Source organism: Biomphalaria glabrata, chromosome 8 (assembly GCF_947242115.1).
Source record: "Biomphalaria glabrata chromosome 8, xgBioGlab47.1, whole genome shotgun sequence".
Lineage (NCBI taxonomy): Eukaryota > Metazoa > Mollusca > Gastropoda > Planorbidae > Biomphalaria > Biomphalaria glabrata.
The window spans coordinates 23,223,641-23,346,521 of record NC_074718.1 but is presented as its reverse complement, the minus strand read 5'-3'; the positions used below and the strand labels follow the sequence as shown (position 1 = coordinate 23,346,521).

The window sequence follows — 122,881 nt, the reverse complement described above, 5'->3', positions numbered from 1 at the left end:
GTCCAGACTTGCCAAATCCCAAGAAAATTGAACAGAACTAGGTCTGCACTGAATTTTCTTTCGATTGAACAAAGCTCAAGTTCGGCACTTCATTGAGATGCTGCAGAAAGATCCCAGGTATCACATACAAAGACCGCATCATAAATAAAGAGATTAGAATAACGATTGATACAGCGATTGAACACCAACTTTTTTCAAAAAATGCACGCCTAAACTCTGTGGCTAATACCACAAGATCCTCAGAGCTCTCAAAGACCTTCCTTCAGGGAACAGTATCAGGAAAAAAAAGGAGAAGCAGACAGAGAAAGCGATGGGAAGACAACATACAATAATGGACAGGCCTGCCATTGAAAGGCAAAAGGCTAGGTGAAGATGACAGAACAATAAAAGTTTGAGAAGTAAAAAAGAAAACTATTACTACTTGTAACACAATCTTTGGGATTTAACATTTTAAATTCTTTTGAGCAATAAATTCGTCCTTTTGAGTTTTTAACTGAATTGAAAAAGTAAAATACCAACAAAAATGTCAAATATGTCCATAGTGATTCGCGGGACAGGGATATATGTTGTATATTACATGAAGTATTTCAATCTTAAACGACTGCTTTGAAGAAGTCAGTGTCACACATCACACACCACGTAGGTGTTGGAATGGTAGAGGAACAGCTCTGTAATAGTTGATGCACAGACACACATACATATATATATATATATATATATATAGGTATGTGAGTTGATGTCACAGTTTCTGAAGAATCCTAAGTGCTAGGGTTTAAAGAAACACAAGGAGGAAAGTCTGTGACTTTGTTATAAGATCCAGTTGGTTAACAATAAGTCTGTACTATGCTATAAGATCCAGTTGGTTAACAATAAGGCTGTACTATGTTATAAGATCCAGTTGGTTAACAATATGGCTGTACTATGTTATAAGATCCAGTTGGTTAACAATAAGGCTGTACTATGTTATAAGATCCAGTTGGTTAACAATAAGGCTGTATGCTAATTTGTCTGTATCTAGATTCCAGAGTACTTTTAAACAGTAAATATTCATGTCAGAATTAGAATACTCCTACACAAAAGCGCGTAGTAGTTGGGTTTTTGTCCATCCTTAAAATGGGCGGGGGTGTGACCCCACTGCTTAAGTAAAATTGAAGTGGTTTATAAATATACAAAAGTAAAGGGGACCGCTGATGATCAGCAGAATGTCAGTCTAATTAAAGTCATTGCTGCCTGATTTCACACACACATTACAGACTGTCCAGTCTTGTTAAGATCATGACCCCCCCCTCTTTGCCTCTATTTCTTTTTTCTTCTTCACTCTCCTTTGCTCTTTTTTTTTTAACTTTCTTAGTTTCTCACACACACACATACACTGTTGTCTACAATTCTTTTTATTTTTATCTCACTCTTTTTTCTCTCTTTCTATCTCTCTCTCTCTCTCCCTCTCTCTTTCTCGTCTATGTTTAGTTCAAATCTTGTTAAAGAGAATTGTCTTGTGTTGTTGAATTAAATGATCTTTAAAACACACACAAAAAATAATTCTTGTTATCTCTGTGTACTCAGATCACCCTGCAGCACTCCTACACAAATGTATCTATCTTTCACTTCTTTCTCTCTCTCTTTCTCCCGTTGTCTATCAGCCTCTCTCTCTCTCTCTCTCTCTCTCTTTATGTCTCTCCCAATCTTTTTATGTAGCTTATTTGATCTCTTCTTCCTTTTCTTTCTCCATCTCTCTCTTTCTCTCTCTTACTATCTCATTCTTAATTTCTTTCTCTGTCTGTCTCTCCGTTCCTGTGTATTATGGCTGCTTCTCTATCTCTCTCTCTCACTCCTCTGCAACTAATGTTCTTTCACCTATCAGCATTGAGACTAAGACAAACAGCAATACAAATGATCACGTTTCACAAAGTTATCCTTCTTACGAAACACTCAAGCCTTGTTTGCATACATGAAGAGAAGAAATCTTTGAGAAAATGAATTCAATATATTTGTTTCTATTGAATCTGCCCTCATTACTATAAATCATTAGTGTGTGTGTGTGTGTGTGTGTGTGTGTGTGTGTGTGTGTGTGTGTGTGTGTGTGTGTGTATGTGTGTGTGTGTGTGTGTGTGTGTGTGTGTGTGTGTGTGTGTGTGTGTGTGTACGCGCGCGCGCGCGCGCAGCGTGGTGCATTCTCAAATACATGTATTAGTTGGACAAAATATGATCTGGAAAAATACTTTAAAATTAAATAATTCAATCTAGCTAAATAATTACTTTCGAATCTTAAAAAAAAAAAAAAGTTAATTTTTCATTGCTTTATTTCAAAGGACACACAAGGAAATAATTGTCTTGCAACAGTGCTGGTCTCCGTGGCACCAGCATCAGGCACATGCCACACATTTGAGCAGAGCAGGAAACTTTTCTGAATTGTTCAGAGTAATAAGTTTGATCATTTCATTCACATTTTTGTTTTTATCGTATCTAAATATATTCGAATTAATTTTGTAAAAAATTTGTTTACACTTGATGTTTTGAAAAACAAAAGGAAAATACTTTGCGCGTTTGTGTAACATGACCAATAAAAGACATTGACCATTTTACAACTAATTTTGTAAAAAATTTGTTTACACTTGATGTTTTGAAAAACAAAAGGAAAATACTTTGCGCGTTTGTGTAACATGACCAATAAAAGACATTGACCATTTTACAACTAATATCAATTCCCTATTAGAATTGGGCAAACTCAAGGGACGTCGAAAATCGCCAATTTCAAAATCCCAATCTTAATCTGGAATTCTTAGCACTCGGCCAGCACGCCCCCGGCACGCCCCCTTAAAAGGCTTAAACGTAATGCAGTGAACATTCCCCCCCCCCCGCAGCCTACTTGAAGCACAGGGTGAGCAGAATACTTGTTGAGCTTCTTGTTGAGGAAATAAAACCTGAAACATTGGACCATTTGTTGAGCTTATGAGGAACTATCTGTCATGAACATATCTAATTATGTTTCTCTCTTCTCTTGTGATCATTAGCACAACATAATACGCAGGCTTTCGGAATAGACACAAGATAAACAAGGAGGCAGTTTGTGTTGCTCGTAGACGACTTCCGCGACACATTACGTCACATCAAGTACAAAGTGAATATATTAAAGCGAATTGACTTTTAATTCTTCTTTGACAAGTGTCCACACGTATGTACATATAGAATATAGACTTAGTTTTTAGGAAACAAAAGTTCACGCTTTGTATGACCATAATGAAAATTGTTGCACCTACTATAGCACATTTTAGTTGGAGTTTTTTACCTTCGGAGGGGGAAATAATTTAATATAAAATAATAAAGAATGGTAAAGGTTTTTAAAAAATAAAACTTTAGCATTTTAACTTTAAAATCGGATCGAAAGAAAAAGAAAAGAAAGAGGGAAAAAGGAGAAAGAAAGAAGTGAAGTAGAAAATAATAAAAAGATATGAACATAATGAACGAAAAGGAAGGGGGGAGAAAGAAAGGAATAAAGAAAAAAGAAGAAAGGAAGAAAAATGAAGGAAGGAAAGAAAGGAAGAAAAAAGAAATCAAGGAAGAAAAAAAAGGAAAAGAAAGAAAGTCTTTGCTGAGATAGAGTTGAACAGAATGAGAATTGAGAAAAAAAATAAGTCAGCATGTATTCATTGAAGCACGATTAAAATTGTGAAGTAACAACTTCCCCGGCAGAATACAATCTCAAATTGTCAACAGCATAAACACGTGACGTTGTTGAAACTGCCAAGAGGAACAAACATTTCGATGTTTCCATTCTCTTCAGCGTGCACATCAGGTGCCTGGTGTCGGGTAACCAGCGCCCTCTGACTCCCCCCTTTCCAAAACACTCACACAATTTTCTCAGTCCACCCCCCACCCCCATGAACTGGGCTTCTTGGCGTCTCTCGTTCGGCTTCTCTCGTTTCACAACAGACTTCTCTTTCGGTCCCGGGAACCCGGAACAAACCAGAGTCTTCAACGCGAGTAATGCCATCTGCAGCAAGAACGTCAAGAAAAAAAAAAAGTCCGTGAGATGTTTTCCAAGGAGGCTGACGTCAAGGGCACGCTACACGTCTTCCGTGGCGGTGAGCCTGTACCAAGCGCGGAATTCAAACTGTCTGTACCGTTATTCAGCGGCTCCATGGTTCGTAGAGTTTCTTAGCACTCCCCCCCCCCAACCAGCCATAAATACATTGAGCTAATGCGTGGAGATTAAAGGCACGTGTAGAGGCCATCATGACCAGGTCTGCTGGAACTGTGAAGGTTTTTGGAAGATTAGAAAGAATCAGAATCTCACATCTCTCTCTCTCTCTCTCTCTCACTTTATGAAAAATAAATGTACACCTTGATCTAACCCAGTCCTCCCATTGCTCTTTGAAATTCAATTCTGGGAGAGAGAAAAAAAAACAATAACTTAGCACCGAGCCAACTCAAGGCAACGACTAGTTAACTCTTAGACTTGAGTAGCTGGCGTGATTGGACTATAAAAGGTCTTGACATCACCTGTCTTGTATTGTACCTTGTAAAGTTTTCGGGAGATTGCTTTCACGCCGTCTATGTAATTAGCAACTGTGAAGATTGTCAACTGATAAAACGTTTGCCTCGTCCTAGCGTTGAAAGGATTCGGTAGATACTTTCTCTCTCTCTCTCTCTTTGCTCTCTCTCTCTCTCTCTCTCTCTCTGTCTCTTTCTTTCTTCTCTCTTTCAGCTGTTATTTCCCTAATACCTTTCGTCCATGTTTCTTCATTTTTTTCACCTTATGAAATGAACCAAGATGTCATCAAATATTATTTCTGTGTGTCGCTGTGTCTCGCAAACAAATGAACCAAGATGTCATCAAATATTATTTCTGTGTGTCGCTGTGTCTCGCAAACAAATGAACCAAGATGTCATCAAATATTATTTCTGTGTGTCGCTGTGTCTCGCAACCAAAACGAACACACAATGATATTAAGTAGAGAAAGATTGCAGATGAAAATAAAAGTGTGTAAGAACAAATAAAAACAAGAAGTACAATCCAGATAAACCACATTAGGGATACATAGATACTACTAGACTGAGACTCTATTAGTACTAAGTTATGTCAGCAAACTAATGGCCATGAAAAGATATATGGTCAAATCACGAGGTCATTACGATGTTTACAATAGTATAATACTGATGAACAGTTCATAATAAAATAAAAGGCCACAGTAAAAGTCTCTGTCAAAATAAACACGTCGTTACCCTAGAGGATTCTATCACTAACTGATTTCCAGTCTCTAACCCAAAATATCCCAAACGTCACTAGTCCCGTTCAATATACGTCTCCTATGGTGCCTCGCTAAATAACTAATACTATAAACAAGGTGTCTAACACTTACACATTACCGACATTCCTTCAGCTAATTACGTCTACGTGTAATAATGTGTCCATCTAGTTGTGCATGTTAATTAGAGACTTAAAGTCTACTAACTCATTAGTTTTCCAGGCTGATACAGGCAACCCATTCTAATGTCACTAGGGAAGAAGGAGCACTAGAAACGTTCCTTTATCTTTGAGTTTTTCAGCGTCTTGTGTTTTTGTATTTGTCAGTTAGCGTAGGATAGATGAGAGCACGACAAGAACTTCACAAGGCTTTGATCAACAGGACTCTTGGTAGGCTCAAAGTGTGTGCTCAAATAAAGGGACTAGCCACATTTAGTCACGTGATTCTCTATATCTTCTATACCAATTACGTAATACACAATAGCTATCACGTGACAGTTGTTTTCGTTGTTTTATCAATATTATCAGGTGGCTAAATGATGTTTGTTTACGATTGGTGAATGAGGTCCATTAGACTATTTGGTTAAAACAACGAATTATAAGTGTCCATTTAGCCATGCTTCTATTGTAGGACTTGTGATAGACATGGGAAGAGAAGTGGGACAGAGTAAAAGAAATACTTTCAAGTGACACATTAACATTCACTTCAGAAAACAAAGTGCAAGGGAGGATTTTTTTTTCCTCATATCTCTGACTAGACACAACTCTAAGACTTTACCGAGAGATGGAGTTTTGATAACATACCAAGAGATTGTATTCAACCGAAAGGATTCGCGCTAGAAATACCCATTTAAACCAAGAATATTTTAACTTAGTTGTTTAGTAATGACAGTAGAACATTCTTCTAATGAGTAATTACAAAAAAAAGCAGTTCAACTCTTACCACATGGTCAGCGTATGGAATGAATTAGTGAATGGCGTCCTCATAGAGCAATGTTCTCACAGAGCGATGTTCTCATAGAGCGATGTTCTCACAGAGCGATGTCATCATAGAGCGATGTTCTCACAGAGCGATGTTCTCACAGAGCGATGTCATCATAGAGCGATGTTCTCGCAGAGCGATGTCATCATAGAGCGATGTTATCACAGAGCGATGTCATCATAGAGCGATGTTCTCACAGAGCAATGTCATCATAGAGCGATGTTCTCACAGAGCGATGTTCTCACAGAGCGATGTCATCATAGAGCGATGTTCTCACAGAGCGATGTTCTCACAGAACGATGTCATCATAGAGCGATGTTCTCACAGAGCGATGTTCTCACAGAGCGATGTTCTCACAGAGCGATGTCATCATAGAGCGATGTTCTCGCAGAGCGATGTCATCATAGAGCGATGTTCTCACAGAGCGATGTTCTCACAGAGCGATGTCATCATAGAGCGATGTTCTCACAGAGCGATGTCATCATAGAGCGATGTTCTCACAGAGCAATGTCATCATAGAGCGATGTTCTCACAGAGCGATGTTCTCATAGAGCGATGTTCTCACAGATCGATGTTCTCACAGAGCGATGTCATCATAGAGCGATGTTCTCACAGAGCGATGTTCTCACAGAGCGATGTTCTCACAGAGCGAGAGCGATGTTCTCACAGAGCGAGAGCGATGTTCTCACAGAGCGAGAGCGATGTTCTCACAGAGCGATGTTCTCACATAGCGATGTTCTCACAGAGCGATGTCATCATAGAGAGATGTTCTCACAGAGCAATGTTCTCACAGAGCGATGTTCTCATAGAGCAAAGTTCTCACAGAGCGATATTCTCACAGAGCGATGTTCTCACAGAACGATGTCATCATAGAGCGATGTTCTCACAGAGCGATGTTCTCACAGAGCGATGTTCTCACAGAGCGATGTCATCATAGAGCGATGTTCTCACAGAGCGATGTCATCATAGAGCGATGTTCTCACAGAGCGATGTTCTCACAGAGCGATGTCATCATAGAGCGATGTTCTCACAGAGCGATGTTATCATAGAGCGATGTTCTCACAGAGCAATGTCATCATAGAGCGATGTTCTCACAGAGCGATGTTCTCATAGAGCGATGTTCTCACAGATCGATGTTCTCACAGAGCGATGTCATCATAGAGCGATGTTCTCACAGAGCGATGTTCTCACAGAGCGATGTTCTCACAGAGCGATATCATCATATAGCGATGTTCTCACAGAGCGATATTCTCATAGAGCGAAGTTCTCGCAGAGCGATGTTCTCACAGAGCGATGTCATCATAGAGCGATGTTCTCACAGAGCGATGTTCTCATAGAGCGATGTCATCATAGAGCGATGTTATCACAGAGCGATGTTCTCACAGAGCGATGTTCTCACAGAGCGATGTTCTCATAGAGCGATGTTCTCGCAGAGCGATGTTCTCACAGAGCGATGTTCTCATAGAGCGATGTTCTCACAGAGCGATGTTCTCAAAGAGCGATGTTCTCACAGAGCGATGTCATCATAGAGCGATGTTCTCGCAGAGCGATGTCATCATCGAGCGATGTTCTCACAGAGCGATGTTCTCACAGAGCGATGTCATCATAGAGCGATGTTCTCACAGAGCGATGTCATCATAGAGCGATGTTCTCACAGAGCAATGTCATCATAGAGCGATGTTCTCACAGAGCGATGTTCTCATAGAGCGATGTTCTCACAGATCGATGTTCTCACAGAGCGATGTCATCATAGAGCGATGTTCTCACAGAGCGATGTTCTCACAGAGCGATGTTCTCACAGAGCGAGAGCGATGTTCTCACAGAGCGAGAGCGATGTTCTCACAGAGCGATGTTCTCACATAGCGATGTTCTCACAGAGCGATGTTCTCATAGAGCGATGTTCTCGCAGAGCGATGTTCTCACAGAGCGATGTTCTCACAGAGCGATGTTCTCACAGAGCGATGTTCTCACAGAGCGAGAACGATATTCTCACAGAGCGATGTTCTCACAGAGCGATGTTCTCACAGAGCGATGTTCTCGCAGAGCGATGTTCTCATAAAGCGATGTTCTCACAGAGCGATATCATCATATAGCGATGTTCTCACAGAGCGATGTTCTCATAGAGCGAAGTTCTCGCAGAGCGATGTTCTCACAGAGCGATGTCATCATAGAGCGATGTTCTCACAGAGCGATGTTCTCATAGAGCGATGTCATCATAGAGCGATGTTATCACAGAGCGATGTTCTCACAGAGCGATGTTCTCACAGAGCGATGTTCTCATAGAGCGATGTTCTCGCAGAGCGATGTTCTCACAGAGCGATGTTCTCATAAAGCGATGTTCTCACAGAGCGATGTTCTCAAAGAGCGATGTTCTCACAGAGCGATGTCATCACAGAGCGATGTTCTCACAGAGCGATGTCATCATAGAGCGATGTTCTCACAGAGCGATGTCATCATAGAGCGATGTTCTCACAGAGCGAGAGCGATGTTCTCACACAGCGAGAGCGATGTTCTCACAGAGCGATGTTCTCACATAGCGATGTTCTCACAGAGCGATGTCATCATAGAGAGATGTTCTCACAGAGCAATGTTCTCACAGAGCGATGTTCTCATAGAGCGAAGTTCTCGCAGAGCGATGTTCTCACAGAGCGATGTCATCATAGAGCGATGTTCTCACAGAGCGATGTTCTCATAGAGCGATGTCATCATAGAGCGATGTTCTCACAGAGCGATGTTCTCACAGAGCGATATCATCATAGACGATGTTCTCACAGAGCGATGTTCTCACAGAGCGATGTTCTCACAGAGCGAGAGCGATGTTCTCACAGAGCGATGTTCTCACAGAGCGATGTTCTCACAGAGCGAGAACGATATTCTCACAGAGCGATGTTCTCACAGAGCGATGTTCTCACAGAGCGATGTTCTCGCAGAGCGATGTTCTCATAAAGCGATGTTCACACAGAGCGATATCATCAAATAGCGATGTTCTCACAGAGCGATGTTCTCATAGAGCGAAGTTCTCGCAGAGCGATGTTCTCACAGAGCGATGTCATCATAGAGCGATGTTCTCACAGAGCGATGTTCTCATAGAGCGATGTCATCATAGAGCGATGTTATCACAGAGCGATGTTCTCACAGAGCGATGTTCTCACAGAGCGATGTTCTCATAGAGCGATGTTCTTGCAGAGCGATGTTCTCACAGAGCGATGTTCTCATAGAGCGATGTTCTCACAGAGCAATGTTCTCATAGAGCGAAGTTCTCGCAGAGCGATGTTCTCATAGAGCGATGTCATCATAGAGCGATGTTCTCACAGAGCGATGTTCTCACAGAGCGATGTCATCATAGAGCGATGTTCTCGCAGAGCGATGTTCTCACAGAGCGATGTCATCATAGAGCGATGTTCTCGCAGAGCGATGTCATCATAGAGCGATGTTATCACAGAGCGATGTCATCATAGAGCGATGTTCTCACAGAGCAATGTCATCATAGAGCGATGTTCTCACAGAGCGATGTTCTCACAGAGCGATGTTCTCACAGAGCGATGTTCTCACTGAGCGATGTCATCATAGAGCGATGTTCTCACAGAGCGATGTTCTCACAGAGAGATGTCATCATAGAGCGATGTTCTCACAGAGCGATGTTCTCACAGAGTGATGTTCTCACAGAGCAATGTCATCATAGAGCGATGTTCTCACAGAGCGATGTTCTCGCGAAGCGATGTTCTCACAGAGCGATGTTCTCATAGAGCGATGTTCTCACAGAGCGATGTTCTCACAGAGCGATATTATCATAGAGCGATGTTCTCGCAGAGCGATGTTCTCTCCCTGTTATCCTGTGTTAAGAAAGAGGCTGATCTTTACGTTTCAACATTAACGTTTACTGAGTGTTGTTGCTCGGTCGTTGGCTTGTAGCTCCAAACATCTAGTACAACTGAACTGACCAAGGCGTAGTAAATTCTTATTGAGGTAAACTTGAGCAGACTTCTTTTTAAACACGCCCTTTCTGTCTCTCGCCTCTCTCCCTTCTATATACAACTATTAGGACAGACCAGCTCATTATTTCATCAGAAACGCTCCAGCCTAAACGAGATTAATTGTTATAGAACACTGGCCCACGACGTCTACAGTTCGCAACCTGTTGGCAGTTTAGGCAAATAGTCACTTCATTAGTCACACATCACCACAAGTAACGTGACAAGGAGCTATTGGTCTTAACTGCCCACAGGTTGCAACCTAACCAACCAAATACATCTACTCCCCTTTCCTCGTCGCTACCTTGAAAACACACACACGCATATACACTCCAAAACACTCGACGTGTAAAAAAGCAGCAAATGTCTCCCACTCCGCCGTGTTTTCAGATTCTTTTTAAAGCATTTTTTTTTTTTATTTTTCAACTCCCGACTTCATTTCCTGTTCCTCGAGATTTACTTTAAAAAAAATCTTGTCGTAATATGAAATTTGGGGATATGGATATCAATGTATTCATCATCTTATATTGCTATAAATAAACTTTGATAAATACTTAGCATTGTTTTCCACAAAACTTTTAGGGAACAGACAATAGTTTGTTTTATTCTTAGATAATATAGGCTAAAATAAAGTTATTGCTAATACTAATACTATTTAATGAGTTTATTGACAAACACGATGTACAAGCACTTCTTCCCTACTGTTACTAGAACATCTAACATGTTGCTTGAGCCAGACAGGAAAACCAACGACTTGGCAGAATTTAAGTCATTGGTAATTATGCATGGTTAGATTGACCTAGAAACACACGTAATCATCTTCTATTTTGAAGTAACGTCTGTATTTCATAAGATAATACAATGAAAGACACTGTTCTCGAAAACGGCTTTAAATATTTCCTAGAAAGTTGACAGTTGGTGTATATTTTGGGGCAAAGAACTACTAGCTAATTTGCAACACTTTTAAAACTCTGGTTTGACCGTTATAGTTTCCGAAAAATTATATTCAAAAATTAAATTTGTTCTAGACAATCTTTATCTTGAATAGACACATCAGCGTCCATTTTTTTAAAACCTATCAATCATTAGTTATTTAGAGTAAAATAATTGCTCATACCAAATGTCATCAGATTCTTAACAGGAGGAATTGACCGAATTGCTTTTCTACAATATCTCTATTCACATTAAAACTTCATGGAACCATTATCCAGGAACCTGGATGCTGATCTCAAAAGCGGCTCTAACAATTTTCCTAGAAGTTTAACAGTTATTTTATATCGCTGAGAAAAGTATTACTAGCTCGTTGGCCACACGGGGAAAACTCTAATTTCATCGTTATAATTTTTCAAAGTAAAAAAAAATTTTTTTAAATGTTCAAAGTTAAAAATAAAAATAAACAAGGTTACAAAAGACTGTTTGTGTGGAAACACAAACTCAAAATCGGCCCCCGAAGTGGTCCACCCAGGTAGGCTTCAATATTTTAAGAAAGAACATCCAAATGAAATTATATCAAAGACAAATGAGAGATAAGAATGGAGAAAGAAGGTTGACAGATCTTGTGTAGTGCCCCAACGGTGCAGCAGATTAAAGGATAGGTGCAAGTGAATGCAAAGCTAGATGTGAACCTGGCCTAACTAGTTCCCCTTTCAGACCTTGTGGTCTATAGGGCAGATGATGTAAAGTTCATCTGTTTTTGTGGCCTACGGTTAACGAGAGTGTCATGTAGCCAGCACAACGACCAACTGCCTTTACTTTTCCCCAACTAATATCAGGTACCCATTGGAGCTGGGTGGACTCAGAGGCGCCTAAGGATTACGAAGTTGAAAATCCCAGTCTTCACCAGGATTCGAACCCGGGGCCCCCGGTTCGGAAGCCAAGCGCTTTACCGCTCAGCTTTTAATTTTGGGCTCCTCTGAGTCCACCCAGCTCTAATGGGTACCTGACATTAGTTAGGGAAAAGTAAAGGCGGTTGGTTGTTGTGCTGGCCACGTGACACCCTTGTTAACCGTAGGCCACAGAAACAGATGACCTTTACATTATCTGCCCTATAGGCCACAAGGTCTGAAAGGGAAACTTTTTTTTACTTTACTTTTATAAGCGTTGCTTATATTTTTACGTAAATCTAATATAGTTATCTTCTTATATTATACAGACGTTACTTCAAAAAAGAAGATGATTACGTCCTACAAATCATGCAAATTCAGTCATGCATATTAACCAATGACTTAAATTCTGCTAAGTCACTGGTTTTACTGGCTAACTCAGGCAACCCATTCCATGCTCTAATAGCACTAGGGAAGAAGGAGTATTAGTACAAATTTGTCCTAGCATATGGGATGAGGAATGTGCCTTTATCTTGGTGGTTTTCTGAGTATTTTAATTACTTTTGTTTTTGTATTTGAAGATTATGGTTCAGTATTTTATGTATAATTGCTACTTTACTTTTGAGTCTTCTGTCCTGAAGGCTTTCTAAATTTAGTGATTTTACTAAAGGTGTTACTCTAGTCAAATGTGAATATTCGTTTGTTTTGAATCTCACTGCTCTATTTTTGTGTCTGTTCCAGTTTTTAAATGTTTTCTTAAGTTGAGGGGTCCTAAACAGAGGATGCATATTTGAGCTTGCGCTCCTAGATCTAATTTTTTACCTAATTTTATCTAATTTGTAATTTATATAGGCCAGGGCTATGATGTTTGTAATTTAGTGTCTTTTTAGTTTATATAGTTCAGTGCTGAGTATTTTGTAGTTTCCGCTATTTATAACTTTCTGCTAGTTTTAGTCTTTTTCTGTTATTTGTGTTTTACTCGTAGAAGAAAAGTAGTTTTTAAAATAGTTAACTAGCCTTAGAGTTGTGGATGTTCTTTCCTATTTTTTGTCCCTGGTTAGTTCTGCTTATTTTTGTCTTAGGCATTTGCGTTGGATTGGTTGTTATTTTTTAATATCAGTTTATGTGCAGGTCTGTAAACGGTATAGAGCCCCCATATGAGTTTAGAATAGAAATAACTTTTTATCTTCCTTTTTGTATTTTTGTAGGATTTAAATTTTAAGATTCTCTTTTTAATGCTGTTTAATTTGGTATATAATGTTGTGTAGTCCGTGTCTTTAGTAATTTGCTAGATTTTATTGTTGTGTACGGCTAGGTACAAATTAAGGAAATCGGTAGTCCAGTTTAGTTTTAGATAATTAGCGTGACGTCATGCTCTCCGATATGTTCGCGCTGACTAGTTATAGCTAGCTCCGGAACCACGTTAAGCTCTCTTTGGTCTTGACCAGTGGTCAGTGCTGGTAGTGGTGCCTGTATAATTATTTTCTTGTGTGTAATTTCAGCTGGGACTGCCTGTAAGTTGGAAAATGTTTCTATTTTTACTTTTTTTAGCTAGGTTTATATCGATTGTTCGTACATCTATTGCTTTAGTCTAGATGTAGACTGATTAGTGTAGTGGCATCACTGGCTAGTTAATTAGCCATGATTACCTCTGATGGAACCGGAAGTTCCGTAGACTTGGGTAGCGTCACCCCCTTGCGCCATCCTTAATGCTTTAGCTTTCCTATACTATGTGTAAATATTTTATTATTTTATGTCTTTTAAAAGTATTTTTATTAATATTATTATATTGTTAGGATAACGGTTCTAACAAGTTGGCATGTGTCCGATTTTAATTTTTAATGTAAATGATGGCTGCGTCCTACTCAACGCTCCATGATGGCGGCTTTGTTAAGCCAAATCTAGATTTATGTTTATTATTGTCTGGCCCAACGTGTGTTGTGGCGTAAGCTTTTAAGTCGGTATCATAATAATAATAATGTATGGCTTTTTATTAGCTAAATGAAGGTAATAGTATTTACATGATGCATTTAGGTATGTGTATGTGCTGGACTAGATCTAGTTCATTATTATTTTGTTATATTATGTCTTATGTTTTACGTATTTGTAATTGCAGGCTATAATTCCTGCCTGTCTGCCTAACTGTCTGCCGCAGTTATTACTGTTGCCTTATAGCTGTTGCCCTATAGCTGTTGTTTTATTGCTGCTGTACAGCTGCCATTATTTCTGTGTTAGTAGCTTACTGTTGTAGTTTTGCCAAATAGCTGCTTTATTTGTTAGGTTCAGTTAAGTAGGATTGATCAATCGTTTATTAGGTGTATATTTAGTTTTATTACTGTTGTTTTGGTTTCATGTAAATAAAGTATATATATAAGTTGTTTTATAAATTTAGTTGGTTGTTTTATTTTTAGTTTTTTCCTTTTAGTTTAGTTTAATTTTAGTTTGATTGTGCTGTCTGGTTGCTTAGGCGAATCTAGCCCCTTGGTCGCAGACCGAGGTGCACAGATTGGGCCCACCCAGTAGAGCTACCACCTGCCTAATGTAAAATATTGACCAAATGTTGAGCAGGAGATAATAACAAAAAGGCCTCACTCAGTATCGCTACCCTGACCTGCTCACACATATTCTATTATTGGCCTAACCAAGGTTAAATAACATTTTAGTTTTATGTCCTTATTTGATTTATAGAAATTTCTTTTAAAAATCCTAATGCTTTGTTTGATTTTTTTGATAGTTTCATCAATATGGGGATTCCATGAGAGTTTTTCATTTATTATAACACCTAGGTATTTTGCGTTTTTAGTCTGTGTTACTGGTTTACAATCAATTCTAGACCTAAAGGTGTTACTAAATATTCTAAAATGGATCTTAATCAGAACTTTAGGTCTAGTGTTAGCTCTAGATGTCAATATATTCAACATACCAATGAGTAACGACCTTTATACGCTTTCCTCGCTGTCCGAATCAGCTAATGCGTAAGTTCTAGCATCTGACAGGCGCGGGTTCAATAACCGTATGAAACCAAATACTTATTTTTTTTTTATTATATTTCAAGTTTAATAATGGAGGTATTGTCTTTTTTTAATTTAATAATGTTTTCTTGTTTTTCCAATAAGCTACCTCTATTCAAGTCACACATGTATGGGGCGGGTGGTAAAACGCTGATCCTGAGTACAGAGTAGTACAGACGTAAGTTTTCTGTCGAGACTCCTAGGTAAGCAACACTCTTGTGTCCTAGGTACAGATGTTCCATGTTGAGACTCCCTGGTAAGCAACACTCTTGTGTCCTGAGTACAGACATTCCCTGTTGAGACTCCCTGGTAAGCAACACTCTTGTGTCCTGGATACAGATGTTCCCTGTTGAGACTCCCTGGTAAGCAACACTCTTGTGTCCTGGGTACAGACGCTCCCTGAAAAGACTCCCTGGTAAGCAACACTCTTGTGTCCTGGGTACAGACGCTCCCTGTTGAGACTCTCTGGTAAGCAACACTCTTTTTCCTGGGTACAGACGCTCCCTGTTGAGACTCTCTGGTAAGCAACACTCTTTTTCCTGGGTACAGACGCTCCCTGTTGAGACTCTCTGGTAAGCAACACTCGTGTCCTAGGTGCAGACGCTCCCTGTTGAGACTCTCTGGTAAGCAACACTCTTTTTCCTGGGTACAGACGCTCCCTGTTGAGACTCTCTGGTAAGCAACACTCTTTTTCCTGGGTACAGACGCTCCCTGTTGAGACTCTCTGGTAAGCAACACTCTTTTTCCTGGGTACAGACGCTCCCTGTTGAGACTCTCTGGTAAGCAACACTCTTTTTCCTGGGTACAGACGCTCCCTGTTGAGACTCTCTGGTAAGCAACACTCTTTTTCCTGGGTACAGACGCTCCCTGTTGAGACTCTCTGGTAAGCAACACTCTTTTTCCTGGGTACAGACGCTCCCTGTTGAGACTCTCTGGTAAGCAACACTCTTTTTCCTGGGTACAGACGCTCCCTGTTGAGACTCTCTGGTAAGCAACACTCTTTTTCCTGGGTACAGACGCTCCCTGTTGAGACTCTCTGGTAAGCAACACTCTTTTTCCTGGGTACAGACGCTCCCTGTTGAGACTCTCTGGTAAGCAACACTCTTTTTCCTGGGTACAGACGCTCCCTGTTGAGACTCTCTGGTAAGCAACACTCTTTTTCCTGGGTACAGACGCTCCCTGTTGAGACTCTCTGGTAAGCAACACTCTTTTTCCTGGGTACAGACGCTCCCTGTTGAGACTCTCTGGTAAGCAACACTCTTTTTCCTGGGTACAGACGCTCCCTGTTGAGACTCTCTGGTAAGCAACACTCTTTTTCCTGGGTACAGACGCTCCCTGTTGAGACTCTCTGGTAAGCAACACTCTTTTTCCTGGGTACAGACGCTCCCTGTTGAGACTCTCTGGTAAGCAACACTCTTTTTCCTGGGTACAGACGCTCCCTGTTGAGACTCTCTGGTAAGCAACACTCTTTTTCCTGGGTACAGACGCTCCCTGTTGAGACTCTCTGGTAAGCAACACTCTTTTTCCTGGGTACAGACGCTCCCTGTTGAGACTCTCTGGTAAGCAACACTCTTTTTCCTGGGTACAGACGCTCCCTGTTGAGACTCTCTGGTAAGCAACACTCTTTTTCCTGGGTACAGACGCTCCCTGTTGAGACTCTCTGGTAAGCAACACTCGTGTCCTAGGTGCAGACGCTCCCTGTTGAGACTCTCTGGTAAGCAACACTCTTTTTCCTGGGTACAGACGCTCCCTGTTGAGACTCTCTGGTAAGCAACACTCTTTTTCCTGGGTACAGACGCTCCCTGTTGAGACTCTCTGGTAAGCAACACTCTTGTGTCCTGGGTACAGACGCTCCCTGTTGAGACTCTCTGGTAAGCAACACTCTTTTTCCTGGGTACAGACGCTCCCTGTTGAGACTCTCTGGTAAGCAACACTCGTGTCCTAGGTGCAGACGCTCCCTGTTGAGACTCTCTGGTAAGCAACACTCGTGTCCTAGGTGCAGACGCTCCCTGTTGAGACTCTCTGGTAAGCAACACTCTTTTTCCTGGGTACAGACGCTCCCTGTTGAGACTCTCTGGTAAGCAACACTCGTGTCCTAGGTGCAGACGCTCCCTGTTGAGACTCTCTGGTAAGCAACACTCGTGTCCTAGGTGCAGACGCAAGACGAGATACAAAACAAAACAAAGCAGATGAAATGAAGTGAAGGAACATTGAGCGTGCTACAATACTTCTTGATTGTATCACACACACACAAATGTTTTGTTATACTGGAGCGCCAACAACGCCTAACAGTACGGGCTGCTGCAAGGTATCTCAGTGTCTTACCGGTGTGAGCAGCATTCTTGTGTGTCTCGCACTGGTAGCACTCAGGTTTGTGAGAATGCATTAACGGCTAGAAGGAGTGACGAGGTGTTAGAGGAAGGGGGGAGCGTGTAGAGCTCAGCTGGGGGATGGTTTAATTACGAGTAGTTTACTGAGTGCTATTTCATCTAATTCCCCTATAAACATCTTTATCTCCATAACAACATCTGCATGCTTGATTAGCTACGCCACAGGGCGTTCTATTCTTAGCATATTCCAGGGACAGTTGTAAGTTTTTCACACGTGTGATTTATGTGATGTTTCATTCATCCTCAAAGACGAAACAATTACTTAGTTTTAAGTACTCCCCCAAACTTAATAGCAACTAAAAGCAACCTGAATGTTTGTTAGTTTGTTTTTTATTTTAATAGGCTTGTAATAAGAAACAAAATCGGTGAAATAAACTCAACAATTTAAAGACTTTTTGAGTAGCGTTTGTTCTAATAGCAGTAATAGCACTCTAGCAGATGTTTAAAACACAATATAAAGTATACTATCTACCGCCTACTTCAGTCCCGAAGAGACTATTGATCACCCCGTGGGAATGAGGTGAATGCCTGAGGATTAGCTAAGGTCGGAACGATGTCACCCGTTCAGCTGATCTATCCGAAGGAATGGCAATAGTTAGGGTGTAAAACTGTGGGCTGCAAACTACCTATGGGTCGCCGGCTCTAGATTTTTCATCAGGCTTGACTTCCGAATCTTTTCCCATATTTGGGTATAGCTGCAAGTCAGGAGAGGCTTGAATTAAGAGTTTTCTTCCTTTCCCCAACCTAGAATGATCTCCACCAATCCGGTAACATTAGACAGAAACTTGGTCTCGGCTTCATTCCCAGCCATTAGCAGAAATCTTTTCAAATGGCCTAGAGTTGTATATGGTCCCAGCGATTTGTCCACTTAATGGACTTTATCTAAAGATTCTAGTACTGAAATGATAACCTTCAATAAACGGACATTCTTTTTCTCTACCTCTGTATAAGTAAACATACAGATTTTCTCAATCACGACAGAACTTCTTAGATTGCGTTTGTAGCGTCCAACTATATTAAATGAGTCAATGTGAAATGGCTGCTTGATGTACACAATCATTTTCAGCCCATCTAGATCTTCATGCCAACTTTTATTTTGTCTAAGACTAAGCTTAAGAACTAGACTCTATTGGGAAAGTTTTAAAATGACTTGGTATAAAATGAAAAGTCGTTTGTCTTTTAAAGCATGAATCTACTCTTGTGAACAGACACCATTCAAATATTTTCTTTAAGATTTAAATACATTCATTCACATGGACAAGTTTAAGTGACAGTGCAACTCATTGGTCCAATTCCAAACAAATAGACACTTAAAAGCTTTACTGTTTTCAAATGAAGTTTTAACTTAAAATCCTGACAGATAGATATAGATATAGATAGATAGATAGATAGATAGATAGATAGATAGATAGATAGATAGATAGATAGATAGATAGATAGATAGATAGATAGATAGATAGGTGGATCGATAAAGAGAGAGAGAGAGAGAGACACTGGCGGATCCAGGGGTTGGGGCGGTAGGGGCGATCGCCCCCCCCCCCACCTACTCGGCCGACCCCTCCCCCCGAAGGGGGGGGGGCGGACGAACTTTAGTATAGGATTCACACAATTTGTATATGAATTTATTACTTATGTTAAAAATATATACTAATTATTTATATTTCAACCTATTTTTAGATTATTACGCCCCCCCCCTCTAGTATGTTGGCCGATTTGGTGGGTTCGGGAGGGGGCGATGGTATCAATGGTATATATATATGTGTGTGTGTGTGTGTGCTCGCGCGCCCGCTGTACGCACGTTTATGCATAGGGTTAGGGTTTACTGGGCGTTAGGTTTAGGGTTTGGAAAAAAATTGCCCCCCCCCCTCCACTCCAAAGTTCTGGATCCGCTAGTGAGAGAGAGAAAGAGAATATAGTAGAATATAGGATAGTTTCTTAATATTAAAAATGGATGTATTCTGATAGCTTACTTTGTCTACGTCTTTATTTCTGAGAAATACTGATCCCCCCCTCTCATTTTCCAATCAATAACCCCATCCCCCCCCCCCCGTAAACAATCTGCTTATAAAATCCAAATTCATCATTCCAGAAATACACAAATTCTTAAGGTCACGGTCGTTCAGCCTGTCAGCAACTTGTCCTCATGTATCAACTCCTTGATTTTCAGAAAATACTTTTCTTACTGCCAACAATTCCCTGAACCTCACTACAAAGGAAGTAAAGCGACGCCTATGCCAGCCATTTATCTGTCATTATGTGGCAACTGTTACCACACCCCCTTCTCCCCTTACGTTTCTTTTTTTTAAGTTCGTCTCCCCCCCCCCCACCACCACCACCCCCTGTCCATAGCACTTCAAGCCAACTCTTCCCTCCACATCATCATACATTTAAAAATCTCTCATTGCTGAATGTTCCAGAGAGAGAGACACTTCAGTTTTAAAACCTAGATCTCAAGTGGGACCTGGAAGTGGCATGGCTCCATTGCGCTTTGTTCATTTTTTTTAAAGGGGGAGGGGGGTGTTTTTTTCTCTGTGTTCTTTTGAGAACGTTTTTCTACTTAGTTTCTAGAATTATCAAATAGTCTTACAAGACGTTTACATAAATAGAAGTCTAGAAGAATGTCTGCTTTTAAAAATACTTTCTTCTGCTCTTGAGACACAGACACAGAAATACAGACAGGACTTTCATTTCCTTTGGGTTTTTTTTTTTTCATTTGAATAAAACAGTTCACTAAAAGAATCCTAAGAACGAGGTGTTCAATGTCAAATCTAAATATGACGCGACATTTTCATTCTTGATTTGTGTAAGATTTGACTTGACTTAAATCAGCTGTCAGTACTAACATCAGCTGTCAGTACTTACATCAGCTGTCAGTACTTACATCAGCTGTTCACTAAGAGTCTCACAGTTAACATTTCACTTTTTTTCCCTATCAAAATGATGAGCCTGAACAGAATTCATGTTTAAACAACGAAGCCGCACAGGGTCGCACCCTAAAATAGAAACAATATTTCTATATACATACTAAATATACAAAAAAAATAAAGAAAGATTAAATCAGAAATACTTGTACTATAGGTGTCATAACTCTAGCATCAATTAAGATAATTATCCTGAAAGTCTTCAACAGAGTCATGGGGCCAATACAAAAATACAGCCTGCTAAAATAATTTTATGTGTGAGTTTTCTTGTTTCTAAGTACACAGACTAAAAACTCAAAATATCTAGGTGTGGTAATAAATGAAAAGTTTTCATAGAATCCCCATATTGACGAAATTATTTAAAAAATCAAACAAAACATTAGGGTTTATTACAATAAATTTTTATATATCAAACTGGAACTAAACTGCCATATATCCTAGGCTAGACCAATATTAGAATATAAACACTCTGTCTGGGACACCTCAGCTCAAGAAAACAAAGACAATTTTTCCTATTCCATATGCTAGGACAAATTTTTAGAAGTGCTTCTTCTTTTCTTAATGCTATTAGAGACTGGAATAGGTTGCCTGAATCAGCCAGGAAAACCAACGACTTAACAGAACTTAAGTCTCTGATTAACATGCATGACTAGAAAAGATAATAGGTATCTGTACACTCTACTCCTGAGTACAGTTGAGAACAATGAATACTCCCAGCTGTACACAAATCGAAACCCAAACTCCCATTACGAATGTTTACTTATTATTCTTATCATTATTTTAGAGAGAGACACTTTTTTTCCCTTACGTGTTCAAAGAACGTTAAAAAAATGTGCCCCCCCCCCCCCACTCGAGTGAACTTTGATGAGTATGTCTTATTTATTTTATTTTGATCCTGAAGAGACTCACTTCTCTCCCAGATGAAGACAAATGGAGTAGGTCTGTGTGCATCTGGTTGAAGGTAGCCTCCTCTAAGGAGTACTTAACCAGCGAGAAAGGGAGGGGGGGGGGGTAGGACGGGTCATTGAGAGGACGCAGTACAGGCCGTGAAGAAAGAGAGCCACGCATGCGCAGAGTGGTGCAGGAAATGATGAGTGGCAGAATTAAAACTGTACTGACAGTGATTAAGAAAAAGAAATTAGTTTCAAGAGAGCGCATTTTAAAACAAGAAAATGTTCGATTCTGTTAGGAACTTTCTTATTAGTAGACATACTGCAATTCCAAAAGAAGGTAATCCTCATTAGTTCTCTCTACACTACGCTTCTCCGTTAGTTCTCTTAACTCTGCACTATTTATTCTTACTAGTTCTCTCAGCTATGCACAACAATTCCTCATTAGGTCTCTCAATTCTGCACTTCAATTCCCAATCAGTTCTCTCAACTGTGCACTACGATTCTCCATTAGTTCTCTCAACTCTGCACTACAATTCCCTTTGAGTTCTCTCAATTAAGTACTACAATTATCCATTAGTTCTCTCAACTCTGCACTACAATTATCCATTAGTTCTCTCAACTATGTACTATAAGTCCTCATTAGTTCGCTCAGCTATGCACTATTTATTTTTACTAGTTATCTCAGCTATGCACTATAATTCCTCATTAGTTCTTTCAGTTATGCACTACAATTCTTCATTAGTTTTCTCAGCTATGCACTACAATTCCCCATTAGTTTTATCTGTACTATTCATCCCCAATAACTCTGCGCTACTATTTCTCATTAGATCTCTCTGTACTATTCATCCTCATTAGTTCTCTCAGCTATGAACTACACTTCCTCATTAGTTCTCTCAACTCTGCACTACACATTCCTCTTTTCTTTTCTCAATAATGAGCTCAATACAATTGATATTATCTACAATGTTGCCTACCTCAAACACGAGGCTTAGAGCAAAGTTTAATGCATACATACATACATAAAAAAATGTAAATTTTTAAACAGGAAATTGGACTTTGCTAGGCTTTGTCAGACGTGACGTTGAAGGACTTTTATGAGAAGCGAACAGTAAGATTTAGTTTTATGATCAGTCTTTTCAAATTTAGACTTACGTCAGTCAACTTACCTGGCAGGCTGGCTCGTCTAGCAATTTAAATGTTTTGTAGCATTAAAGTATGAAACAGGGAGAAACAAAACCAGGTCTTATTGATTCAATTCATAGTTCATTAAGTGTATATTTGGACACAGTAAAAAGTCTGTGATTAATACAGACATCTAGATGTACGTCTATAAGTTTAGTTCTGTTTTCACACATCTATTCAAGACACTCGTTCATGGAACCTGGATCCATGAACCTGGAAAGCTGATCTCAAAAACGACTCTAAGTATTTTCCTAGAACTATAACAGTTGATATCTATCGCTGAGAAAAGAATAACTAGCTCGTTGGCCACACCGGGAACAACTCAGTTTGAGCGTTATCATTTTTCAAGTGAAAAATTAAATAAATTTAAATTTGGCTAGAGATCTATATCTAGGATTCTAGGTCTAGATCCAACATCGGTTTTGAAAAGACTATCGCTTGCTTGAATGGACAGTCGCGTTCGGGAATTTTCTAATGTAAGGCTTTATTAATTCAAGAGTTTAATAAATTAATGTTCAGGATAATTGTGCGCATTGTCTTGTCAGTCTAGACTTCTATTAGATCTAAAAATTCTAAATGCTTATCATTTGAATATTATAATATCAAGTGTACTAGATCTCTAAATTCTTTCTCTTGCAGAAAGGGGAAGGGGGCGAGGTAAAAAAATGTTTTTAAATCTAACATTCATTCATTTAAAGAGAAAAACAATTGCTCTATACGTTGCATAGAGGAGGTATTGTCTTTTTAAACAAGCTAGGCTACTTTTAACGTTTTTCTAGTTTATTATCTGTCGCTATTAATATGATTATTATTATTATCTTCTTTCCATATATCTTTCTCACTCTTTGTCTCTATGTGTCTCTCTCTCTCTCTCTACATATATATATTAATACGGCTTGTCTTCGAGTCCGAAAATTAATGAGGTATATATAGATATATGAACGCCCATGCTGAAGCGCAGATATCTTTGGTGAAAATGTTCTAGTAGTCTTAGTTGCTTTCTGTATATACCCATAGATCCATAGAGAAGGGTTGAGAGAACCACTGCCTGTTCGACAATGATTTTTGTAGAAAGGTGGAGTGATTTATTCCACCCCACTCTAGCTTGGAGGCGCCCTAAAGCGCTGCTTGCTTTATGAGCTTCACTTGAAAGTGCTACGTCATTGGATATTGTGCTTCCCAGTAGTTCCCCGATATATAGTGTTGTCCATTTAGGGTGAACTTTGGGGCTGAGTGTATTTTTGGGGGGATTTCTGAAATATGACTTCTCTTTTTTTTTGTATGTTTATTGTTAAACCAATAGAAGTGTGCGCGGATTCGTCAAAGGCGTGCTGGTGCTTATAAGAGCAAGTAAGGGGAATAATCCGCACGGAAAAGCTCTGTGACGACCATCTCTTTTGTTTAAGTATGAGATAGTAGGCGCGAAGGTTGAACACACTGCTGTCTGAGCTGAACCTGAATAAGATTCCTTCGTGCAGTCACTGCCTCATTTGACCCAGCAATGCGCCAAAGAAGATAGCAAACAGACTAAGAGGAAGCACACAACCCTGCTTTACGCCATTTTCTATGGGGAAGGGATCAGATAAGTCACCAGTTTTGTCCAACATAACTACTTGAGAATATATTGGAACCTAGGAGGGCATCCAAGCTTGGATAAAATCCTCCGTAAACCAGATGTCAGTTGCTCGAGCAGCTTTCCATCAGCTAAGAACACCTGGCGATCCAAGGAAATATGCACCACCACCAAGAACAGGCTCTTCAACACCATTATGAAGCCAAAACTAACGAGCAGACACCTGGAGAGCTACAATAGAAATACACATCAATACCTGCCTCAAAAAGATTCTTATGGTTAATTAGCACGACGAGATCACTACTGGAGAATAGTAACAAAGAAAAAAAAGCATCAGGAGCTCATTGAATATGGTATTATTCAGAGACGCTGGAGATGGATAGGTCATAACTATCGCAAGCCTGTATCCAACATCGCAAGGCAAGCCCTCACCTGAAACACCCTAGAAAAGAGGAAAAGGGGACGGTCCAGAAATACATGGCGCTGAGATTTGGATGCTGATGCCATCAGATGGGCAAGACATTGGTACATTTGGAGAGACTCGCACAGGACAGAGACACCTGGAGGAAGCTGGTTGGTGGCCTTGGCCACAGACGGAACCACGGAAAGAGATGATATTATAACTATAACTATAAGTATAACAATATCATATATTATATTATATTATATTATATTATATTATATTATATTATATTATATTATATTATATTATATTATATTATATTATATTATATTATATTATATTATATTATATTATATTATATTATATTATATTATATTATATTATATTATATTATATTATATTATATTATATTATATTATATTATATTATATTATATTATATTATATTATATTATATTATATTATATTATATTATATTATATATACAAACAAACTTTTTCTTTTTGCTCTCTTTTTTTAACCTATCAGGCGGCACCATTGATTGTAACTCATATACTTTTTTCATTTTACTTTTCGAACAAAAAATGTGTAGCTAAATTGAACTTCTAGCTATCTGGTCAGTCATCGGCCCAGCAAGACAAGATGTCTGCTAATCTGAACAAATCTCACAATGCATTGTTGACATCACGTGACGTGGAACAGTACCTCAGTTTTTACCTGAGGTAAGAATTTCGTAAAACGTTGTTTGAAAGGAATAACCTGAACAGAAGTATTTCAATCTTGATGTTCCGGTTTCTAAGGAGACTTTAGATCAAAAGAGCAAGCGAAAGGAAAAAAAAGCTAACTTGTTGTTTTGAAACGCAATACAAATGAAAAGAAAAAAAAATAGAAAGAAAAAAAAAAGAGCAAATAAATAAGTAAAAGCAACAAACAAAAAAAAAAAAAGAAACTAAACCAAAATGTAGACATTAGAAAGTCTCGAGAGACAAAGAGACAGTTTTCAATAGTTTCAACACGAATATCAAAATGAAGAATGAAATACAAACAATCGAAGGTGAAGATCTTCACTCCCTAAATGCAAAAATATATATATATATATAACCCTGACGTTGTGATTATAATATAGTTTTTATCATTATTATTCAATGAACTGATTAGTTTAAAGATATGAAATTCTGTGTGAGCCTGGCCTAAACGATATGGTCACATGATGAACTAATTGAGGGTTGAGCTTCGAACTAATACGTGTTGTTCTGTATTAACTGGAGTGGACATACGCGACATCAAGTAGTACTAAAATTCAAAGTGAAATTACACTAACATGCACAAGCAAACGTCACATGTTGGTGAATAGCAAATCTCTAATTCCAGGACTGTGGAAGAGTCCTTTCCTTAACTAAGTTGTTAGTGGGCCATTAGAGATAGAAGCATACGATTACGTATATATATATGATGGGCGTAGCCAGGGGAGGTTCACCCAACCCCCTTCCAAAATGAAATCCCCCCCCCGTCCCGAAGGAGGATCATAATTTAGTGACTGATTTTTTTTTGCTTTGATTCTGTTTATTTTAGGTGAGATTTTAATACTAAACCATCACTTGCCCCAGTGCGGCCAAGGGGGTTTTGAGTTTAAAACCCCATACCAGGCGGTTTTGCAGTGTAGTGATTATTTCTGTTAAAAAAAACTTCCGGTATTTGTTACTATTAATAGTTAATAGATAATTATTAAAATTAGATGGTTCACTTTCGGAATGAATTATCTAAAATATCATGATGTCCGATTTTCATTTTCTCTTCTAGTTTCTGAGATCTAAACGGGACGGACAGACGGAAGGATGGACAGACAGGCCAAAAGAAACTAATAGCGTCTTTTCCCCTTTCGGGGGCCGCTAAAAACGAATAACATATTTAACTTTAAAAAAAAAAGCGTTTGCTTTTAGAGTTAGAGTGGTCGTTGCAAGTGAAACTTTGGATTTTCTAAAACCTTTATTTGTTTTCCTTAGTTTTTGAGATTCAAACGTAACGACCGACGGATGTATGGATGGACGGAAGCACAGACAACACAAAAATAATAGCTTCCCCCCCCCCTTTTGGAAACGCTTACAAAAGCGTCGTCATTTAAAAGAATAATAGTTTTTAAAAGAAATGCATTAATGATATGTCAAAAAAATCTATGAAAGAGATAAATAGCCATTCTGTGAACAGCTTTGAAAGCAGTAGAACTTAAGTGAATAACAGGCGTTAATATAAATAACAATAGCTCTAGCAATATTTCATTGAAATGTTACTCAAAAATATTGCGTTCTCTCTCTCTCTTTCTCTCTCTCTCTCTCTCTCTGTAAACACACAATCTCTAGTTGATTACTGTCTATTAAGTCTGACATGATGTCGCACTCTGAAAAGATTTAAACTCACTGTTTGATGTTTATGTCCGCATTTTGTTTTCAATGATTACTTCCCTTGAAACTTGTCTAACCAAAAATATGACAAGAACCTTTGGCAAATAAACTGTGTGTGTGTGTGTGTGCGGGTACCGATATGGAGAGCCGTCATATTTTAAATTATTATTTGTTCAAATAAGAAAAGAAATGTCTGTTTAGAAAGCAGACTTTTGTTTAATCTATGAACACAAAGAGAAAATGTTTTTGTTTTTTTAATGTGTTCTAGTGTGCCTTGTTGTTATCATAATTCACAATCTTTGAGTTGAAGAAAGAGACTTGAGGACTGAGCAGTTCACATTTCAATCTTACAGACTGGAGAGTTGTTAGAAGATTTGCTAACGTAATAATGTTCAGTAAAGGTTCGATTCTTATTGTGCAACATTATTAACATGGACATAGACAGAGTAGACAGATGGAATGCATTTCTAATAAACCAAAACACTTATGTTCGAATACAAATCTTAATTTTCCTTAATCGTTGAGACTGTTTTAAATGTATCGTATCTTATACAATACAGAGGTCACTTGATTACGTTCAACGCTAGGTCAATCTAGTCATGCATGTGGATTTTTACGGCTGACACAAGGGAAGAAGGAGCATTTGTACAAATTTGACCTAGCATGTGGAACGAGAAATGTGACTTTATCTCTCTGTCTTTCTGAGTATTTTATGAGTTTTGGCTTTGCATTTGAAGGTTATAGTTTAGGGTTTTATGTATAACTGCTGCTTTAAATTGAAGTCTGCTATCCTAAGGGGTCTCTTAATTTAATGATTATACTATAGATACTATTCTAATCCAAGTGATTCCCAAAGTGGTTTTTAAAAACCCCAAGGGATCTGCCATAACTCCCAAGGAGTTTACGAGAGTGAAAAAATGAGTGGTGGGTCTATGAGTACATCTCACACAGACAACACTATGAGTAGATCTCACACAGACACCACTATGAGTACATCTCACACAGACACCACTATGAGTACATCTCACACAGACAACACTATGAGTACATCTAACACAGACACCACTATGCGTACATGTCACACAGACAACACTATGAGTACATCTCACACAGACACCACTATGAGTACATCTCACACAGACACAACTATGAGTACATCTCACACAGACAACACTATGAGTACATCTCACACAGACACAACTATGAGTACATCTAACACAGACACCACTATGAGTACATCTCACACAGACAACACTATGAGTACATCTCACACAGACACAACTATGAGTACATCTAACACAGACACCACTATGAGTACATCTCACACAGCCACCACTATGAGTACATCTCACACAGACACCACTATGAGTACATCTAACACAGACACCACTATGAGTACATCTCACACAGACACCACTATGAGTACATTTCACACAGACACCACTATGAAAACATCTCACACAGACACCACTATGAAAACATCTCACACAGACACCACTATGAGTACATCTCACACAGACAACACTATGAGTACGTCTCTGTGACAAGTCAAAAACTCGCTGTCAGAGTCACTCGAATTTATCACAGCATTAATTATTATTTTTCATTATTTATTTATTTTATTTTAATTATTTCCCCGTCCTACCCCTGAATTCTCCACCCGCCCCACCTTTTTCTTTCCAGGCTAGACCTTAGTCCACCACCTTGGAGAAAACTAGGCCAGTCCTTTCATTTATCTTCCCTTGACCGGGGCAAAGATACGCACAGACTTTGATCTTATCGACAGGATGTCTGACAGCCGCAGTGGACACCACCTTGTGTTTAATGCAAGTCACCCCTCCCCCCCCCCTTTCTCCTATGTCTCTCTTTGATCTAGGAGACCACGAGGACAAACACGCCCATTGACCTCCCAATGTGCGAATCCCATCTCTTGTCGGACTTCACCCACGTGTAAGATAATTCTAAGCCTAGGACATTTCCGGTTTCTGCTCGCATTTTCCAGGCCTTTATATATAAGGTAAATTAAATCAAGTCAGACTCTCTTCTTTCTCATTCGAGCTGAGCTATCGAGTCTGAACTATATCATTTATTCTCCCTCCTAGAGGAATACCTGGTGGTAAGCCGAAATTAATCACAAGTTCCATCTTAATTACTCTGTGTATATTTCCATTGGATTTTATCATGTGTATTTTGCTTAGTTCATTTATATTTAATTAGTGCATTGTGTATTTCTCACTGTCGTAAGTAGAAAACATGAACATGGCTAATGTATATTTTATGTATTGCATTAATCTATTAATGCTACGTTGCTCAATTGATCATTGATGCAACCATGTATATATTTGTACACCTTATTTTATTTCCTTTATCTCGGTTGACAGCCTTGATAATTTTACTATCGCACTAATACTGCGCTTAGAAAGGAGATATGAGTTATCTCCCCTTAATGAATTATCTCCCCTTTACTCATTTTACTCTAATGAGAGTTGCGCCGCTTGAACGGACACCCTCTCCATTCAAGCGCGCTCCATTGTTCTCGACCCACGGTCATATGTAAACAAATCGTCTGGGTCGCTGACCACCGCCCATTCCCCCCCCCCCTTCTCTTTCTCTATCCACCTGTGTTGTTTATGTGAGATTATTATTTCCCCTTTTATGTACATTTTTATATTATTACTTTCCCTATTATGTACCCTTTTATATTGCTACTATCAGCCATCTATTTTCCCAATCCCATTTGTCATCATCTCCCCATTGTGCTCTAAAGCAATTTTACCAATCTGACGAATGCACCTCAGGCGAGGGCATCGATAAGATGCATGAGAGACATGTCCTAACTTGTCTTTATTTATCCGCAGCCTCCCTCAGGTGTCTGCCTATTTATTGGATCAACTATTTGTTTGCTATCAAGAATCACCTACTATCTTTGTGCTTAGTGCCATTCAGCACTGCACTAGCTCACTGATCTGCATATTTATGTGCCGAGTGCTATTCAGCACTGCACTTTCCTACTGAGACCTGCCTATTTATTTATTGGATCAACGATCTATTTACCTGCATTTGTGCTTAGTGCTATTCAGCACTGCACTTGCCTACTGAGATCTACTCAACTCTACCACTTGGCGCTATCGGCATTGCCCGCCTATTCGACAGCCCACCTGTCAAGCTATTCGGTGCGACGTCGCTATAGATTCAGATCTGTGTGAGACGTCATAGCTACGCCAACCCTCTGCAACTCACTGGACATATCCTGTCAACTACCCTGCCCACGGCAGATCCGCTCTGCCCGCAATAACCTTGTGCCCACGGTAGCCGGCCACCCGCCTTACTGTGCCCACTACAGATATTAGATTTTGGGATTGAGACTCCACAAGAACTATATCTCCGGCGTCCCTCTATCCGCTAGAGCGCCACCTCCAGCTGCAGAACCTCAAGCCAGGACACAGCCAGCTGCGACATCAACAGGACAACCAGCTAAGTCAGAGGACAAAGTGACATGCTCTCTTATTAAGTGCTAGAGGGATGATCAAAATACCTTACTAATTAGAGATAGATGCAAACCCTCCCTCTTTTTATTCTTATATGTATATTTATGTAAACAAATATTCTTCATTTTTAACTTTTGTATCTATCTTTCATTGCTTTGTCTCGTTGCGTGTCTGCTCCCGATTCATATGCTGATAAGTGGCGGTGTGATAGCTTTAAAAATAATCATTCCCTAGACATTAAACGCGCCAAACACACGTCACATTTCACCACCTGTCACAATCTCACACAGACACCACTAGGAGTACATCTCACACAGACACAACTATGAGTACATCTCACACAGACAACACTATGAGTAGATCTCACACAGACAACACTATGAGTAGATCTCACACAGACAACACTATGAGTACATCTCACACAGACAACACTATGAGTAGATCTCACACAGACAACACTATGAGTACATCTCACACAGACAACACTATGAGTACATCTCACACAGACAACACTATGAGTACATCTCACACAGACAACACTATGAGTAGATCTCACACAGACAACACTATGAGTAGATCTCACACAGACAACACTATGAGTAGATCTCACACAGACAACACTATGAGTACATCTCACACAGACAACACTATGAGTACATCTCACACAGACAACACTATGAGTAGATCTCACACAGACAACACTATGAGTAGATCTCACACAGACACCACTATGAGTAGATCTCACACAGACAACACTATGAGTACATCTCACACAGACAACACTATGAGTACATCTCACACAGACAACACTATGAGTAGATCTCACACAGACACCACTATGAGTACATCTCACACAGACAACACTATGAGTACATCTCACACAGACAACACTATGAGTACATCTCACACAGACAACACTATGAGTACATCTCACACAGACACAACTATGAGTACATCTAACACAGACACCACTAGGAGTACATCTCACACAGACACCACTATGAGCACATCTCACACAGACACCACTATGAGTACATCTCACACAGACACCACTATGAGTACATCTAACACAGACACCACTATGAGTACATCTAACACAGACACAACTATGAGTACATCTCACACAGACACCACTATGAGTACATCTCACACAGACACCACTATGAGTACATCTAACACAGACAACACTATGAGTACATCTCACACAGACACCACTATGAGTACATCTCACACAGACACCACTATGAGTACATCTCACACAGACACCACTAGGAGTACATCTAACACAGACAACACTATGAGTACATCTCACACAGACAACACTATGAGTACATCTAACACAGACACCACTAGGAGTACATCTCACACAGACACAACTATGAGTACATCTCACACAGACACCACTATGAGTACATCTAACACAGACACCACTATGAGTACATCTAACACAGACACCACTATGAGTACATCTCACACAGACACCACTATGAGTACATCTAACACAGACACAACTATGAGTACATCTCACACAGACACCACTATGAGTACATCTAACACAGACACCACTAGGAGTACATCTAACACAGACACCACTATGAGTACATCTCACACAGACACCACTATGAGTACATCTAACACAGACACAACTATGAGTACATCTCACACAGACACAACTATGAGTACATCTCACACAGACACCACTAGGAGTACATCTAACACAGACACCACTATGAGTACATCTCACATTAATGGAAATACCTCACAAACACACATATATTTGAATGAAAAATTGTTCTTTTAAATTGTAATAACTTACTTCAACAGCATACTTTCGCCTTCTGTTAAATAATATAAAGTTGATTGAGAATCTAAAAAGAAATGTACACATCCCAGTGTTGATTATTTGAATGTTGGCTTTATTCCTTCCTTGTCCGACTGCAAATACTTATGTGGAATCTATGTCACAAGGTTTTATGTAATCTAATGAAACGCTGTAAAGCTATCGAACGTTTAAAAATGAAAAGTCCCAAGAGTATTAGCGACACACTGTGTTTATTCATGAAAACTTTTAGTTGTAAAAAATATGAGCAGTATAAATTGCATGAAACTCAGAAATGTGTTTTGAAAGCAATTCAAGAAATCTGAAGCAACGAGTTGAATACGTGATGATTTGCTCAGTTGTAGGAAGAAAATGACTTCACACTGATGTTCGATGGTTGTCAAAAGTCATTTAACAAGATTTTGTTTCTCTTTTTGACATTTTCGAAGTTCTTGGATGCTTGGATATAATTTTGAAACAAAATTTAAGACAGTCAAACTGTCCGAAGGAGGTTGTTTTGACGTATGTTGAACATTTAAATGATCTCTAGTCAGATTTTCCATGGAGATATCAGGATATTCTGAAAAAGGTAATATCTCTATTGATAATAAAGCCAATGATAATAATCTAGAAAAGAAGAACTTAACATTACAATAAGAACTGCTTGGAATAGGTAATGGCCAACTTAAAGTAGTCTACAATTTAAATAAAAGATATCAGCTCGTCTGGCTTAAAAACATTATCGCCATAAAGTTTCTAATTGCTCTTTTATCTTCATATTTAGTATAAAGAGGCTTCATCAAGATTGCCAATCAACTAATTCAAAAATTGACACCATTAACTGAGTTAAAGCCTAAATTAAAAAGCCATACATTGAATTGTATTATTAAAGCTTCAGGATCATATAATTCACTCGTAATAAAAAATTTTTTTGTTAGCTGATTTCATGTAGTACATATCAACATTAATTTTGCTAGCTTTTATTTTAAATTTCATTAATAAATGTAGAAGTCTACAACTTCATTTGTTGTTTTGAAATTACTTGCTCACTCTTCAGCGCTACAGTTAGAACTCGTTTTAAAAAAAATTTCTTTAAGAAGTCAATGAATTTGCACAAATGAAATATTATTTAAGCACGGGGTCTACCAAAAACTAGAAAACATTGCAAGGGGTCTGCAAGACAAAAAACTTTGGGAACCACTGCTCTAATCAAATGTGTATATTTGTTTGTTTATGAATCTCACTGCTTTATTTTGTGTCTGTTCTGGTTTCTGAATGTTTTCTTGAGTTGATGGGTCCCAAACAGAGGCATATTCTATTATTAGCTTAACTAAGGTTAAATAACATTTTAGTTTTATGATCTTATTTGGTTTGTAAAAACTTTTTAATACATCATAATGCTTCAGGGAAAAGCCAATTGTTTGAAACAAGTCAAGAAGATGTTTTCTGTGTTTACAAGGAATATTTCTACTTTTGTTTTCCTCAAATATGAACACAAATAAAAATAAATTTCATGTATACAAATAAACTACCAGACAACCTGATAAACGTACTGAAACATAACCAGAAAAGCGACAAATCTATAAAAGTATAGGCACATTATAAAAGTGTTTTTCTATAGGAAAAAAAGAATATATAATTTAATAATCAATTTCAAACGCTGTGCAAAAGTTAAATCCAAACCCATTCCACTTTTCCTAAGACATTTCAAAGCAAAGAGTACAAAACATTTTTTGCCTTATTTGTGTGTGTGCGTGTGTTTGCGCGCGTGTGTGTATAATTAATCAAAATGCTTTAGTTATGAATTTTCTGAAACTACGAAAACAAAATTAGCTACACAGTCAAAAACAAGATTGAGTTCCATTATAAACTCTCGAAGTACTAAAGTCCCAGAAACCAAAATGATCAAAGAGCATGAACAGGTTATGTTCAGGTACTCCATATCTAAGTACTTCGCTGCCCCTGAGTGAGTCGCTTTGGGCATGCTTCTGTTTCATCCAAATGTTTATGTCTGACCCTGCATTTGTCTTCTGGTTCGTTTGCCCTGTCAGACACAAGCTGCCAGCTGTCTGTTCCCGCCGGAAGTAAACCGCGAGAAAACAACCTTGTCTTGACCTCCAAAGGTCGCAGTCTACACACCAAGTTAGTGGGCTCCTTTTTTTTTAGCAAAGTAATAAATATGTCAAGACAAAATTTCATTCTGTCTAAAGCCTATGTTCGTGTTACGAGTTACGGTTATGTGTAAGTGCTGTTTGTATGTGTATGTGCTTAGTAACCAAATTGAAAACACCGAGAAACTCATGCAGTTGTTGTTCTTGGCCTTGTTCTGTTTATAGTCTTTATGGTTATTATCGTTGCATTCTGTAGGTGCTCGGGACTTTTTATAAAGCTTATATTAATGCAAACTGTCTGTCTGTCTGGTAGAAAGTTCGTACACATTATTTATCCCACACCCAATGTCGGATCAAGCTGAAATTTTGCCCCATTATTTCTTTTACCCGACAACACAAGAATCAAGACCAAAAAAATAAAAAATAACCAATAACTGTTGGTTGTAAATTTTTGTGTTTGATATTTCGAACAAGCGAAAGAAATTGTACTTGACTGAAGTGGTGGTATCTATACAAGGCCGCTGCGAGGGTTGTGGCAGCCTGCGTGCGAAATAAAAAATACCGACCCCTTTTTTTTCTAAAAAAAATCCATTCAGACTGAGCTGGACACTATTCCAAAATTACCCTTTGAATCCATCTTTTGTAGACTATTCCATTTTTCATATTCACCCAGTTGTTGTAGCCCTGAAGTACAACTAGGAATCATCAAACAATTTCGGATTTATGTGCATTCAGAAATAAGACATCTTGGTTCTTTGTGATCAACATTAAAAATTGATCTTGTTCTGACAACTCGCTTATGCTCCTGTATTTGAGACCATTATAATTGATGAGCTGTGCTGGGTATATTACAATGAACAATTTAAATGATCATGATCTATATACAATTTCACGATTGTATTTTATATTTTCATGAGTTTAATACAAAGTAAATAATCCAAAGTACAAGTCACTTAAACAATCACTTGAAATAAAACATAGCCAGTGTTTCTCACATTCCCGGGTGGCCACTCCCTAGATAACATTTTCCTTCAAGCCCCATTTAGAAGCTGGAGCCCAGAGGAGCGATGTAGGCTTCCACAGTGAGGTCCGTGAGTTTTTTTTTTTAAGAATGTAATAAAATAGAAAAGAAAATATAGTCACAATCTTTATGTTTGATTTTACATTTGTATTAATTTAACACTTTGTAAAGATTCCAAAGTGACGTCATGAAGCTTCATTAAAACGTTGTTGTTGTTGTTTTCGGAAATTGTACAGTCTACATCATTTGTAAGCACTTTTAAAAGGTCTTACTGGAGGCTGGAGGTAGAATTGAAGATACGGCAGGTTTCCGCTCAAGTCGGCAAGAGGTCTAAACATTCTTTTAGCGCACAACAAATATAAAGTCTTTACTTTTTCATGTCTTAGGATCGTCTCACATTAGCACTAGGTACGTTAATTTCATCATCGTCACTGCATAACCACCAATCAATCGCCTAATTCTCACCACACACTCCATAACACCTCTTTTTGTCAGAACGTTGCGTTCTCCCCCTCCATATGAGAGGAACTAGCGCCGCCCCCTCCCCCCAGTGAAAATGTTTTTAAAATTGACTTTTTAATTACCGGTAATAGATCTACTTACAGAGCGGGCTATTCGACTTAAAACAAACTATTCGACTTAAAACAAACATGACAGACAACCCGCGAAAATTCAAGGCTAGAAATGAGTACGCGCTTATGGAAAACTCGTGGGAATCCCTTGCACGCTGCTGTATTTTATTTGTTATAGTTTCCAGAATAATTTCTCATGAACGAATATTGTTTTTATTTTTTAAGAATAATGGAATAATTAGAATTTAAAATATTTAAGGTTTTTTTTTTCTATTTAATAACCTTTTGTTTTAAAGTAACCTTGGAATGATGATTTGGCCACCCCCTAATGTCGGCCGCCTCCGTGCAATGCACACATTGCACATTAGGTAGCGGCCCCCCTGTATCTATATATATAGAGATGGCTCAACAGTTTGGACACCAAGAAGTAAAGGAAAGATCACTCTTTTATTTCTACAAGACGTACTAGAGTTAACCTACGAAAAAAAAAAGAGTGGGGAGAACAAGTAGTATTCACCCGTCACAAAATAGCAGGGCCGGACTTAACCGTTGCGACCAAGAAGTCATGGAAAAATCACTCTTTTTATTTCTACCCCACGTATTTGTTGCGGTAAAAAAAAAGAGGGGGTGGGACAATTAATCTACTCTGTATTCACCCGTTAATAAATAGTAGGGCCGGACTCAACCGTTCTGGGGCTCTATGCGAAACGGCTTTGGCGGTGGCAAGTTTGGGTAGGGATACGGATAATAAGTGAAAATTAAGAATTTGTATTAGAAAATAAATTCTTCTTTGCATTTTATTCATTCTTTACTACGTACAGACTTACTTTACGAGCCTTGCGTGTAGCGAAGCCATATAGTATATCATAAAAATTCTGTTTCCTACATAGATCACGCTCAATAGCAAGAATTACCAAATGTTTCAATCTATCTTCGAGAATTGTTGACCTCAATTAATTCTTCATTAGTTTGAGGCGCGAGAAGCTTCTTTCACCAGATTCCACAATTACGGGTATTGCATAATGCCGTTTTTTATCACGCATTTTCCATATTAAATGACACCCCAAAATGACAATTGTTATCTATATATTTCAGGAGATTTGTATGAGTTTTCAAAAGATTTTAATAATTTCCGGAGATTTCCGGAGAGGGGTCGTCTTCTGAGTCTTAGTGAACACAAATCTGAGAAGCATAGCAAGACTATAGAAACTCTAGATAACTATACAATCTTTTATAGTCATAAGCTCTTTACTAGCAGAGTGGTTACCGTGTTAGCCTGAGAAGGCTTGAACCATGAGTTCGAATTCAGGTCGTTACCCCTTTTTATTTTTAGACTAGATCGAATCTAAACTAATTGATACAACTATACTTCGCTTGTTTTTTTTTAAAGTATTGTTTATGTTTTTTTCTATGTTTAAGTTTTAATAATCGAACTTGTGTCTCTACTTACAGTGCAATTACCACTACACTCACTTAGTGTGCATATATTTTAAACATTTTAAACATGTGACATCTCTCTCTCTCTCTCTCTCTTTCTCAGTCTCTCTCTCTTTCTCTGTCTCTCTCTCTCTCTTTTAAGGACTCACACACACACATGTTCTTGTACACACTAGAATCCATTCTCCCCCACCCTCTCCCCTCTTTCATTTGGTCTATCTATGACTGCCCTCTCATGAGTGTACACAACACCTTGTCTCTGTCTATCTATGACTGCCCTCTCATGAGTGTACTGCCCTCTCATGAGTGTACACAACACCTTGTCTCTGTCTATCTATGACTACCCTCTCATGAGTGTACTGCCCTCTCATGAGTATACACAACACCTTGTCTCTGTCTATCTATGACTGCCCTCTCATGAATGTACACATCACCTTGTCCTGTCTATCTATGACTGCCCTCTCATGAGTGTACACAACACCTTGTCTCTGTCTATCTATGACTGCCCTCTCATGAGTATACACAACACCTTGTCTCTGTCTATCTATGTCTGCCCTCTCATGAGTGTACACAACACCTTGTCTCTGTCTATCTATGACTGCCCTCTCATGAGTGTACTGCCCTCTCATGAGTGTACACATCACCTTGTCTCTGTCTATCTATGACTGCCCTCTCATGATTGTACACAACACCTTGTCTCTGTCTATCTATGACTGCCCTCTCATGAGTGTACACATCACCTTGTCTCTGTCTATCTATGACTGCCCTCTCATGAGTGTACACATAACCCTGTCTCTGTCTATCTATGACTGCCCTCTCATGAGTGTACACAACACCTTGTCTCTGTCTATCTATGACTGCCCTCTCATGAGTGTACACAACACCTTGTCTCTGTCTATCTATGACTGCCCTCTCATGAGTGTACTGCCCTCTCATGAGTGTACACATCACCTTGTCTCTGTCTATCTATGACTGCCCTCTCATGAGTGTACACATAACCCTGTCTCTGTCTATCTATGACTGCCCTCTCATGAGTGTACACAACACCTTGTCTCTGTCTATCTATGACTGCCCTCTCATGAGTGTACACAACACCTTGTCTCTGTCTATCTATGACTGCCCTCTCATGAGTGTACTGCCCTCTCATGAGTGTACACATCACCTTGTCTCTGTCTATCTATGACTGCCCTCTCATGAGTGTACACAACACCTTGTCTCTGTCTATCTATGACTGCCCTCTCATGAGTGTACTGCCCTCTCATGAGTATACACAACACCTTGTCTCTGTCTATCTATGACTGCCCTCTCATAAGTGTACACAACACCTTGTCTCTGTCTATCTATGACTGCCCTCTCATAAGTGTACACAACACCTTGTCTCTGTCTATCTATGACTGCCCTCTCATGAGTGTACACATCACCTTGTCTCTGTCTATCTATGACTGCCCTCTCATGAGTGTACACAACACCTTGTCTCTGTCTATCTATGACTGCCCTCTCATGAGTGTACACATCACCTTGTCTCTGTCTATCTATGACTGCCCTCTCATGAGTGTACACATCACCTTGTCTCTGTCTATCTATGACTGCCCTCTCATGAGTGTACACATCACCTTGTCTCTGTCTATCTATGACTGCCCTCTCATGAGTGTACACATCACCTTGTCTCTGTCTATCTATGACTGCCCTCTCATGAGTGTACACATCACCTTGTCTCTGTCTATCTATGACTGCCCTCTCATGAGTGTACACATCACCTTGTCTCTGTCTATCTTTGACTGCCCTCTCATGAGTGTACACATCACCTTGTCTCTGTCTATCTATGACTGCCCTCTCATGAGTGTACACATCACCTTGTCTCTGTCTATCTGTGACTGCCCTCTCATGATTGTAAACAACACCTTGTCTCTGTCTATCTATGACTGCCCTCTCATGAGTGTACTGCCCTCTCATGAGTATACACAACTTTTTGTCTCTGTCTATCTATGACTGCCCTCTCATGATTGTACACAACACCTTGTCTCTGTCTATCTATGACTGCCCTCTCATGAGTATACACAACACCTTGTCTCTGTCTATCTATGACTGCCCTCTCATGAGTATACACAACACCTTGTCTCTGTCTATCTATGACTGCCCTCTCATGAGTATACACAACACCTTGTCTCTGTCTATCTATGACTGCCCTCTCATGAGTATACACAACACCTTGTCTCTGTCTATCTATGACTGCCCTCTCATGAGTGTACACAACACCTTGTCTCTGTCTATCTATGACTGCCCTCTCATGAGTGTACACAACACCTTGTCTCTGTCTATCTATGACTGCCCTCTCATGAGTGTACACAACACCTTGTCTCTGTCTATCTATGACTGCCCTCTCATGAGTGTACACAACACCTTGTTTCTCTCTATCTATGACTGCCCTCTCATGAGTGTACACATCACCTTGTCTCTGTCTATCTATCTAATTATCTATCATATATATCTATTTTTGTAGGACTTTCTCCCTCTCTCTCTTTCCTCCTATACTCTTTCTCCCTTTCTCCCTTTCTCTCTCTCCCTTTTTTTTTAAATGTGTTATTTGATGTCGGCTTAATTTTGTATTTTCTTATGTTACACTTGAGCTGTTGTCAAACTCTAGAACTTCGCTGTGTGCGTAAGGAAGGGTGTCAAAGAGAAGATAACTCTGTTGGAAAAAGTCAAAATCTTCTTCAACAAATGAACAGCTCGTCTGTTTCAAGTCATTGTAAGATTGCCGCTGCACGAACTGAACAGAAAGCCGCTTTGTGCTTCTGAAACAAAAGATCTAGAGGGAAACTGAATTCTAAAGACAACAGAACTACGTAACTCTGGCGGAAACTATATCAATTTAGTCTCTCTCTCTCTCTCTCTCTCTCCTTTGTTCTCTATCTTTCTCTCCCTCCCTCTCTTTCTCTCTCTCTCTAACTCTCTCTTTCTCTCCCTCCCTCTCTTTCTCTCTCTCTCTTTAACTCTCTCTTTCTCTCTATCGTCAGATCAAATAATTTACATATCATCAGTTTGTCTGAAAATAGTCAGTACTTTGAATTCTCTTCCAAAATTTCTGGTGTCTATTTCAATAAGCAGACAATTTGAAATTTTCACTCGAGATCGTCAGTTGAAGCCCCTGGCTTTAAATCCCCCTAGTTTGTCCATTTATCACTGAGTGCGTAGGATTAGATTAGAGCTTCGTGTGGTTAGAACCTGGTTGGAGCTTTCGAAGGATGACAACAGATAGAAGCTGCGTTGGTCGACCACCATTTACTGTCCGATGCTAACACTTTTAGCATCGTCCGAGCAATCGCCAATCAAAGTCTTGATCTTTTACCCTAGAGTAGAGTCTAGTTACAAATCGTCATTGATTTATCATTTATCTATTTATTTATCTTCAGTGTAACTCTGAAATGTCTGTGCTCAGACTGTACAGATTTTATTAGGTCCTGGGCAATCTTCGGTATCTCCAGATTTTATAAGATCCTGGACAATCTTCGGTATCTAGAGATTTTATAAGGTCCTGGGCAATCTTCGGTATCTCCAGATTTTATAAGGTCCTGGGCAATCTTCGGTATCTCCAGATTTTATAAGGTCCTGGGCAATCTTCGGTATCTCCAGATTTTATAAAGTCCTAGCAATCTTCGGTATCTCCAGATTTTATAAGGTCCTAGCAATCTTCGGTATCTCCAGATTTTATAAGGTCCTGGGCAATCTTCGGTATCTCCAGATTTTATAAGGTCCTAGCATTCTTTGGTATCTCCAGATTTTATAAGGTCCTAGCAATCTTCGGTATCTCCAGATTTTATAAGCTCCTGGGCAATCTTCGGTATCTCCAGATTTTATAAGGTCCTGGGCAATCTTCGGTATCTCCAGATTTTAGAAGGTCCTGGGCAATCTTCGGTATCTCCAGATTTTATAAGGTCCTGGGCAATCTTCGGTATCTCCAGATTTTATAAGGTCCTAGCAATCTTCGGTATCTCCAGATTTTATAAGGTCCTGGGCGATCTTTGGTATCTTCAGATTTTATAAGGTCCTAGCAATCTTCGGTATCTCCAGATTTTATAAGGTCCTAGCATTCTTTGGTATCTCCAGATTTTATAAGGTCCTAGCAATCTTCGGTATCTCCAGATTTTATAAGGTCCTAGCATTCTTTGGTATCTCCAGATTTTATAAGGTCCTAGCAATCTTCGGTATCTCCAGATTTTATAAGGTCCTGGGCAATCCTCGGTATCTCCAGATTTTATAAGGTCCTGGGAAATCTTTTGTATCTCCAGATTTTATAAGGTCCTGGGCAATCTTCGGATTCCACCAGATTTTACGGGCACACTTAGCAAAGAGAGTGGATCTATTAGGTCCTGGGAAATCCTCTGTACCTCTAAATTTTACAGGCACACTTAGCAAAGAGAGTAGATCTATTAGGTCCTGGGAAATCCTCTGTACCTCTAAATTTTACAGGCACACTTAGCAAAGAGAGTAGATCTATTAGGTCCTGGGAAATCCTCTGTACCTCTAAATTTTACAGGCACACTTAGCAAAGAGAGTAGATCTATTAGGTCCTGGGAAATCTTCTGTACCTCTAAATTTTACAGGCCCATTTAGCAAAGAGAGTAGATCTATTAGGTCCTGGGAAATCCTCTGTACCTCTAAATTTTTACAGGCACACTTAGCAAAGAGAGTAGATCTATTAGGTCCTGGGAAATCCTCTGTACCTCTAAATTTTTACAGGCACACTTAGCAAAGAGAGTAGATCTATTAGGTCCTGGGAAATCCTCTGTACCTCTAAATTTTTACAGGCACACTTAGCAAAGAGAGTGCATCTTTTATGTCCTGGGCAATTTTCTGTGTCTCCAGATTTTACAGATAAGCTTGACATAGAAAGTACATCTTCTTGTTTGTAAATGGAAAATGTAGGTCTTATTAATTGCTCCCATTTCGTTGTTGTTGTTGTTTTGTTCCATTTGTTCAAACAAATCATTAGATTTATCCCTAGAGTTTATGTTACAGGTTACATATCGTCCATCAGAATGAAAGAGCATTACATCCTAGCCCAAACATCCCGCTGGACGGACGGGAATGGGGGCGGTGTATGCTTTGAGCTCTGGCATCGAGACGACAATCCGGAGCCCATTCCCAGCGCCCAGTCAGTTTCTGTATTTTTATTAAGCTGACAATGTAAAAACAAGCTCGTTACACTATTGATGGCGAATGCATAACAAAATTAGATGTACACATTATAATTATTTTTTTATTATTTTATATATTAAGCTTACATCTTATGACCTATTTTACTAACCCATTTACGGACCCATTATGGTGCCCCTCGCTACCCACATATAGATGTAAAGTAAGGACCTTGCGATCTATAGGGCAGATGATGTTAAGGTCATATGTTTCTTTGGCCAACGGTTAACGAGCAGGGTGTCATGTGGCCAGCACAACGACCAACTGCCTCTACATTACCCAACTACAGTCAGTTACCCATTAGAGCAGGGTGTCATGTGGCCAGCACAACGACCAACTGCCTTTACATTACCCAATTAAAGTCAGTTACCCATTAGAGCAGGGTGTCATGTGGCCAGCACAACGACCAACCGCCTCTACATTACCCAACTACAGTCAGTTACCCATTAGAGCAGTGTGTCATGTGGCCAGCACAACGACCAACCGCCTCTACATTACCCAACTACAGTCAGTTACCCATTAGAGCAGTGTGTCATGTGGCCAGCACAACGACCAACCGCCTCTACATTACCCAACTACAGTCAGTTACCCATTAGAGCAGTGTGTCATGTGGCCAGCACAACGACCAACTGCCTTTACATTACCCAACTCAAGTCAGTTACCCAATAAGAGGTGGACTAAAACCCGGACATTCAAAAAACCCAGTCTTCATCGAGTTTCGAACCCAGAAAAATCGTTTCGGAAGCCAAGCCACCGCGCTGCTAAAATATTTTTTCTTCTTTTTTTTTTCTTTTCTACATTCGCAACGCAGCCAACCGTTCATAAGTGGACGCATGTCAAAATATATATGTCCAAGATACACTCCTGGAAGTGCTCTGGTCTCCCTCCCCATTACCCCCAATGTACCTTTCCAGCCACCCCTCTCTGCCTCCCTCCCACTCTCTCTCTCTCTCTCTCTCTCTCGATGTGTCTGAATAATGGTAATTATTACTAGCAATGCTTCAGACGCAACCAGCTCTCGGTGGAAATCTAAACTCCTGGTAGCAGGCTAATTCTGCTTAATGTGTTTTTCATTGCACTGACCTAGCACAAAACAATCATACTTAGTGCAGTGGATTATTAATACAGGAACATTTTTCTCGGTAGGTCTATGTAAGTTTGAGTTGTTTTTTTGGGGGAGTTGTTTTTTTTTTGTTGCTGTTTTTTTCCTCGTAATGTATTTATAAAGTAGCTTTTTAAAGTCAGTTTTTAGCATGCATTCACATGTATGCACAGTGCATTACCTTTGTAAATATAGAAAGACAGGTAGACTAACAGACAGATCAACAGATAGACCGTTAGAAATGCAGACAGGCGTAAAGACAACGAAGAGAGAGATAGAGAGAGAGAGAGAGAGATGTATAGATGTATGATGTAACATATATTGCCACAAATATTATATACATCTGTATATTGTGTTGTGTTTTTATTGTCTAAGAAGAGACATTTGATTTATTTAAAAACAAAACCTTGTGTTCCTCACCTCCATACGACCACATCTTTAAGATGCTGGTGATCCTTTCTAATCTGTGACTTACACAATGTTATTGGGTAGTAGGATATAGTAGGATTTCCAATCATGATAATTAATGTTCTAGTATTGGGTAGTAGGATATAGTAGGATTTCCAATCATGATAATTAATGTTCTAGTATTGGGTAGTAGGATATAGTAGGATTTGCAATCATGATAATTAATGTTCTAGTATTGGGTAGTAGGATATAGTAGGATTTCCAATCATGATAATTAATGTTCTAGTATTGGGTAGTAGGATATAGTAGGATTTCCAATCATGATAATTAATGTTCTAGTATTGGGTAGTAGGATATAGTAGGATTTCCAATCATGATAATTAATGTTCTAGTATTGGGTAGTAGGATATAGTACTATTTCCAGTCATGATAATTAATGTTCTAGTATTGGGTAATAGGATATAGTACTATTTCCAGTCATGATAATTAATGTTCTAGTATTGGGTAGTAGGATATAGTAGGATTTCCAATCATGATAATTAATGTTCTAGTATTGGGTAATAGGATATAGTACTATTTCCAGTCATGATAATTAATGTTCTAGTATTGGGTAATAGGATATAGTACTATTTCCAGTCATGATAATTAATGTTCTAGTATTGGGTAGTAGGATATAGTACTATTTCCAGTCATGATAATTAATGTTCTAGTATTGGGTAGTAGGATATAGTACTATTTCCAGTCATGATAATTAATGTTCTAGTATTGGGTAATAAAAATCAAGCAGTGGATCCCAACCATTATAGAATCGCAACTCCATTTCAGGGCTTTTAGTGACTCCCAAGGAGTCAATAAAGATTTATTAATAAAAATACAATATTTATAAATTTTAACACATATATATATATATATATATATATATATATATATATATATATATATATATATATATATATATATATGTATGTATGTATGTATGTATGTATATATGTATGTGTGTGTGTAGATAGATAGATAGATAGATAGATAGATAGATAGATAGATAGATAGATAGATAGATAGATAGATAGATAGATAGATAGATAGATAGATAGATAGATAGATAGATAGATAGATAGATAGATAGATAGATAGATAGATAGATGTGAGAGAGAGAGAAATTCAGTTGGTCATTTAGTGCAGTATTTCCAGATCTAATTCCGACACAGCTTGATGCTCTCTACACATGTACATGTTTGGTTTATTAGTTTCGGACGTTTCTCCAGGACGGCAGGAGTTGAGCTCGCGACCATCGTGGCAATAGTTCAAAGCTCCTACTAGAAAAACTGGCAGCTTGTATTTCTTTTGTTTGATTAGTTGTTGTCTTTGTTGGTTTTGCTGTAGTTTGTTTGATTCATGTCAACCAAAAGGATAGGTCTAGTCACTATAGTCAGTGTCACTCAATTTAAAACAACATACAGGCAGACCTTAAATTTAATAAAATAGCTTACGTCACTAACTGTCAGTTACTTTTTCCTAGGAACAGAGCAATGCATACGTGTACAATGATGCCGGGGTTGATGTTGAAAGTTTTATTAGTTTATGTAATCAAAGTAGCTTCAAGAAAGAAAAACTAATATTTCAAGAAAATTACATTTTGATTAGCTTGTTGACATAGTTTTGAATTCTATTTTTAGAATAGAACAAGAGATCTAAGTTATCTAAGTTATGTAATTTTTTTTTATATACAACTGAGGAAAAGGTAACACTATCCCGAAGGCGGAACATCAACGGGAACTTCTTACGTTCTAAACCCATTTTCAAATGAGTTCTTGGGCCGCCCATGAGATTCCAAGAGAACCCATCAATTTAAAACTGAACACTTACACATACACACACACACGAACTGAACCTGTTCCTGTTTCGCGACGAGTTGCAAGATAGTGTGGCTCCCCTCCTGTCATCACGTTGTACGTAACAGCACCCACAAAACGAGCCAATCACTTCCTAGCAGCTGTAAGAGCCGGCTAAAATTAGTTTTCAAAACAAGAAAGAAAAGACAAACACGAATATCTCCCTGTAACTTGAACACATATATCTCCCTGTGACTAGAACACAAATATCTCCCTGTCACTTGAACACAAATATCTCCCTGTCATTTGAACACAAATATCTCCCTGTCATTTGAACACAAATATCTCCCTGTCATTTGAACACAAATATCTCCCTGTCATTTGAACACAAATATCTCCCTGTCACTTGAACACAAATATCTCCCTGTCATTTGAACACAAATATCTCCCTGTCATTTGAACACAAATATCTCCCTGTTATTTGAACACAAATATCTCCCTGTCACTTGAACACAAATATCTCCCTGTCATTTGAACACAAATATCTCCCTGTGACTTGAACAAAAATATCTCCCTGTCACTTGAACACAAATATCTCCCTGTCACTTGAACACAAATATCTCCCTGTGACTTGAACACAAATATCTCCCTGTCATTTGAACACAAATATCTCCCTGTAACTTGAACACATATATCTCCCTGTGACTAGAACACAAATATCTCCCTGTCACTTGAACACAAATATCTCCCTGTCATTTGAACACAAATATCTCCCTGTCATTTGAACACAAATATCTCCCTGTCATTTGAACACAAATATCTCCCTGTCATTTGAACACAAATATCTCCCTGTCACTTGAACACAAATATCTCCCTGTCATTTGAACACAAATATCTCCCTGTCATTTGAACACAAATATCTCCCTGTTATTTAAACACAAATATCTCCCTGTCACTTGAACACAAATATCTCCCTGTCATTTGAACACAAATATCTCCCTGTGACTTGAACAAAAATATCTCCCTGTCACTTGAACACAAATATCTCCCTGTGACTTGAACACAAATATCTCCCTGTCACTTGAACACAAATATCTCCCTGTCACTTGAACACAAATATCTCCCTGTCACTTGAACACGAATATCTCCCTGTCACTTGAACACGAATATCTCCCTGTGACTTGAACACAAATATCTCCCTGTGACTTGAACACAAATATCTTCCAGTCACTTGAACACAAATATCTCCCTGTCACTTGAACACAAATATCTCCCTGTGACTTAAACACAAATATCTCCCTGTGACTTGAACACAAATATATCCCTGTCACTTGAACACAAATATCTCCCTGTGACTTGAACACAAATATCTCCCTATCATTTAAACACAAATATCTCCCTGTGACTTGAACACAAATATATCCCTGTCACTTGAACACAAATATCTCCCTGTGACTTGAACACAAATATCTCCCTATCATTTAAACACAAATATCTCCCTGTGACTTGAACACAAATATCTCCCTGTGACTTGAACACAAATATCTCCCTGTCACTTGAACACAAATATCTCCCTGTCACTTGAACACAAATATCTCCTGTGACTTGAACACAAATATCTTCCAGTCACTTGAACACAAATATCTCCCTGTCACTTGAACACAAATATCTCCCTGTCACTTGAACACAAATATCTCCCTGTCATTTGAACACAAATATCTCCCTGTCACTTGAACACAAATATCTCCCTGTCACTTGAACACAAATATCTCCCTGTCACTTGAACACAAATATCTCCCTGTGACTTGAACACAAATATCTCCCTGTCACTTGAACACAAATATCTCCCTGTCACTTGAACACAAATATCTCCCTGTCACTTGAACACAAACATCTCCCTGTCACTTGAACACAAATATCTCCCTGTCACTTGAACACAAATATCTCCCTGTCACTTGAACACAAATATCTCCCTGTGACTTGAACACAAATATCTCCCTGTCACTTGAACACAAATATCTCCCTGTCACTTGAACACAAATATCTCCCTGTCACTTGAAAACAAATATCTCCCTGTCATTTGAACACAAATATCTCCCTGTCACTTGAACACAAATATCTCCCTGTCACTTGAACACAAATATCTCCCTGTCACTTGAACACAAATATCTCCCTGTGACTTGAACACAAATATCTCCCTGTGACTTGAACACAAATATCTCCCTGTCACTTGAACACAAATATCTCCCTGTCACTTGAACACAAATATCTCCCTGTGACTTGAACACAAATATCTCCCTGTCACTTGAACACAAATATCTCCCTGTCACTTGAACACAAATATCTCCCTGTCATTTGAACACAAATATCTCCCTGTCACTTGAACACAAATATCTCCCTGTCACTTGAACACAAATATCTCCCTGTCATTTGAACACAAATATCTCCCTGTCATTTGAACACAAATATCTCCCTGTCACTTGAACACAAATATCTCCCTGTCACTTGAACACAAATATCTCCCTGTCATTTGAACACAAATATCTCCCTGTCACTTGAACACAAATATCTCCCTGTCACTTGAACACAAATATCTCCCTGTCATTTGAACACAAATATCTCCCTGTCATTTGAACACAAATATCTCCCTGTCACTTGAACACAAATATCTCCCTGTCACTTGAACACAAATATCTCCCTGTCATTTGAACACAAATATCTCCCTGTCACTTGAACACAAATATCTCCATGTCACTTGAACACAAATATCTCCCTGTCACTTGAACACAAATATCTCCCTGTCACTTGAACACAAATATCTCCCTGTCACTTGAACACGAATGTTTTCAGACTTTGGAGGTTTATCAATGGAGGAGACGAAAATAGCGGCATAGTGCTGTTGGGGGAGGGGGGACGCAGTTTCCTGGTGTAACAAACTGACACAATGTACATGGAGTGCGGGGAAACATTGTGTACTCTGGCAGATGGCTGTTCGCCTATTTCTTACACAACTTTTCACAAGGGAGTCTACGTAGTTCCAGTCCGAAATGAATCAAAACAGAACTGAAAGAAATCAAGATCAAGTGATGAAATAGGACGTGTCTGTTGGCAAGTTGTGGTCGAAGCTGTATTGTTAACCTGGATGCCCAGGAATATAGGCGCGGGGTCCATTAGGGACGTCTTTCAAAATCCCAAGATCTTTATCAGGAACTTTACTCAGGACCTCGGTTTGACAGCTGAGTTCTATAGACACCTAGTAAAAAATCTCGATGTAGTAACTTGAAGTCATGTGATAGTGAAACGCGACAGATTAAGCCACTTTTCTGTATGTGCAATCAATATTCACTGGTTCAAATCCTCACTCCCCACAAAATATAATGTTTTCAGTGCTTTGGTTTCCCCAAGCTCTGTGCAACGCATTCATTCAGATATCAGAGTCTATCAGAACTGGAGTAAGTTATCTCGAGTTGAATCAATAATGTCCAGGCTAAACATCAAAATATCATACCAGGAAACAGTCAAGCACTGGACAGCCATTGTTTAAGGGGGGGGGGTCTTTCTTCTCAATCCCCATTTGGAAGAGTACTTTTTGATTTAACCGTGTTGCAGGCGCTTCTCGCTACTGTAATAGGGAAGATCTAAAATGAAAGTTACCCTACCTTTATCATTATAGGTTGAGAATAACTTCAATGTCCAAGTCTTTCCCTTTTCGCTCTCTCTCTCTCTCTCTCTTTGTTTTTTCCCCTCTTTCTCTCCCTGTCTCTCTTTCTCTGCCTTTGTCTTTCTCTTTTTTCTTCTCAAGACCGTACTCTTCGACCACAGCGAAACTCATCCTCACCTTTGTCTTCATTAAAATATAAATACTCAGCCGCACACATCTCAGTCATTTACACAAAGTCGGGGGGGGGGGGAATAGGAGGGGAGGGAGAGAGAAGGGGATGTGGAGGTGGTGGAGAGAGGAGGGGGAAACGATTAGTTCTAAAAGTCTTTAAGTCACTTAGTGTGACCTAGTTAGTTTATGCTCTACACACAGAATATAGCAAGCCGTGACATTTGACGTTAGTCAGTGTCCTGGGGACATTTCTGTTAAGCAGTGCATCTATTTGTGTTGAGACTCGCTGGACTGTTGACTTTTGACTGGATACATTAACAAAGTCAACTTCTAATGCCAAGAGGATTTCAAGAGATAACTCTACACAAAAAAGGCATTTCAAGGGGTTGGACCTAGGTATTAAGGCGGTCAAGGAATCTTAATAGAATTTCTTAATTCTTCTTTTTTAAAGGAGAACTACACAAGATTCTTATAGACCTACACAAGAAACTTATAAAGAAACGTATAGACCTATACAACAAACTGATAGACCGGCGAAGAAACTTATAGAAACGTGGGCTATAGACCTACACAAGAATCTTATAGACCTACATAAGAAACTTATAGAAACGTATAGACCTACACAAGAATCTTATAGACATACATAAGAAACTTATAGAAACGTGGGCTATAGACCTACACAAGAATCTTATAGACCTACATAAGAAACTTATGGAAACGTATAGACCTACACAATGATTGTGAGCTCTTGTTTTATAGTGCAGTGCCATTACATCCAGCTACAATTGAACTGACACACCAATTGAATACATCCAGCTACAATAGAACTGACACACCAATTGAATACATCCAGCTACAAAAGAACTGACACACCAATTGGATACATCCAGCTACAAAAGAACTGACACACCAATTGGATACATCCAGCTACAATAGAACTGACACACCAATTGAATACATCCAGCTACAATAGAACTGACACACCAATTGGATACATCCAACAACAAAAGAACTGACACACCAATTGGATACATCCAGCTACAATAGAACTGACACACCAATTGAATACATCCAGCTACAATAGAACTGACACACCAATTGGATACATCCAGCTACAATAGAACTGACACACCAATTGAATACATCCAGCTACAATTGAACTGACACACCAATGGAATACATCCAGCTACAATAGAACTGACACACCAATGGAATACATCCAGCTACAATAGAACTGACACACCAATTGAATACATCCAGCTACAATAGAACTGACACACCAATGGAATACATCCAGCTACAATAGAACTGACACACCAATTGAATACATCCAGCTACAATAGAACTGACACATCAATTGAATACATCCAGCTACAATAGAACTGACACACCTATTGAATACATCCAGCTACAATTGAACTGACACACCTATTGAATACATCCAGCTACAATAGAACTGACACACCTATTGAATACATCCAGCTACAATAGAACTGACACACCAATTGAATACATCCAGCTACAATAGAACTGACACACCAATTGAATACATCCAGCTACAATTGAACTGACACACCTATTGAATACATCCAGCTACAATAGAACTGACACACCAATTGGATACATCCAGCTACAATAGAACTGACACACCAATTGAATACATCCAGCTACAATAGAACTGACACACCAATTGGATACATCCAGCTACAATAGAACTGACACACCAATTGAATACATCCAGCTACAATAGAACTGACACGCCTATTGAATACATCCAGCTACAATTGAACTGACACACCTTATCTTATCTTATATAATACAGACGTTACTTCAAAAAAGAAGATGATTACGTCCTACGCGTCATGCATTTAGTCATGCATATTAACCAATGACTTAAATTCTGCCAAGTCACTGGTTTTCCTGGCTAGCTCAGGCAACCCATTCCATGCTCTAATAGCACTAGGGAAGAAGGAGTATTTGTACAAATTTGTCCTAGCATATGGGACGAGGAATGTGCCTTTATCTTTGTGTCTTTCAGAGTATTTTATTAAATTTTGTTTTTGTATTTGAAGATTATGGTTCAGTGTTTTATGTATGATTGCTACTTTACTTTTGAGCCTTCTGTCCTGAAGGCTTTCTAAATTTAATGATTTTACTAAAGGTGTTACTCTAGTCAAATGTGAATATTCGTTTGTTATGAATCTCACTGCTCTATTTTGTGTCTGTTCCAGTTTCTTAATGTTTTCTTGAGTTGAGGGGTCCCAAACGGAGGATGCATATTCTATTATTGGCCTAACCAAGGTTAAGTAACATTTTAGTTTTATGTTCTTATTTGATTTATAGAAATTTCTTTTAATAAATCCTAATGCTTTGTTTGATTTTTTTGTAGTTTCATCAATATGTGGATTCCATGATAGTTTTTCATTTATTATAACACCTAGGTATTTTGCGTTTTTAGTCTGTGATACTGGTTTGCCATGAATAAGATAAGTGGAATTAATTTGTTTTAGTTTTTTTGTTACTCTTAACAACTGACATTTTTCTGGGTGGAAAGACATGCTCCAATTTGATTCCCATTTCTGTAATTCATCTAATTCTCTTTGTAAAATATCTGTGTCTTGTGTTGTTTTTATTGTTCTATATATTATGCAATCGTCTGCAAATAATCTGACTTTTGTTCCTGAACTAATGCAATTTGGTAAATCATTTATGTAAATTAAAAATAGTAGTGGACCCAAGACTGTACCTTGAGGTACACCTGAGTTTACTGTTATCGGTGTTGATTTAGAGCCATTTATTATTACAGTTTGTTCTCTCCCTATCAGAAAGTCTTTAATCCACTGATGCAGTGGACCATTAATGCCGAAATATTTTAATTTTTTAAGCAAACTATGGTGGTGAACTTTGTCAAAAGCCTTAGAAAAATCTAGTAAGATAGCATCTATTTGTTCACTATTATCTAAACCTTTTGAAAAATCATCAATTAGTCCTATTAGTTGTGTTTCACATGATCTATATTTCCTAAAGCCATGTTGGTATGGTGTGAGGACATTATGTTTGTCTAAGTGGTTTATGATGTTGCTACATATTATGTGTTCTAGGATTTTACATGTGATGCTGGTAAGTGATACTGGTCTGTAGTTCCCTGGGTCAGATTTTTCTCCTTTTTTAAATAGGGGGGTGACATTAGCTTCTTTCCAGTCCTTTGGTACTCTGCCCTGGTTAAGTGAAGCCTGAAAGAGTATTTTGAACACTGGGGCTAGCTCATTACTTAGTTCTTTGAGTAATCTAGCTGGAATACCATCAGGTCCAGAAGCTTTATTTGGTTTGGTGTTGGCTAATAGTTTTTGAATTCCATTTTCTTGTACTACTATATCTTCTATGTTGTCTACTTGGTTCAAATTCAGTAATATGTCTTTGTCTCCTGGGGCTGAGAATGCTGATGCAAAGTATTTGTTTAGAATGTTTGCTTTAGTTTCATTATCATTATGTATTATGTTATGTTCATCTTTTAATGGCGCTACGCCTGTTGTTTCCATTTTCTTAGACTTAATGAATGACCATAGGTTTTTGTTGTTATCTTTAGATATTACATTGTTTATGTATTCACTCTGCAGCTGTCTGCTTACTTTTTGGGTTAAGTGTTTAATTTTTATATACTTTTTGTAAACTCTTTCTGCATTAGTTTCTTTAAATTTTCTATAGAGGTTTTCCTTCTGTTTACAAAGCTTCTTTAGTCTATTATTAAACCAGCATTTATTTATTTTGTTTGATGTGTATTTAGTTGGTATATGATTTTCTATTATGCTTTTAAGATGGTTTTTAATGAAATTCCAGAGGTCATCGACTGGTTGGTTAATGTCTTTTTCTAATAAGAATGTTTGTTGAAAGTTTAGTGCAGCTTGGTGTAGTTGTGTTAGGTTACATTTATTCCAGAGTAAGATTTTTCTTTTGGGTTTTGTATTGGCTACTGCTTTTATCTGACTGTGTATTTTTATGATCTCATGGTCTGATAGACCAGGGATAATTTCATAATCAACTACTAATCCAGGTCTGTTGGTTAAGAAGAGATCTAATGTGTTGTTTAATCTAGTTGGCTTTTTAATGATTTGATCTAAACTTAGGTTGTGTAAAGTTTCTATGAAAAGCTCATTTATATCCTTAAGGTTTTGGTGTTTATCTATGGTTAGTGTTTTCCAATTTATATCAGGTAGGTTGAAATCACCCATAATCCAAAAAACTGCATTTTTATTTGTCTCTTTAAGTGTAGTAATCTGATTACATAGTTCCTGCATGTATTCTAAACTAGAATTTGGTGGTCTGTAAATGCTGCCTATTATTAGGGATGTTGAGGTGGTATTAATTTTACAAAATGTTGATTCTACATTTTTTGAGTTAGGTAAGGTAATTTCTTCTGCTATAAGAGTGTTTTTTATTGCTAAAAGAACTCCTCCATGATTATCAGCCCTATCTTTTCTAAAAATTTCATAATTACTATTGAAAATTTCTGCATTATAAATTTCAGGATGCAGCCAAGTTTCTGTTCCTGCAATTATGTCTGGTTTCTCACATTCTAATAAAATTTCTAAGTCTGCTGTTTTGTTCCTAATGCTTTGAAAATTTATAACTAACACCTATTGAATACATCCAGCTACAATAGAACTGACACACCAATTGAATACATCCAGCTACAATTAGCTACTTTAAAGTTGTGGCACTTAAAGAGTTAACATATTTAGTGCATCGTACGATTGACGTAACTTTAATTAACCCACTTGAGTTGCTCCCTATGCATGTTCATGCTGTGTAATAAATGTTGATAGAATGTTTTATTTGAAAGTTGTTCTTGTAACAAAACAAAATAGAAGAAGGGGCCTCGCAAATATTCATTCAATTGTCCCTGCAATTCGTAAGGCCGGCCGTATAGGTTAATGCAGCACAGGTCCAGAGTGCATACCACATGACCTGGTGACTAAGTTAACTTACTTTCCCAATAAGGTTTGCTTTCCAGGTTTCGCCCAAACTGAGAATAAAGTTTTAAAAATGTAATGAAGCTCTATTTTAGATTTAGATCAAACTGAGAACAAAGTTTTAAAAATGTAATGAAGCTCTAATTTAGATTTAGATCAAACGTCCGTCTTTCATTGCCTACTGAGAGTTACTTCCGCGTGTGTGTGCGCACTGTGTTGTCATTCTTATCTTCCCTTATTACCTGGCCATTGTGCCAGTCGATGCACGCTCGGTGACTCTCAAGCGTGTGTCTCTGTCATATCCATGCGTGCCTGACACAGGAAGCTTTCTACCGTGAGCCATCAACCACCAACATGCACTCATGTACGTCAGATAGTATCACTGTCAATACAATTTTACTATCTCTCCTAGTAGAGTAGTTTTTAATTGGGAGGGGGAAAGATGGTGGAGGTGTAAGCGGCACGTGACTGGCGAGGGCGGAGCGACGATTAGTGTTCTTCAAACGAAGGCGGGGCTTCCCACTTTCACGCAGCGCCTCTTGGGGAGTCGATTTGGCGCTGGCGGCTGTTCGCCCAGCGCCCTCCCAGCATCTAAACGCGGCTGGCAGGTCTAGCTTGGGCGCGGAGGGGAAATAACCCGCAGTGTACAATGATAATTGTGAATTCCAAACATCGCTTTAAACATTTGCAGTTGCCTCCCTTCTTGGTGTTGATGTTTTCTTACCGTTTGCTCTATTCTTTATTAGTACTATTATCGTTTTGGATTGTTTGATCATTTCAGGACCAGTGCTGGAACCTTTGGACTTAAGTCATCATAGTAAGTGTAAGAATATATTGAGATGTCTAAATCAGTGATTCCCAAAGTGGTCTATATAGACCCCCAGGGGTCTACGAAGACTTCCAGGGGGTCTACAAAAGTGAAAAAACAAATTGGGGGTCTATGGGATGTCCACGGGGGTCTACGATAACAGATTTCATTTAAGCAAGTTGTGACTTTAATTTGTACATCCTATTAATGTAATTATTTCATACACTAATATACCTTAATTAATCTTTTAAATATTCATCCTTCTAATAAAACCAAAAATTGTTGTATTTAATTTCAATACTTATTGGAATAGCTTAATTTTATCTACATGTCACTAATTTTTAACATAAAGAAATGTAGATTGTATAGCGTTGATTATTTAAAATTGGGATTCATTACTTCCTAGTCAAACCGTTTTTCCAAGTGCTTTTTTCTGACGGTATGAAACCAATTACGCTGGAGGATCATTTGAGACTATGCCACACTGACAAAATACATTAAGATTTGACAAATTTTCAAACACTTAAAGATAAAGTTCAGAATAGACCCACAACATCTCTCTTCCACATCACATAGAGAGAAGATGATGGTTCGGGAGAGTCTTACAATATCTCTTTACTTATAGCAAAATACTGAAAACACTACATGTAAAACATAGATGTATTAACCAGCCGTTGTAGTTGTAAAAACTGTTTTCCACAAACCTTCTTCTGATGTTATTAAAAGAATTTCAATACAAGGGCACAAAGGTGGCATGGGTTATAAAATGTAAATCTTCTTATGTAACTCTTTGCAAACGGCATATATACGATTTGGGATCAGAGGCGTCACAGGCTCTGATAGGGTGTACTATTGCTGCAAACTGCCTAAGGGTCGCTGGCTCCTTATTTTTCCCTCAGGGTTGACAAACGAAAGCTTTCCCATGTTTGGGTATAGTTGCAAGGCAGCAGAGATTTGAATTCAAGTTTTCTTCTGCTAGGGTGGCAAGCCAAGGCTAATGAGCCTTTCCTGCTCGAAGCTTACTGGTTTAGGCACCAGTTATTCGACTTTGTCCCTTCTCCTGTCAGTGAGGACAGTTCCGCAGACACGTGAAAGATCAAGAAATACACGAGTGACTGCTCTTTGCGAACACTTTTACAATGATACCTATGGCAAATTAATGAATTAAAATGTAATGTTTGAATGACTACTTCATAGAATATATGAAACATAATATCATAGGAACGGATGATAAACCTGGAAAAAAAACGTTTACAGTGTGCTTGATGATTCCAGCAATACATATTTATTGTTATTTTAATTGGTTTAAATTTGAATTTCATCAATAAAAAATAGTTATTACTTAATACTTAATATGTGTAGCTTTAAATCACATTTTCACATAAGTTAGAAATTAGTTTTTAAAAAAATGCAAAAATATATTTACAAGTCAAGCAGGGGGTCTACCGAAAACCAGAAAACATGGCAAGGGTCTATGGGACATAAAAGTTTGGGAACCACTGGTCTAAATGCACGACAGGAGGGTATGTGCGCTGTTCTTAACATATAGGAACTATCTTTGGGGCGGAGCGGTTTCCCTCTCTACTTGAGACTATTTCTGATGACCACCTGAATTAGGCTTAGACTATATTTTATAAAAATTAAATATTAAGTCAGTTGAGCGTTATGACTTATGTCAATTAATGAAGAGGTCATACAGTATACAAGGACTAGTAAATACTTTGCGCTCGAGTGGGCAAATTAAGTTCAGATGAATTCAGTCTAACCAGAAATGTGACTTGTAGGATGTAGATCTAACCAGAGAAATGTGACTTGTAGGATGTAGATCTAACCAGAGAAATGTGACTTGTAGGATGTAGATCTAACCAGAGAAATGTGACTTGTAGGATGTAGATCTAACCAGAGAAATGTGACTTGTAGGATGTAGATCTAGCCAGAGAAATGTGACTTGTAGGATGTAGATCTAACCAGAAATGTGACTTGTAGGATGTAGATCTAAGCAGAGAAATGTGACTTGTAGGATGTAGATCTAAGCAGAGAAATGTGACTTGTAGGATGTAGATCTAACCAGAGAAATGTGACTTGTAGGATGTAGATCTAACCAGAGAAATGTGACTTGTAGGATGTAGATCTAACCAGAGAAATGTGACTTGTAGGATGTAGATCTAAGCAGAGAAATGTGACTTGTAGGATGTAGATCTAACCAGAGAAATGTGACTTGTAGGATGTAGATCTAACCAGAGAAATGTGACTTGTAGGATGTAGATCTAACCAGAAATGTGACTTGTAGGATGTAGATCTAACCAGAGAAATGTGACTTGTAGGATGTAGATCTAACCAGAGAAATGTGACCTGTAGGATGTAGATCTAACCAGAGAAATGTGACTTGTAGGATGTAGATCTAAGCAGAGAAATGTGACTTGTAGGATGTAGATCTAACCAGAGAAATGTGACTTGTAGGATGTAGATCTAACCAGAGAAATGTGACTTGTAGGATGTAGATCTAACCAGAGAAATGTGACTTGTAAGATGTAGATCTAACCAGAGAAATGTGACTTGTAGGATGTAGATCTAACCAGAGAAATGTGACTTGTAGGATGTAGATCTAACCAGAGAAATGTGACTTGTAAGATGTACATCTAACCAGAGAAATGTGACTTGTAGGATGTAGATCTAACCAGAGAAATGTGACTTGTAAGATGTAGATCTAACCAGAGAAATGTGACTTGTAGGATGTAGATCTAACCAGAGAAATAAGACTTGTAGGATGTAGATCTAAGCAGAGAAATGTGAATTGTATTATGTAGATCTAACCAGAGAAATAAGACTTGTAGGATGTAGATCTAAGCAGAGAAATGTGACTTGTAGGATGTAGATCTAAGCAGAGAAATAAGACTTGTAGGATGTAGATCTAAGCAGAGAAATAAGACTTGTAGGATGTAGATCTAACCAGAGAAATGTGACTTGTAGGATGTAGATCTAACCAGAGAAATGTGACTTGTAGGATGTAGATCTAACCAGAGAAATGTGACTTGTAGGATGTAGATCTAACCAGAGAAATGTGACTTGTAGGATGTAGATCTAACCAGAGAAATGTGACTTGTAGGATGTAGATCTAACCAGAGAAATGTGACTTGTAGGATGTAGATCTAACCTGATACTACTTCATTTGTTACCACATTCATTAGTTAGAAACAGAATGCCGTTTGTTCTTTGTATTATTTTTGTTTTATAATAGTTTAAAAAAAAAATGAACGAGGTAGGGATGGTATGGGGTTAGGGGTGGAGTGAAATAGTAGGCCTACATATAGGATTAGATTTTTAAAAAATTGGGGGCGCTCACAAGTGAAAGCTAGAATTGAAAATGACGTCATTTTTTTACAACAAGACTCTGTAACTAGATCTAACTCGGGGAGTTTGTTCTCATTGATTGGTCTATTACATTGTGTGTATCATTTCATTCTTTACCATTACACTCCTGATGATTGTACTCTAGATCATTACTTGATAATTCAACGGTTGATAACTATTCAATCATTAAATGCTCATATTTCAAGCTAAATCATTATATAAACTCTCGCTGAAATGAAACGTTCCTATTCTTCAAATGTACTCTCATCACTTAACTTTGTAGTTAGACTAAAGCTCCTATTACCTATTACGTTGTTGTTTTGTTGAGATAAGTATTTTAATTTAATTACTTTATTTACAGCGTACCACGGGTCAAATAGTTCTCTATCGTCTTTGAGTCACTTGCTGACATAAGACACTCCCACCGTAACGCACCCAACTGCTCATTTGATTTGGAACGTTTAGAGAAACAAATATTTCTACTCGTAGATTCAAAACAAATCTTGATCAGCGAACCATGTTGCAACAACACTTCTCTGAACTCCAGCTCTGAAAGCCACATCTTTTTGAAAGAGAATAGTGAGCTTTCGCTATTCCGGAAAAGCCTTGGGGCCGGCATTGTTCCGGAGAGGTTCTAAAGTTTATATTAAACTAGGACAGCCCTGGAGATAACATCTGCTCTGAACTACCTGACAGAATTGAGAAGGCGTCTTTTGTATCCATCGTCCCCCTGCTGCAGTGATCTTGGCGGGCAGGTTTATTCTGGGAAAGGTCATGTTGTTCGATCGACTGGATTACACGTTCCTGTGCACCTGATTCTGAAGTATTCTGTTACATTCTAATTCGCTGTTTCACCAAAATGCCACACGGATATTTACGTGAGAGTTAAAGTAACATTTACCACTTCTGCAAACTTTTATTTGCACGGAATAACAACTTAGATTTACTGTTGGTGCTTGGTAATAAAGTTATTTTGAGAATGAGTCTATCTGCTTCTTTATGTTCTTCTGTTTGCCTGCTGTTGCTCTTGGCTAAGTCTGTCTTGGCCATTGATGTCGCAGTGGATGAGGAGCTTCCTGTCGGCTCCGTTGTCGTCCGGTTGATGGACTACAAAGCTACAGTGTACAATAACCTTGACCCCACGCAGGCCATTCTGGCCATACTCGACCAAAACACGGCTCCGGCCAACTATTTCAAGATAGAACAAAATTCGGGCGTGGTCAGCGTGGCGAAGACTATTGACCGAGAGGAAGTCTGTGATAGAACAGAGACATGTAAGGTAAGAATACCTTTCAGACATATTAGACCTATCACTATCAGACCTATTAGACCTTTGAATTTGTAATGCTTTGAATCGGAAGTGATTATCAGATATGTCTTATCACTAAAAGAATTTAAAAGTTTTGAATTCTTTTTTTCCCTAATTTCCTCTACGAAATGCAAATTTGTGAAGATCTAAAGATAAAAACGTATGTTCTACACTTGGGTAGAGACACAATGATGTCATTATGTTGAAGTAAACAATTATTTTGGCACGTTTTATTCAAGGATAGTCTGAGATTTATTGTCACAATGGGAAACTCTTTTATTAGTACAACTTTACAATTTGAAGTTGTTTATTTTTCCTGTACGAGGATATCCAAAGTTCTATGGCTTTTTAGTTCCTTAAAAGATACAGAAGGGATTGAGAGTTTTAAATCACAATCACTTTTTAGCGTTAATATCATTTCAAATCCACACGTGATGGCTAGTTTGAGAATAGAATAGTGTCGACGTGATATTTTAAACAGAACGAAATTATTTTATCCAAAATGTCTACAGTTTGAGAGTGTACATCTTTTTATTTCTAATTTCTTAAGCATTAAAAGAACATCTCCAACAGAAAATAAATTTAGGAGAAATGTAATCTAAGTTAAAATAACTCGGTTGAAATTGGCCTTTTATAATTTGAAATAAAAAAGAGTTGGGGGAAGAGGGAGTATTTGGGTGAATGTTACTGTATCGCTGTTTAATTGCTTTTATTTTTTTATTTCTTTTTTATTTGTACTACTGGAATTCGAAAACAAGGCTCAGATCTCTTTAAGGGGACTAATTCAAATTATACCACCACATCTGTCAAGTAAAATTTCCTTCCCTTGTTCGATACCAAACAAACCAATTGTTAATTAACTAATTGGTTGTTTTTTTCATTGGTTCTTGTTTTGTCAGAAATAATTGTGCAAAGTATCAAAGAGACCCAAGATTGGGATGTGGGAGATAGAACGTGCACAAACATTTGACCAGACAGACAGACAGCATGGAAAAGCTACCCAAGTACCTTGGTGTAACTTTAGATCGCAAACTAAAAATGTGTGAGCACATCCAGGATGTTGTAAGAAAGGCCTCAGGGAAACTTTGCATTGTGCGGAAGCTGGTATCCACGAAGTGGGGAGCCCGAGCAGACATGCTCCGATCCCTGTATTTAGGAGCAGTCCGATCACAGATAGACTACAGCCTACCTGTGCAAATTTATGGCTCTAGGACTGCTCTTGAACAACTTAATAAAATACAGTCCCAAGCACTAAGATTTGTCTGTGGAACCTTTAGGACAAGTCCAGTAAATGCGGCTGAAATAATGGCTAATATAGGTCCACTAACCCTTAGGAGGGAAAGGTCAGTACTGACCTGCTATGAGCGGTATAAAAGGCTGGATGAATACCTCCCATCTAGAAAACTAGTGGATGGTTGGAGATGCAGAAGACGTATCCAGATGCAGTCTTTTATGCATCATGCCACTAGACTATCTGATGAAGCTGGCCTCTCCACCAACCGACAAAACATTCAACGCTTTCATCCCCTTCCCCCTTGGTGTCGCCCAACAACCCCAGACATACGCTTGAAATTAGTAGACCCTAATGCCACTAAGCAAAGCCGTTCATCTAACGACCTTCAAATCCTAGCTCTGGAGACCATTAATACCTTCAAGCCCAGTGCTATTTTTGCATACACTGATGGGTCGGCATCAATAGATTCTGGAAGAGCAGGCTATGGAGCCTACATCGACTTTCTTGGCTCTTACACAGTCAAAATCTTTGGACCATGTGGTAGTGTTTGCAGTTTTGATGCGGAGACCATGGCAGTCTGTGAAGCCTTAAAAGTCATTGACTCTCAACTCGGCGAGGGACATTTGAGGGCAACACAGATTGTTGTGGTCACTGACTCAAAATCTGTACTACAGGCTTTGCAAAGCCCCGGACCATGGCCCCTCAATTTCAACAATGTCATCATGGCTTCACATAACATCAAACAATGCTATGGCACCCCTGTAATAATGCAGTGGGTACCGAGTCACATAGGTGTGACTGGCAACACAATCGCAGACTCTTTGGCCCACCAGGGAGGGCAAATTCCACCCACTGATCAGGCTGTAAGCTTTCATCAAGCCCTGGCTATAATACAAAAAAACAGAAATGGAAAAGTGGTTTGAGTGCTGGGACAAGTCCCAAAAAGCCCGTGGAGTCTGGGAGCGCATGAGGCGCTCTGACCGCACTTCCCCGTGGTGGAGGCTGTCCAGGCCTGAGCAAGCTATTATAGCACAGTGCAGGACAGGCCACTGTCCTGTTGGCTCATATTTCTCGCGGCTATGGCCAAATTTTGATTCACGGTGCCCCCGCTGCGGGGAAGAAGAGGAAACTGTGCCTCATATTCTGTTTGACTGCCCCAGACTTGCTGATCTCCGTCTCGACAGGTCTGGGAAACCCAAAATTCTCGACCTGTATGGCGACATTTATGCACTACGCAAGACAGCAGGGTTTCTGTCCAGGGCTTTTGCAAGAGAGGATTTGAGCCTCTCAAGCCCTCACTCTAATGGAGTTTGATGATGATGATGATGACAGACAGACAGTGCGAGTTAATAAAAGCTTTGTAATCAATCCAATTCGAGGAATACCTATTATAGAAAACGTATTTATTTATTTATTGTGGTTCATCTATAGACTGGCTGAATTGTGGATTACTCGAGACAAAATATGAACATACAATAAAATTAGGACACCAATATTACAGGAGTCATGAGTGCAGTGGTAGGTGAAAAAAAGCTGTTTACTATTACTGCAATATGTTTGCGTTGTACAGCTTATTTAGTGAGAGAAACGTATGTATACTAAAGGTGGTTTCTTTTGTTTTAAAGAAACAACTATACTGTTGCTTCTACCAATCTGATATCTGTGATATCACCACAGCACAAGGTTCAATAGCGAAGTTGAACATGGACCAAAGAACCTGTTCACGACTGGCCTCCAACAATATTTAACTTTACCCCCTCCCATCCCCAGTCATGTTTTTGTAAAGTCAACAATTCAAAACATTGCAGGAATAAAAGTTGTCATTGGAGATTGTTCCTCTTGGACGGATAACGCTATAAATAGCTAGCTAGTTGGTGTATCCGGTGTGCAGACAATGGGAAGTGTTGATAAACTAGGTCATTTAGAAATTGTAAAAGTAATGTTTGCGCAATGTAAAAATACATTTTCTTTTTCGTTTCGAGCTCAAAGTCATTCTCATTATTGAGTTGGCAACAGTGATCTCTTAGAGTAGCGTCCTTGACATTCATTGCCCTTACTCTCATTGGTGACTCAATTCAGTTTATAGTTGGAGATTTCTTTCATTCTTTAAAATCTTTCTCCATTTGTTTGGATCTTTTCCCATTGAAAGTTGTAGTGCCGCGGCGAATACAAATTAAAATTGTAATTATTACTTCGGTGATAAAACTAGTTTTCGATTTTACCTTACTTATTTTTAAAAAAGGATTATGTAATTACGTCATGACGTAATGAATAACCAAATGTTTGTGAAACTCTGTAGGTAAGATTCAATGTGGCCGTCCAGTCGCTGACCAAAGAGAAGCAGAGATTCTCCACTGTGGTCAACATCCAGGTCTTCATTAATGACGTCAACGACAACTCTCCCTCTTTCCCGGCTAAAGATGTCACACTTGATATCTCAGAAGGCGCCAAGGTAAGAGCATCATGACCTTTGAACTTTGACCTCTGTATTACTTCTGCTAGGTTTGGAAGGTTATCTATATATTTATAGTAAATTAAAATAGCAACAGCTTAACAGTCAGGACCTGTTTGATCTTCAGTACAGTAAATTCTGTGTTTAGCAGCTGGAGCCTTAGAATAAAACGTTCCAAATATCTGCAGACATTTTTAATCCCAAGTACTGCTGGAGAACCAAGTCCTTACATTTATTATGAGACAACGAGATTTTATCATTAAAGACTTTGGAGTTAACAGAGTTGACCTGTATAAAGAAAACATCTGCTGGTCATATTGTTTTTCTTAATTACACTCTCCACATTCTTCAAGCAAGAAAACATTTGGAAGTAGATCACTAGACTTTCTAGCCACGAAATGTTACGAGTTGTAATGAAGACTGAACTCTTCGGAGTCAATAACTTATAATGTGATATACTTCTATTGTTTTTTTTTTTTGGGCAATGTAAGGGAGCGGTGGAAATACTGGTTTCGTCACTCATTCCAACAAGATTTCAAAATATACATTTAAAACAACATTAGAATTAAGTATCGCGCTATTCATTACCCCAAGAATATCTAAGGAGCGGGCACTGAACCATAATCTTCAAATACAAAAACAAAATTTAATAAAATACTCAGAAAGACACAAAGACACATTCCTCGTCCCATATGCTAGGACAAATTTGTACAAATACTCCTTCTTCCCTAGTGTTATTAGAGCATGGAATAGGTACCCTGAGCTAGCCAGGAAAACCAGTGACTTGGCAGAATTTAAGTCATTGGTTAATATGCATGACTGAATGCATGACGCGTAGAAAGTAATCATCTTCTTTTTTGAAGTAACGTCTGTATTATATAAGATAATATAAGATAAGTTCAAAAATGAAAAGAATCCTCTACTAACGTGTGTGTTTGTGAATTACAACGTAGAACATCTAAAAGGATAAGAATGCTCTATTAACTTGTCTGTATCTAAATTGAACTTTTGAAATTCCAAAATAAACAGAAAGGTTCGAGTGTGTAAATATGAAATTGATATTTTCCATTTCCAAACAGTTTCTCTTAACAAAAATGTTTTTTACACATCGTCCTCCCAGGTCGGCACCGAAATAAAAATCAGTGGTGCTGTGGACCGGGACACAAAACCTGAGTTTACCGTCCGATACTACAACATCAGCCCACCTCTGGACGAGTTCAGTATCAGGGCTACCAGCAACATCGACGGCAGCAGCACCATCAACCTGAGGCTGGAGTCCGAGCTGGACCGTGAAATGACCGACTTGTACATGTTTAACATTGTGGCCTACGACGGAGGCCCCACACCAAGGAGCGACTTTCTCAAAGTGAAGATCCGAGTGACGGACGACAATGACAACAGTCCCGTGTTTGTTCTTTCTGTCTACAACTTTACAGTCAACGAAACAGAGGCAGCGGGCACAGTCATTGGACAGGTAAGAAGATTAGCTCAAGGTAGATATAGGGAGAAATGAGTGACACAGAGTTTTAACTAAAGTGTTGGTCAATTACTTTGTGCTGCACTCATCACCTTATATACTCAATAGTGGGCACATTCTCTATCTAGCTTTTTATCTCTCTCTCTCTCTCTCTCTCTCTCTCACTGCTAATATTATTAATAGTAGGCACAATTTATATCTATCAATTTATATAACTCTCTCTCTCTCTCTCTCTCTCTCACTGCTAATATTATTAATAGTAGGCACAATTTATATCTATCAATTTATATAACTCTCTCTCTCTCTCTCTCTCTCTTACTGCTAATATTATTAATAGTAGGCACAATTTATATCTATCAATTTATATAACTCTCTCTCACACACACACACACACACACAGACTTTCTCCCCCCCAGCTAAACAGTATCACTAGTAGACAGTTTCTGTATGAAATTTGCGTGTTGTATTTATTTCTTTTTTCCCCCTTTCTTGCTTTTGTCTTTCTTTCTGTCTCCCTTTCTTTTTATCTCTTTCTCTCTCTTCTCTTCTCTTCTCTTTAACAGTCCTAAACACATGTAAAAATTAATAACTTTAATTACACTACATTTGGTCCTTAATTTCTAACTTATCTAACTAGAAGTATTCTGAAGTGATGAAGTGACTATAGAAAACATTTCAAACTGAAAAGTACAAAACTAAATATACCCATCAATTGACTGATGCAGCTTACTTTCGTCAACCCACATCGCCTTGGACTTGGAATTGTTTGCAAGTTGTAAGAATTAAAGTGATATATATAAAAAAATAAAAGGATAATTCATGACCAGTTGTCTATCTGTACGTGCTGCGTGTCATACAGTAAACAAAGTTTGGGCGCTACGTGCAGGAAGTGAGACGAACTACAGCTACTGTGTTATCACTAGTACGTGCAGGAAGTGAGACGAACTACAGCTACTGTGTTATCACTAGTACGTGCAGGAAGTGAGACGAACTACAGCTACTGTGTTATCACTAGTACGTGCAGGAAGTGAGACGAACTACAGCTACTGTGTTATCACTAGTACGTGCAGGAAGTGAGACGAACTACAGCTACTGTGTTATCACTAGTACGTGCAGGAAGTGAGACGAACTACAGCTACTGTGTTATCACTAGTACGTGCAGGAAGTGAGACGAACTACAGCTACTGTGTTATCACTAGTACGTGCAGGAAGTGAGACGAACTACAGCTACTGTGTTATCACTAGTACGTGCAGGAAGTGAGACGAACTACAGCTACTGTGTTATCACTAGTACGTGCAGGAAGTGAGACGAACTACAGCTACTGTGTTATCACTAGTACGTGCAGGAAGTGAGACGAACTACAGCTACTGTGTTATCACTAGTACGTGCAGGAAGTGAGACGAACTACAGCTACTGTGTTATCACTAGTACGTGCAGGAAGTGAGACGAACTACAGCTACTGTGTTATCACTAGTACGTGCAGGAAGTGAGACGAACTACAGCTACTGTGTTATCACTAGTACGTGCAGGAAGTGAGACGAACTACAGCTACTGTGTTATCACTAGTACGTGCAGGAAGTGAGACGAACTACAGCTACTGTGTTATCACTAGTACGTGCAGGAAGTGAGACGAACTACAGCTACTGTGTTATCACTAGTACGTGCAGGAAGTGAGACGAACTACAGCTACTGTGTTATCACTAGTACGTGCAGGAAGTGAGACGAACTACAGCTACTGTGTTATCACTAGTACGTGCAGGAAGTGAGACGAACTACAGCTACTGTGTTATCACTAGTACGTGCAGGAAGTGAGACGAACTACAGCTACTGTGTTATCACTAGTACGTGCAGGAAGTGAGACGAACTACAGCTACTGTGTTATCACTAGTACGTGCAGGAAGTGAGACGAACTACAGCTACTGTGTTATCACTAGTACGTGCAGGAAGTGAGACGAACTACAGCTACTGTGTTATCACTAGTACGTGCAGGAAGTGAGACGAACTACAGCTACTGTGTTATCACTAGTACGTGCAGGAAGTGAGACGAACTACAGCTACTGTGTTATCACTAGTACGTGCAGGAAGTGAGACGAACTACAGCTACTGTGTTATCACTAGTACGTGCAGGAAGTGAGACGAACTACAGCTACTGTGTTATCACTAGTACGTGCAGGAAGTGAGACGAACTACAGCTACTGTGTTATCACTAGTACGTGCAGGAAGTGAGACGAACTACAGCTACTGTGTTATCACTAGTACGTGCAGGAAGTGAGACGAACTACAGCTACTGTGTTATCACTAGTACGTGCAGGAAGTGAGACGAACTACAGCTACTGTGTTATCACTAGTACGTGCAGGAAGTGAGACGAACTACAGCTACTGTGTTATCACTAGTACGTGCAGGAAGTGAGACGAACTACAGCTACTGTGTTATCACTAGTACGTGCAGGAAGTGAGACGAACTACAGCTACTGTGTTATCACTAGTACGTGCAGGAAGTGAGACGAACTACAGCTACTGTGTTATCACTAGTACGTGCAGGAAGTGAGACGAACTACAGCTACTGTGTTATCACTAGTACGTGCAGGAAGTGAGACGAACTACAGCTACTGTGTTATCACTAGTACGTGCAGGAAGTGAGACGAACTACAGCTACTGTGTTATCACTAGTACGTGCAGGAAGTGAGACGAACTACAGCTACTGTGTTATCACTAGTACGTGCAGGAAGTGAGACGAACTACAGCTACTGTGTTATCACTAGTACGTGCAGGAAGTGAGACGAACTACAGCTACTGTGTTATCACTAGTACGTGCAGGAAGTGAGACGAACTACAGCTACTGTGTTATCACTAGTACGTGCAGGAAGTGAGACGAACTACAGCTACTGTGTTATCACTAGTACGTGCAGGAAGTGAGACGAACTACAGCTACTGTGTTATCACTAGTACGTGCAGGAAGTGAGACGAACTACAGCTACTGTGTTATCACTAGTACGTGCAGGAAGTGAGACGAACTACAGCTACTGTGTTATCACTAGTACGTGCAGGAAGTGAGACGAACTACAGCTACTGTGTTATCACTAGTACGTGCAGGAAGTGAGACGAACTACAGCTACTGTGTTATCACTAGTACGTGCAGGAAGTGAGACGAACTACAGCTACTGTGTTATCACTAGTACGTGCAGGAAGTGAGACGAACTACAGCTACTGTGTTATCACTAGTACGTGCAGGAAGTGAGACGAACTACAGCTACTGTGTTATCACTAGTACGTGCAGGAAGTGAGACGAACTACAGCTACTGTGTTATCACTAGTACGTGCAGGAAGTGAGACGAACTACAGCTACTGTGTTATCACTAGTACGTGCAGGAAGTGAGACGAACTACAGCTACTGTGTTATCACTAGTACGTGCAGGAAGTGAGACGAACTACAGCTACTGTGTTATCACTAGTACGTGCAGGAAGTGAGACGAACTACAGCTACTGTGTTATCACTAGTACGTGCAGGAAGTGAGACGAACTACAGCTACTGTGTTATCACTAGTACGTGCAGGAAGTGAGACGAACTACAGCTACTGTGTTATCACTAGTACGTGCAGGAAGTGAGACGAACTACAGCTACTGTGTTATCACTAGTACGTGCAGGAAGTGAGACGAACTACAGCTACTGTGTTATCACTAGTACGTGCAGGAAGTGAGACGAACTACAGCTACTGTGTTATCACTAGTACGTGCAGGAAGTGAGACGAACTACAGCTACTGTGTTATCACTAGTACGTGCAGGAAGTGAGACGAACTACAGCTACTGTGTTATCACTAGTACGTGCAGGAAGTGAGACGAACTACAGCTACTGTGTTATCACTAGTACGTGCAGGAAGTGAGACGAACTACAGCTACTGTGTTATCACTAGTACGTGCAGGAAGTGAGACGAACTACAGCTACTGTGTTATCACTAGTACGTGCAGGAAGTGAGACGAACTACAGCTACTGTGTTATCACTAGTACGTGCAGGAAGTGAGACGAACTACAGCTACTGTGTTATCACTAGTACGTGCAGGAAGTGAGACGAACTACAGCTACTGTGTTATCACTAGTACGTGCAGGAAGTGAGACGAACTACAGCTACTGTGTTATCACTAGTACGTGCAGGAAGTGAGACGAACTACAGCTACTGTGTTATCACTAGTACGTGCAGGAAGTGAGACGAACTACAGCTACTGTGTTATCACTAGTATATCAGTTCTAGTAACACACATCCAAACAATGTCTTCAAGATATTCAGAGTTACCTTTTCTTTTCCTAGATCTTCGTTATTATTATCTAATTGGAGGATTCAAAAAACCAATACTACAAACAATGCTCACTAATCTCCAATTCAGGCACTTCTCTAGACAGTTTGTCTTTAAACGAGATGACCTGGAGCTAGTATCTCGAATGGGTCACTTGATAACATGCAGATTTGAAGAAAGTGAAATTGACTACACTATTGGTTTCAATTTTCATAATTACGAATTGTAAAATTATCTGTTTTTAATGTGTTAAATCTCACTTTATGGAGTTAAATACTAATAATAATTCCAAACCTAGTTACGACCATCATATTTGTCCACATCTGATGCAGACCAAACATTTGTTTAGTCCTCTGAGCCTGTCTTTGCGAGAGTTGTCTGTCTCCAGCTACTTACCTCTTTGCGCTAGAGGGCTAAGTGTGGCGCGTGAGTTGATCTTTATAGCGAGGCTCCATGTTCCTCCATTAAGAGTGAAATATTAGACAAGAGACTATTCATACTATTTTCCTTTTAGTTATTTTAAAATGTCATTTACTAAATATTAGCAAGGATTGAGCTCCACCATATCAACCCTCTGGTTTAAATTTAAAACTTCTTTTATTTAATCTTTAATAATTTTTTTTTGGTCTCCCGTATAGCGAAGATTTGTTTTGTCTGTGCACATTTTTTGTTTTGTATAGTTTAACTCAGACGTTCAAAGGGATTTCCATTCAATCATTGTCTGATATTCTGATAGCTTCAAGTTTACACGAAGATTCTATCTTCTGACAAGTTACAAAAAATGCCCTCGGGTTAAAGTTTTGTAAGGAGAAAGAATTGAATGTTCTCAGTAGTTCTCAGCAATAATACAATCTAGCATTCTTTTACAAAGTTTATATCAACACACTCTGTCTGTCTGGTAAAAAGTTTGTACACGTTATCGGATCAAGCTAAAATTTTGCACAAATATGTATTTTATCTGACAATACAAGAATAAGTAAAAAAAAATAATAACCAATTAGTTAATTAATTATTTTGTTTGGTATCTCCAACAAGGAAAATAAATTGTACTTGACTGAGGTGGTATGTTGGTATAAGCTAAATTATAGGTCGTCTCATTGAAGTAAGTTTGAAACAAACAATAGATAGATATACAATCTTCTATTTTCATACGCACCTCACTAACAGAGTGGTTAGAATGTCGGCTTGAGGAGGCTTGTGTCATGAGTTCGAATTAATGTCGTTCTCCCCCCCCCCCTTTTTTTTTCTTTATAAATGCTTTTAAAAAAACGATTACGGTAAAATTCACTTAGTTATCCCTCTCTTCCTTTCCGCCCCCCCCCCCATGACCCTTTTTTCCTACTGGTCCAGACAAGTGATAGGATCATAGAGTAGTGAGACAAGTGATAGGATCATAGAGTATTGAGAAAGCTCAAAGCGTGGCATAGCGCTAAACAAAAACAATTGGTAAAAATATTTCTAGTCGCACAGATTTATTGTTGCTGGTCTCGGATATCTATTGCAAACTTAATGACATGACTAATCTAAACTAATGAATACAACTCCACTGGTATAAGCTTTGGTGTTTTTTTTTTAAAAGTATTTTATACGTTTACGTACATGTTGTTGTGTTTTCTGTCCTGTTTCTCTAGCGTCACAATACATTGCATGGACTCTCTCTCTCTCTCTCTCTCCCTCTCTCTCCCTCTCTCTCTCTCTCTCTCTCTCTCTCTCTCCCTCTCCCTCTCTCTCCGTGTGTGTGGGAGCTACGTAGGATTAGGTTTATCTGACCATGGCCACATACTACCATGTTTCTACGTAGCTATTGAATGTGCACAGTTTTGATAGTACTAAATACAGTCTAAGTAAGCAGTTTAGTTTAGGGTTAGGGTTAGTTTACTGGCTTTTCTCAGGGGGAAAAAAAGTTTAAATCTCTTCATAAAAATTCTCTCCCTTTTTAAATCAGTTAGCCGCCATCTTTAGTTCTGGCTTTTCTGATATCTCCATTCAAAGCATATTCCCTAATGCATATGGGCTAATTGTACTCGTAGAATATTTGCTTGCCTTTAAATGTGCTTGCTATAAAGTTACTGCAATGTTTTAGGTGTACAATAGTGTTAATATAAAAGCAGCAAGAATTTCTTTATGAAATGACTACGTGACTTAACACTGGACAAAGAAAAAGAGCTACAATTACTATGTACCTAATTGAATTATTAATGAGGTAATGGAAAGACATCTGTCCACGTGCTAATTATTTAGAATATCTCCTGCATTGCTTCCCCTGATCTATAAATATCTTGTTTCAATGTAAGCAGCATTGGCGTACACATTGTTCACATTTTTCTTTCTTTTTGTTTCTTATAAAACTAGGTCACAGCCACGGATAAGGATGCCGGACAATATGGGGAGGTGAGGTATAGTTTCAGTCAGGCCAGTGAGATGGTCAACAAAGGAACATTTGCCATCCATCCCACCAGCGGACAGATCAGCCTCGTCGGGGACTTGAGAAAATTCCGAAGATCTGGCTCGCCTTTCGTGCTCTACGTGGACGCCAAAGATGGTGGTGAACCCCCGAGAAACAGTCAAACCATGGTTTCCATCTTTATAAAAAATACTGGAAATGAGGCCCCGGTTGTTAAGGTAAACACGGTGACAGCATCAGACGCAGGATTCCTGGCCATACCGGAAACAGCCGCGATGGACTGGTTCGTGGCTTATGTGGACGTTGAGGACACAGATGAGGGGGAAGCCGGCATTGTGGACTGCAAGCTGATGTCCGGAAGTGACTTCAAACTGGACTCACTGTCCGGCAGAGGTTACACGATCTTGTTGAACGTACAGCTTGACCGAGAGGTCAAGGACTCTCATCAGATCACAGTGAGCTGCCAAGACAAAGGAAACCCTCCAATGGAAACGCAGGTGGTGCTCATAGTAAATGTCACGGACGTCAACGACAACGCGCCTGAATTCGATAAAGCCAGTTATGAAGCCACGGTTGACGAGAACAGAAAAGACCAGTATGCCGTAAAGGTGACCGCAAAGGACACAGACATGGGGCCCAACGCGGACATTACGTATTCCCTATCCGAAAACGTTGCCGGTTATTTAAAGATACATCAGAAATCTGGACTTATCACTACATCTACAGAACTTGATCGAGAGAGAAACGCAACACTGCAGTTTACTGTGTTCGCAGTAGATACCGGAGACATTAAAAAGACTGGATCGGCTAATGTTGTGCTCTACATCCGTGATGCCAATGACAACAGCCCTCGGTTCAACCGCACCACCTTTGACTTCTCGACTTCAGAGCTAACAGCCAACAACACGATCATAGGAGAACTACTGGCCTATGATTTGGACACAGGACTCAACGGCCAGTTCGATTTCTTTCTGGGCAGCTCCACGAGTAAAGGCGGAAATCCTTTGCCCTTCAACGTCTTGAAAAACGGGTCAGTGTTGGTTTCAGGAGCTTTGGATAGAGAGATGCAAGATTCGTTCTCTTTCTTGGCTTTAGTTCGCGACCGTGGCGAACCCTCGAGGTCAAGCTCGGTTACGGTGGGGGTCAAGGTGACGGACGAGAACGACAACGATCCCGTCATTCTCTTCCCGACGTCTAGCAATCACACCATCGCCGTCACCAACATCCCAGAAAGCAACATCGTCCTGGGACAGATCATTGCCTTCGATGCCGACGAAGGAATCAACTCCGACGTACGCTTCTATATTTATGGTGGCAATACCGGCGGCGCTTTCGCCATAGGCGCCACCACTGGTGAGCTTGTGTTGCAGGACAAAAACAAGCTGATAAATCCTTCTGTGTACAACCTGTCCATTAAGGTAGAAGATGCCTCTAAAACTCCTAGGAACACAACGACGCATCTGAGAATCGAGGTCAACTACGAAAACGTGACGGGACTTTCGGAAAGTGACACCTCGCCGATGGGTGGTCATTACATCCTCATCGTCGGCATAATAGGCGGCGCCACGTTCATCCTCTCCGTCGTCATTATCAGCGCCATCATATTCATTCTACACTCTGAGGCCGCCAAGCGACGCGCCAACGACGGCTCGCTCTACCAAAACAAATTTCTAGCCGGCAGCCCCATACAGGCGGCGGGCACCGAGAAGGTCTCTAACGACCTTGCCGTGAGGGCGCCGAGTAACAACAATAGCAGTATCGGCAAGGGCGGAAGCAATTCGTCGCCACCTGGGAACGAGGATGCCGGCTCACGCTTGGTCAACACTGAAAGAAAGTGTGACGAAGTGACCAAGAAGGTCAGTTTTAGCCTCAATATCCAAGATGATCAGCACTACTGGATTAAACGAGACTGTCCAGATAAGGCAATTATGTGGGATAGTCCGTCACCGAGCCAGATAACAGAGAATCACAAAGCTGCTAGTATTGTAAGTATTTTAGATTTTTCAAAGCGAATTTTTATTTAAATTGTATGTGAGCGTGCTTACTTATATAATAGACTTAAAAAGAAAAAGATGTATAAAAAATCCTAATTTTTTTAAATTTATCTAATGGGAAGAAATCTGTATTATTCAAGAATGTAGAACTTTTTTCCCTTTTTCGATTTAAAAAAAAGTAATTAATTATTAATAATTAATTAACAAATAGGTTAGTTTTTTAATGGATTCAAAATTTTGTTAGGTACAATAAATAATTGTTTGAAGTTTTAAAAAATGAATGTGGGAGATATAACGTGTACTATTATTTAAGGGGACAAATCCCGACATATTTAACTATATCTGTTAAAAATGAAGGGTTAATTTTCATTGTTGGTATAAATAAACGTAATTAATAACCAGTAATTAATTGACTAATTGGTTAATATTTTTTATTGATTGTTTTGTCTACGTCAATGAATAATTGTGTAAAGTTTCAACTTGATCAGAAATTGGTTTGGGAGAAATAACGTGTTCAAACTCTTTACCAGACAGGGTGAGTTGATTTAAACTTTGTACCAGACAGGGTGAGTTGATTTAAACTTTGTACCAGACAGGGTGAGTTGATTTAAACTTTGTACCAGACAGGGTGAGTTGATTTAAACTTTGTACCAGACAGGGTGAGTTGATTTAAACTTTGTACCAGACAGGGTGAGTTGATTTAAACTTTGTACCAGACAGGGTGAGTTGATTTAAACTTTGTACTAGACAGGGTGAGTTGATTTAAACTTTGTACCAGACAGGGTGAGTTGATTTAAACTTTGTACCAGACAGGGTGAGTTGATTTAAACTTTGTATATAAAAATTTAAAAAAAGGAGGTGCGTCTTGTTGTTTGTTTCAGATTTACTTTAAAACAGTGACCTATAAAGGGGACTAGTTCAGCTTACACCACCACTTCAGTCAAGTACAATTTATTTCCCTTGTTAGAGATACCAAACAAAATAATTAATTACCAATAGTTAATTAGCTAATTGGTTGAATTTTTAAAATTGATTCTTGTGTTGTCAGGTAAAAGAAATAATTGTGTGAAATTTCAGCTTGATCCGAGATTGGGTGTGGAGAAATAATGTGTACAGACATTTGACCTAACAGACAGACAGAGTTGATATAAACTTTGTAACAATACACCTTTATAACCTTGTTGCAAATATTAAGAATTGTTCAGAGTTTGACCAGTCAAAAGATAAGGCCTTCGAGATTTCCAGATTTCGACCTCGTTTGATTCCAATCCATTCTTTCCATTTCATTTTTTTTTTTAAACCGCTCACCAGCCCACCCACTCATACTCGCCTCCCCCCCCCCAACCCCCACCACCAAACCTTTACAGTTCACGTAATTAATAACAATGAGAGGGAGGGGGAGACTTAAGCTCTGGCTGTCACAACGTATTACCAGGGAGGCTGTGACCATGTTGTAGGCCGGGGAAATGTCAGTGGCGACATGTTCACAACGTGGCCTCCTGTCAGAAAAAGACGAGGCCTGGACGGTAGGCCGTCGTTAGAGCTGTCACATTTGCAGACGAGAGAAGAAAAAAACGCACACACAAAGAAAGTGCGTTAGGACATTTCTTACACTGGCTGATCACTGGGCCCCTCAGCAGCGTTGCTGATGTCTTACACTGGCTGATCCCTGGGCCCCTCAGCAGCGTTGCTGATGTCTTACACTGGCTGATCCCTGGGGCCCCTCAGTAGCGTTGCTGATGTCTTACACTGACTGATCCCTGGGCCCCTCAGTAGCGTTGCTGATGTCTTACACTGACTGATCCCTGGGGCCCTCAGTAGCGTTGCTGATGTCTTACACTGACTGATCCCTGGGGCCCTCAGTAGCGTTGCTGATGTCTTACACTGGCTGATCCCTGGGCCCCTCAGCAGCGTTGCTGATGTCTTACACTGGCTGATCCCTGGGCCCCTCAGCAGCGTTGCTGATGTCTTACACTGGCTGATCCCTGGGCCCCTCAGCAGCGTTGCTGATGTCTTACACTGGCTGATCCCTGGGGCCCCTCAGCAGCGTTGCTGATGTCTTACACTGGCTGATCCCTGGGCCCCTCAGCAGCGTTGCTGATGTCTTACACTGGCTGATCCCTGGGCCCCTCAGCAGCGTTGCTGATGTCTTACACTGGCTGATCCCTGGGGCCCTCAGCAGCGTTGCTGATGTCTTACACTGGCTGATCCCTGGGGCCCCTCAGCAGCTTTGCTGATGTCTTAAAAAGGCGGGGGGGGGGGTATACTTATAATTTTCTTTATTTTTTTTTCTTGTGGTAAAAAAAACTGATTGTGAAATGTCTGACTACAATCATCTGTGAAATGACTGCCTACAATCATCTGTGAAATGGCTTCCTACAATCATCTGTGAAATGACTGACTACAATCATCTATTTATGCACAACAATGGCACCATAAAATACCTCCCCTCCTCATGCTCCTTAAAGAGAAATAAATAAATAAATCCTTTTCTTTCGGATATATATAAGGTAGAACAGATTTATGACTTTGAGGATTAAGCGTTATACATAGACTGAGCCATATTTTTATTAAATGTAAAAAAAAAAAAAAGCATAATCTAATAAAATACTCAGACACAAAATAATGGCACATTTCTCATTCTATATGCTGGGACACATGCACACACCATGCTCGTAATAATGTTCTTCTTTAATGGAACGTCTGTTGAACATTTTTCAATCAATCTTCATAAAAGTAAATCCATTTTGTTGTTATTGTCAAACTTTAAAGTTATATAAAGTTTAGGTTCAAGCAAACATTATTGGACTTTTGACAACCAGTGGAGCGATGGGCCGAAACTTCACCTTCGGAGTCTGTTCTGGGCAATTCCTCTCAGTTGGTTTCATGTCCATCAATGTCATCTTAGCCTCTTGGTCTAACGATCTCCACCATGTTTGTTTGGGTGCCCCGGCCTCTTTCTTCTTCTGTGAATTTCAGCCTAGGGCCTAAAGGCCTGTTTTCCAATGTTTTCTGCTGTTTTTACAATGTATGACCAATCCAGCTCCATTTGTGTTTTTTATTTTTTTATTTCTTGCTGTATTGATTGCTGTTGAGAAAAGCATTTCAAGAACTCACAAATGTTGTAGCACGAACAATGTTCTTAGTATTTTAAATGGTACAAAACAGAAGGAGATCCATTGGACACAAGGCCAGGAAGTTTACCAGACAAAATTTGTCAGATCTAGTGGTAATAAATAAATAATAAAAAAACTATAAGAAAAAAAATAATACAAAAAAAAAGCTTGTACAGAGTGTAATTGTATTAATTAGTTTGGATCAGTCATGTATGACTGTCCTAGACAAAATAAATCTGTGCAATTAGAAATATTTTAGTAACAATTGTTTTTGTTTAGCTTTTCTTTTTGATTCTTGTGTTGTCCGGTTAAAGAAATAAATTGTGCAAAATTTCAGCCTAATCCTTGATAGGCTGTGGGAGAAATTACTCCAATAGTTCACTGTAGGTTTTACTGACTGTGTTATGTAGATTATGTGTAAAAAAAAACAACAAAGTCATAGTTTGTATCCAACTGTAGCATAATGTAGTGTCGTATTGTCTTAAGACTCGGTCTAATGTTATCATTTTCTTAAGTCTTGAAGGTGAGACTTTGAACGAAGCTCCTTAGTTCCACTGACATTACCCACTGCAGCATCTAAAATATTTGTCTACCCGTCTGTCTTCCTGCTCATTCAACCCCTATCAGAGACGCGGCCCATCCGTGCACTGGTCTTTACACTATGTGCTGTCTCCTACTCTACAGTGATCCACCTGAAATATTGTTGTTGAGTCTTTTCTTCTTCTTTACTCAACCTCTTTGCAACATTAACTTTATTATTGGTTCTACAAGTTGGTATGAGACACAAGCGTTTTGCGACGGGTGTGGGGGAGGGGCCACCTGGTACGCTGATTCAGAACCACTGATTGGGGTGTGGAGGGTCGCCGATTTAGAACCATTTATTTGTAGGGCACTAAGACTCAATCTCTGCAGATTTACAGTCACGACACAATGCTCGTGTTGAAAGCGGCGAATGACATGTATCAATACATCACAAAGCAACATTGTGTCGTATAGAATACAACACTTGCAATGTCTGGTAGGAAAAAAATAACAAGAAAATTCAAATATTTAATTTGTATTCTATTTCTCAACTAATTGTTTCTTTAGACTGTCGTAGGTACAGAAATGCCAAGGTCGGGTATTTGGTGTAATATAATGTACTGTAATAGGGTGGATAGGGTTTAATTGTTTTTTTTTGTGCCAAAGGGTTATTGTAGTTTATTATAAATTACAGATGTTCGTTCTTAGCTGAAGATAATTACATCCTGAGAGCATCCTCGTGTCATTCTATTCGTGAATTATAATTTAAACACTTGTAAGTCATACGTTTATCTGGCTGATTCGGTCGACCCATTAAACATGCTCTAATGACATTAGGGAAGAAGGAGCACTTTTACGAATTAGTCCTAGCATTTAGAGTAAGAAATGTGACTTTTTCTGTCTTTCTGTGTATTTTATTGCATGGGTTTTTTGTAAGCGCATAAGTCAACCACATACAAATAAAAAAAATAATTTAAAAAAAAAAGAAGTTTTAAAGAAAGTTGTCTTACATGGCGTCTTGGGTAAAAAAAAAAACGTATCTAGAGTGAACGAAGTTTATTTTCGAAAACATTTTTTTTTTCAGCTGGGCACGCACTAGAAAATCTGGGGTGAGGGAGTAAGACCAAATAGGAAGTGGTTTGTCTTGACTTACTGGGAGTTCAACTTATTTATTCAGCAGTTAGAGAGTAGAACCAAAGGTCTTGGACACCATGGATCGAATGTATTCCTCCACGAGCCAGGAACTAGATTTTGACTAGATCAAAACCGTTTTTCGGGGTCACTCCTCTTTGAGCCACTGTCTGGATCCCTTTACGTGGAGAGGCTGGTGGCCGATTCCAACGAGGAAGTCATTCGTACCGCTACTGACAGTAACAATGTCACCACCACAGCATTCTCTGTTCTCCTAGTCTTATATTCCGTTGGACATGTCCACAAAGTGCCACGTTAAAGGCGGGAAAAGATTACATTCACCTGATGTTTGTCAGCAATGCTCACGTTGACCCTCTTCAGACAGGCGACAAGCAATAGGTGTGACCTATCATGCTTAAATGTATACACTTGGTCTGGAGGGCTATAGTTTGTTTTTGTTTTTTTGGTTATTGATAGTTTGAAGCTCTGGTTTTCATGATGATTTTCATGCTGCCTTTTTACCTGCTTCGATGACCAAACAACGGGCTAATTCTCTTAGTAATCTTTTTTTTTTTAACAATCATTGTGTAGGGTACCCCTCTCATACCTTGCGATCTATGGTGACAGAAGAGCTGTTACTGTGGCCTGAGATCTATGGGGCAGAAGAGAAGAGCTGTTTCTGTGGCCTGAGATCTATGGGGCAGATGATCTGTTACTGTGGCCTGAGATCTATGGGGCAGAAGAGCTGTTTCTGTGGCCTGAGATCTATGGGGCAGAAGAGCTGTTTCTGTGGCCTGAGATCTATGGTGACAGAAGAGCTGTTTCTGTGGCCTGAGATCTATGGGGCAGATGATCTGTTTCTGTGGCCTGAGATCTATGGGGCAGAAGAGCTGTTTCTGTGGCCTGAGATCTATGGGTCAGAAGAGCTGTTTCTGTGGCCTGAGATCTATGGGGCAGATGATCTGTTTCTGTGGGCTGAGATCTATGGGGCAGATGATCTGTTTCTGTGGCCTGAGATCTATGGGGCAGAAGAGCTGTTTCTGTGGCCTGAGATCTATGGGGCAGAAGAGCTGTTTCTGTGGCCTGAGATCTATGGGACAGAAGAGCTGTTTCTGTGGCCTGAGATCTATGGGGCAGAAGAGCTGTTATTGTGGCCTGAGATCTATGGGGCAGAAGAGCTGTTTCTGTGGCCTGAGATCTATGGGGCAGATGATCTGTTTCTATGGGCTGAGATCTATGGGGCAGATGATCTGTTTCTGTGGCCTGAGATCTATGGGATAGATGATCTGTTTCTGTGGCCTGAGATCTATGGGGCAGATGATCTGTTTCTGCGGGCTGAGATCTATGGGGCAGATGATCTGTTTCTGTGGCCTGAGATCTATGGGACAGATGATCTGTTTCTGTGGCCTGAGATCTATGGGGCAGATGATCTGTTTCTGTGGCCTGAGATCTATGGGGCAGATGATCTGTTTCTGCGGGCTGAGATCTATGGGACAGATGATCTGTTTCTGTGGCCTGAGATCAATGGGACAGATGATCTGTTTCTGTGGCCTGAGATCTATGGGGCAGAAGAGCTGTTTCTGTGGCCTGAGATCTATGGGGCAGATGATCTGTTTCTGCGGCCAGAAATCTATGGGGCAGATGATCTGTTTCTGTGACCTGAGATCTATGGGACATATGATCTATTTCTGTGGCCTGAGATCTATGGGGCAGCTGGTCTGTTTCTGAAACCTGAGATATATGGGGCAGATGATCTGTTTCTGGGACCTGAGATATATGGGGCAGATGATCTGTTTCTGTGGCCGACGGGAAACAAGCGTTTCATGTAGCTAGTACAACGACCGTTTTACTTCCTCAACGTATGTCATTAACCCATTAGAGTTGGTCGAACTCCAAAAATCCAGAAGTTCAAAATCTAGAACTCGAGAGCCTTCGGTAGAGGGGATGTAATGTAACGTTAGAGGAGATGTAATGTAAGGTTAGAGGGGATGTAATGTAAGGTTAGAGGGGATGTAATGTAAGAATACAGGAGATGTAATGTAATGTTAGAGGGGATGTAATGTAAGGTTAGAGGGGATGTAATGTAAGGTTAGAGGGGATGTAATGTAAGGTTAGAGGGGATGTAATGTAACGTTAGAAGGGATGTAATGTAAGGTTAGAGGAGATGTAATGTAAGGTTAGAGGGGATGTAATGTAAGGTTTGAGGGGATGTAATGTAAGGTTAGAGGGGATGTAATGTAAGGTTAGAGGGGATGTAATGTAAGGTTAGAGGGGATGTAATGAAAGGTTAGAGGGGATGTAATGTAAGGTTACAGGAGATGAAATGTAAGGTAAGAGAGGATGTAATGTAAGGTTAGAGGGGATGTAATGTAAGGTTAGAGGAAGTGTAATGAAAGGTTAGAGGGGATGTAATGTAAGGTTAGAAGAGATGTAATGTAAGGTTAGAGGGGATGTAATGTAAGGTTACAGGAGATGTAATGTAAGGTTAGAGGGGATGTAATGTAACATTAGAGGGGATGTAATGTAAGGTTAGAGGGGATGTAATGTAACGTTAGAGGGGATGTAATGTAACGTTAGAGGGGATGTAATGTAAGGTTAGAGGGGATGTAATGTAACGTTAGAGGGGATGTAATGTAAGGTTAGAGGAGATGTAATGTAAGGTTAGAGGGGATGTAATGTAAGGTTAGAGGGGATGTAATGTAGCGTTAGAGGGGATGTAATGTAACGTTACAGGGGATGTAATGTAAGGTTACAGGAGATGTAATGTAACGTTAGAGGGGATGTAATGTAAGGTTAGACGGGATGTAATGTAAGGTTAGATGGGATGTAATGTAAGGTTACAGGAGATGTAATGTAGCGTTAGAGGGGATGTAATGTAACGTTAGAGGGGATGTAATGTAACGTTAGAGGGGATGTTATGTAAGGTTAGAGGGGATGTAATGTTAGGTTAGAGGGGACGTAATGTAAGGTTAGAGGAGATGTAATGTAAGGTTAGAGGGGATGTAATGTAGCGTTAGAGGGGATTTAATGTAAGGTTAGAGGGGATGTAATGTAAGGTTAGAGGGGATGTAATGTAAGGTTAGAGGGGATGTAATGTAAGGTTAGATGGGATGTAATGTAAGGTTACAGGAGATGTAATGTAGCGTTAGAGGGGATGTAATGTAACGTTAGAGGGGATGTAATGTAACGTTAGAGGGGATGTTATGTAAGGTTAGAGGGGATGTAATGTTAGGTTAGAGGGGACGTAATGTAAGGTTAGAGGAGATGTAATGTCACGTTAGAGGGGATGTAATGTAAGGTTAGAGGGGATGTAATGTAAGGTTAGAGGGGATGTAATGTAGCGTTAGAGGGGGATTTAATGTAAGGTAAGAGGGGATGTAATGTAAGGTTAGAGGGGATGTAATGTAACGTTAGAGGGGATGTTATGTAAGGTTAGAGGGGATGTAATGTTAGGTTAGAGGGGATGTAATGTAAGGTTAGAGGAGATGTAATGTAACGTTAGAGGGGATGTAATGTAAGGTTAGAGGAGATGTAATGTAAGGTTAGAGGAGATGTAATGTAACGTTAGAGGGGATGTAATGTAAGGTTAGAGGAGATGTAATGTAAGGTTAGAGGGGATTTAATGTAAGGTTAGAGGGGATGTAATGTAAGGTTAGAGGAGATGTAATGTAACCTTAGAGGGGATGTAATGTAACGTTAGAGGAGGTGTAATGTAACGTTAGAGGGGATGTAATGTAAGGTTACAGGAGATGTAATGTAATGTTAGAGGGGATGTAATGTAAGGTTAGAGGGGATGTAATGTAAGGTTAGAGGAGATGTAATGTAAGGTTAGAGGGGATGTAATGTAAGGTTAGAGGGGATGTAATGTAAGGTTAGAGGGGATGTAATGTAAGGTTAGAGGGGATGTAATGTAAGGTTACAGGAGATGTAATGTAACGTTAGAGGGGATGTAATGTAAGGTTAGAGGGGATGTAATGTAAGGTTTGAGGGGATGTAATGTAAGGTTAGAGGGGATGTAATGTAACGTGAGAGGAGGTGTAATGTAACGTTAGAGGGGATGTAATGTAAGGTTACAGGAGATGTAATGTAATGTTAGAGGGGATGTAATGTAACGTTAGAGGGGATGTAATGTAAGGTTAGAGGGGATGTAATGTAAGGTTAGAGGGGATGTAATGTAACGTTAGAGGGGATATAATGTAACGTTAGAGGGGACGTAATGTAAGGTTAGAGGAGATGTAATGTAACGTTAGAGGCGATGTAATGTAAGGTTAGAGGAGATGTAATGTAACGTTAGAGGGGATGTAATGTAAGGTTAGAGGGGATGTAATGTAAGGTTTGAGGGGATGTAATGTAGCGTTAGAGGGGATGTAATGTAAGGTTAGAGGGGATGTAATGTAAGGTTAGAGGAGATGTAATGTAAGGTTAGAGGGGATTTAATGTAAGGTTAGAGGGGATGTAATGTAAGGTTAGAGGAGATGTAATGTAAGGTTAGAGGGGATGTAATGTAACGTTAGAGGAGGTGTAATGTAACGTTAGAGGGGATGTAATGTAAGGTTACAGGAAATGTAATGTTAGAGGGGATGTAATGTAAGGTTAGAGGGGATGTAATGTAACGTTAGAGGGGATGTAATGTAAAGTTAGAGGGGATGTTATGTAAGGTTAGAGGGGATGTAATGTTATGTTAGAGGGGATGTAATGTAAGGTTAGAGGAGATGTAATGTAACGTTAGAGGGGATGTAATGTAAGGTTAGAGGAGATGTAATGTAACGTTAGAGTGGATGTAATGTAAGGTTAGAGGGGATGTAATGTAAGGTTAGAGGGGATGTAATGTAGCGTTAGAGGGGATTTAATGTAAGGTTAGAGGGGATGTAATGTAAGGTTAGAGGGGATGTAATGTAAGGTTAGAGGAGATGTAATGTAAGGTTAGAGGGGATTTAATATAAGGTTAGAGGGGATGTAATGTAAGGTTAGAGGAGATGTAATGTAAGGTTAGAGGGGATGTAATGTAAGGTTAGAGGGAATGTAATGTAAGGTTAGAGGGGATGTAATGTAAGGTTCGAGGCGATGTAATGTAAGCTTAGAGGAGATGTAATGTAAGGTTAGAGGAGATGTAATGTAACGTTAGAGGGGATGTAATGTAACGTTAGAGGGGATGTAATGTAAGGTTAGAGGGCATGTAATGTAAGGTTAGAGGGGATGTAATGTAAGGTTACAGGAGATGTAATGTAACGTTAGAGGGCATGTAATGTAAGGTTAGAGGGGATGTAATGTAAGGTTACAGGAGATGTAATGTAACGTTAGAGGGCATGTAATGTAAGGTTAGAGGGGTTGTAATGTAAGGTTACAGGAGATGTAATGTAGCGTTAGAGGGGATGTAATGTAACGTTAGAGGGGATGTAATGTAACGTTAGAGGGGATGTTATGTAAGGTTAGAGGGGATGTAATGTAAGGTTAGAGGGGATGTAATGTAAGGTTAGAGGGGATGTAATGTAAGGTTAGAGGGGATGTAATGTAAGGTTACAGGAGATGTAATGTAACGTTAGAGGAGATGTAATGTAAGGTTAGAGGGGATTTAATGTAGCGTTAGAGGGGATTTAATGTAAGGTTAGAGGGGATGTAATGTAAGGTTAGAGGAGATGTAATGTAAGGTTAGAGGGGATTTAATGTAAGGTTAGAGGGGATGTAATGTAAGGTTAGAGGAGATGTAATGTAAGGTTAGAGGGGATGTAATGTAAGGTTAGAGGAGATGTAATGTAAGGTTAGAGGGGATGTAATATAAGGTTAGAGGGGATGTAATGTAAGGTTAGAGGGGATGTAATGTAAGGTTAGAGGGAATCCTGGGGCGGCGATTGGAAGAAGTAGGGAGAGGAGGCCCAATCTGCGTGTTGCTCAACGCTAACCACTTGGCTATTCTCAGTTTGATCTCCATTTTCTCCAACAAATAGATTGACCTGCCGCTTTTTTTTTTTATTTCCTCCATCCATTTTAATCTAATTTCTACAATCTATCTTCAGGCAGACGACAGTGATGCCTCGCTGGACTCGGCTCCCAGTGACAGCGGGAAAGGTACGAGTGACGAAGAAAATAAGTTTGACTCGTACCTGGCCACCAGAGGTAGGACATTGGGCAGATTGGTTTGATAGGGCAGGGAAAAAATGGGAAAGGGGGGGGGGGGTAAGATCATCACATAAAACATTGTACCATGTTAGCCCAGCCTCTTTAATCGTTCGCCGTGGATTATCAGCCGTTTGACCATTCAATCAAGATGTTATTTCTTATTTAACGAAAATAATCATAAGCATTTGAGCCTTTAAAATAGAGAGAAAGAGAATGTTTTAATAAAGCGTTTCTCAATCAGAGGAACGCTCCCAGACAGTCGCTCAAATTATTTCATGGGAATATTATTTTTTTGAATTAGTGATGTCGTTATAGATTGGTATTAGATTCTAGCATGGCCTAGAATTTTTACCCATGTTAAAAAATATTGTTTAAATTGAAACTTTCTTGTTTTCGTCTTGGGAGTATAAATTTGTATACTGTTTTCGCCACAGGATCTGTTAAAATCATTTTCATGAAACATTTTATTGTATGTCCGCCATGCATTTTTAGCCGCCTTGTAGTGCATAATGAAACGTTGAGATGTCCAAAAGGTTTGTAGTAAATCTCTTTGATGAACCCTGACCCGGGTAAGTAGTTGTATCCCCTGGCCAGAATGATTGGCTCTTCACCGACCCTTCTGTCTGGAGGCCAGCATCAACGAGATGTTCACATGGGTCACAGTCCCTTGAACCAATGCAATGGGTTCCCCCATCCCATGCGAGGCCGAAGGCCGAACCCACGAGGGGATACTTCATATTCATATAATGTACCATTGCGTTCCGTGGGGGGGGGGGCAATCCCCACCCGTATGGACCCCGCTGGGGAATGATGCACTGGATACGGACGGGTTAGCAAGCCTCTCTACCATCCCCACCACGTGCACGTACACGAGCTAGAGCAGAACTGTGGTAGCCCACTGGAGGCTCGTTGTTAGCCTGAGCAGGTTCAGTGGGAACAATTATTATAATTGAAAAGAAAAACACTACAAAAAAAAACAAAAAAAAAAGCAGTTTTTGTTAAGAAACGTTATTTCTAGTTTGATAGTTGTTGTTTTTTTTTTTTACAAGTCACTCCTTCATGAAGAAACCTGGAGGCTGGGTGGTTGGGCGACAGCTGATCTCAAAAACGGCTCTAACGATTTTCTTAGAAATTTAACAGTTGATGTATATCGCTGAGAAAAGAATTACCAGCTCGTTGGCCACACGAGGAAAACTCTTGTGTTCACGTTACAATTGTTCAAAAAATAAATAATAAATAAATGTAAATTTGTCTAGAGAATAAATCTAGGTCTAGAGCTAACATGGCGTGGTTAGCCGTATTACAGTAATTTTACGATAAGTCAATTTAAAGTTGATTCCATTTTATTGGAGTGTATAAGCGTTACTAATATTTGTTACGTCAATCTACTAGCCTACATATAGATTCTAGATCTAGACTAGCTACCGGTACTACTAAATAGAATCATCTTAATGCCATTTTTTATCCGTTTACATTCTAGGACAGCGGCGACCTCTGTATCACTCATCTGGGGCAGTTGGAACTCATCCGAGAGGTGACATGAATGACTTCACCAAGTACTCAGTCACGTCTTTAATCAAACCGCAGACTATCCCAGTGTTATATAACCACACTTCATCGCCTCATTACTTGCCCAGTCACTCACCTCAGCATGGCCCACCATCACACCTGGACGCCGTCTGCCCGACTTCCTGTGCCGTGTTTCAAAACTCATCTTTTGGTCATCGTCAAGGACATTTCCATGCCCAAGGGCCTCAACACATAGCAGCTCACCATGGGCAGACGCAGGCGATGAGTCCGATGGGCACTTTCACACGGTCACACTTGTCTGCAGACGATGACCGCAGTAGCACGTCTGGCAGTTACGTTATAAATCAAGAGGACGCTTCCTTCGATGAATTGGTTGGCAAAGATCTGGTCGTTTAACACAACAAAAAAAAAAAAAAAAAGAGGGTGAACTGGTAACTTAAAGCATGTGTTCAAAATGCGCTAAGATAATGCAAGTCGTTCAGATATGACACTTACTACAAGGCTTTGTATTGAAACATCTGGAGGTGGCTAAATCACATGAAAATTGTAGTACGTGGTATTCTCTGTCAGACAATATTAGGTACCGGAATTGCATTATAAGCCTGTACAAACCTTTAGTAATCAGGTTTATACACTAAACTGATAGTCAAATGATCTGATGGATGGGAGAGAAACCAATCTAACCATGCTTTTGTCCTGAAAAGTGATCATATAGAATAGGCTTGAGAGGCTTAAACTGCCTGGCTACCTCAAGGCGGCCGGAGCTCGACACCAGACTCGAGTAGCGTTGTGTTTACTGAACGCTCAAAGACAGCACGGAAAACCTTCTCCCAAATACCCCACTCCTTCTAATGGTCCACAATAGAGATTAGACAATAACGCATCGAGCATGCTATAAGCATTAAAACTGCGCTATATAAAAGAGAATTTTGCTTCAGGGACATGCTTTTATAGCAGTACTTACGTTTTTAAAACGCAAATTTAGTTACCTTAGAAACAAATGTTACAAAAACTATCAAAGCAATGATTTTGTTTTTAGATTGGAGCCGCATGCTAGCTATTAGTGTTACAATACCAAATGTACCTTCTATATGAAACTGAAAGCTGCTTTCTCAGTGTAACTACAAGTACACGATCTAATCATTGAATTGTTCAGTAGTTTGTATGTAGAGCAAACATGTACATTGTATTGTTCAGTAGTTTGTATGTAGAGCAAACATGTACACATTGTATTGTGAACGAGTTCATGGCTGAGATGTGAACATTTGTGTACACAATGTACAAGTACTTTGGAATAAAAATATTTTAAATTGACTTGTAGTATTAATGTTTGTAAAATGTTTGACATGTTTCGGATATTCATTCAGGTCATTTACTTCCTGGTCCAAGCCTCCCGCAGGACGACGGGGGATGGCAACAGGCAGGGTATGAACCTGTGACCATCAAGACGATCGAACGACAATGTGTGGTGTACATAGCACGACCAGGCAGTCCTCCACTATTAGTTTTAAAAAGTGTGTTACTTATTTAAGCCCTCTCTGCTCTGTTGAATCCTTCAGATACCTGCGTAAGAAGGGAAACAAATCTATGAGGCCACCAAATCTACTAATGTTATGAAAATGGACGTGCTCCCTACTGATACTGCAGTTTCAGCCTAAGACTAAGACTGCTTTATTGATCCTTACGGAAATTTGTTGTGATTACAAGGACTTGTGTGATGTACACTTCTAATGCATTGGTCTGACAGATATCCCATTACATCTGAATGCTCATTATAAGAGCTTAATTTTGCTATTCCTTTCACCAAATAAACCCACACAAAAACAATGGATAACTTCAACATTAAAAAAACAAACAGGAAATACCAGAGCAAATTTCTGACAAGTTTTATTATTTACAGCATGTTTATGAAATCATTATTACTCTTATGTTATCGCAGTAAGACTATACACACACCTGTACACACTCATACAAAACTAGCTGCAAAAGTTCCTTTTAGCACTCACTCTAATCACACAATGAACAAAATGCTGTTTGTTGCTCCAAGTGCTGGTGAACAGGAAGTCAGGGCCACTCGCGGGAGAGAGTTCATTTAACAACAAATGAATTATGGAGCTAGCAGTAATAAATACTACATGGTGACGTTCAAAACATACACCTCCTCCCTCGGCTGGCAAAGAATAGATTCAAATAGTATTACAAATAAAAATAATACTAAACTTAAACACACACTATGTACACGATTTATACATGTCTTGTACCACCAATGTGGGAAACTGGGTTTATTTCATCAGAATGTCTGGAGCAAAACTAATGCACTGCATTTATTATGCTTATTAACTATTAATAGCACAGAATAAATAAAACCATTCAGTTAAAATACAAAAGGGGGGAGTAGCCAATATATGTAGACATATAATTAATACTATGAAGACATCTCACAAAGAACCTAATTTCTTTCAGTTTTGTTAAGATTCTTTTCTACAGACTATTTTTAATAGAACTAGGAAACTTTAGCTAAACCTAACATTTGGTTTAAGGCACTAATATTCACTGTATCCTGTAATCATCTAAACAGTTTCAGAAGGGAACAATTTCATTTTGGTTGCTAAGATTTCAAAAATTACTAATATAAAACATAGAATTACTTAATTCTTGTGATTTTATAGTAAAGGAGTTGAGCCAACTAGCACCATGCTATCAGCTTTCTAGGTTAACAGGTATCGTTGTAGTGACAAAAAAAAATCCCCCAAAACACAAACAATATGTAATGGACAAACTAGAAATTCTCATGATAGGAACAAGTTTCAGACCAACATGTGACCATATAATGATGTACAAAAGTAATCAAAGAGAGATAAAAAACAACCAAAACAAACAAAATGTATTTATTGCAAGATATGTTTTTGGGTATAGACCATCAGATTCAAAGATATGTTGTTGTTTTGTTTCCTTTCTAGGAGTGTAGAAAATGTCCAAAGATGTTGGGGCAACAAAAGATGAAACCAAAGAACAAAATAAATTACTTTTTTTTTAAAGATGGCTATATTTACAAAATAGAAACAAGGCTTTTGGACCAAGCAAAAAAAAAAAAAAAGTTGCTACATGAGATCAATGGTCATGTGTTCAATGGTTCAGACTTCAGCTCAGTTTTCAACAACAAAAAGATACTTGCATAGACAAATGGTTAGCCATTGAGCACTACTTTCTTTGCCTGTCTCAGTAAGTACAACTAGAGGAGTTTTATTAATGCTGGCCATAACAATTATCCTACTGGTCTTTAAAAATGAACTACTCTGACAAATACTACTGACAGGAACCAAACATGAGCATCATTACCCTAAAAATATCAGCTTAATCTAATCAAATGAATAGTATTCAAAAAATGCAAAGTGAAAGGATTTTCTCCATTTAATCCAAGCCATCTAAAGATGTACACTATTGTTTTACTATGTAAAATGACATACTCTTGACAAAAATAAATATCTTAGAAATTGACTTGTTTGATTCAAAATTGACTGATGCAATAGATGGAGTTGCAAAATGATCAATGAATAATAAATAGATCTCAACATAAGTACACAAAGCTTTGCACTGAAGAATTGAAGTGGAAAAGGAAGTTTTACAAATGTTCAAATAAGTGTTTTGAAAATAATTAGCAAACATTTTTTTTTACATTACACTGAAGCAAGTTTTCATTGAATGACCAGTGTTTACACAGCATCAAGAACAGATTTGTTTGAATAGATTAACCTTAGCTTCTACTGTTGGACTTGGAACACCAAAAGACAGTGAAAAATAATAATATATAAACTCTTTTTCAGCTAAGTTGAAATACAAATTGCTCTTTTTTTTTTTTTATAAATGACTTCTTTAGACTAATAATAAGCATACACTAAATTGAAAAATAAAATGACCAACCTATTAAGAAGCATTTTGAAATAATTTATAGGATCTCCATCATATAAAAAGTTAAGCAAAATCCTGCAGTCTTAAAACTGGTTCAAATGCTTGAACAATGGTAAAGCTTAATATATTTTGCAAATACAACAGTTTTTAATGTATCACCTGCAGCAATTTTGTTTTTAACCTTAAGCTCAGGCCAGCCGAGGGTTGTCAGTAAACATAATTGCCCCCATTATTAAGAATCACAGAGTTCTGTCTCTAATTCAAGACTATTCATTGGGTAAGATCTGTGTCAAAAAGAATGTAAACAAATATCTTACAGTAGAACAATTCAAAATAAAAATAATAAGTATTCTTATTGGGCACCTATTTACGCAATAATTTGTATTTACAAAGAACTAGTCTTGTGATTTGATGATTACTAATTTGTATCTAAGCAGGACTGAAAATTTACAGCAACAATAATCTCAACCAACAAACATACACAAATAGACAATATCTGTAAAAAATATAAAACAACTCTTGAATGGAAAACAACATTGATCACATTTGTTCAAAAAAAAAAAAAAAAAAGGCTGTACAATAATCAAATACAAAAAATGTTCTTGATGATAAGTTACTAGATGATTATTCACATGAAATGTTAAAATAATTTGTATTTACAAGGGAAGGAGGAGCTGGGCTAATTACATCTGGTTCACAAAATGAACTAATTGGTCCTGGGGTGTAAGAGGAGCAACCTCATTGTCCTGTTGCCCCATGTTAACATCTGAATTTGGCATTTGCGACATGGAATTATGAGTTTGTAATGACAGCATAACATGATCAGTAGTCATCTGTGAAGCATCCTGGCCTACTCCCAGAACATGGTGAGGAGAAGCATTGCTGACCATATTGTGATGAGGTGATTGCTGGAGCTGACGTGGGGAAGGAATGGGCTGTCTTGGAGAAGGTGTGGGCTGTGGGGATCTAACAGTCTGAGATAAGCTTGCAGCTGAAGCTGGAGGAGAACGTACTTGCTGAAGCATTTGTTGAGAATTGGGATTACCTTGAGGAGAGAGCATATATGTTGGACTCATAGGCTGACCACCAACCATTTGTTGCTTGAGTTGGGCCTGGTGATGAATCATGTGCTGTTGGGGATAAAGTTGCATGTGACTTCCATCATTTTGAAAAGATTGCTGAAAATTTGTTCTAGGTCTTTGCGGGAAAGAATTATGGGGCTGAGCAAAGGGTGTGATCTGAGATGTTTGTGGTGGCTGGAGTGGTTGTTGTCGATATTGTTGTGGCATGATTTGATTCATTCGCATTTGTTGCTGTTGCATTTGCCCAACTTGTTGAGACATTTGCTGAACCATATTGGGCATGCCCATAATTGGTTGTTGCTGCTGCTGCTGTTGTTGTTGCTGCTGCTGTTGTTGTTGTTGCTGCTGCTGCTGCTGTTGTTGTTGTACTTTGGCATTTTTAAGTTTCAGAACTTGGGCCATCAATTGAGGATTCTTTTTCAAAAGCGCTATCCATTCAGCCTGTGAAATGTTTTGGTTTTTGAATGCCTGTAACATATTATGAACTGCTGGGCCAATATTTCCACTAACACCAGTGCCTGTTGGACCTGGACCTGGGGCTACAGCTCCAACATTAGGTCCCATGGTAGAAACAGCTTGTTGCTGCGGTGGTGGTTGCTGTTGTGGCATAGGCGGCATGTTTTGCATTCTGACATTAGCATTCATTCCTGGCCTAACTTGTGGGCTGTTGAACCACGTTCTTTGAGTAGGTTTTCCCACAGAAGGTGATGGTACCAAGTTAGTCGATGGTTGAGGTCTGATTGTGGGTGGCTGCATGGTTGGTTTACCTTTACCTATTGAGCTAATGTTAGGAACATTGCCAGTTCTTTGTGCCTCAGCCTGGACCAGAGCTTCATGGGCAGCATTGATAGCTGCTCTAGGTGGGCCACCAGGAGTTTTACCAACACTGCCGCTATTGTAATTTGTTGATGTGGATGGCTGTGGTGATGCATCTGGTGTTGGGACACTAGATGGACCATTAATTGTTGTAGCATTGTTACTGGTGTTGCCTGTCATAATGGCAACACGCCTTCTAAGCATCTGTGCTTGATGGAGATTGGTAAGCAGTTGCTTCTGTCTTAATTTTTGTTTTAGTTGAGGACAAAAGGGTACAGGACATTTGGCCTCTTGACAATGCTTAGCATGATAACAGCACAAAGCAATTAACTGTTTACAGATTGGACAGCCATTATTGCTCTTGCGCCTACAGCTCATTGTGTGAGATACAACACGTTTCATCTTGATACAAGAGTTAATCCTACAGTTAGCATTCTTGCACTGGCAGGCGTGGACCAATGATGTAATGCAACGTTGAATAGACTTGCGCCTAGATTCTTGAGGATTCTCTTCTTTACCTGAGCTTGAAATCTCATCAAGACCCAAGCCTAGTTTAGTCATCTCATGACAATGGCTTTCTTTCTTGTAGCAAGGGATACATAGATCAAAGTCCTGAAAAAAAAATAGAAATTGATTTTAAAAATTAACTACAAGTCAATATTCATTTTTTTTTAAATGTAGCACTGCAGTTTCAAACAAAGAGACTATTATGATAGGAATCATTGAGAATTACAACAGTTTTGATAAAATGTTCAAACCGTTTCATAAACTAACAAGTACATAATGAGCTGTAAAACATACCATAGTGATATACTTAAAAGCATACAAACACAACTTTTTTCAAAATTGCGTCCAGAAAAATAAATTCTATAGCTTTATGTAATATACTTTCCCATAACTGTAACTATTTAAAAAAGTTGAATACAAATAAAATTAAATCTGGACTATCTTTTTATTGAATAGTTCTGCTTATTTAAACCAAATTGTTGTTAGGTGAAGTGAATATAATTAGGAAAGGGAAACCACAATAGCCCATTAAGTAGCAAGCAGCAGAATAAAGAATAGTATTGAGCATCAAATCGTTTCAATAATGTTTCAAGTTTACAAGGCTAAGCTAAACAAGGCTTTATCAGAACACTTTAGTCAGTGAATGATTGTTATGTTTGGTATATGACCTTGAATATTTTTTTTTAAATGATTAATTTATGTATGTTACACCATCTAGATCATCATAAGCATTGCAATGTCTGTCTCATACCAAACATGTAAGAGTAACTGGACAAGCTGTTTATTATTTAAAGTTAAAGTTAAAGAAATTCAATCAATGTAATTAAAATATTTTTCAACTATATACAAAACTTACATCACAGGTATTGCAATGATAACGAGTTTCCACTGCAGCCTTGCAACTGTTGCATGTGTAGACAAAAGCATCTTTTCCTTGATTATGCAACTCGTACAATAAAGCTAATGATGAAAGTTTAGCTCTACGCAATGATGAAAATTCATAATGCTTTTCTCTGGCTGTTGTAAGAAAGGCATCACGTCCATCCATCAAATCACAGCTCATGGCTGGATCAGGCTCTGTTATAGGTGGAAGTGAAGCAGCTATCTGTTGATTATGCAACCGGATGACAAAGAATACCTGGAGAATGAAATAAACATTTTATAAAAATCATGAAGTCTCAAACATTTTACAAATTAAGACGCAACTTGGAAAATATTTGATGAAAATATTAACCACTTTGTGCTGCATTTGTAAAAAAAAACTTTTTTTTCTGATTTGTAATTAAAGCAACTTCAAGTAATCATCAAATTACTAAATATTAGATGATACCAGTACATTGATACAGTGAGAAATAAAAATGTAAACTTATTTTAAGCTTGTTGAAAATATACACACAAAAAAAAAATTTAATAAAGACTAAATTATTTTGATAGTGCAATGTAGCTTTAACTGAAAATAAAAATAATATGGCAAAGTGTCACAATTGTGGTTTTAAATATACATGTTTTTTTTCATCTTTTATGCCTAACCATAAGCTTCCACTTCAAATTTAATATAATTTTAAATTTAAACATGAGATGGCGATTTCAATTCTTTCCCAATTGATTTACTTCACAAGTACGAAATTGGTAGTTTCCAATCAATAATTGAAGACATCTCTTTTTAGTACGCTTACTTTTACTGAGAGTAATATAAATAGTATAAATCTTGTAAGGCAGTCTATAGTGAGGAATTTTTTTATGGGACATCTTAAAGTAATGTGTGTATCCAAACATAAAATAGTCTGTATTATTAAGTAAATTATATATTTATTTTTTTTATGGTCTCAAAAGGCTTGTTGTGATTGTCATGGCTTCAATGTTTGCAGTAGTAAAAGTTTTTTTTATGAAATTTCTATGATCTTGTTTACATCAATCAGATACTAGTCTATGATACTCATCTGATACATTGTGCTGCTTGTTAAAGACAATTTTGCAGCTTGGTATCTATTATTGTGATTTAGATGCTATTTAGATGTCATTATGAATGGATTTCATACCACAATCAATAGCAATTGAAGGGACTGGGACAATTATTAAAGGTTCAAGGTTTGTTATAAATGGACAAAACATTTTTTTTATCTACTTGGAACAATTGTTTTTGCTATTAATCAGAAAAATGGGGCAATGGGGGACTGATGACAAGAAATGAAATTTTTTCTACATTGTACAAGTCTAATGATATTTGATGACCAAAATTCATGAAATTGTGTAGAATCGTCACAATTGTATGAATTTAACATTATGTGCTGCAATAAAGATATTAGGTATATTAAAGTCATAGAAATGACTCTAACTCTAGAGACACTGACAAAATTAGAAAAATAGTAGGTTATATTCATTTATAAATTAGAAATCTCAAGAAATTTTATTTATCTATTAAATAAAATACTCTACACAAGTTAAAGAAAAACCTTTACTGCCTCATCTATTGTTGAGATGGCTCATTAGTTTTACTTTAGATTTTTTTTTTTTTAAATAAAATTTATAAGTAATACTCACCTCTTTATGCTTTTCCATGTGATTGTAGAGTTTAGCAGTTAGATCACTTGTACCCTGGGGTAAATTAGTCTTCCGGTTATTTTTCCTAGCACTTCCTTTACTTTTATTGGCTTTTTTACTCCTTTGCCCCTTTTTCTCACCCTTCTTTTTACCAGAAAGATCCTATAAATTATAAAGAAACAATAAATTATTGATTTTGATAGCTGTTAGATGGTATTCCAGCTAGATTGCACAAAGAACTAAGCAACAAGCTAGCACCAGTGTAAAATAATTTTAAAAAAAAAAAAAATGCATGACTATGAATGAGTATCTTCTTGTATAATTGTCCTTTAATTTCAAATGCATATACTAACTGTATCATTGATCTCTTCCACTGTGTCTTGAGCTTCTGCTTCTGCAGCTTCAGCTTCCTCTCTTTTACGCTTTTCTTCCTCTTCCTGATCCAGTTCTTTAATGCAATCTTCTAAAACATTAGGCCAAAAGTCACCTTCAAAGTAGGCCATATCTTTGGCAGTACTCAAGCCACTATCAATTGCATCTTTGAAAATGTCCTACAAAAAAAATACAGAGAATATTGAATAACTAAAGTGTATACATTTTCTATTGACTGACGTACTAATCCAAAGAGGTCAGTTGTGATTAAATGACAAAATACTATTAATTATAAAATAATTATCCCAGTAATAATTACTTTAATACTATTAGTTACTCCAGGATAAATTCTTTTTAAGTTACTAAGACTTTTAAAATAACTTGAAAACCAATATCTGAAGGATACAAGTCATAAATCAAACAGTATTTACCCCCCTCCCTGCAATATATTTTCCATTGCCCTGTACTTAAAAAAACAACAAAACAATTAAGAACAAAGCATTTTAAAACCATAATATATTAAGAGAGCCTTACTTTATAGTCTACTACCACTCGATCAATGATGGCTTTGTCTAGCATTTTTTTATACCAATCTTGAAGTCTTTTTGGTTTTGGTATCTTTTGTTCAGGTGGATGACAATGGAAAATGTAATCATCTCCTTCACTAGGGGGGCATGCCCAAATATGTGCAGTGGTATATCCTAATTGTTTGGCATAGTCTAAGTATCCAATAAGTAATTCATGATATACTGCAGTTCTAAGTTGTCTGGGCCGAAAGAAATGCACACTGTCTAAATAGGATATATATACACGCCTGAAATGGAAAAAAAAATAGTTTTTAAATGTATAGCTTGTTATGTTCAGTAAAATGAACCAAATTCCATTAAAAAAGAAAGCAAATAAAATACCTAGTATTTGGCATGGGACTTGATGAGCCATATTCTTGAACATGCATACCAAAAAAGCAAACATCAACACCATCAATCTCCTCAAAAGCAAACATAGCCTTGGCACGATAAGGAAATACATCTGGAATTTCATCTCCAAATCTGAAAAGAAAAGATATGCAGAGAATTTTTTTTTTTTTTAAAGTAGGTAATGTAAATGTTGTAGTTAAATAAATCTTATTAATTAATAAAAAACTATATATCAATCCTAAATAAATTCAAAGAATTGCACAGAATAAAAGAAATCTATTAGGAGGTGATGCAAGTTCAATAAAAATACAACAAAAAAATTACCTTTTCTTCATTAAAGGTTTAACCTCTGTCATTTTATCATAACTAGAAAGCACACGAATTGTCACCTCTCCAGCTTGAGTGTCTTTCTTTCTAAGGAAATTGTTGATTCTATTTTCAAGATATGTACCAAGTTTCGTAGTTGGCAACTCTGTGGAAAATTAACATAATTTAGCTTTTTAACAAAACATTATTCATATTGTAATTTTGATTCCAGTGCTAATGCAATTCATAATATTAAAACTTTGGATAAATGGAATAAATTCACATTTCCAATGGGGGTTTTCTAATGCTAAAAATGTCACTCAATAAAAAGTTTTAATAATCAGATAGTAACTTTTGATTAGTGCTACCCAAGAAAATCCTGCATTATAGCCACCAACAATATAAGAATATGTTCAATAACCAGAATGATTATTCTTCTTAAAAAGTATTTACTTACTTTTTGCAGTGAATTTATTCTCTTTTCTTTTAGTACCTTTGGCTTTATGACATGCATCACAAGTCCACCTGTTTTTAAAAAAAAACAAAAAAAAACATACCAACAATAATATATATTTTTAAAAAATTAGTATACATATTCAAAACTTAAAGAACAAAACCATGTTAATTAATGTAAAAAAAATTAATTATTATTAACTTATTAACTATATGAACTTAACTTACCCTTCTCGCCATATTGGTTCAAACCATAAGGCACAGATTTGATGCCATTTGCGACCACATTCTAAACATTCCACAAATCTACAATTTTAAAACAATATAAGAAGTGTAAAAAAAAAGAAAAGCCTAACATGAAAATAATTATGGTATAAAAACCAACATTTGATTCTTTAGAACACCTTAGCTTCTATAACAACCTTAACAATTTAAGGATGAATTTTTTTTCTACCCAAGAAATGTGTTTTATTAATATTTTATTAATATGTTTAATTTTTTTTTTTAAATCACACAAAATAAATAAAATACTTGTTTACATGTGATAAATGCAAATACTGCCTTTTGAGAAAACACTGTTTGGATATTGAAACATAAAACAAAGAAGCCCAGCTATGAAAATGGTGAAAGCTTTAGTGAAGAATCTCTAATTTAAATTTTCCCTAACCATCAGCATCGTTATAATATTATGCCTATTCTTATAAGTTGCATTTTGTTCTCATTTTTCAAGAATGATTTATGTAGATGACTGTCTTCCTTCTCAAATCCAGTAGTTTAAATCAGCCAAAATATCCAGCATCCATTTAAAAATTAAGATTTTCAGCAAGGCTAGTTTTAAGTTTCAGAATCCTGTACTTCAATATTTTGCCCATTTATGAACAACCAAATCAATGTTTCCAAGAGATAGTATGATGATACTGTTGCTAAGTTATACATATTTATAAATGTGCTCATATTCAAGCACCTTCTGTAACAACTACTGTTAAATGTCACCACTTTATAATGGTTTGTGAGGAAATTTTAGGATGAAAAAAAAAAAAAAATTTAAAGAGGTTCAAAGTGTTTTCTATTTATTACAGGATATCTACTACTACTACAACAGCCTTCAGTCACAAAGTGACTATGGATCATCTCATTAGGAACAATGACACCCACACAGTTCACCCTCTCTGGGCAGATGATGTATCAAAACGGACAGCAAGTGCCGATACAGTCTAGGATCAGAAGTGTCACAGGCTCTGCCAGGGTTTAGCACTGAGTGCCAACTGCCTTTTGTTCACAGGCTGCTAATTTTTCCTCAGGGTTGACTCCCAAAGACTTTCACATGTTAGGGTATAGCTGTAAAGCAGGATATCTATACTAATATTAAATACACATAGAAACCCTTTAATATCTGTGTGAAAAAAAAATTAAAATACTTACGGTTCATAATCTAATTGATCATTTTTAACTCTATCAAACTGGTCTTTCCTTATTTTTCTGAAAAAAACAACAAAAAAAACCTTTAAAACTACTTGGTTTATAACGAAATTACATTTTTTTTACAATTCCTCTATTCAGCTTGCTAATTCGTGGGCTCAAAATTGTAGATGACTAACAATTTTCCAAGAAATATGACAGTTGATGTGTATCTTTGGGAAAAGAATGACTTGCTATTTAATCATTATATTTTTCAAAGTATAAAAAAAATGTTTTAAATTTAGCTAGAGGACAAGAAAATCTTTTTATCCTGAACAGAAATCTTTTGGTATTTCTCAGCATAGACATTCAGGAATTATTTTGTGCACCATCATGTAAGTCTAGATCTAAAGGCCTATCATTAGAATTTTATATACTCTTGTCATGAGTAGATTTATTCATATGCTTAACCAGGATTTTTTTTTTTTTACTCTTATCCATTAGTTATTAAGAGTAAATATATTTTTCTTATTTGAAAATATGTTAGCCAGTAACAAGATAGCATTGTATTCAAGTTAAAAGAATAAGAAGATTTATAAGATAAATTATAGATTATACATACATTTATTTCATAAATTGACTTTAAAGAAAGTAAAGTATTCTCAAATAGCATATTGTGAGCAAGAATTTAAGTGCCAAAATATCCTGCATATTTTTTAGGGTTAAAGGTAACCTGGTCACTTTCAGATTCTCATCCTTAGTCAATGATGCCAATAATATGGTTATCTTGTTGCAATGGTTATGTAGAAACATTTGTGATGGGCAAAGAAGCGTACCATGTGAATGATTAAAGAATTGGTTTCAATGGTTAGTGCTAATGTGTCACATTTGTTCCTTTACCATCACATTGCTTGTGTGTAAGGTGCAATGAATTGGTGTAGCCTAGATCTATATATCATGCAGGGAGTCTTATAAACCAGAAACCTAACTAAGATAAACTTGATCTTTTTCTTTCCTAAAATAAATTTTTAAAATCCTGCAAGAATGATGCTTGAAAAAGATGTTTAACCCTTCTGTTGTGATTAAAATTAGTAGGTATAAACAACCAACTCCCTTTACTGCCTGTCATGTACTGATCAGATTAGGGTGGATTCAGGGGTGTCCTAAAAATCACAACTATCAGATTCAGACTGGAGACCCCTTCCGTTCTTAAGCTAAGCACTTTTCCACAATGAGTACTATTATTACTTCAATAATTATACAAAAGTATTGCAGAGGCCATACACAACAGTAGTAGAAACAAGGGTGAAAGTACAACAGCACCTGGTGATTACAGATGCCCAACCTGTGAACACTGGATTGGCCTCTTTAGTCACCCTAGAAGTTGCAAAGGGAAATATCATCTTTCAAGATGTAAAATGCCAAAGAGAGAGATACTAAGGTCAACTACGTATTTTTGTTGTTGTCTTTGTGGTATAGAATGTTTTATATACCTAAAATAAAGGCTAGTTGGCATGTTATATTTTTCTTCCCTAAAAGATGCCCATTTTGTTTTTTAACAATCTGAATACATAAAGAATTTTTGTTTTTATATCTTTTAACATTGAAGATTACCAAATTGCTCCTGGTAATTTTTAATCAATAAAGACCATAAAGAATAGTATCTTGAGTACTTCTAAAATAGTTTAATTTTAAATAAACTTACGCAGTTGGTTGAGTTGGATCTTCTGATAACTCTACTTCTTCAGTTTGGATTTCATTGAAGCATTTTTCACAATAAACATATCTATTAAAATGATTAAATAAAAAGAACTAAAATTATGTATAGTTCATAAAAAAAAATGTATTGGAACACAAAACTTTTTTTTTTATTTGCTTATTGTAAAATCATTAATATCTTGCTATCAAATTTTAGCCAAATTTATTGTTTCAATTTTTACCTGTTTTGATAGCTGAAATACATTGAATCCCTGGCAATAGTACACAACTGTTTTCCATAGCAGCACAAAACTTGAGGACAGAACACATATTTTCGTCCACAACAATAACCCAAGGATACCATTACACTATCAATTTCAGATTCAAACACTTCTGCCAACTGAAAAAAAAAATAGGGAGAAATATTTTATACAAATGTTTTTAGTTTAAAGTTGAATTTAAAAAAAAAAAAAAAATCACAATAATGTATAAAGGAGATGCTACTGACCAAGTCATCTGTAATTTAATATTCTTTTTGTCAAATTAAAGAAGACAAGAAGCAGTAACTTTAACTACTACATTTTAATTTAGAAATGTAGATTAGATGCAAATTTTTGGTAATAAAAATTATTTAAGTATTTAATCACATGCTATTGAGCTTCTGTGCACCTTAATTTGAAAATGCTATCATTTTTCACAATTTCTATAAAAATTCTCAGCTGGAAAAAAAAACTGATTAAAAAAAAAAAATGTTCCTGTGTCTATATTGTGAATATTAGAAAATCAAGACAGTAATCATATCCACATAAGTACATTAAAACATTTTGATAACACTATAAAAAATGATTATTAAAAAATTTAATTTGTACTTACTTTTGAGGCATATTTATACACTCTGGATGTTTTTCTGTTGTAAAGCCAGGCATTATCAAACATAAGCCAAATATCATCAACATATTCCCAAGGATCCTTGTACATCCCTGAATCCAATTTCCTTCTAATGGTTGATAAATCCATTGGTTTCTTAACTATTTCAAAATAGTCCTGAAAATGTAATAATTATTAATATGCAAGTAATAAAGCAACATGCAGTGTAAAAATAATTCACTTAATGATAGGGTTTATAAAATAATTCATACAATAATAACGACTTACTGGTATATGAAGAACAACTGGGTCAACAGGCTGCCTAAAAGGAAGAGATTCTGGATCTTGCTTTACAAGCTTTTCTAATGTAGGCATAAGTGCTTGCCTTAATTCATCTGGATTAAATACTGTATGAAGATGAAAAAAAAAATCATTCCAGCAACTTTGAAAGAAGCAGAAAATACAATTTATGCAAGGATTCCATGATAGTTGTTTATCTGACAATATTGCCAACGATTGCCCATTTTTTTTTACAGCCTTTGCTGAAATTAACTGATACAATACTCAAAGATTATACAACATTTAACTTTGCTTTATTTTTCTAATTAAAATTAATAAATGTGTTATATAATCCTGGAGCAAGGTGGCTTCAGGGGAAAGTTATAGGTTTCTAGATGTATATTTGTTTAAATCTTTAGTATTTTTATTTAGAATTTCCACATGTCCACACAGCTCTTCTGCAAAGTAATGACAGCTGTTGGCTGTTATAGCTTTGATAAATAAGCCATAAAAAGAGAGAAACTGTACATGTATAGTATGCAGTGATAGGAACAGACTTTGCAAAAATTTTAGGCGTTTTTCCACACCAATGTTTCTAAACCGGCCAATCGAAGCAACTCAAATAAAAAGTTTCTGAATTCTTTTTAAATTATGTAGAATTAATTTTACTTAATTTTTCTTTAAATAATGTTACATATTAATTACACTGTTTAAGCTTTATTTGCTCTCATACACACAAAATGCATGCAAGGCACTATTGTTTGTACATTTAGATGAGAGGACAGCTTTCTGCAGCTTATAAGTGAGCATTCTATAATAGATAATTGCTTCACAGGTATTGTAACAACTTCTCTCTCTCAAACAACTATAAAGAATTAATGTGTTTGAAAATCAAAACATGCTTGAGAAATTGTAATTGAAGCTGTATTAGTCCCCTTTATAGATCGTTGTCTGAGTCTTAGTGAAAATAGGACAAGACTTATAGAAACAATAGATAACTTTACAATCTTCCATGTTCATAAGCTCTCCACTAGCAGTTTTTTAATTACATGACTGATACAGGCATGCTTAATATAAGCTTTACTTTTAAAAAGTATTTTTTTTTAATTTTCTTGTTACTTCTACGATGCCATGATGTATTTAAGTTTTTTATGTTTATTATTAGATTATTCATTTTATTTAAAACTTTTTTTTTCCATTTAAAATGTTTTCCCCACTTTGGTGTGTAAATTTTTTTTTCCATTATAAATGGTAATATTGAAAATATGCTTAAAGCTCAACGGCTAAAAATTAAACATGTTACTATACATGTTATTGTCATGTTACATACATACCCAGTGATGGGAACAGAAAATTTTCGGTATTTTGAACATTTCATCTATTTTTCTAACCAAAAAATCAGATTTTTACCAGATTTAGCCTATTTCTTTGACAAAAAAATCAGTTTTTCCCCAATTTATTTAATGAAAAAAAAAAACAACAGATTTTATTATTTTTTCCATTTTCTGAAGAATGCCAAATGATTTTATTATTATCGGTCTATTGACAGTTAAAGTTCTTTTTTTTTTAAATCTCGCTTTCTATAGACCTTAGTCCTAGTTAGATCTAGAGCTAAAATCTAGATCTAGACATTAATTTGAATACTTTTGATCTAGATTCTAGGATGGCTGCCTGGTCCTGAGGTTTGCGCGCTGGACTGTCGTTCAGATTTATTGATGGTCCAGGGTTCAAACCCTGCCTGCTCCCATCCCCAGTTGTTCTGCGGGAGGTTTGGACTAGGAAGTAATTATCTTCAACTCTGAAGGAACATCCGAAACATGTAAAACATTTTTAGTCTTTGTAATGGGCATCGAGTTGTGAGAGTATGCCTGCAGCTATATGCTTTGCCCTGCCTGTTGTTACAATGCCCCTAACTCTAGATCTAGTAATCTTGAACCTTCCCCGCATTCATTCCTTGCCTGCTGTTCTTCTGGAGTTTTCTAAAGGAAATGGGAATGGAATAGATCTAAGGTCTATATCTAGTAGGCCTACTTAACAAAACTGGACTTATAGTGGATCTAGATCTTTTACTTTTATAGAGGCTATGTCTAGATCTAGATCCACATTAGGTTATAAGTGGATCTAGTCGGGAGAGAGATCTGGAGTGAGAGTGGATCTAGATCTTATACTCTTGAGACTTAGTCCATCTGGATCCATACATTTCAAGTAGCTCTAGAGTGAGAGTGAATCTAGATCTTTCAGGCCTACTCTAGTAGTATCTAGATCTATATTAGATTATAAACAGATCTAGTCTAGGGAGAGAGAGAGTCTAGATCAAGACGATCATCTAATGAGATTTCAGTAGATAGAAATTGATAGATCTATTAGATCTAGGTCTATATAGATTTTATTGACAATGAATGGTACCATTAAATGGTCACAAATCTTTTAGATATAGAAGCTAAACCAAATTTACAGTTTACCACCTACATTACTATTTGTTTAGTTTAGTAGATAGACTTTTACTTAGAAATGTACATCTAGATCCAATAGTAATATACATTTAAATTTTTCTATATCTAATTATAATAATAATTTATTTATAAAGTTATATTTATTTATAATTTATTTATATTTATTTTAACCAATAAACTAAAAATCCATTTCTTGCAAACAACTTGTAGATCTGCATAAAAGTAAGTTACACAAGAAAGCTTCATATGCAATTTTATCATTGAACCTTATCTCCCTCTAAAGCATTGCTCCTCATCTAATTGTGGTTAAGAACTCAGTAGAGATCCAAGTCTCAGTTGCTTTTTTAAGCTTTTTTTTTTAAAGTGAAACCAAGGAAAGTTCCTTTTCATTCATGTAAAGTTTAATAACCAGTGAAACATACATACTTTTGAAGCATTTAAAATAGCTCAAGCATGTTGTTTGATTTTCAAACACATTAATTCTTTATAGTTTTTTGAGAGAGAGAAGTTGTTACAATACCTGTGAAGCAATTATCTATTAGAGATACCAAACAAAATAATTTATTACCAATAATTAGCTAATTGGTTAATTTTTAAAAATTAATTCTTATGTTGTCAGGTAAAAGAAATAATTGGGCAAAATTTCAGCTTGATTCAAAATTGGGTGTGGGAGAAATAATGTGTACTAACATTTTAACAAGACAGAGTGATATGATATAAGCTTTGTAAAAACTGCAAATTTGAATTCAACTATGGGATCATTGTTGGGATAAGAAAGTGTCAATAAATAGAAAAAAATTACCATATGAATGTTACATTTTACTGAAAGATTTATATTGGCCATTTTTGAATAATATTCCGAACAGAAAGAGGAGAATTTTAAGCACATTAGCAAAAGATTAATTTTTTTTTTAATTTTTGTAACAGCCTAGATCTTTTCAAATCAGTCTTAGAATTAAATGTTAAATGTAAAAACTGACCTTTTTTACATCTTGGCTTTGGTGTAACTACAGCAGCATTATTAGACGAGTCCACAGATGCAGATTTATCTTCCGTATTACTGCTCTGAGAATTTTCATCCAGAGGATCCATTTTTGGACTAGATGTATCATGTTCATCTTTGACAGAATTAATATCAGGTTTACAGTCTGACTCTGTTTTAACCTCCATTTTCTCTTCTTTAATGTCATTTTCTGATTTAATATCCAAAGATGGTTCAGTTTTAACTTCAGTTTTTGGAGTTGAGTTCAACATGGAAGACATATTTGATGGATTTGAACCGAGTAAAGGGACAACAGGTGCTACAACTGATGACAAATTTAATGTTGAAGGTGAAGCAGCTGAGAGTAGACTAGATAGGTTTTGATTATTTTCTGATAATGTGGACTCTTTTGTGATGGATTCAGTCTTCATAGAATCATCTGTACCTTGAGAGTGGTCAAGCTAAAAAATAAAATAGTTGCTGTTAAGCAATATTCAGCAAAATATAAGCGAGGACAAAAAATATGTGCAATTAATTATGATATGTCTTAGATTATGGCCAACTTTCAAACCTTAAAAAAAAAAAAAAAAAGGTCTTATGTATTACAAACTATAAATTACATTTCTATGTGTTAGTCTAGTTCTATATGTGGGTCTAGTTAGGCATTGCAGGTTTTTAAGTAGAGTTATTTTCTAAACATTTTATGTTACTACTATGTGAACATCTTAATGTTTTTTTCAAGTTTAGGGGTCCGAACAGATGATACATATTCTAAAATTGCTCTAACCAAAGTTAAATAACATTTAAGTATCATGCTCAATTGGTTTGTAAAAATTCCTTTTAAAATTGTTAATGTGAAGATTTCCTAATTTACATAGATATTTTGATTATTTGAAGTCTTGACTAGCTGGTTTACTATATTATTTTTTTTGTATTACTATAATTGGCATTTTTCTTTCTCCAATTCAATAGCCATGTTTAATTCATCTATTTATATATATATATATACAATTTCCTTCTCCTGAGCTGTTAATTGAGCAATGGTTATGCAATTAACTGGATTAGGTTGGTCTACATCTAGATAATTTAACCATCCAAACCATCCCCATATAATTAATTAAAGAAGTACCTTTATTTACATGAAATTAAGAACTTTAATTTTAACTTGCTAAGACAAATGATAAAAAATATAATTACATTCAGATCCTTTGAAGAAATTTGGCCATTCTGATGTGGTGGTCTAGGCATAGGCAAAAGATTAGACTGGTTCAAGATTGGAGTTGAAACTGCTGTGGGACCAGCTAACTGAGCCAGCAAATTCTGTTGGGAAGTTGGAACATGACTTGAAACATCTAATGAATTGTTAACAGAATTTTGGGCACCTCCCATGCGCTGGCTAGTGTTCATCAGACTGTCATTCAAAGCTACATTTAAGTGATTTTGGATAGCTTGTTGCTGAAAACAAAAACAAAGGAAAAAAAAATTGAAAATAAGGGTGTGGATTGTACGATTTTGTTTCCACTTATTTTGTAATTTATGAGTGTGTGTGTCATATGTGTATGCGAGGTATAGGTGCGAAAATACAGTAATTGCAGAAAATATTTGAATTTTGCTTTTCTAACCTGAGAATTTTGGGCTTGTGAATTGAGCTGTTGATGAAGAAGTTGTTGCTGCTGCTGAGGAGATGGGTGAGTAGATGTCGCTGTTGCTGGAGGAAAACCAAGTCTAGCACCTTGCTGCTGAGGATTTCTTTTTACCAATGCATCAAATTGCTGCTGAGATTCCATTAATGCAGCATTCATTGAAATAGGAGTGGAGTTGGCCATGTTCTGCATCTTTTGATAAAGTTAAAAAAAAAATGATACAAAAAAAAAAAAAAGTTTGCATTAGGATTTTTTAAATATTTTCTGTGTAAAAATAATTTTGTTAAGTAAAAAAAAATTACAAAGAAAATGTATGTCACCTGTCCAGATGGAGGAGGTGTTGCACGCACATTCGGGCTCCACTTCATTGGTATCTGTTGTAGATTTTGGTTTGGTTGCTGGGGCTGCTGCATGCCAGTCATGTCACTAAATATGGAGTTTCCCAACTGTGTATTACTAGGTCCATCTGAAAACAAATTATATATATAGTGCTTTTTTTGTAAAAAAAAAAAAAAACTTGATTGCCTAACTTTTAACTACTAAAAATTAACAATATACGTTAAAATACAAGAAAGGTAATAGTTTTTTTTTCCTTCAAAAAAGCCATATATATATATATATATTAATATTATATATATTACCGGAAAATGCCTATGCATTTTATAGAATGCCCAAGAACTCCGGGCAAAGTGAGAAATGATTTCTCCAAGCAAAAGAAAGCTACCACATACTCTAATTTGTTTTTATTTCATTACTTTATCGGCTTTATTACCCATTCATTATACAAGTTAAGACATCTAATTGGAACATCATTACATTGATTTTATATTTGTTTTTAAGAAAAGAAATATAAATATTCATAAAAAGAGCAGCTTTTAAAGAGTTTTATGTATTACGTTGATCCTATTTAGCCGTAGCATATAGACATTTAGCCTTTCAAATGTCTGAGCATCTTTTAATTTCTCATTTTAGTTATTTTAAGAAGTAGAAAAATGAAAGTAAATTTATGAGTCACGATCTCTTTTTGCTTATTTTCATAACAATAATAATTTCAAGACAAAGAACATTTTACCAAGGTTTGTCTAACATACTAAAACAATTTCATAATTAGACAACAATAATAAAGGTAACCTTAATATAAAAATATGATTTTGTTTCCAAAACTCACTTTGTTGACCTGGACGAATAGGCCCAGGCATTCCTGTTAATGTTGCATTAGGAACATTCTGAGCACCTCTCATTCTCTGAATTCTTTTCTCTTCAAGTTCTTTCTGAATTTTGTAAATTTTTTCTGCAAGAAGGTGATAATATTCACCCTAAAAAAAATTGAAAAAAAAAAAAAATGTAATTAACACATTGAAAGCCTTTAATTAAATATTTAAAATAAACGGCTTATTCTCCTTACCAAACGTGTACACACATTTACATTCTGTCATAGCTGGTAAACATCTTGAAAAAAAATGCTATACTTTAAATTTCATAATTATTTCTGGGTTGGAATTTTTTAAAAATAAGATATAGAAATGCTTAAGGCGTAGTTTGCGTTAACAACCTGTGTAGTTATTAGGTTACCCCTGCATGTTAAAGTTTATTGGACTAACATTTAGAATTCCATAGATTGCCTAATAATCTACAAAGTGAAACTCTCAAATACCAAATAGAAACAATTTGTAACATTAGCTCAGAAATAACTGGCAAACATAATTGTTAACAACCATCTTCCCTAAAGGAATCTTCACAAATAACAAACTTAGGTTTCATTACTCAAAATAAATGACATAATTTATTTTTTTAAAAAAGAGTAGAATATTTACTCTATTATTTGCAGTTTCATACATATCTCCTTCAACCTTCCTAGCATATGCAACAAGATTTTTCATTCTACTATCACGCAAGGCAGCTGGATCCGGTGTTGGGAAAATTGCTTGGACTCTGAAATACAAAAATATTTTAAAAATTATTCATGTACTTTGGTAATTATTTCTCAAAACATATAAGGTGATTGAAATTGAATACTGCTTTAAATATGTATCTATAAGCCAGTACTTACAATTTGTGCACTAGATGATTTCTCAAATCCTGGGTCACCTGAGCATGCCAGTCTTTCCTGTTAATGGGTGGAATAGATTTGACAATATCTGGTGCATTTCCCATTGCAGCAGCTGCAGCAGTAGATGATGCAAGCTGTGAACCACTTTGTTGTTGAATATTTTGTGGTCCTTGTGGGACAGGTATGTTGGTCAAAAGATTACCCATATGACTACTGACTGTCTGATTGGGTTGAACTTTTGGTACTTGTTGGTTTGACATATTAGGTTTGTTCATTAGAGCTATTTAGGAAAAAAAAATTACTATTACATTAACACAATCTGCTCTTTAATGAAAAAGACAGTACTGTCAAATCGGACAGTTTTTTTTTACTTTAATGTAATAGTTTTAAATGATATATTTTTAAAAAAAATCTAATTGTATATTAGCCTTACCATCATTGGGAATTGTATTAAGCTGAGGATGGGTATTAGGAACAGAATTTTGTGGTGGTGCAGTCGACTGTGTGTACTGAAGCCCTAATGACTCAAATGCTCTTTTCATAGTTGCTGCATCAGTCACACCTGAAGGCTGAGAATTAGGGGCAGTTAAAGTAGAAGTGGGAGTTACAATTTGACCAGAAGTGTTACGTTTATCTGCTATTTTTAATGGGAGGCAGACAGGACAATCCACTCTTGTACAGTTTTTCCAATGAGTTATGATTTGTCTAGAAGAAGCACAATGAGCCACTGCAAAAAAAAAATAAATAAATACATTTTAAACGTTTTATTTTTTTAACTAAAATAGGTTTGGAAAGTATGTTAAGAAATGATATGGCACCTAATAACTTGTTTTCAAATTATTCCTATTGATGACTATGGTCCTTTAAAAAAAAAAAAGAAAAAAAAAAAAAAAAAAAGGAAAATGTGTATTCATTTCTTATTTCAAACACTAAAATATAATATACAATTTCTTCATTTCACTTTAACATCTTTTTTTTTAAACAAAGCTCTGTATGGTAAAAAAGTTTTTGCACATTATTTCTCCCAGACCCCATCTCTCATTGTGTGTGTTTATTTTAGTAGTTGAGTGGGTAAACTGTTTTCAAGGGGGGACAATAAGGTTTCCTGTGGTCAGTCTAGGCAGTTGGAGAGCTGACCTGGTCTGAGTAGGGTGCTTGTGATTGTTTATCAGTTTTTATGCCTAGCGTAAGGAGACGTTATATTATTATTCTTGCTATGTACGTGTACTAAATATTTAGGGTAACGCTATGTTGTTTCATAATACCCTTATGTAAGCTGTTACTGCATATAATCTAGACGCCCAGGAGCATTTAATTTGGGCACAGTTTTACTGGTGATGATGTATTCCATATTATATGTGTACCCATTTTTTGCTGTAAATAAATACTAATTTCTACTCCTTCGTTGAGTGTAATTTTATAATAATTGTATTCTTGTAAGGATCTACAGTAGGGGCATAATTTACGCCCTCCATAGAATCATACCCTTAGTACATTGAGCCATTTATCTATAGTAAGAACTAACCCAAAGTTCTTTACACTCAGATTTAGCTGAAATTTCTTTTACTTGACAACACAAGAAACAATATAACAAAATTATTAAACAATTAGGTAATTAACTATTGGTAATTGACTATTTTATTTGGTATCTTGAACAACGGAAAGAATTCCAGAATTCCTAAGTTGAATTAGTCCCCTTGAGGGCTAGCGTGAAAATGGTGTGCATTGAAGAAAACAATTATGTAAACATTCACCAATATAACCATTTCTTCCCTCCCCCTTTCACAACTGGTCCAGACAAGTGATAGGATTGAGAAAGCTAAAAGCTTAAACAAAATCGATTGGTAAAAATATTTCTAATTGCACAGATTTGTTATGTCTAGGTCAATCATGACTGATCCAAACTATTTGATAATTGATATAAGCTTTTTTTTTAAAAGTATTTTTTAATTTTTTTTTAAATTTCTGTACACAAGTCTTTTTTTGTTTCGTTTATGAATGCATAAATATATATTAAACTAGATAAATCCTGCACATTATCAAAATTAATTTTTGATGTTTTAACTGTAAATGCAACTTACATTATGCTGTAAACTATGATGGGCTTTAAAATAAGTACATCCATTATGTAAGTCAGGGTCACAATAATTCTATTTCTAGTACAAAGTACTAAATGGGTTACGATGATTTAGCACATAACTTCTGACTTAACCTAATAAACATTGCCACTCAACAGATATGAATAACAATGTAGCTTTATTGGTTCAGCATTATAAAACTAGACTGCAAGCTAACACAATATATTCTATTTTCCGGATAAAAACAAATTCTACCACTGTCACTCACACTCAGGATCAGCTCTGCCACTGAACACACAGGACAAAACATTACACCCATGCTAAAATTCATGTGGCCTACTAACTCACAACAAAACAAATAACCATAACTCTACACACCCCTTCTAAATTTTACTCATAAAGTTCACATTATGCCCATGGAAGCAAGGAGACCTGTAAGCAAGATGCTAAAAAGCCTATTTTTGTTCATGAACAAATGTATATTTAGTGCTGTTTTCAAGATTAAAATAATTTGTCTTTTCATTTTCCTCTGGTAATACTAACTGTTTTCATTACATCAGTTTGAACTTTAATGACAAGTAGCATTAATTAAATAATTTGAATAGTGATACAAACTAACTTCCTTAAGCAATAGTATAATAGTTAAAATAAAAAGAATTAAAAAGTGTAATGTTAATGATCCATATAAAATTATATTAACATGATATTGGGAATAAAAATAGAAGAAAATCATTTTAAAAAAAAAAGACAATACCCCATCCTATAAATAAAAATGTTACGCTCAAGCCGGGTATCCAACTTGAAATTTGGCCCCATCAGCTCGAAAAACCAACTATGTTACCCATTGGGCAATATATAATGGTGTAATTATTTATTGCTACTTTATATAGACATCTAGCACTAAATCTATATTTACTTAAAAATATAAGCAAAGCTTAGATAATCTATCAATAAATGGAAAGCAACTTTCAATTTAATAAATAACTCAGTTATTCATGCACTACGGATGACTTATGCCATGTTTTTTAAAGCCAAAATTTAAATTTCCTTTTTTTTCTCTTTTTTTTTTTTTTTAAAGTTGAACTAGAGTTTTCCCTGTATGGCCAAGAAGCTAGTTTGTTTTTTTCTTAGCAATATATAGCAACTGCTACATTGCTAGGAAAATCATTAGAGCAGTTTTTGAGACAGAGTCCAGGTTTCAAGAAGTTCTAACTTGAATAGAGGTATTTTAATAATATAAAGAAAAATGCATTAAATGTTAGATAAGAATGGCTAACTATTGTAGTGACCTAGCTGGCCTATACAAAGGATAAAATGTTTATAATATATTGTACCTTCACAAGATTTTCCTTTGTTACATGTGGTCATATGATTTAAAACATTTTTCATAGTGCGACAATAAGGAAGCTTGCAATCTTGGTCTCCATTTGCTTGTTCTCTGCGTTGGCATTTGTGAGCATGAAGTAAAAGGACCAACTGCTGTTGAATTAACTTGCTTTTATCTGGGTCTGCAGATGTCTGACGAGAACCAGTTGCACCACTACCTGTAGGCTGATTAGGCTATGTAAGGAATAACAAGAAGGAATAACCATCAGACTATAATACAAGAAAATGTATACAATTTTTATTCATGTCTAATTTCCCCCATAGTCATGTTTGCCACATTGAGAAGTCTGACAATATTTCTTCTTAACCCCAACCTTAAGTGAGACAAGCTTTTAGACTTAGTAACTTTATCTAAGCTTTTTAACATAGGCAGTATACATATGGGTGTGACTTTGGAATTTGAGAAAATAATAATTCCTTAGCAACCCAACTGAATGTTCATATAACATGCAAGTAAATTATGTTTAACAAATTCACATTATAATAAGTACTCATTCTAACATAGGCTTATCATGTTTTAATAGCTTAATTGATGTTTAAGGTGTTGGTCGAATAGCTATGTACAAATATGAATTTCCTAAAATTGAAGTAATCAAAGAGCTATATTACAACCATTAGAACTGATTCTTTGTGATACTCAATATAATTGTTATGTCGTTACAACATGTGAGTTTTATGCTCTTAAAACAATCTGCAACAGTAAATATAACCAACAAAAGCTAATCCATATCTTACTCAAAAATAGATAAGGGTTTAATTTAGAAAGGTAGGCTGAAATTTCAACATTACAATTAGAAGTGAAAATGGAAAGTTGCTGACACACAACATTATTCAAGAGCATAACTGTACTTTTACTCTTTATCAATACCATAGCTTAAAAAAATATTAAAATATTCATAACTAACTTACCCTAACCATTTGTGTTGGATTTTGATTCATGTTCAAATTTGAATGTCCTGGTATTCCTTGATGCCCCTGAAGTTGTGATATACTGGGATTCTGCATCATACTTTGCTGTGACATAGGCATTGATGTTGAAGGATTCACATTATTTTGCATGCCTCGCATCATGTTACCAGAAAATCCTGAAGGTCCATTCATCATAGGATTTTGTATCTGCTGGCCCATACTGAGATTTCCCATCATTTGCGGATTCCCCATGGGTTTCATTGCCATTGTATTTGTGGCACCCAACATTGCATTGGCACCAGATATGGTATAGGATGCACTGCTAACAAGGTCATTCATAACCATATGTGAAGATGTAGCCACTTTGTTGGAATTATTTGCCAATGTTGCAGCTAAATTATTAGTCATTGCATTTTTACCCATTCCTATGTTCATCATTCCACCCATGCCAGGACTTCTACTTGGAACAGCTCCAACATTGTTGATTGACATGGTCACTGAAGCCTGTGAAGAGGAGGTTCCTCTTGTCAAGAGTTGTGTCAAGGAACCTCCCATACCAGTATCAACAAGGCCTTGAGACTGATGGACATCATTTGATGTTCCCTGGATTCCATCAAGATCGTCTGGCAATTCATTGACAATACCGTCAAAGTTTAAATTTACAAAGTTGAATTCTGGAGAGGAAACAAACATTATTTTAAATACCAGTGTGATCTTAAGGCATACATAATGTACCGTAAAGAATCTACACTTGCTAAAATGTAACTCATTTAGCCCCTTTTGTTCTCCCACATAAAACTAGATGCATTCAGCAAGTCACAATGCTAGAAAATAAAAACACTATAGTCAGTATAGTTTATCATTTTGTAAAATGTATTACTTTACCTCTAAATGATTGAAACAAAATGGTTTAGTTCCTGTATTTTAACCAAAAAAAACATATTTACATTTTTATCTTTTTCCCAACAGCAAGTTTTATAAATTACAATGTAATATCTGTAAACAAAATCTGTCTAACATGTATTGTATTATGCTGACATGCTAGCATTATCTTTGTGCATTCAATAAAGCCTAAAGCTATTAAAAGAATTAATTGATCATAAGTGATAAAATGTTTAAAAAATATTACAATAGTCATATCTGGCTAGCACTCAAATGAAAATAAAGCTAAGGAGGTGTGGATGAACTGGTTACAACCTTCTAAACAGAAACTTGTTTCCTTTTAGACTTAATTCTAGATTTCGCCAGTAGCCTAAATAAATTCAAAGATCTAAATCTAGAACATCTTTTTTTTTTTTGCAAACTGTACTGCAAGAAGAAAACTCCCTATTCTAGTCTAGATTTAGACCTCATCCATGATTTTTAGACCTAATCTCATCTACCATCTAAATTTAAGACACACTGGAACTATGATCTACAATTATGAGATCTTTTTTTTTTTTAACAAGGACATTTCTTTGCTTGTAAATTTAGATCTAGTTGGAGATCTAATCTAGATCAGATCTAGATCTAGAAATTTCAGACTCAGACTCTACATTCTAAGTATCTAGAAGACTAAATCTAGATATGAAGATCTAGATTATTCTAGATCTATCTATTCTAGACTATCTCAGAAGTCTAGACTTAGACTTTAGTTAGACTGAGACTAGCTGAGCTCCTAGGTCTATATATTATCTAGTCTAGATTTAGAATAGATCAATAATCAAGATTTAGAGTCTTGATTCTAGGGGATCTATTGTTCAATAAATAGATCTAGATCTAAACTAGAGTACTGAACTGTATTCTTATACTAGAGCTAGAATCTAGATACTAAGACTAAGATTATTTTTATATGATTATGATTCTATCTAGATCTAGACTTGAAAAGTAGAGGCAGATCTAGATCAGATTTTGGATCTAGACTGTTGGAAGACTTGGATCTCTATATCTAGACTAATCACACCACTAAACAGTCTAGACTCTATTGAGTGCAAGGCCAGTGGCAGTGAGTGGATTAAGTTTAACTTAAACATTAAAACAATTAACTAAGACAACTGTCCTGCTCTGCATGTTCTGTCAGTGGTTTAGCGAAAGCTAGATCTAAATCATGCAACAAAGCTAAAGAATGGTCATTAATAGCAAGCCTTAAATATAGAATTAAATTCTTACCATTGTTATCACTTGGAGTGTTCAATGATGGGGATCCGATTCTTGCTTTCTTGTTGGCCGGAGGGCCAAGTTGATGGTCGGCCATGTTTACATCAACACAGCACGAAGATTTCAAGAACCGTAATATATCGTGTTATCCATAGCTTTATCGAGATATATTTTTTTCGATAATAAGTCAAATTCCACAGAGTCCAACATAGTTAGAAAATAAGCACTTAAATTAAAAACCAAACACAAGTTTTATTTTTGAAACATGACGGATACCGCCGACTTCTCGTCGACCTCCGATTATCACCAGCCGCTACCACAAAGCGCCACGGCTGTGACAATTTTTCAGAATTACAATTATTGAAACTTAACTTGTGGAAAAAGTCCTTCTGAACATTTAAAACTTTGAATAAATACTTATGTAACAACCTTACCGATGTCCTTTATCAAAAGATTATTTTATATTATAAATAAAACACTAAATGTTCCCAAAATCATCCGTTCACAACCAACAAACATGGCGGCTGTTGATGAAAGTTTCTGGTTCGACAGAGGTGCTTCCGAAATCCTACGAACGACGGGAATAAATTATTTCTAGAGAAAATCTAGCACGTGACCATTTTCCGCTGCATCGATTGGTCGCCTTCTCCAAAATATTAGGTGAGCCCCGGAATCGTAATTCACATGATCCCGAATGCTGCATTATGGGATGGTAATAAAATTTTCTGAGGCAAAGGAGGGCTCGCTGCTCTCCAAGATCGAGCTTAGGCCGAGTTGCGGATGCAACAGCAGCGCATAACGATAGCTGCCGCAGGTCCTTTAGAGATGATTGTCGGCGTTGATCGATACTATCACTGTTCGGAGGCATAAAAAGCGGCGAATTTAAAATGGTATCGAGATCTAATGTCGATGCAGTGTCTTTTCCAGTAAATAATAGCTCAATAAGCAGAATAAAAATAAACAATTCATTATAGAACATTTTTTTTATTATGAAAAATGAGATTTAAACTTAAAGTAAGTTAGTAATGTCATTGGATCTAGACCCTAGATCTAATAATAAATATTCATTTTTTATGAACTTGTACAAACCTTTTTCATGATAATGTTAAATGTATGCATATCATGGGCGTAGTAAGGGGGCCCCCCGGAAATTAAATGCCCCCTGGAGGTGGGGGGGGGGAGATCGAAATTTAGTGACTGATTTTTTGCTTTGATTTTGTTTATTTTAGATGAGATTTTAATACTAAAACATCACTTGCCCCAGCACAGCCACAAGTTTTTGAGTTTAAAAACCCTTACTAGGGTGTTTTGAGTTTAAAACCCCCTACCCCTAGCAAAATGCAACGATAATCCCCAAATTCCAAGAGCACAGTTAAGGAAGATTTTAAAATCCCCTTACGATAAACGCCCTATTCAATATAAAAAAGCAAATTACCCACTCAAAATTTTGAAGGGGTTTAGAGTTTAACCCCCCCCCTCTTCAGTTGGGTTTGAAGCTAAAAAATACCTGTTCAATATAAAAAAAAAGCTAATTACGCACTCAAAATGTTATACTATACTCATAGAATTTTGAATGTATAATTTACTTTGTTTTTAATATTGAAGAGGTATTTTTTACCTTCAAACTCCGCTGAAGGGGGGTTTAAACTCAAAACTGAGTCAAAACCCATTTAGCTACGCTCATAACATTTTGAGTGCGTAATTAGCTTTTTTTTTATATTGAACAGGTTAGCTACGCCAAAGGGGTTTTGAGTTTAAACTCCCCTCCAGTGGTTTTTGAAGCTAAAGAATACCTTTTCAAAGCAAATTACACACTCTAAAATCGTAGCCAAATACTTTTAATATTTTAAAAAAAGCAAATTATACACTCAATACCAGAAATAGTGCTTGGCGGCGGGGCTCCGCCCCGCGTTGGGGGAGCTCTTAGCGCTCCCCCAGACCTCTTTCTGGCAATGGCGGGGAGTCTACAATTTTTCCACTTACTCCAGGAAGAAATTCTAGGGCACAATAAACGTCTTCCGAAAGAATGAAGGGTCAGAATGTAATAAAGGTTATGTACACACACACATACATTCATATAAATATTTTTTGCGCGGGGGGGGGGGGGGCGGGGGTGGTAGAAAAAAAATCCCCAACCCCCCCTCCCGAAAAAAAAATCCTGACTACGCCCATTATGCATATAATAATAATAAGGCTTGTATTGTGATGTCATTCAAAACAAAACAAGGGAAAAAAAATAAAAAAATAAAAAAAACAAAGCTTGTAGGCCTATATTAAACGTACTTGTATCAATGAGTTTGAATCAGTCATGTAACTAAGTTTTTAATACATCTAGACTAAAACTAAAAAAAGCATTATAGTTTTTTTTTATAAAAAGGAGAGGTTGGGACGACTTGAATACAAACTCATGGCTCAAGCCCTCTCAGGCTTCTCAAGCCAGCACGGTAACCACTCTGACATCGGAGAGCCGTTGAACATGGAAGATTGTATAATTATTTATCTATTGTTTCTATTGTCTCGCCCTATGTTTCATGTTGTGTTCACCAAGACTCAGACGACGATGTATAAAGGGGACTAATTGAGCGTATACCACCACTTCAGTCAAATATAAATTCTTTCCCCTATTAGGATACCAAACAAAATAATTTATTACCAATAGTTAATTAACTTATCTTTTTTTTTTTTTTTTTGTTTTTTGTTTTGATTCTTGTGTTGTCAGGTTAAATAAAAAAGATAAAAAAAAGTTCCTCTTTCAGACCTTGTGGTCTATTGGTCAGATGATGTAAAGTTTCTGTGGCCTGTGGTCAACAAGGGTGTCATGTGGCGAGCACAACGACGACCAACCGCCTTTACTTTACCCCAACTAATGTCAGGTATCCATTAGAGCTGGGTGAACTCAGAGGCGTCCAAAGAACCCGGAAGTCAAAAATCCTAGTCTTCACTCGGATTCGAACCAGGGACCCCCGGTTTGGAAGGCAAGCGCTTTACCACTCAGCCAGGGCGCTTTCAGATAAAAGAAATAATTGTGCAAAATTTCAGTTTTCTGAGATTGGGTGTGGGAGAAACAGCCTGTACAAACAGACAGACAGAGTGAGTTGATATAAGGTTTATAAAATGGCCGAGGGAGGGAGGTCGAGAATGGGGATATATGAATAATTACATACAATTTTTAAGTTCAAACAAATCAATTTCAAATTTTCAATGAGGTGGTCAGATTGTCCCATAGCCTTATCTCAAGATAGGCTACTTTCTTGAACATATTCTGTTATGATTACAATGTCCTAATACATGTGTCGGGTAATTAACGCCTTTTTTGTTTTAATAAATCGAGTGTTTCACTTTTTCCCCACAATTGCATCTACCTCGGAGCTATCAGACGAAGGAACAAAACATGAACTACTGCACAGAATTGCACTGTCCACAGCATTGCTTGCAAAATTCAAAACAATCTGGAAAGACAAATGCATAGCCCTCGACACTAACATCAGACTGATGTGCTCCCTGGTCACGGCCTTATTCTTATATATGCTTGCAAATTTTGAACGCTGACTGCAGATCTCGAGAGGAGGATCCTAACAATAGAAATGAGATCCTTAATGGGTAAGACTTACAAAGAACGCATCACCAATGAAGAGATTAGAAACAATATTAATATATCAATTGGACCCCACGATGACATGCTAACTACTGTAAAAAAATAAATTACAAAGAGAGTTTGTGTTATCACACAAACTCAGAGGCGGCACCCTTCGAAGTCGCCAATGGATCTATGGGCCAGGAATATTTGAGCCATAGTCTTGTTTTGATCGTTTAAATCAGTGGTCTTCAACCTTTTTTGGCCTACCGCCCCCTTTACGCAGTTTTCCTTTTAAAAAAAGCGTAAGAAGGCAAAGTTGAACCTTGTGTCATCTATTTATTAATTTTTATGCTGCCAATAACACTTATCCCGCATGGGAGACGACCGCATGCCAAAGGCGATCTTCTATGGCGAGCTTAGAGGAGGACGGAGTTACAGAGGTTCCTGCCGTAAGCGCTATAAGGATCCCCTACTGGCATAGAGGACCTTACCTGGCAGCATTCTCTGGCAGCAGGTGGCCTCTGAGAGAGAAAGTTGAAGTGCTCTCACGAAAGCTGTGGAACAAACATTTGAGACTCAAATAAAAGCCATTATTGAAGACAGGCGCAAAAGACGGAAAGAAAACTCATAGACCGCCAGCAGACAACGTCTTTGTCTGCACGAAATTCGGGAAAATATGTAGGTCGTAACTGGGTTATAGTTATGTGAAACACTGCACGCAGCCGCAATCCTTGGAATTGAAGGCAAAAACAGCCAATATTATCATTATACAAAAATTATGTCAAATAATTTACAATGATTACACACACAAAATTAATCTCATTGTCATAACTTTCTTTCAGATCCTATGAATAGTCATAGTCCCCTTTTAAATGTTTGAATATTAGGGCATACTGTTTTTAGGTTTAATTGTAAATTTAGTTTTATTTTTAATATAAACATTATTATTGCTAATTCACTACAAAAAGAAATTAAGCTAATGGGAACGTTGCGCCTCCTGCAGTCTGACAATATTAGAAATTTCATGCTTTAGTTTAGTCAAAGCATGGCGATGAGCTGCTCTACTGGCTACATCCAGTCTTTTTTTTTTTTGATTATTCAATAAGTTTGTCAAGCACTAAATCTAGGTTAACCATGTATGTTGATGGAAAAGCTAAAACATAATTCCATTTTTGAGCACAGTTTTGGAATTTTCCTAAAACATTTAAATGCAGCCACATCTCTTGTGCCTCCAGGGGCGTAGATAGGAATTTTCCATCGTTTGGGGGCCAGGGGGCTTGACCTCTTTGGGGGCCCCTGCATTTTGCGTAATATTTAATTTAATTAATTAAAAAACACTCTCCTCCCCCCCCCCACCATAGCTACGCCACTGAGTGCCTTCTATGTTTACATTCTTTTTTACTGAAGACATAATTTTGTAAATTTATTTTTTCCTGCAACTCAATTTGAACACCAATAACAGATGTTTAATAATTGTCATTTATATTTATTAATTTTTATTTTAGAAGCGAATCGTAATTTCTTTTTAGAGCAATGTTATGTGAATTGCATAGATATCGGTGTCCTTAGTCAGTAATTCATTTGTCAACAAATAAGTTATGTGAGATTGTAAAATTCTTTAAAATAGTTTTAATATCTCGATAAAAGAAACAATGATATAATCAATGAAAGTACATTTCTTTCCTAGCAGTCGGAGGTTCGTTTCATTCATTTGTGTTAGATGCCTACCATGTGAAAAAAATTTTTTTTAGCCTGCTTCAGGTCATCGCCAAACATTGAATCTTCCTGTTTCTATTTAAAAAAATTGTATTTATGAGCTTAACAAAACGAGCAATAACAAACCCTTTTTCGAACTTCAGTTTACAACTAGAGTCTAACCTCTTTTAATCATTTGTTTCACAAAACTGTTGAAAGATGAGATTATTTTCGGCATGGGTTTGTATTTTATTTACAATTTTATAATTAGATTCAAATCGAAATTGCGGGCTAAACTTTTCTTGTGAATCATAACTCACAAGGTGAATAGTGAATAGATCTGTTCTTTATTCTATATTACTTATGAAGCAATTGTAGCGTCCAACCACTGATAGTTCCCTATATGTTGTCATAAGCTACATAGCTAGACAAGTTTGAAATAGTATTTCATCACTAACAGAAAAAAAAAGTCTTTTTGTGTAACATATGTTTTAAAAAAATTAATTTTAGTTTTAATCAATTTTTAAACAAACAACTTTTTTAAAAAATCTATGCATTTTTCTAAGCGGCCACTAAAACATATCCTGCTTTGCCTTTTTGTTTGTTTGTAGTAGATTTTTAAAATTGTTCATGAATATTCTTAAATTATTTTTGGATATTGCTATATGTTCGTGAAGCCGACTTGATTTCATAACCTCATCTTAAAAAACAAATGCTGTCATTTAAAGTAGAACATATTTTTTTATCTGGTGGCAGTTCACTAAAACTCTTTGTAATACCGTATCACATACCAGTGAGTTTTCGTAACAAAACTTTATCAATGTTTTTTTTTAAAAAAAAAAGGTTAAATTATCTTATTTGAATGTTAGCGTTAACTTTTTTTTTCAATTAACATTTACAAATCAATATATTAACATATGTAGATAAAATAAAATATAATCTAAAAGGCGTATTACCTACTTTTTTTAATAGAATCTAAAAAGGTTTATGCGCGCAAGATCTAAGGACACTAGATACCCTCCGATTATAGCAAAAGAGTAAGAATTTTAAAATAGAAAATGGGATTCCCGAAATCAATTTCTAACGCTGTTTCTGTTCTTAAATTAGAAACAAGCTAACTATAATTTGTCTATATTTAGTTTGGCAGCTTTAATTTTGAAGAATTTTAAAATTTGTTTTGTTTCAGTGCACCTTTAGTTTCTTCTTTCCGCCTTTATGCCCAGCGCCCCCTTTTGTGCCCAGCGCCCCCCCTCAACGCCCCCTTTGGCTCCCATCTCCCCATCTCGAAAACGCCCCCAAGGGCGCGATAGCACCCGTTGAAGACCACTGGTTTAAATTAATAAAATTGTAAAAAAATCATTTGGCGTTTTTTTTTTCTTACATAAAAGCAAACAGGAAAACACTTCGTCTTTGACTCATCTGGAATAAGTAGAGAAGTGATCCAACTGATCATCTGAAACTAGACTGGAAACCTCCCAGACAGGGTGTCATCCCTTCCCATCAACTTTCTTCAAATATGTTCCAATAAACACTATTGCTAATTAGTTCTTTTTTTTTTTTTGAACAAATACAGTGAGCTAATTACCTACTAGTACTATTATTGATTTTTACTCAAATGTAAAATGAGTGTCAATTCTATTATAAAATCCCACTGTTTATGACATTTATTCAAAAGATATTTTACAATGATATTTAAAATAAGAAACAGACTTAACCTCACCTGAACAGGTTTCTTTTGTTATACTTTAAGACAGAAGTGGTATAATGTTGTGCTTTGACATTTCAACTTTAACTACCACCATCTAGACGTTTCTAGGCATGTTCGGGCATATATCTAGAGATTTTATTATTATTATCTTTTCCAATGTAACTGCTTTTGCCAAGATAATTTTTTTTTTCAACTTGGTTGTCATCCCCAAAATGGTTTCCCTTGATGCGACCGCACACTTTGCACCCCCCCCCCAGTGACGTACCTCTCACCAACAATGTCGATTAATATATTGGAGTAGACGCTAGGAAATAATAATAATAATAACAAGGTTACAAAAGACAGTTTGTGTGGAAACACAAATTCAAAATCGGCCCCCGAAGTGGTCCTCCCAGGCAGGCTTCAATATTTTTAGAAAGAACATCCAAATGAAATTATATCAAAGACAAATGAGAGATAAGAATGGAGAAATAAGGTTAACAGATCTTGTGTAGTGCCCCAACGGTCCAGCAGATCAAAGGATAGGTAAAAGTGAATGTAAATTAGATGTGAACCTGGCCTAACTAGTTCCCCTTTCAGACCTTGTGGTCTATAGGGCAGATGATGAAAAGTTCATCTGTTTTTGTGGCCTACGGTTAACGAGGGTGTCATGTAGCCAGCACAACGACCAACCGCCTTTACATTTCACCAACTAATGTCATGTACCTATTAGAGCTGAGTGGACTCAGAGGCGCCCAAAGTTAAAAATCTGTCTTCACCAGGATTCAAACCCGGGACCCCCGGTTCGGAAGCCAAGCGCTTT

At 37.4% G+C, this 122,881-nt stretch overlaps 2 protein-coding genes and 1 long non-coding RNA gene across 11 annotated transcripts; 1 reads left to right on the top strand and 2 right to left on the bottom strand.

The window, feature by feature from the left end:
* Window positions 1-2,295: 2,295 nt before the first annotated feature.
* On the bottom strand, window positions 2,296-34,158 carry LOC129927907 (uncharacterized). The gene is made up of 4 exons (XR_008779560.1): window positions 33,937-34,158; window positions 32,097-32,679; window positions 20,304-20,415; window positions 2,296-2,404 (listed from the first exon to the last, which is right to left on the bottom strand). It is a non-coding gene; the product is annotated as an uncharacterized LOC129927907 (long non-coding RNA).
* On the top strand, window positions 21,433-87,631 carry LOC106063109 (putative protocadherin beta-18). Of its 7 annotated transcripts, none has more exons than XM_056039720.1 (8): window positions 21,433-21,573; window positions 24,986-25,115; window positions 59,101-60,018; window positions 63,582-63,734; window positions 64,855-65,208; window positions 71,856-73,892; window positions 84,685-84,784; window positions 86,268-87,631. In XM_056039720.1, the coding sequence occupies exons 3-8, from the start codon at window positions 59,719-59,721 to the stop codon at window positions 86,711-86,713; spliced, it is 3,390 nt and encodes a 1,129-aa protein (XP_055895695.1). In that variant the 5' UTR covers window positions 21,433-21,573; window positions 24,986-25,115; window positions 59,101-59,718; the 3' UTR covers window positions 86,714-87,631. The 7 variants fall into 7 exon arrangements, with proteins under 7 accessions (XP_055895695.1, XP_055895697.1, XP_055895692.1 ...); XM_056039718.1 differs by lacking the exons at window positions 21,433-21,573; window positions 24,986-25,115 and adding exons at window positions 43,433-43,578; window positions 55,362-55,397; XM_056039723.1 differs by lacking the exons at window positions 21,433-21,573; window positions 24,986-25,115 and adding exons at window positions 43,433-43,578; window positions 55,362-55,403.
* Window positions 87,632-88,187: 556 nt separating this feature from the next.
* Window positions 88,188-115,656, bottom strand: LOC106063110 (histone acetyltransferase p300-like). 3 transcript variants are annotated; one of them, XM_056039714.1, is made up of 25 exons: window positions 115,112-115,656; window positions 112,964-113,637; window positions 112,003-112,228; window positions 109,024-109,317; window positions 108,591-108,870; window positions 108,355-108,472; window positions 107,709-107,856; window positions 106,861-107,006; window positions 106,520-106,732; window positions 106,095-106,352; window positions 104,896-105,358; window positions 101,472-101,590; window positions 101,190-101,360; window positions 100,559-100,716; window positions 100,324-100,404; window positions 98,643-98,699; window positions 97,449-97,526; window positions 97,225-97,292; window positions 96,786-96,933; window positions 96,453-96,593; window positions 96,079-96,358; window positions 95,526-95,723; window positions 95,173-95,334; window positions 93,488-93,769; window positions 88,188-92,736 (listed from the first exon to the last, which is right to left on the bottom strand). In XM_056039714.1, exons 1-25 carry the CDS (start codon window positions 115,194-115,196, stop codon window positions 90,910-90,912), a joined length of 6,675 nt encoding a protein of 2,224 aa, XP_055895689.1. In that variant the 5' UTR covers window positions 115,197-115,656; the 3' UTR covers window positions 88,188-90,909. The 3 variants fall into 3 exon arrangements, with proteins under 3 accessions (XP_055895689.1, XP_055895690.1, XP_055895691.1); XM_056039715.1 differs by having other exon boundaries at window positions 106,520-106,726; XM_056039716.1 differs by lacking the exons at window positions 112,003-112,228; window positions 112,964-113,637; window positions 115,112-115,656 and adding an exon at window positions 110,672-111,985.
* Window positions 115,657-122,881: the final 7,225 nt, after the last annotated feature.

What these genes read in the sequence shown, in the direction of transcription:
- LOC106063109 (XM_056039720.1), top strand. Translation starts at nt 59,719, where the DNA reads ATGAGTCTATCTGCTTCTTTATGTTCTTCTGTTTGCCTGCTGTTGCTC. An exon ending in ATAGAACAGAGACATGTAAG is followed by an intron (nt 60,019 to 63,581) that starts GTAAGAATACCT and finishes GAAACTCTGTAG; the next exon opens with GTAAGATTCAATGTGGCCGT. An exon ending in CTCGTACCTGGCCACCAGAG is followed by an intron (nt 84,785 to 86,267) that starts GTAGGACATTGG and finishes TTTACATTCTAG; the next exon opens with GACAGCGGCGACCTCTGTAT.
- LOC106063110 (XM_056039714.1), bottom strand. Translation starts at nt 115,196, where the DNA reads ATGGCCGACCATCAACTTGGCCCTCCGGCCAACAAGAAAGCAAGAATC. An exon ending in TGTATAAATATGCCTCAAAA is followed by an intron (nt 100,717 to 101,189) that starts GTAAGTACAAAT and finishes TTTTTTTTTCAG; the next exon opens with TTGGCAGAAGTGTTTGAATC. An exon ending in GAACCAATATGGCGAGAAGG is followed by an intron (nt 97,293 to 97,448) that starts GTAAGTTAAGTT and finishes TTTTAAAAACAG; the next exon opens with GTGGACTTGTGATGCATGTC.